The sequence below is a fragment of the Pelodiscus sinensis genome, chromosome 14 (genome assembly GCF_049634645.1).
Source record: "Pelodiscus sinensis isolate JC-2024 chromosome 14, ASM4963464v1, whole genome shotgun sequence".
Lineage (NCBI taxonomy): Eukaryota > Metazoa > Chordata > Testudines > Trionychidae > Pelodiscus > Pelodiscus sinensis.
Window position 1 is genome coordinate 19758840 of NC_134724.1, and position 135294 is coordinate 19894133.

General features: G+C 44.9%; 2 protein-coding genes across 5 annotated transcripts; one reads left to right on the plus strand and one right to left on the minus strand.

The window, feature by feature from the left end:
• Nucleotides 1–10679: 10679 nt before the first annotated feature.
• HDGFL3 (HDGF like 3) lies at nt 10680–82962 on the plus strand. 2 transcript variants are annotated; one of them, XM_075897140.1, is made up of 7 exons: nt 10680–11264; nt 65465–65541; nt 69907–70045; nt 71429–71587; nt 73580–73723; nt 80151–80204; nt 80690–81520. In XM_075897140.1, exons 1-7 carry the CDS (start codon nt 11181–11183, stop codon nt 80756–80758), a joined length of 726 nt encoding a protein of 241 aa, XP_075753255.1. In that variant the 5' UTR covers nt 10680–11180; the 3' UTR covers nt 80759–81520. The 2 variants fall into 2 exon arrangements, with proteins under 2 accessions (XP_075753255.1, XP_006139308.1); XM_006139246.4 differs by lacking the exons at nt 80151–80204; nt 80690–81520 and adding an exon at nt 81710–82962 and having other exon boundaries at nt 10684–11264.
• Nucleotides 82963–85689: 2727 nt separating this feature from the next.
• On the minus strand, nt 85690–120382 carry TM6SF1 (transmembrane 6 superfamily member 1). Of its 3 annotated transcripts, XM_075897137.1 has the most exons (10): nt 119890–120381; nt 117108–117211; nt 115050–115147; nt 111551–111654; nt 109833–109915; nt 104918–105039; nt 98155–98259; nt 95643–95735; nt 92123–92242; nt 85690–86040 (listed from the first exon to the last, which is right to left on the minus strand). In XM_075897137.1, the coding sequence occupies exons 1-10, from the start codon at nt 119979–119981 to the stop codon at nt 85840–85842; spliced, it is 1122 nt and encodes a 373-aa protein (XP_075753252.1). In that variant the 5' UTR covers nt 119982–120381; the 3' UTR covers nt 85690–85839. The 3 variants fall into 3 exon arrangements, with proteins under 3 accessions (XP_075753252.1, XP_075753253.1, XP_075753254.1); XM_075897138.1 differs by lacking the exon at nt 98155–98259 and having other exon boundaries at nt 119890–120382; XM_075897139.1 differs by lacking the exons at nt 109833–109915; nt 111551–111654; nt 117108–117211; nt 119890–120381.
• Nucleotides 120383–135294: the final 14912 nt, after the last annotated feature.

Sequence of the window (135294 nt, forward strand, 5' to 3'; positions counted from 1 at the left end):
AACAGAAAGTTAATAAGAAGGCAGCAGGGATGCTGAAGGAAATGGATGTCCAAGATAATCTAAGTAGCAGAAGTCACTTTATTTAGGGTATATTAGTAAAAGCTACCAGTTTGTGGTATGTACTTCTCAACAAATGTATAATGATAATGCCCTACTAACATGTATTATATTCAGAATAAATTATATTAAAAGAACATTAACTTCATAAAGTCAAGTACTTAGAAGTTATGAAAGGCCAGAATTAATGTTAGCTCTGTTACTTTAATTCAGTCCTCTTGTGCATACGCATTGTGATGCAGTATTTTATTATATGATCACATACTGCTTTTTCCAAAGACTCCTTGTCTCAGCCAGTGTGGAGACTGTTATTTGGGACCCATGCTTCATTTGTTGCAGATGTTGGAATGTGGGTAATGAATAAGGCATGGGACTGTAGGGAGAGAACGGAGCATGGCCTTCTGGGTAAGGCAATGAAATGCTGCCCTGTAGAACTGGATTCTATCTAGGGATGTAAAATCCTGATTAAAAAGTTAACTGGTTAAATGAAATGTTTAACCGGTTAACTGTGATCCTGCGGTGGGGGGCTGCTCTGGCCTAGTTAGCCCGCTGCACTTCAGGCTGCTCCGGCCAAGCTGAGCCCACCACACTGTGCATGGGGCTGCTCTGGCCAAGCCAGGTAAGGCCCACCAGACCCACCAGAGGCAGGTGGGCTGTTCCAGCCTAGCTGGGTCAGCAGCACCACACCATGGGCGGGTGGCTGCTCCAGGCTGGCTGGGCCCGCTGCACTGTGTGACAGGCAGGGACTGCTCCAGCACACCAGGCTCACCATGCTGTGTGATGCTCCAGCCAGGCCTGGCTGAGTCTGTCTCACCATGCCATGGATGAGGAGAGGCTGCTTTAGCCAGGCCAGGCCCAGCTGGTTAACCGGTTTCCCCAGTAAGCATACCAGTAAGGTGCATGCTTACCGGATAACTGGTTAACCCTTTATATATCCAGTTCTATCCCGGCCTCTGCCCTGGAGTTCTTACGTGGTGTTGCCCAAGTCACTTACGCCAAACTTTTAATCAGGAGTCACTAATCATGTATTCCTCATGCTCTGAGGGTGTGTCTAGACTGCATCTCTCTGCTGACAGAGAGATGCAGATTAAGGACATCGAAATTGCTAATGAAGCAGGGATTTAAATATCCCGTGCTTCATTAGCATAAAAATGGCTGCCGCTTTTTTTCTGCACGGAGCTTTGTTGGAGAAAAGCGGCAGGCTAGAGGCTGATCTTCTGAAAAATAAAACCTTTTTCAAAAGATCCCTTATCCCTCGTGAAATGAGGTTTACAAGATCCACTGCACAGACCATTTCCTCTTCAGGTTAATAGATAAGTGTAAGTAGATCAGTGAACTCCTATCCTCTGTGTGAAGTAGCCACTTAACAAGAATGAGCTAATAGGAGATTAGGGTTGGAAGAGACCTCAGGAGGCCATCTAGTCCAATTCCCTGCTCAAATCAGGATCAAGTCCAACTAAATCATCCCAGCCAGGGCTTTGTCAAGGTAGGCCTTAAAAACTCTAAGAATGGAGATTCCACCACCTCCCTACGCAATCCATTCCAATGCTTCACCCCTCTTTTAGAGACATAGTTTTTCCTAATATCCAACTTAGACGTCCACCCATTGCAGCTTGAGACCATTGCTCCTTGTCCTGTCATCTGCCATCACTGGGAATCACCTTATTCCATCCTCTTTGGAATGCCCCTCTTCATGTAGTTGAAAGCTGCTATTTAATCCCCTCTCCATCTTCTTTTCGGCCAGCTAAATAAGCCCAATTCCCTCAGCCTCTCATAAGTCATGTGCCCTAGCCGCCTAATCATTTTCATTACCCTCTGCTGGACTCATTCCAATTTCTCTACATTCTTTCTGTAGTGGGGCAGGAGGAAGAGGGGAACTGGACACAGTACTCCAGATGTGGCCTCACCAGTGCTGAATAGAGGGGAATAATCACTTCCCTCGATCTCCTGGCTATGTTCCTACTAATGCAGCCCAATATGCTGTTAGTCTTCTTGGCAACAAGGGCTCACTATTGTCTCATATCCAGCTTCTCATCCACTGTAATCCCCAGCTCCTTTTCTGCAGAACTGACACTTAGGCCAGTTGGTCCCCAGCCTGTAGCAGTGCATGTGGTTCTTCTGTCCTAAGTGCAGGACTCTTCACTTGTGCTTGTTGAACCTCATCAAAATTCTGTTTGATCCAATCCTCCAATTTGACCAGATCACTTTGGTCCCTTACCCTACCCTCCAGCATAAATACCTCTCCCACCGTCTTAGTGTCATCTGCAAACTTGCTGAGGATGCAACCCATCCCAATCATGAATGAAGATATGGAACAAAGCCAGTCCCAAGACCCACCCGGGGGCATTCATGCCAATACACATCATGCCATTGACCACTACCCTTTGAGTCTGACAACTTAGCCATCTTTCTATCCACCTTTTAGTCCAGGGCTACTCAACACATGGCCCATGGCCCGTTTGTTTGTGGCCCACAGGTGGGAGCCAAAACAAATATGTAGTCAAAATAATGGTCTTCTGTTGAGATGCATTTTAGTAGTTAAATTCCTGGACTGTCATTGCTCATTAAAAGTGCTGTCAAACAGGTGGAAATTGGGAAAATATTGCATTTTATTAATATCAGCAGAACTGACTTAAATGGGGCCTGCATGTTGTGTAGTCTTGCCTTAATCTTTGTATTCATGCCCGTCAGTGTGAAAGAAACTATTTGCATATATTTGCATGTGGAAGCAACCACACTTAGGCTGTGGCCCTTGGCATGCGCTGTGAGTATCATTGTGGCTCCCAGGGCTTCCAAAGTTGAGTAGCCCTGCTCTAGTCCATGCATCCAAGCCATACTTCTTTAATTTGCTGGCAAGATACTGTGGGAGACTGTATCAAAACCTTTGCTAAAGTCAAGGTGTATCATGTCCACCATTTTCCCCATCTCCACAGAGCCAGCTATCTCATCATAGAAGACAATTAGGTTGGTCAGGCACGACTTGCCCTTGGTGAATCCATGTTAATTGTTCCTAATCACTTTCCTCTCCTCAAAGTGTTTCAGTATGGATTCCTTGAGGATCTGCTCCATGATTTTTTCAGGGACTGAGTTGAGGATGACCAGCCTGTAGTTCCCCAGATTCTCCTCCTTCCCTTTCCTAAAGATGGGTACTGCCTTTGCCTTTTTCCCATCACCTGGGACCTTCCCCTATTGCCAGGAGTTTTCAGAGATAATGGCCAATGGCTCTGCAGTTACATCTGCCAAGTGTCTCAGCACCCTTGGATACATTGCAGTCAGCTTCGTGGATGTGTCCATGTCCAGCTTTTCTAAATAGTCCCTAACCCGCTCTTTCACTATTGAGGACTATTCACCTCCTCCCCATACTGTGCTGCCCAGTGCAGCAGTCTAGGAGCTGACCTTGTTTGTGAAGACAGAGGCAAAAAAAGTGTTGAATACCTCAGCTTTTCCCACATAATCTCTTACCTTTCCCATTCATTAAGGGCCCCACACATTCCCCGGACCTCATTCTCATTTCTAACATACCGATAGAAACCCTTCTTCTTACCCTTCACATCCCTTTGCTAGCTGCAACTCCAATTGCACTTTGGCCTTCCTGATTACTTTCCTGCATGCCCGAGCAATATTTTTATACTCCTCTCTAGTCATCTCTCCAAATTTCCACTTCTTGTGAGCTTTCTTTTTGTGGTGAAGCTCAATGAAGATTTCTCAGTTAAGCCAAGTTGATTGCCTACCATATTTGCTATTCTTTCTGCACATTGGGCTGGTTTGTTCCTGTACCCTCAATAAAGCTTGCTTAAAATACAGCCAGCTCTCCTGGACTCCTTTTCCCCCTCATTTTAGCCCCCCAGGGAATCCTGCCCATCAGGTCACTGAGGGAGATGCACACATTGTCAGTGTGTTTCAACAAAACAAAAAAAGTTTGAATATAGAAATCCTGGATTATATTCCAGGTTCTGAAAGGCAGTGCACAGTTGGTAGTTATAGCCCCTTCTGCCTCTGTCCACCCATCTTCTACCCCTCTCTCCTAGCCTGACCCACTCTGCCTGTCCTTCTCTGTTCTAATTCCCCCTGTTCCTATCCCACTCTGCTCTTCACCCCAAAATGGTACCACAGGCAGCAATGGCATGTGCTAGCTAGGCAGGGTACAACCGGCCTGACCCCCCCCCCCAAGTATATACCCAGCACAGCGAGCTTATGCCACCACTTGGCACTGTCATGTTCCCATAGCCATACTACTATTTTAGTACACTAGCCCCGATCAAGTAGTGGGAGTATGGGAATCATGCCCCTCGCTCCTAGTGTAGACAGAACCACACACAAAATCTGTAACATGCAAAGCCACCACTTTCATCAGCCTGTAGGATACTCAGTAGATTGCACTAGTAACATAAGAAGATGCTGAGTCCATAAGTTTGTGCCTGCAGTGATATGCACCCTTCTCTCTCCCAAGTTTACAGAAGAATATTTGAGGTCTCCTGGTGAACTTCCTCTCCCTCCAGTAATTAAGAGTATCCTAATGGGCCTGGTAAGTGCCTTTCTGTGCATGTCGAGATGGACATATAACATCATGAACTCTTTCTGCCTGACATGGAGTTGCTCTGTAATTGCACATAGTGCTTTCAGACTGGCCTTGCACAAGGGAATGGTGCAATTGTGGTCCAGACCAATTTCCTATTAAAATATTTATCAGACAATCAGTAACTTACTGTGGACATAGGCAAAAGACTAAACATTGCAATCTCTGTCATTACAGACATATTTTTCTCTGTAGGGAAAGGAGGTGGAGGAAGAAAGACAATAAAATCAGGGCTAGACAGTTCTAGCAGAGGCACTTACCAGTTATTTTAAAAGAAAAGTGTTACTATTTGTTGCATCTCAGCACCTTCCACAAAGGTAAATAATCTGGTCCCCACGCTAGAGTTTACAGCATCATTTCAGAAAGTATTCAGTGGGAAGGGGTGAGTGGTAGCCAGCCACTTAGAGATGGCTAAGGACAAACAAAATTTCAGGTGGTAGGACAATAATTTTTAAAACCTGTAACTCATTAACTTTTCACAGATGATCGTATTTACCAATATGCTTATGCTATATTGGAACTTGGGCATAGGGGCTAGGTAGTTCCATGTCACAATAGTAGCTACTTAATTTGTATGCAAAATATCCAAGGGGTATGTGATAAAACTTACCATGGAACATTTCATGCACAAAACAAATCTGTGTGCTTAAAATTAGTTATGACTTCAAATGCTGCTTCTTGGAGTCAAGCCTTTTATGGCTGTACACTTTTCTCTTAAGATGTACCCAAAACCTACTGAAGTCAGTGGGAATTTTCTTGATGGAAATTTTCAACCAGCAATAGGGCCAAATTCTCCACAGGTGCATACGAATGAATCTCCGTTGACTTCAAAGGGCTTGCGGTCAGGCCAGAGTATTAGCAAATGCCCTGCATATGTATGATCCTACCCTGCTCCTTGCATTCTAGAAAAGGATCCCTTTGCTCTTCTTCCCACTCTTGCTTGTGCACTGGCAGGAGCAAAAAAAATGCCCTTAGGCCAGGTCTACAAGCAGGACTCCTACGTAGGCCTCTCTGAGATGAAATCTACCTTAATAGAAATGCTACAGAAAGGCAGGAGGTGAGACCACTGCCTGCCATCCCTTGGGTGAATATCCCATAAGGCTCCATGGGCCAGACTGTCATAAAGATGTGCCATTCCCATCCCAATGCTTCAGAAGAGTGAATCTGGCTCTTTGTGTGACATGAAACAGCAGAATAGAAAAAAATCATCCATACCGTGTGTGAAAAGGCTTTGGTCTTTTGTGTCATGGTTCATGCACATATGGGAAATGACAGGCATGTCCCACACCTGTTTGTGGGCCGCGCCATGTCACAAGACAGCAGGAACACACAGCCCAAACTAGCAACATCACAGCCAAAGAGCAGATGTGTGGCCTGCACTTACTCATATGCATGCAAAATGGGATACAACGCTGCAGATCTTCTGCTTTATCTGGGATCGCAGTGAGTATGGGTCTATAAAGGGTCCAGGATAGGACATTGACCAGCAGTGATACAAAGCATTTTGAGGTGACTGTGTGTGGGGGAGGGTATTTTCTGGTGGCATCCAACAGTTTAATCCCAATTCAGTCCCAGACTAATTATGCAGACATAAGCAAAAGTACTACTTTCAAAAAAGAGCTTAATAAGTTCATGGAGGATAGGTCCATCAATGGCTATTAGCCAGAATGGACAGGAAAGGTGTCCCTAGTGCCAGGGGTGGGCAATAATTTTTGAAGGGGGGACCACTCCAAGAATTTGGTAAGTGGTCAAGGGCCACACTCTTCCATGATATTAATGGAGGAGGTGCAGGGCCTGGGATGGAGGTTGAGTGCAGAAGAGAGCTCAGAGTAGGAGACTGGGGTGCAGAAGGGGTGCAGGGTTTGGGAAGGGGTATAGGTATGGGTTCAGGAGAGGATTCTGACCTGGAGGAGGGGTTTAGGAGGGGTATAGGGTCTGGGAGGGGGTTGTGACCAGTGGCAGAGGTGCAGGAAGGGGTGCAGGGATTTGGGTTGTGACCTGGGGCAGGGGCTTGGGTGCAGGCTCTGGGAGGGGGGTATGTGTGCAGGAGTGGGGGGGCAAAGGGTTTGGGTTATGTGAGGCAGGAGTGCAGGAGGGGGAGCAAAGGGTTGGAGGGAGGCAGGGAGTGACTTGTGTGCTAGAGACAGGTTCTGGCTGGGAGGCGTTTACCTAGATGGCTCCTAGCCAGCGCCTGGCAGGTCTCTCAGGCAGGCTCCCTGCCTGCCTGCCCCCACATGCCACTCAAATCAGCCAGCTGCAGAGGCCACATGCTGCTCTGAGTGCTGTGAGCCCAGGAAGGAGGGTACTTTGCATGCTGCCTGCCCTGAAAACAGGCAGCTCTCATTAGCCAGTTTCCCGGCCTCTAGCAGCTCCTCCCCCTGCCATGGCCTGCAGCCTGGGAAGGGTGGGAAAGGCTCTGGGGGCCCCTGCCTCCAGCACCCTCCCTTCCCATAGCCTGAAGGCCTGCCGCCTGTCCAGGGCCTCTTGGTGGGGCCTCCTAGGTGGGCCCCGGGGTCTTTGGTGGAGGGGCCAGGGGCAGAGGGGCTACTTACCTGGTCTGGTGGCAGGCAAGGTGGCAGAGTCCCAACTGTGCTGGTCACTCTCTTGGGGTACATTTACACAACAGTGTTATTTCAGAATAACTTACGTTATTCCAAAATAACACAGTCTGTGTCTGCATTACAAGCAGTTATTTCGACATAATGTCAACATAATGTCGAGCTGGAGGACTTCTTACTCTGACTCCTGTAGCCTTCATTTTATAAAGAGTAAGGGAAGTCAGAGGAAGAGTGTTCTTTCTCGGACTTCCTGCTGTGTAGACAGCGCCAAAAGCCAAACTAAGCTATTTTGACTTAAGCTATGCAACTGACGTAGCTCAAGTTGCATAGCTTATTTCTGCTTTAGCCCTGCTGTATAGACATGCCCTCTGTAGTATGGCTGCCTTCTGTGGTTTCTGCAGTTCTCTCTCTCCCTGGCAGGCTTGCTGCCCCCAGTGGCCACTCTCAGTAACGCGTCCTTCTTCCCTGACTCTTCCTTTCCATGTAATAAAAAACAGTCCCATTCCCGGAACTTCCTGTTTTCCTGGAACAACCAAACCCTAACCTTGCTTTAAGTTATAGTAAGAGGAAATGGCATTCCAAATTTCCTCTTACCATTTAGGATGAGTGGTCCTTGCTCTTACCATTTAGGACGAGTTATTGAACAAACGAACTCACAGACAGACACACAGACATGCAGAAATCTCTAAAATATATTTATAGATTTCTATCAAATTCCTGTAGGGCTAGACTCCAACACAGTAATCTGGAAATTGTTCCCATAGCACTCTCACCGAGGTCCAGTGAGTCCTCTCTTTGGGATGTAGGGTTTGGGCCAGGCTGGGTGACAGTATTTAGTTTCCTATAATCCATTGAAAATCTGATGGTTTTCTGCATTTTTGATACCACTGCAATAGGTGATGCCAAGCAGCTTTTTGACTTAGTGATTTCAAGCATGTTCTCTACCTCCTCCTAGATTTGCTTCTATGTTTCCCCTTTTGCCCAGTATGCTCTGCTAGGACTGAGCAGGGCCCAGAAGTTGGAATGGAGTACACATTCTTGCCAGTTAAGTCTGGCCAATTGGAGTGTAGGTCTACAGAAATTTGATAGAAATAATTCGTACCAAGGAAACAGAGAATGGGATTGTTAAATGTAGAAGTGTGCATTTGGTGTTTAAACTTCATGAAAACTAATGAAATGTTACATTTATTGTTCTTACTTATCTGTATGCTGTTATAATGTAACAGCAAACATCTGTGTGGTGTATATCCCTATAATTAAATATCACATCAAAAAAGACAGAAACCTCATGGAATGCAAATGAAGAACTTCAACAGAAACACACTAATTTCAAAGCCAGTGGTCATTGTGGACAGGTCTATGCTACAGAGGAAGGTCGATTTAAGGTATGCAATTCCAGCTATGTACATAACATAGCTGGAGTTGACGTACATTAAGCTGACCTTCCCCTGTGTTATAGATCTGGCCACACTGACCACTTAAACTGAACTCTTGTGCCATTCCCACAACAGGAGCTCGCTGGGAGAAATGGTCCTGTCAACTTTCCTTAGTCCTTGTGACAGTGAGGAGTACTGCAGTTGACGGAGGTGCCCTGAGTGTTTGATTTAATAAAGATCTGCTAAATCGAACACTGGAAGATTGACTGCCATCACGTTGATCTTCCCATCAGTATAGAAGTGGCCTGTGTGTGATGATCAGAGGTCAAGACTCAAAATGCATTCCTCCCTCTTCATCATCAAAGGAAAAGCCCACGTGAGGAGTGATGCTGTCAGCTTGTTTTCTTTTAGAAGAAACTGTAAGTATGGATTCAAGGAAGGATCCAGCATCTCTGGATTGTTTAGATTCATCCAGATAAGTTACTAGATGCAAAGCAGAGATCCCCAGAGACAATCTGGGTGCCCTAAAAAGAGTTTTAGGAAACTAGCAGTTTATTACATCACTGCCACTATTTGAAATTACAAACTCTGACTCACCTGTGCATATATTTTACTTGCTTTAACCTCTCAATAATTCTTACCTCCTTTTTATAGTGAATAAACCTTTAGTTAGTTTATCACTAGCTTGGGTGCCTGCCCTGTTTTCTGACAGTCTGTCCTGAGGTAGGCACTGATACTTGTGAGCCACCCCAGACAATGTGACAGCAGGCTTAGTCAGCAAGCAACAGCAGAGCAGGGAGGAGAATACAAAATCCTGCCAACCAATGCATACTATAGCCACTAGTTGGCATTACTGCATCCCTACCACGTCTCACCCACAGCTTCAAGAAGGTTTACTGAGATGTATACCTACACAACTTCTGATGGCTAAAATATTTTCCACACAACCTGTGTGGCACTGCCCCTAGAGATGCCAACCTCCCATTGACCTCTTTAAGTGCCCTCCTGCTGATACCCTTTTACCAAATTATTCCCCCCCACACACTAGTAGTTGTAATTTAGCAAATGGGTGTGTGCAGAAGGATCAAAGGGTGCAGTGTTCAGATTGTAGTGAGGTTTGTGGTATATGATAGTTGTAATCATAAGAGATGTGCTCATAGATGGAATAGTAGAGGTGACTTCATTTTTCACTTTTCTTGCTTTTTTGGGTGTGTGTTGGTAATATTGTATAGAATCATGGAAATGTAGGATGAATGGAACCTCGAGGTCATCTAGTCCTTCTCCTTGCAGTGAGGCATCTATATATCAACCCTCACTTCTTTACAGTGAAGATTTTTACATATTAATTTTCATGGGTTTTTAAGATTGTAGGATACTGGCGACAGTTACAATTTACAAGGATCCATATCCCACTCTGGGTCCTTGTGGCACTAGGACACGTTGGTGTCCAGAACTCGGTAGTGAAGTAAGACTTCTTGGTTTGTTCTGTAATCAGGCAATAGAATTTGGGGGTCTCAGCACAAAAATCAGCAAGATATAGCAGGATTCCAGAGACAGGACTTGGTAGCATGATATGCTGGAAAGTTAGAATGGTCTACTCTAGAATTTCTGTTTGTGTGTGTGCCCTACTTAGGATTGGATGTGTTCCGTAGTTAGGTTACTAGATCTGTGGGTTTGGGTGCAAAACTTCATGCCCCAGAACTAGGCTTTTGTAGTGCTATTGAGCTGGGACACATTGGGCTCTGGGATTTTTTTGGTGTGTTACAATGGGTTAGGTTTCTTATTAATTTAAGTGGTTATATTTGGGGGCAAGGGTGCCTTACATCATGCCCTGGATCCAGATTTTTGTAGCCCTAAGGTGCTGAGGTTTTGGTGCAGTAGGAGTGGTTGCATGTGTTCCATCAGAGGTGGACTTTGGGGGTTCAGGCACAATGACACGCCAACAGCCTCTATGTCCTAGCTCCAGGTCTTTGTGGCACTAGGGCACACTGGAGCGGTAGGAAAAGATTGGACGTGTTTTGTATTTAAACAGTGGAATTGGGAGTGGGGGGTTGGGTGCAAGGATCTGGCAGGATCCATGTAGATCCGGCTTTTCCCTTTGCCCTCAGCCCCCCGTGGAAACGGTGCATAAAGCGAGCTGGGGAGGCAGGCAGGCGGCGAGGAGCCGCTCTGAGCTCTGCTGTTTTTCCTAGAAACCGATCCGTGGACCTAGAAAATAACAGGAAGGGGAAAGCAAAGGGGGGAAAATACGAAGATCCTGTTTGCGGTCGCTGCCCGAGGAAGAATTTGGAGGAGAAGGATCCATATTTCTGCTGCCGCCGAGGCTGCGGCGCCGAGGATGGAGCGCGGGGCCATGTAGCGGGCTCGCCTCTCGGCCACGCTCTCTCCGCCCGCAGCGGGATTTCGGCCTCGGCCCGGGGGCCGCGGGCAAGGCCGCCCCCTCCCCGCTGCACACGCCCCCCACCTCTCCCGCCGCCGAGGGAAGCGGCTGGTGCCCGGGGCCCGTCCCTGCTGCGGCGGCGGCTGCCTTCGCCTGGGCGGATCGCGCCCCGCCAGGGGCCGCTGGTTGCAGGGGGCGCGGGGCAGGCGGGAGGCGGCGGAGGGAAGCTGCCGATGGCGCGTCCGAGGCCCCGCGAGTACAAGGCTGGAGACCTGGTGTTCGCCAAGATGAAAGGCTACCCGCACTGGCCGGCCAGGGTGCGTGAGTACCGGGGTGGGGGTGGGGAACGTAGGGAGCCCGCTCAGCCAGCGCCCGGCGCGGCCCTTTCCCCGCGGCCGGGTCCTTTGCAAGCCCAGCCGCAGACCCCCTCCCTCTCCATGCCTCCTCCAGCGAGGAGCCTAGCTCGGGCTTGGGGCTGTTCCCGGCTCGGTTATTGTGCATCTTTGCTGGGATGTGCAGATTTCTCTCTCCCCCTCCCCCCTCCGCGAGAAGGAGGGGGTGAGAGTGGATTGTACCTGAATTATTAGTGTGGGGAAGAGGCCTGGGGAACTGGCAGCTCTGCATGAAAATGATGCTATTTATTATACGCCCTCCCCTCTCACTGCCTCTCTCCCCCCCACACACTACTGAGAGCACCCGCCTGCCTCCCCGCATGCACATTGCCAGGCAGGCGGTGGCAGAGAAGCTGCCTTTAGCCACAATATGAAGCCACGGAGAGGGAGAGAGACAAACAGGCACAGCCATCACAAGGCCGGATCTGTGTCTCACTCAGCCCAGGAAGTGCCTCCTGCCTGGGAAACACGCTTGGGAGGAGAGCAAGGCCTAGAATTCAGGCAGCAACTCTTTGCAAGGTGCCTGATACACAGAATAGACCATATTTGGGGCTGCAGTGGGCGGAGGGGGCATGGTCTGCTGTAAAGAGATTAGTGTTAACATGGACCCAATCCTGAGGGATGCGAGTTATTCCTTGAGGAGGAGGAGTTGGGGATCCCTGGCTTCCATTCTTCCATACACCTCTCTAAATGCAGGCACATTGGCTTTCGTTCAGGGGCTGATTATGTGGAGAAGTCTTAGGCTTGTGAATCAGTGACTGGTTTGATTTTGTGGTGGTTTGGGGGTTGTGAGCTTTTTATTTTATTATTATTCCTTGCCCATCTTTGATTATAAATGGCTTTGAAATCACTGAGTTGGAAAAGCATCATGGGTATTTGGCAACCTAATAGGCATTCTATGGTATCTTTAATGTCCATATTCAGTATAGGCCCACTAACAAAGCAAGGCTTTGTGTTCTGATACCATAGCATACTTACAGCCTTCCCTTTTTTTGGTCACTATAATGGACTTTGTTGAAGGAGTGTTTGTTCATTGTCCATTCCATCCTGCTAGGGAAAATCACACCTATTCAATGCTACATTCTGTTTTCAGTCACCAGTAAAAGAAAGTTGTTGTTTATAATCTGAGAGAGCTTGAAGATTATAAAGCGTGGAACACACTTTGCAGGGAAGCATAGGGAAGTGGGGTCAAGGCAATGAAAAAAGGGTGCATGTAAGTGGTGAAAAGTGGACATTGTGAATGTGACAGAGTGTTGAGCTGTAGACACAGTACAAGGATACTGTACAGTACAAGCCTTTGATACACCAGTATCAAAGGCTTAAATTAAGATTGATAGAGAAGAGCAATATCAGAGGATGCTAAATGTTAAGTAGAACAGACATAAGGATGTACGCTCAATTGCTTTGGCAGAGCAGGCTGAAATTTATTTGTGAATAGCCATAAGAGCATAAGAACATAGCCTATAAAAACGGCCATGCTGGATTAGACCAAAAGTCCATCTAACCCGATGGCCACTGTTGGAAGACAGGCTAATACAAAGTACTTCAGAGGAAATGAACAGAACAAGTAATTCAAGTGATCCATGTCTAAACTTTACATTGCATTTGTAATTAATGTGTCTGATCAGCATTTATGTTCTTATATCTCTTTATGATGGCCAACATCATATTAAAGGTGATGATTTACATCAGAGAACAATGGAGTTTATTGTAAATCAATTTCTTTCTGACATCAATAATGGTTTAATTTCATCTGAAAATGGATCAGCAGATGACTTTAACACCTCAAGATCATTCCAGCTTTGGGTTTGATCCTGCTCCGGTTGAAGTCATTGGCATAACTCTTTGATTTGCTAAAATCTCTTCTCTTCTCCTCATTTGCATGCAGCAACATTATCTTTGGTGTGCAGTGAAGACTAAGCTTGTGGCCTTGTCCTTCTGAGTAAAAAAGGGTGCAATATTAACTCATATTAGCTAATGTGGCGACTAATTGAAGTCATTGGAAAACTTTCAGTAAACTTTTCTTAATTTTTTTTATCATGCACAGAATGCAGATGGGCACATCTTTGATTATGTGTTTAGTTGGCTAGTCAAAGTTATGACCCTCAAGATATGGATTCACTAGGGAAAAAGTTGTGTTAGCTAACATGTGTTAGGTGAAGACTTCAGTGAAGACAAAGCCATCTATCTATAATTTTAACATGAGGTTTTGCAGTTTGAGGTAAAGGCTATGGGATTGCTTTGTCTTCAGTAGTATTTTACCTTGTGTTAGGTATCATGTATTAGTGAACACAAGTTAACAACATGCCTATTTCCTTGTGAAGACTAGGCCACAGGGTTTATAGTAGTCCTCACTGTGCTCCAAGGAGTCTGTTGTGGTATGCAAGTGAGGAGAGAAGTCGAGATTGTTGCAGATGACATGTCAGGTCAGCTCTCCTGATTAATTGAACCTTAGTTATCAAGAGGTTTTGCTTAGGTGGAAGATCTTTATATAATCAAAGTTTAGATGCTCAGCACAGTGGAAAGTGGCTGATGTGCTGGGAAACCAATAGGGAAACCAATGCCTAAAAACCAATGGCATGCTACAGCTGTAGAACCTCACAGACCTTGTGATATTGAGCATCGTCTCACCAATTAACAACTTACCAAAGACCAAATCCTGCAGTCTTCAGTCAAGACTCTACTTGATAGTCACTCAGGTGTCTCCATGCTCTGTTAAAAAGACTTGCGTTACAAAACACTTGTCTTTGTAACGCTCTTTTAGATAGTTGGGATATGAAAGATGCCATTGAAGTCATACTGATCTGAAAGACTTCTCCATTTTGATCATGCAGGCTGAGTAAGGATGGCAGGAATTGAGCCAAAGTCAGTAAGTTTGGTGTCCAGTAGTATTCCCTGTAAGGTGACCACCCAGGCAAGATTCAGGTGCTACTCAGCTGATCAGCAGAGTGCCCGCCGTCACCCACAGCTGGCATCGCATGTTTCTGCTGGTGATGCACATATGCATATGGCTTGGTGCAGAATGCCCTGCCCATAGGTGAAAAAATTAGAGGGAACACTGGTCTCCAAGGTGACTTTTATGTGACTGGATCAAATACTATCTCGTGTCAAAAGGAAGAGTAGCAGTTTGGTGTAATAAGATGCAGGTAGCACATTGAATACTTCATGCATCCAAAGTAGGGATGTTAAATGGTGTTTAATCAACTAGTAGATGGAAATTCCTGGTGGCTCTTAATACATTTAAAAGACTAAAGCGCAGCAGACAACGGAAGGGGGACCTGGGGTGAGCAAGGACAGCTGATTCCCGGCTCATACCTGGTCCCCCCTGTGGCATCCAGGATAGCTAGATTCCTGGCTTGCACACAACCCCCTGCTATGCCGCTGCCTCCCCTGCACCTCATGGAGATGGTGCTGGGAGGAAACCAGCTTTTAAGCCAGCTCCTCCAAGCACCAGCTCCTGATCCCCGCTCTCTACCTTGCTGACTCTCTTTGATAGAGGCTGCGGGAGGGGGGGGCAGCGACTATCTGATAAGCATATGCTTATTGGATAGTCGACTAGTCGCTTACATCCCTTTTCCAAAGATGTTTTTCAAAGTCACGAGAGAAATTCTAAGTGGCCATAGCCTCTGCTGGGGTAAATAAGCAAAGTTCCATTCATGTAAATGGAACTATGTTGATTTACTCTAGCTGAGGATCCAGCCCTGACAATACATAGATTGCATAGACAGAAGAGGCATTTAAGTGTGCATACAGGAAGCAAGCTTGGGTGGCTGAGGTACTAGATTGAGACAGGAAATATAGGTTTGGGTCCCAGCTTTGCTAGAGACTTCCTGTGCAACGATGGGTTACTGTCTCTCTTGGCCTCAGTTCACTGACTGTAAAACAGGAACAACAACACTTTCCTACCTACCAAGGGTGAGTGTCAGTACATTAATTAGCATTTGTGACTTGCTCAGCTGCTACCAGGATGGGGGCTGTATCATTATCTAGATTCATAGGAAAATGTTCATTTCATCTTCCAGACATATTCTTCTGGTTTGTTGGTAGCTTTAATATTGGCCATTGGTTAGCCACTTGAGGTTAAATGAAAGGAAAAAAAAATCAATAATTGTGTTCATTTCATCAGTGGTTCTGAAGACATAATATGCAATTAGATGACACAATGTGCAGGTGATTAACAAATAAGAAAAAGACTGTTAAGGCAAATGTAAAGAGAGGAACAAAATTCTGAATGATTTGAATAATCTACAAGTATGCCCAGGTAAGTGACTTATACAGTTCACTGAATAAAATGTAAGATAATGTGGCTTGGGATAAGAGAATGTGATTTGGGTAGACTAAGGCCAGGTCTACACTAGACCCAGCAGCTCAGTTTATGGTACACAATTTCAGCTATTTAGAATACGTAGCTGGAGTCAGCTTAATTTAAGCTGAGCTTTGTGGCATCCCCATAGTGGAAGGCCAATGGGAGCAAATGCTCCTGTCATCATCCCTTACTCTTCACTAGAGCAGGAGTACGGGATGCTGGTGGGGGCACCTTCTGAGTTTGATTTAGTGAGTCTTAACTAGACTCGCTAAATCGAACTCTGGATGATCGATCACAGCAGTGGCGATCTTCTGCAGCGTGAAGACACTGCAGATAGTTTGTGCAAGGACGGTTATGTTGGCTTGGAACAGTACGAAAGAGATCTACAGAAGTATTGCAGTGAACTTTAATTTGCCATGCACAAAAGGTTTAGATGCTTTTCACGTCTCATTCAGATGAGAGTATATCTCTTAGAGTGATTATGTTACATTAACGAATCACCAGTAATTAAAGTGTACAGTCTCTTGGGAATCTGAATTTCTTCACTTGTAGACCCACCTCTCTCTCCTTCTCCTTTATAATTCCATGCTGCTGCTTTTGATTGACATTCCCTTATATATAATATTTGTTAGAGAAGTTTGAAAGCACATGTGGTGCTGTCTGGTACACGTAGAAGAGTCATGTTTAAAGAAGGCAACATTTGCTGGTAATTACCACAAAATGGTTTTCTGAGCTATTTATACATTTTAGGGAATCAGTGTATGATCTGATACATCTTGCCAGTAACTTAGTAGATGATGGCATTGTAATGAGAATCACTGTCTGTAATATGTTCAGCTGAAGAAATTACTTTAATAAGATTAGGAATGTAAGCGACTAGTTGACTTTCCGATAAGCATATGCTCATTGGATAGTAGACTAGTGACTCAACTAGTCACTTCCCCCCTGCCTTGCTGCCTCTTTCAAAGAGAGAGGCAGCAAGTAGGGGGAGCAGGAGCTGGTGCTGGGGTGAACTGATTTAAAAGCTGGTTCCCCCCAGCACCATTTCTGCAGGGGGGCAGGGGATGCAGAGGCGTATCAGGGGACCAGGCACGGAGGGCCTTAATTTTAAATGTATTAATACATTTCTAAAGCACAAATGCAGCAGAGGGGACCAGTCGTGAACTGGGACAGCTGATTCCCGGCTCACGCCTGGTCCCCCCGCTGCGCTTCAGCCTTTTAAATGTATTAAGAGCATGGCTATGGCTCTGCAGTTTTCTCCCCTTATCAAACTAATCAGGTAGTCGATTGAAATTCCATTGACTAGTCAATTAGCTGATTAAATGTCATTTAACTTCCCTAAATAAGATACAAGTGTAGGCTCGTAATTTCCAGTTCAACATATTGTAACCCTATTGTTAACTATGGCCAAATCTAACAAGCCCTTTAAGCACATGAGAAATCCAAATGTGGAACTGAAGTTAAAGTTAAGCATATGCTTTGTTGGATTGTTGCCTAGAAGAGTAACACTGTTACTACAGTACTATCATATTAAAGAACCTAAAAAAATACTATCAAAGTGTGAAATAATTCCAGCAGTTTAATTTTTACTCTTCAATAAAACAGTGAAGATCTGTGTGGAAAAATACATTTAAGGCACAAGCATAGACATTTTAGAAATGAACTATGGCCCTGATGTTGAATTGGGATCCACTAATGTGAACCTCTATAGGACTATGCATGGTCACAGTGCTCATCAGTCCCTCAAACAACCATGGAAGTAAGATTGTACGTTTTAAAGCAGGAGTGAGGAACCTTTTTTGGCTTAGGGACCACTGACCCACAGGAAAATCAGTTGGGGGCCAGCAAGTGAGAAGCAAAAAACAAAACCGTCACTGACATGGCCCCCGACAGAAAAGGAGAAAGAAACACCTCATATTCCCCTCTCACACCAGAGCCTAGGGGGACCCAGGCTAGTAGATTTTGTGTGCTCCAGCCCTGTAGGGGGATAGTGTGTGTGTGTGATGGAGCATCCAAGTGGGCTCCCCAATGCTGGGGGAGCCCTAAGTCACAGTGGCTGGATCCAGGCAAAATGGGGGCCATATCTGACCCCTGGGCCTTAGGTTCCCCACTACTGTTTTAAAGTGTTTAAAATATCAAAGAGACCATTTGTTTTCTTATTGCACAGAAGACAAGAAGAGGTAGGATTTCCCTGGCAGAGCTTTATCCTTTTGGTCAAAAAGTGACAGATGAAATCAGTTTAGATCCAGAAAACTTCAAAGAGCACTATATGTAAGAGAGCACTACGATTGCTCTGAACTCCAGTATAAAGAGGGAGAAAAACCTGTTGAGAGTCTATGGGTTAAGTTTAAAGGAGCATTGATGTTGTGGTTGGTGTTTGCTACAGGCCACCGAATCAGGTGGATGAGGTAGATGAGGCTTTCTTCGGACAACTGAGCGAAGCTTCCAGATCGCAGGCCCTGGTTCTCGTGGGGGACTTTAATCACCCTGACATCTGCTGGGAAACCTATATGGCAGTACACAGGCAATCCAGGAAGTTTTTGGAGAATGTTGGGGATAACTTCTTGACACAGGTGCTGAAGGATCCAACCAGGGGCTGTGCGCAGCTTGACCTTCTGCTCACAAACAGGGAGGAACTAATAGGGGAAGTAGAGGTGGGTGACAACCTGGGAAGCAGTGATCATGAGATGGTAGATTTCAGGATCCTGACGAAAGGAAGAAAAGAGAGTAGTAAAATACACACCTTGGACTTCAAAAAAGCAGATTTTGACTCCCTCCGAGATCTGATGGGCAAAATCCCCTGGGATGTTAACATGAAGGGGAAAGGAGTCCAGGACAGCTGGCAGTATTTTTAAAGAAGCCTTATTGAAGGCACAGAAAGAAACCATCCCGACGCGTAGCAAGAGAGGCAAACATGGTAGGAGACCGGACTGGCTTACAGGGGAAATCCTTGGTGAACTTAAGCACAAAAAGGAAGCTTACAAAGAGTGGAAACTTGGACAAATGACCAGGGAGGAGTTTAAAGGTATAGCTCGAGAATGCTGGGGGGTTATCAGGAAGGCGAAAGTGCATATGGAATTGCGACTGGCTAAGGATGTGAAGGATAACAAGAAAGGTTTCTACAGGCATGTTAACAAGAAGAAGGTGATCAGAGAGAGTGTGCGGCCCCTAATGGATGAAGGAGGTAACCTAGTGACAAATGTGGGGAAAGCTGAAGTACTCAATGCTTTCTTTGCCTCTGTATTCACGGACAAGGTCGGCTCCTGGACTTCTGCGCCAAGTGACGCAAGATGGGATGAAGATGGACAGCCCGTGATGGGTAAAGAACAGGTTAGGAACTATTTAGAAAAGCTAAACGTACATAAATCCATGGGTCCGGACTTAGTGCATCCGAAGGTACTGAGGGAGTTGGCAAATGTCATTGTGGAGCCTTTGGCTATTATCTTTGAAAAGTCGTGGAGATCAGGAGAAATCCCGGATGGCTGGAAAAAGGCAAATGTAGTGCCCATCTTCAAAAAAGGGAAGAAGGATGATCCAGGGAACTATAGGCCGGTCAGTCTTACCTCGGTTCCTGGAAAAATCATGGAAGGGATTCTTAAGGAATCCATATTGAGGCACTTGGATGAGAGGAAAGTGATTAGGAATAGTCAGCATGGATTCACAAAGGGCAAGTCGTGCCTGACCAATCTGATTAGCTTCTAGGATGAGGTAACTGGCTCAGTGGACATGGGGAAGTCAGTGGATGTGATATACCTTGACTTTAGCAAGGCTTTTGATACGGTCTCCCACAATATTCTTGCCAGCAAGTTAAGGGATTGTGGATTGGATAAATGGACGGTAAGATGGATAGAAAGATGGCTAGAAGGCCGGGCCCAGCGGGTAGTGATCAATGGCTCGATGTCAGGATGGCGGTTGATTTCTAGCGGAGTGCCCCAAGTTTCAGTTCTAGGACCGGTATTGTTCAATATCTTTATTAATGATCTGGATGAGGGGATGGATTGCACCCTCAGCAAGTTTGAGGATGACACTAAGCTGGGGGGAGAGGTAGATACGCTTAAGGGCAGAGATAGGGTACAGAATGACTTAGACAAATTGGAGGATTGGGCCACTAGAAATCTGATGAGGTTCAACAAGGACAAGTGTAGAGTCCTGCACTTGGGACGGAAGAATCCCAAGCATAGTTACAAGCTGGGGACCAACCGGTTAAGTACTAGTTCTGCAGAAAAGGACCTGGGGGTTACAGTGGATGAGAAGCTAGATATGAGTCAACAGTGTGCCCTTGTAACCAAAAGGCTAATGGCATATTAGGTTGCATTAAGAGGAGCATTGCCAGCAGATCTAGAGATGTCATCATTCCCCTTTATTCGGCTTTGGTGAGGCCGCATCTGGAGTATTGTGTCCAGTTCTGGGCCCCCCACTACAAAAAGGATGTGGACGCATTGGAGAGGGTCCAGCGGAGGGCAACCAAAATGATTAGGGGGCTGGAGCATGAGACTTATGAGGAGAGGTTGAGGGACTTGGGTCTGTTTAGTCTGCAGAAGCGAAGAGTGAGGGGGGATTTGATAGCAGCCTTCAACTTCCTGAAGGGAGGTTCCAAAGAGGATGGAGAGAGGCTGTTCTCAGTAGTGACAGATGGCAGAACAAGGAGCAATGGTCTCAAGTTGTGGTGGAAGAGGTCCAGGTTGGATATTAGGAAAAACTATTTCACTAGGAGCGTGGTAAAGCACTGAAATGGGTTACCTAGGGAAGTAGTGGAGTCTCCATCCCTAGAGGTGTTTAAGTCTCGGCTTGACAAAGCCCTGGCTGGGTTGATTTAGTTGGAATTGGTCCTGCCTAGAGCAGGGGGCTGGACTTGATGACCTTCTGAGGTCTCTTCAAGCTCTATGATTCTAAGAGCACACAACAGATCTTTCTCTATATTTTCATGCCCAAGCCAGTTGCAGTCTCTTTGGCCCTTTGGAACCTGTCTAATCATTTCTCATTTGTTTAAAGACCACTTTGTGCTGCTTCTCCAGCTTTCCTCGTTGTTGCTCTGGTCTTCTATCACTTTTTGCCCTGCTGCTAAATCTGGATTTCTCATATCTCCTTCTCTTCCTTCATCACTTCCAGCCTATTCCTACTTTTCCTCCCTTTCTAACTGTTTGTCTCAGGGCATAAATATTGCTACCCAGTGTATTCCAAGTTGCCTCATTAGCTTAGTTATGAGTTATGACCATCCAGATACTTCCAATCCCCCAACACAAAGCGTATGATTGGCTTCATTCCAGCCTTACTGTTCCCAGTGCTGCAGCAAACCCAGTGACCCCTGTGCTGCAAGTTGTAACCTGTCTTACACCTTCCCATTTATTTCCCCTGAGGTTGTTCCTTGTCTCTGGAAGTAGTCTTCTTTGTTCCCTGTGCCCCCACCATCTTCTTGGGGTTGGATTCTGCTAGGTGTCCCTGTTCTTTTAATGGTCTCCTGCCCTCCATCCACAAAAAGTACACTTTGTGTTCCCTGTAAGATGTGCACTTATGTGGCTATTTAGGAGAGATTCAGATTCCACCCAGGGAATTAGCAGACCACCCACAACTGGGTTTTTTGTTTCTATAGGGCTGTGTCGACATTGGTATGATTTTGCGCAAAAGTGGTCGCTTCTGCGCAAAAACATGCTGCCTGTCTACACTGGCGGGGAGTTCTTGCGCAAGAACACTGATCTCATGTATGAAATCAGTGCTTCTTGTGCAAGAACTATGATACTCCCGCTGAGGAATAAGCCCTCTTGCGCAACTGTTCTTGCGCAAGAGGCCAGTGTAGACAGGCAACATGAATTTCTTGCGCAAGAAAGCCCGATGGCTAAAATGGCCATCGGAGCTTTCTTGCGCAAGAGAGCATCTACACTGGCACAGATGCTCTTGCGCAAAAGCACATCTCTTGCACAAAGGCACATGCCAGTGTAGACGCTCTTTTGCGCAAATACTTTAACGCAAGAATTCTTGCGTTAAAGAGTATTTGCGCAAGATCATGCCAATGTAGACGTAGCCTAGGTGGTGCACATACAATTTATTCTGCACATGGAAGAATAAGAGTAGAGAGGACATTGTTTGGGGTGGAGGTTTTCCCCACTTCTTCACTTGGTCATTGAACCAGTCATACCTCACTGACCCCTCCTCCAAATTACTTGGCTCTTGGTTTATATCTACCTACATGAATTTCCCTCTAAAGGCATAGTTTCAGGATCCTTGTCTTTCCATTGTATCTTGCCCCTGGGTTTGAGATTGTCTGGGTAGGTTCACTCTCCAAGGCTTCCTTGTTGGGCCCCTTGCCCAGGACTTGTTTCTTTTGGGAGTTGGCTCAGCCTCCATCCTCCTTCTCCTCTAGGTGTCCCTGATCTAGCACTCCCTGCTTCATTTCCCCTTCTTCCCACACGTCCTCCAGTGTGTTTCATCTTTCTAAGCTTGTTACCATCTGTCTGTAATCACATACTGAGCCTGCAAGGTCTACACTCATGAGCTTTTTTCACAGTTGGGGTCCTTCCTCCATCATTAACCATTTTTACATAAAGGGATTGGGGTCCAGTCTGTTAACACTACCCAGTAAGGCAAAAACTTTACTAGCCCTGCTCACTACCACCCACACTTTCCTTCTGCTTCTAAGGGGATACCGCCAAGGGCTCTTTTCCACACGTATACAATAAATAGTTATCGACCCTGCTAGTTGCCACTGCAGCCTTACCAAGATATTCCATAGGCAGGAACAAATTGCTGCGGAATTCATAATGCTCCATGTTGTTCTTTGGCCTACTTCAGTGGGAATCGATCTTATTTCTGGTCGCCTTTTTATGCCTGTCCACACACAGAACTCTGCAAACCCACCGCCCATGTAGGGGCAGTCTCTCTTTTACCCCTGCACTGGTAGCAGAGTTCAGTACGTGTGGCTAGTGCATCATTGCTTGCCTTTTTCAGTCCCTTCCCAGGCTTTGCTAGATGAGGTTCTTCAGTCTTCTCTCTCATACCCTGGATTATAGGATTCCTTGGAAAGTCTGCCTCCAAACTCCTCTGTTAATTTTACCGCCATCTGTAATGACTCTGGCTGGTGCCTCCAGACTTAGACCCGTGTTTCTCAGGGAGGTGTTGTGTAAATTGCTCCAGAATAATGGGGTCCACTGTGGAGATGTTAGTTATTGTGTATTTGAATAATTGTGTAACTGCCTGAAATTTTAGCAGTGTGTCAGCTATTTGATAGTCCCCGTGGGTGGCGCTGGCAACCAGTGTGCTTCCAGCCCCACTCCCGGTGAGCCCCCTGCCACCCTGCATTGCTGCTGCTGCTGCATCAGAGGCAACAGGATGGGGTGCCAGGTGGCAGCTGTTCTGAGAGGAGAACCAGTTTAAAAACCAGCTCCTCACGCAGACCAGCTGCCTACTGCCCCACTCTGCTGCCTCTGATCGAGACAGCAGCGCAGGGTGGCAGCAGCCTCTGTCCACAGGGGGGCTGAGCTCCCCACAGACAGAGGCAGCAGCTCTGGGGGAGTGGAGGGGAGGCTGCCAAAAAGCAGGCCTCTGTCCATGTGGAGCTCAGACCCCTCGCAGACAGAGGCTGCTTTGTGGCAGCCTCCCCTGCCCCCACGCTGCTGCCTCTGATAGAGGCAGAAGCTCGGGCGGAGGGGCAGGTGGCACTGCAGAGCTGGTGCAATGGGGAACTGGTTTTTAAGCCAGTCTCCCCAGCACCGATGCCTGCCTCCCTCCCCCCACCTCCGTAGGAGGCAGCAACGCAGGGGGCAGGTCTGTGGAAGACTATACGTGTGGGGAGCTGGCTTGAAAACCAACTCCCTGCGCATATTGGCTCCAACCTACCCCCCTCATCCTCCATGCTACTGCCTCTATCAGGGGCAGCAGTGTGTGTGGGGGGGGAGGTGGATCCAGGACTTTTGGGAATTTGGCTTTTAAGCTAGCTCCTCCCAGGCACTGGCTGCTGCTCCATCCCCCCTTGCTACCTCTGATACAGAAGCAGCAAGGGAGAGGGGAAATGCATGTAGTTGACAAATAGATTAAGACCAGGCTTATCAGTTAATTGTGTAGTCATCGACAGTCACGATGACGTCCCTAGTCCACTGGGGCCTGGATGTCCTGTCTATTTGGCCATATGCAATCATCAAGTGACCCAGTCTGATAACTTCTGTGCAAAAGCTCTGGGACATATCCCATCATTCCAGCTGACTGTGCTGAATTTTTGGTGATATGGAGGATAGGATTATAATTCAGAATGATCTGGACAAACTGGGGAAATGGTCTGAGGCAAATAAGATGAAGTTCAATAAGGACATATGCAAACTGCTCCACTTAGGAAGAAACAATCAGTTTCACACATACAGAAGGGGAAGTGACTGTCTGAGGAGGAGTACTGCAGAAAGGGATCTATAGGGCTTATAATGGACCACAACCTAAATAGGAGTCAACAGTGTGACGCTGCTGCAAAAAAAGCAAACATTCTGGGATGCATGAATAGGAGTGTTGGGAGCAAGACACAAGAAGTAACTCTTCTGCTCTACTCTGCACTTGTTAGGCCTCAGCTGGAATATTGTGTCCCGTTCTGGGCACAACATTTCAGAAAAGATGTGGACAAGTTGGAGAAGGTTAAGAGAAGAACAACAAAAATGATTAAAGGTCTGGAAAACATGACCTGTGAGGCAAGATTAAAATAATTGCGTTTCTTTAGTCTGAAAAAGAGAGGAGTGAAGGGGGACATGAAAACAGCTTTCAGGTACCTAAAAGGTTGGAGCGGGAAGATGAAGAAAAATCATTCTTAATGTCTGATGATAGGACAAGAAACAATGGGTTTAAATTGCAGCAAGGGAGGTTTAGGTTGGATATTAGGAAAAACTTCCTAACTGTCAGGGTGGTTAAGCACTGGAATAAATTGCCTAGAGAGGTTATGGAATCTCCATCGTTAGGGATTTTTAAGAGCAGGTTTGACAAACACTTGTCAGAGATGGTCTAGTTAGTGCTTGGCCCTACCATCAATGCAGGGGACTGGACTTGATGGCCTTTCGAGGTTCTTTCACGTTCTGTGATTTTTAATCTGACGGCAACCCTGTCCAAAATAACAGTCTTTAGCGTACATTGTCTTTGTCCTAGTAGGCTGCCTGAGGGCCTCACTGCCCAGATAAGGGGCTGGCTGAAATGCCCACCTGAATTAATAGCCACCAGCTCAAAGGTAGTAAAAAGGCATCAGGGTCATCCCCTGGTTCCTTCTTATATAGTACCAGGCCCATAATTCTAGTTCCAGTCCCTTCACTGAAATTTACCAGCCTCTACAGGAGCTATTGTTGTACCCGATCTTGCTGCTTGATGGATGCTAGCTCTGTTTGCTGGAGCTCTGCCTGCTAACTCAGAAGTGCTTGAACCTCTGCCTGTTGAGTGTTCTGCAGCTCCTTTTGTTGTACCACTGGCCAGCGCAGCATCTCGTCTTTGTTGCCAGGATCTCTTGCCCTTTGCACAGGTCACCCTCAAGTCTGGAATTACTCATCCCAGACAAGCCCACAAGTGTCACAGGGTGTGTCTTCCTCTACCTCGGGTATTAAGGGCAACCATATTTCCCAAAGGGAAAACTGGCCACCACACTGGTCCCAGCTGCTTGCCCAAGGCAGGTCTCCATGCACTGATCCAAGCTGCTCGCCCAACATATCCCAGACAGTCAGTGGTCACTCAAACTCTGCCAGCTCCCTCCCCACCACACTCAGGAACCTTTCCTCCCCTTTGTACTGGGCTGGTATCTCTGTTTACCCCCTCTATGATCAGCTGGCAAGAGCAAACAGGACAAACACCCACTTTTGGCAGAGAAATCATGATGGCTGGCACAGGGCTTAAAAAAAGGGACCATCCCTCCTAAAACAGGATGTACCCTACTGTACTCCACTTCCTGGCCAATTTACGTGGTCTCATGGTCACAAACATACACCAAGTGGCTATCTTTTTACCAAGGTGCATGTTTATTCCTTTCTTACAAAGTAAGATAGTGTAATGTGGGCATGCAGTGAGTAGAGGCATCCAGACTACCTTCACTCTGAGCTGACGCTTGCTTCCTGTTCCTCCTCATTATTTGTTGATCCTCCCAAATATCTCATTAGCCCAGTGATTACCCTCAGGTGCTCACAATCGCTGGACTGAAAATGTATAAATGGCTTACTCCTGGACGAATTCTGCATCAAAAATTTAAAGTTCTCCTCAGATTATTTTAAAATTCTTCAGATTGTCAAAATCACACTATGTAATCATGCCAGTTTCAATATTTTAGTAATTTATTTCAGAATCTGTCAGCAAGTATGTCTGTAACAATACACACACACACACACACACACTCTCTCTCTCTCTCTCTCTCTCTCTCTCTCTCTCTCTCTCTCCCCCCCCCCCCCCCCCAAGAGTAGAGTTCAAGAAATGCTATGACAATCCAGTTTCTGTTTTTCTGCCTCCCCGCCCTGCCTGAGCCCAGCCATGGGCTTTCCCAAGTCCAGATATTCACCTTCCCACTCCTCCAGAGCCCAGCTGTGTCCCCCAAGCCAAGACCCTCACATCCCTGCTTTCCCAGAAGCTAGCTTAGGCCTCCTCAACTTAGACCTATCCTCTACCCCCCCAACCAGAGCCCAAGGATACAGAGTGAGAGAAAGCCTGATGCTAGGTCCTGGGCTCACACAGAGTTTCTTGCTGCCAGGCTCTTACTACATTTAAAAAGCAGAGCCGCAGCAGTCCCAGAGCCAGCACGAGTCAGGACTGCTCAGTCCCAACTTGTGCCGCCTCACAGCTAACCTCCTTATTGACAAACCAAGTAGTCGATGGAAATTCCATTGATTACTCCATTAGCTTACTAACCACTGTTTAACATCCCTAATCCCTTTTGGGTCCTACCCCCTCTCCCCTGCCCTTGTCTTCTGTTTATGAGCTGGGTTCTGCCTGGTCCAGACGCCCCTAGTGATGGCCAGCAATTCTGCAGCCTATTTCTGTGGGGAGAAAATCAGTACACGCAGCATTAATTTCTGCAAAATCCTGCATTGCACAGTGGCTTGGAATTCAATTAAGTCTGCACTCTTCCCCATGTGCAGCAAACCCAGTGACAAGGGTGCTACTAATATTACCTTTTCACACTATTTTGGGGCTTGGCCACTCTCAGAATTGTGCATAGGCTTTCTGCATTAATTTCCCATATTGGATCAATCTGTTACTGCTTCAAAAGGGGTTCTGCATGCAAAGTAGGGATGTGAACGTATAACCAAGTAAACAGTTAACCAATAAGCCTAGGCTTATTAGTTATTGTTCACAGTTAGACAGGCTACCACTCCTGTCCTGGGGAGCTGGCTGCCACCTCATGCTGCTGCCTCTGGATCAGCTGTGGGCACATGTAACCATTGTATCTTCTGAGTTTTTCACATTTACACAGCTACCTGCATTTTAACATCCCTAATGCAAAGCTCCTATGACTTCAGCCAATGTTATGTATGTGAAATGTACTGAGATAAGCCCTTGGAGGAAATAATTATTTTGCATTGAGTTATCATATTTTGCTTAGATAATCTGAACTTAAACTTTATTTGCAGATATTGGGGCAGATGTAAGAGAGTGCTCATTCATTGACTGCATTGGCTTATTGCACTAATAGTTAAAATTGTTAGCTGAATACATTGGTTCTGTTTTCTTCATTTTCTAAAAGCAATCATGAGAAATGTAAATTTCCCTGGTATTTGGGGGTTCTCTAATTTTGCTGTTTAGTGCTCTGTTTTGAAGTACAGCGTCTTTTAAAATAGAATTCATCTGAGGGTCATAGTTACATTAAACCTTCTATTTCAATTGCTCATAACTCTTGGCAAACAAATTCTTTTATGGGCTGAAATATTCCATGCTTGGACTCAGCCCAGACATAACTAACTGTTCCAGGGAAATTACAGCAAAATTAATCTTTTTCTTAGTTTTTTGTTGGTTATTATTTTAAACTACCATCTTCAATTGTTCAGGTAAGAGTTTTGTATATAAATATCAGTAGCTGGACATATTTTGTGTAACCACAGAATGTTTTTTGTAAATCTAAGTGAATTTAACAAATAGGCAAGGATGAAGGGGATTGATTCAGTAATTTTGAAGCTATGAGAATTGAAAGTTTTTTGCGCATAAGCACCAGGTTTTTCTGTTGGGCTTCTTTTTTTTCCCCTCATAACTAATGCTACTGTACTAGTGTTCAGTCACTGCTTGTTTTGTGCAATTCAGCTCAAAACCATTCTTATAAGTGGACACAATCCTGTGGAAATCTTGTTTATGCTAGTAGTGAATCTTTCCCCTGATTAAATATTGTACAGTAATTCCTCATTTAACATGGTAGATACGTTTCAGAAAATGATCGTGTTAAGTGAAAACATATTATGCAGGGGTCAATTTTTCCCATTGATAATAATGGAAAAGGTTGGGGTTGTGTTTCAAGAGCACGTGCGCTCACAGCTTCAGCCTACACTTGTTAGTAGCTGGGACCAGGACATAAGGTTGGGGGAGAAAGGGGACTAGGTTATAGCAGGGAAGGGTGGTGTTTGGCTCTGGAAAAGGGAAGGGAAGGACAGGGGAGGAGGCTTGCAGCCAGCAGCTGGGTTTCCCCAGCTGGCCAGTCACCAGCAGCTGCGTGGGGCTTCCTATGCCTTCTTACAAAGCGGTGAAGGTTTGCTGCTCGCCACCCCGTTCCCCGGTGACCCTCGCTGGCCGGACACAAGGCATCTGGCCAGAGGGGGTCACTGAGGAACTGCACGGCGAGCGGCAAACCTCCGCTGCTTTGCAGGGAGGCAGGAGAAGCCTCGTGAAGCTGCAGGCCACCGGTGGGCCCTAGGGGAAATTGTGTTATTGCGGGACTAGGGTCATGTTTGAAAAATGTTCCCTAAAAAAAATCGTGCTATCGCAAAAACGTGTTAAGTGGGCACGTGTTAAGTGGGGGAAACCTGTATGTATTTAACTGTAATGCACCCCATAAAGTATAAAATTTGCTAGTTTGTATTATAATTGACACATACACTCTGTCCATTAATAGAGCATGATACTTGCAGTGTACACATTCCTTTTCTTACTCTATATGATTTAAAGTAGCTTTTAGAGGCTCCAATTGAGATTTGCCCTCTGTGGGACAATACAAACTAAAGTAAATGCAGATAGTAATGCTCAGGTTTGTGCTTTCAACATTGTTTGCATTTCCTGATTAAGGTTAGGAAACCAAGCACTCAATGTTGTTTTATGTCCACACTATAGAGAAGATCGAAGCTGCTGTCGATCTTCTAGGATTTCGAAGCTGCTGCTGTCGATCTTCTAGTGTTTGAATTAGCAGGTCTAGGGAAGGGGCACTCCGGTTGATGCCGGTAGTCCTGCTTCTGCAAGGAAGAAGGGAAGTCAAAGGGAGAGTTTTCTCCCTTTGACTTCCTGCTGTGTGGAAGAGTTAAGATAAAAGTCGAGTTAAGATAATTGCGTAGCTGAAGTCGCGTATCTTAATTCAGTTATAGCCCATAGTGTAAACATACGCTCAATGTAGAAAGAGGAGTGTTCTAGTAATATCTAATATTTAAAGGAGAATGTTTGTAAATTTGTGCACTAATAACTTGGACACTATAAGAGCTACTGCAACCAAACTTTGCATGGGATAACCTTTCATCCAGGAGAACGTTTTAAGGTACTTTGACCGTATCAGGTCTGAGCTCAAGCTGTAAAAATCAAAAAGTAACCTGCTGTGCTGCGCTGCAAGGGCTGCTCCACCCACCCTAGGTCCCATGCCTGCTGCCCCCAGCATCGTCCAAGACTCGCCCCCTCCCACCTGTGAGGTTACATAAGCCACCCTGTTTCTCTCCCCCCCCCCCCCCCCGCGCCAGCACACAGTGCCCCACCCCCCATGCACACAATGGCTTGGGCACCAGCCCTGCCCCCCATGGCACCTGCAACCCTGGGCACAAGCTGGGGTGCCCCTCATGTGTAACACCCCCTCCGGAGATGACACGGACCTATATTTTAATTCTATAGAAATCAGTGCAACTTTTTTACCATTCAAAAAAAAGATAATGGACTACCGTTTTTCTACCTTTTGTTCCTGCGGTTTCCTGAGCAACGCTGGGTATCTCCAGCTAGTATATTTATAATATCTTTTAATAATATGATTGGTGACTATACACACTATATGTCACTGTGCTTTGAGGAAAGATCAGAAGGACTTCCTGACAGCTGTATGGATTAATGGAGATAGAGAAGCACCTTCTTTGGAGATTTAAATCTTGATTTGAATTGTAAGCCCTTTGTGGGCAGAGACCTTTTCTACATGTAAGCTAGCATAGTGGCCTTTTAGTGCTACTGAAATGCACATAAGTAGTAGCAATAACTAGAAAATACAGTGTAGGCAATCTTTCTTCACTGGCAAAATGTTGATGAGGGGGCATATTTTTAAAGATATTCAGCTGCCTTAGGATTCAGATAGGCACCTAGCGAGTTTTCAAAAGTGCCTGGAAGCCTAGTTGCATCTCTAGGGACCAAAATGCCTTAACAATAGTCCCCTAGATGACTTAATGGATCATTTGTCTCTAAAGTCTGAGTCTATGAAAAAATAAAATTGTGAACTATATAAGAGACAGAAACCTAAAACCTAGATGGTGCACATTGCAATGAAAGCATGTGCACATTGCAATGAAAGCATGCCATTTAAATGTGCACTCTGACGGAGGCAGCATCAACAAAAAAGGCTCCAGTAGTTTGGATGATTCATAAGTAGAGCCACTAGAATAAACAGTACTTTAAAGAAGTCCAAGAAATACTTGGCAGAAGAGGTAATTTCATGAGGTAAACCTGCTAAAACTTAAAGGACGAAATGGATCTAGCTGCCCTCATTTCATAATTTCAGAAAAGGCTCTGCATTTGTGACTTTGGATTTTTTCAGTATTACATAATTTTTGTACCAGTTCTAAATCAGATACAGAAATCTGAAATAAAGTGCAGATTCATTTCCAGTTTTGCTTTGTTTTTTCTCTTAATGTTTGGCAGAGAAGCTGAAGGACACACAAACCTGTTGGGTTTTTCTCCTTGTGCTGAAAATAAACAAAAAAACTAATTAGAATAAATACGACAGTAACATAAAATAGCAGGCAAGCATGGCCATGTTCTAACTCCCATTTCTCCATTCCAAAGTCCCACATCTTCTAAGTGATCCTGGGTCAACCCAAATACTATCTTTTGCATCTCTGCTGCTCTCAAAAGATGTAAAATGTTCTTGGATTTCAGCAAGATTTAATACTCATCTCCCAGCTTGGTAAGACCTCCTAAAGTCTAGAAATGCCTTCAGAAGTCAGCATAAAAGTTTGGACACAACATGCTGCAGTGTTTTGTTCAATACAAAGCCCTAAGGTTAAAGGAGTGGAAGTCTGCAGAATATATCTCCTGGTTTATGAAAATGTAGTATATCCATAAATCCCTTTAAATAGCCTCTTCCACTGGAGTGGAGAGATGATTAGCATACAGCTGCAGCCCTAAAAATACAAATTGGAAGCAACAGGTTATTTTGCCTTGCAGCAGTATGGAAAAGCCTACAGAGAAGCTAGCTGCCAGCTTCATTTTAGCTGTTGGAACCAAGGCACCACATAACACCAGAGAGAAGAAATCAAGCCATGAATGTTATATACACCAAGGAATTTCTTTAAGACCATAAGTTAAAGGAACGTATGTATGACACCCAGCTGGAGCAAGGCTTTGTCTGCACTGCAGGGTTTTTGCACAAGAAGCTTTTTGCGGAAGAGATCTTCCACAAAAAACTTCTTGTGCAAAAGTGCGTCCACCCTTTATAAAAGTGATGTGCTTTTGCGTAAGAGCGTCCATACTTCATGGACGCTTTTGCGCAAGAAAACTGATTGCCATTAACAGAATGGCCATCATAGCATCTGTGCTTTTTCTGAGAGGCTCTTTTTGTGCAAGAAATCCCTGCAGAGCATCCACACATGCCTTTTTGCACAAGCGTTGTAGTGCAAAAGGGAGTTATTCCTCGTGGGGAGAGGAATAACTATCGGCAAAAGCCCTCTGTCCTGTCGATTTATTGTAACTTTTTGTGTGCGCAAAAATGCGCTTGAGTTGTGGACGTTCACCGGTTTTTGAACAAAAACAACATTTTTGCGCAAAAACCTTGTACTGTAGACATAGCCCAAGTGAGCAGGGAAGGAAGAAAGGGAAAATAGATGAACCATGACATGGAGAAAAGATAGCAGACTGCAGTGACCTGGTTGGGACTGGTAGGAAGCCAGGGATGATCATCATAAAAGGTTGTTTGAGCTTAGGAAACCAATACATTTATGTTCACTCTTAGGACCTGGTAATGCAATTGCACAAAAACATGCTGAGACAGTGGGTAAAAGAAATTCTAAGAAAGAGACACACTGTTAATGCAAGCTGTTTCTGGGAAGCAGACCCATATCAGAGTGTGTTACTACTTTTACCAAAAAGAGATACATAGTAGCGCCAGCCAGCAAACAAAGGCCTTTATCCTACAGACATTTGAGTTAATTTTAGTGGGACTGCTCACATCCTTAAATTTAAACATATGCATAAATGTTGGCAGAATCAGGGCCAAATCTCCTGCAGTTCCCAGCATGTACTGGGGAGTGCAGGAGATTGTGTCAAACATCTGAGAATGTATTGCCAGTCAGTGGGGGGCAGGTGAGGAACAAGTCTTTTAAAAGGCATAGCAAATTTTCAGCATGCACCAGTGCAGCTAGTTAAACACAAGAGCTTACAAGGGACACACAAGGAACAATCTCAGTAGGCGAAACTCTTGGTCAGTTCCGTTCATGAAACACCAGTGAGATAGCACAGGGAGCTTCTGGCCTGAGGGCTGATGTTCTGATACTCTCTCTTCTGCAGATCCCTAGCTCTCTGTAACCAAGAGATGTTACAATGTTCTTTTCTTTCAGAGAGGTCCTGACCTAGAGATTAGTGTTGGGGCAATAGCATATTTGCCCACAGGCTCACTTGCAAGGAGTTCCACATGGGTTCTTTTCTGTCCCCATGCATGCTCTACACAAGAGGCCAGCTGGCAAGGCAGCGAGACCATTTGCACTGCCAGGTCCATCTGTATTTGCATGGCTAGCAGCTCTTGAATCCTTTGAATCACACCAGGACCTCACATGCCCTCTTCTTTCAGCCTCTCACTGACAAAGGGCCTTAAACGAGAACAAATGTGCTTAGAGGCTTCATTCAGACTAGAGAAAAGATACTTGTGGGCTGAGGGGTGTCAGCCAGGGTTCCCTGTAAGCTGAGCACTTCTGCAGCTGCTCAGGAGAGATTCAGATTCTGCCCAGCTAATTAACAAAGCTCTCTGCTAATTTTTAATGGTGGTGCACATGCCCCAGTGTACATAAAAAATTATTCAGCACATTAATGGGAAAAAAAATCCAGCACATGGATGGAAAAAGATTAAAAGAAACATTAGTTTGAGGGGCCATTATTGTGGAGATTGCTGTCCTTGATTAACTGGTATACGCTGCAAGTGTTACATTGCTCTGAGACACACAGCAGCCATTACTCAGCCAGCTGGCCAGGTAAGCCAAACTGGCAAGTGTTCTGCCACTGATGCAGCACAAAGTATGTGGAGTCTTTTGGTGAGCCATGGGTACCTTTCTTTTACTGGCTTACACTGTAGTGCTCCAGCATGTGAGGTGGGTTTCGAGGTCTCTTACTACTAGCCAGGACACTAGAAAGCTCCCCAAGTATAAATAACAGAGAAATCCAGTCATAAATATGTATAAATCCTAACCTGAAAGGAGAGTTCGGGTGGGGTAGTGCTTTGATTCAGACATACCCAAATCTGGTTAAATGGGAACCAGCACAGGGGGAGCGCAAGGCTAGAGACCATGGTAGGCTAAGAAAAGCAGAAATGTGAGAGTGGGGGAGGGAGGAAGATCTGCAAATGAATCTTGAAAAGCTAGGACAGAGGTGAGCAAACATCCCCCCCTCCGTGAGCTGCATTTGAGTAGGCCAATTGTTGGTGGGCTATAAATACTTGTTGATCCACCCTCCTCCCAGTGGTGGATTAGCCATTGGACCAAAGGGGCATGCCCAGGGCCCACCCTACTCCACTAGGTTTCAATCATGACTGCTATAAAGCAGTAGGCCATACACACGGCCTAGGGTCTGATGCCCTTTCTTATGCTCTGAGTCATTTCCTACCTGTTTCCTGTACTTCTGTTGGTGCTACAGCTCAGACTTGGGATCCCATCTGGCTTCCTCCCTGGTTCATCTCTGGAGCCCCTACCCTGGCGTGAGGAGACCAACTCACCACTACAGCACCACCAGCCATCAGTCCTGGGAATTAGCTCTTTCTTGCCAGCCGGGTGCCTTCCTTCTGGTGGTGTCTCCCCTCTTTCTCCCAGTCACCACATCCTTTTTGGGACACTGCCCTCCAGCAAGACCCACATCAATCTCTGAGTCCCCCTTCCGGGAGTGGTTGTTTACTCAGCATGCCATGTCTCAGGCCCTGCAGCCAGAACTCCCCTAGCCCTGCCTTGCTTCCCCAGCATTGCTTTAGCACCAGGGAGCCGCCTGCTTCTCTGGCAGCCAGGTCCTTACTGCCTTACATCCAGAGCAGCAGCCCACCAGCCTCCTGGAGTCCTTCATTATATAGCTCCCAGCTGGGCCCTAATCAGCAAGGCCTGCCTCAGCTGGGGCTTTACTCCCAACCCTTGCTCAGGGCTGGGGTTTGCCCTTAAAGGGCCTGTGCAGGGCAAGCACCCTGTCACACCTGGCAATAAAGAGTCACCAGCACTGGCTCTCGTAATTGACTTGCTTCCAGCAGTTTGGCTAGGAGGCTCGGCCCTCACGACTTGGCGTGTCAGTGGCTTGTTGGCAGGAGACTGCTGCACCCCACTGCTGTCCTCAGCCAACCCAGACTGAGCTGAGCGGCTCCCTTTTAAATGCTTGTACCACTGGGAGCATGCCCAGCAGAGGCGAGCGAGTGTGGCTTCCTTCATCCAGAGCAGCTCCTTAACCCTTGTCTCACCAGTGCAGGGTTGATCATACTCCATGCTCTGTGACAGGTTGTGTGTCTGCATAAGGAACCCAGATTTTGCTGGCCTCTTTTGTAGCCATATAACATTGCCCGTTCATGTCTGTCCTGCACTCTACTATTTCTCTAGACCGGGAGTGAGCAATAATTTTTTATGGGGGGCCATCCCAAGAATTTGAAAAGTAGTCAAGGGCTGCACTGTTCCATGATATTAATGGAGGAAGTGTGCAGTCTGGGATGGAGGTTGGGTGCAGAAGGAAGCTCGGGGTAAGGGAGAGAGTTTGGGTGAAGGAGGCAGTTGTGACATGGGGCAATGGACTGTGTGCAAGGGGTTGGATTATGACCTAGAACAGGGAATTGGAGTACAGGAGAGGGTTCAGGGGTTTGGGTTGTATGCTAGGACAGGAGGTAACTGTGATTTGGGACAGGGGATTGAGGTGCCGGATCTGGGAAGGAGTATAGGGGGACAGAGGATTTGGGTATGTGGAGTAGTGAGGCCAGAGTGGGGGGCAGAGGCTTGGGGAAGGGAGGGGTGGGGGTGCCAGAGGCAGGTTTTGGCTAGGAGACTTATCAGTCAGTAGCCTGTACCTGAATCAGCCTCCCTGAGAGCCCTGCCCCCTCACAGGCTACAGCCATGTGCTCTGTGAATAACTACAAGCCCCTTGTGCTTCCAGGCTGCCGCCTATTGAAACTGGCAGCTCCCATTGGCCAGCTTCTGGGAAGAAGCTGGCCAATCGGATTGTGCTGAGTTCAGGAGCAGCTCCTAAAACTTCCCCCCTCCTCTTAAAAACTGAGGCTCAGTTTTTAAAATGAAACCACCCCGCAGGTGCGTTTCTGAGTGGCGTGTGGGTGGGGCAAGGCAAGCGGAGAGCCTTCCTGCCGCATCTGGTGGCTTGGTGGGCTGGATATGGTCCACGGGCTGTATTTTGCCCAGGCCTGTTCAGCATTGCTGCTTCCCAGATATCTCCCTCGCATGATGTCCGATTGCTTTCACTTTCCAAGCAACATTTCTGTTTGTTCATTTCAGCCCTCAGTTCTAATTGGTCAAGAGCTCTCTGTCTACTCTCACTCCTTTCTTAATGCCTTTGGCCTCAGTGCAGTTTACATAGGAGCATAAGAACGGCTTCAGTGGGTCAGACCAAAGGTCCATCTAGCCCAGGATCCTGTCTTCCAACAGTGTCCAGTGCCAGGTGCCCCAGAGAGAATGAACAGAACAGGCATTGTCAAGTGATCCATCCCCTGTTGCTCATTCCCAGATTCTGGCAAAATTGCAAAACATAACTGCGTTGTTCTAATATGCCATTACAGGGTTGGGGGAAGATATTAGGCAGTCAAAAAATACAAGAAATATCTTGATAGCTTCCTTTCCACATAGGACTGATACTGAGAAACCCCTCAAATATCTTGCATTGCCTAAGCAGCAGGACTAGTAAAAGTGCTCTCAAGGACAGACCAAAAATTAACAAAATAAAATAGTCCTTCTAGTTGTTTTATTTCTTGCTTGTTTTTATTAATTTTCCAGTTGTCTTCTGCGTGGGTCTCATTTTAAAATGTCTTTTTCTTACTTTTATCTGGGACAATATAAAAAATTATAAATTTTTAAAAAAATTATTTTGCTTGTGGGCTTCTTGTAGACTCTCAGCTGTACTTTGGAGGCTTGATGACTTCCATCCAGGGTTTATGCCAATGTTTTTTATAGATACATTTTCTTTAAAGCAATGTCCACATCTTACTAGATGATAGACAGTTTCTTTGTCAGAAGGCCTCAGCAGATGTGTAGTAATATTTATTATAATAAAGGTTTCTCAGTGCTTATGATGGTGTGAGAGCCAAATCAAATCTTTGTCCTCACTTGTGTTTGCAACCTTTCCCAGTGTACTATCTCATACTCCCTCTTCCAGAACCCAGTTAAACTATTACAAGATGCTGGTGCTAACAGCGAACCCATACAAACCAGACATCTCCTGCAAATAATATATGATGTTATTTTTCAGCATGATCATTTGCTTAAATCAGTCAGTTGTTAATCAGCTTTCAGTCCAGATGATGCTGTTTCTATCTGAGCCAATGTGAATCCCTTTTTCAGTAAGGATTTTATGAGATGCTGTTACCTGAAATCAAATCAGATTACATCCATTCATGGATTGCGCATACGTGGAAGCATTTGCAATATTAGGGGCTCATGTTTGTTTTGCTTGTCATAGTCCCATGCTTTGTGTTACTCATTTTTCCATTATCCCATCAAACATTTATTGATATTTTTGTGCTGCCTGCATGAACAGACTGCCCTGCCTGTGAAGAGCTCCATTGAAGTGGGTAGAGCTGCATGCAGGTGCTAGGCTCTGCCTATGTATTGCAAAGCTGGAGCCTAAAGTGCACCCATCTTCCCAAATCAGCATATTTGCTTATTCCAGTACCTCTCCAACTACTTGAGGTTTTTTAAAAGTAGTTGTCAGTGGTCCAGCAGATTCCACGGATGGTGAGTCCCTTTGTGTATTGTCTGGACCAACTGATTCATTCTAGGGGTGTTACAAATCATGTAATCTGGTAACCATGTAACCTCTAAGAATCTCAGCGGTTACATGGTTACACATGCTGAGGGCTCTGTAGTATAAAGCTTAGCTTTATAGTACTGTAGAGCCTGCAATGAAGCCTCCCCAGCTCCCATGGAGGTGTCTTTGCTGCCCTGCCGCAGTGAAGCCACCTTCCTGGGAGTCAGCAGAGTTTAATTGATACCATTAACCGATAAGCACCAGCTTATCAGTTAAACAGTTAATCGGTTAAACTCTAACATCCCTAATTCATACATGTTCACATTGTTCAAGTATTCCTTTTCCAGCTCTTTATCACTAGCTATTTTTTCAGGGTCTTCCATCTTTTATCAGTTCTGGAAGATGAGATGTGAATGGGAATTTTTGTCCTATTGATCGCAAATGCCTGTTTCTTTGCCCCATGCTTGAAGACACAGGTAGCAGAAAGTTATTAAGTCTTGTTGTTGAAAACTGAGAAATGGCAATTTATGTAACCCTGACACCAAGCTTCTTTTGGAGGTTGAACCGATTTGCCTGCAGTTGTTGGAATGAGTCTGTCCTGGGACTTTTGTTTTTGTGGGGGATTTGGGTCAGGTTTCTGTAGGAGCTTTTTTAAAACTGGCACATCTGTTGAAATGACAAAAAGTCCTGCATTAAGAGGTGAAAAATTAGAAAGGATGTATTTATCAGACAGGGCTCCTCATTAAAACACTGTTAACATTTTGTCCTGATATTTTTACAAGGCCTCTTAGACAATAGCATACCTCTTAAATGAATTCATTCACTTACTGTGATGGCCACATTATTATTCTGGAGGGGATCTGATCTTGCATATTCTTACTAACTAACAGGTTGATGCATACAGAGCATACAGTTTGAGCAAACCCAAATCTGGTTAAATGGATCCTGCACAGAAAAGCAGAAATGTGAGGGCAGAGGAGGGAGGAAGACTTGCAAATGGATCTTGAAGAGCTAGGACAGGGGTGGGTAAACTTTTTGTCCTGAGGACCACATCAGAGTAGGCAAATTGTATGGTGGGCCAGAGATGCTTGTTAGCCTGCTTTCTTCCCAGTGGTGGATTTAGCCACTGGACCAAAGGGGCATACCCAGAAGCTCCAGTTAATTGGGGAGCCCTAGAAAAATAGGCTCTCCCATGCCACCCCCAGCTCTGACCTCCTGCTCAGTGTTCCAGCAGGGGAAAAGGAAGTGGAGCAGGGTGAGCCTCTGTGACAGTGCTCCCCAGCTAGAGCAGTGAGCGGAGTGGGGCAAGCCTCCACCTCACTCCCCACTGAGAGCTTGAGGGCTGAATGAAAAGGTCTTATGGGCTGGATGTGGCCTGCAGGCTGTCGTTTTCCCACCCCTGAGCCAGGAGAATTTGTTACACCTACCTTTTCCAACACCCTTTTTTCAAGGCAAACTGGAATGGAGGATTCAAAGAGCCAACCTCACAGAGATGAGACTAAAGGTAGAGGAAGAAGATGAAGATGATGATGATGATGATGAGAGGTCAGGCTCTTTGGAGAGATGAACCCCATCACGTCACTGCTCTACTTACATCTCATCTTCCAGAACGGTGGTCTCCTTAGAACTGTTGGAAGAGTCGGTTACATTGGAAATTAGCTTCTACAGCAGCTGCAGCTAGATGATGAGTGCCGTTATTGTTAGTTACCTGTCACGCACCAGCAATAGGGTTGGCCTTGTATGTGACACAAATGTCAATATAATGTAGTCTATAGTATGGAAGAGCCACATAACAAGATGGTCGTCATCTTGTCCTGCACACTGAGAACTGAACTGGGGACCTTCAGAGTTACAAAGTTTAAGTTGCTATAGCATAAGGTAAGGTGTTGCTCTCTATATACACTGTAAAGGAGGAAGACCTGTAAAAAATGCATGCGCGCGTGCATACACACGCACACACTCTCACTCTCTCTGTTTCACTATTGTGGGTTACAATAGCAAAACAAGAAACATGGAGTTGAAACGGGAAAAGCAGACAATACAGGCCCATGTTTGAACTCAGTGGAGAGGATTGAGGTCTACTTCAGCTAGGTGTTTGGATCCCAGCATGAATTATGTACGTTTAGTGTTCCCTGGTGTTCTTATCAGCTCCAAACATAGATCTTAGTAACCATGTCTTCTTCTCTATCTAATCACGTTTGCCTAGTCATTTGTGCAAGATGAGTCACTGCAATGTGCTGTTTTTTCACAGCTGCTGTGGAAAACAAAATAGTAAATTGATGTAAAACATTTTTAATGAAGTACTATGGTAGCAGCATGGTGAAAACCAAAGTCTCTTGCATTCTATGTATGTCATTTCTGTTTTAAAGAAAAAACTGGTTACAATATTTAATATTAACATAATGGAAAAACAACAAATTAGATTTAGTTAAGGCTGCATTAAGTCAGGTTGCGTAAATGTAACATAACATGTTTTTAATATGGGAAAATATAAATATTTTAATGTTTTTGGAGAAGAGGGACCTACAGATTAAGCCCCAGTACAGCAAATAATTGATCTTGTGCTTAATTTTTACCACTAGAGTTTACCATGGGGTTGAGAAAGAAATGTTAGATCTAAGCTAAACATAATCACACTTCATTCTACAATTCCACTGTTATTCAGTTACAGTTTATAATATTTCCTCTTGGTTGAGTTCATATTGATGCAATTCACTTAACTTGCAAAAATAAACCAACCATCCAACCAAGAGTAACAGGGCTTTATGGGGGAGACTTTAATTTGGAAGGCAAAATCCAATCTGCAACCCCCTCCCCCGCCCCCCCCCCCAAGCTAGGACTCAAGACAATGGTATATGGCTCCTTCTTTCCTTGGAGCCTTCTGGCTGAATTAACTGCCACAGTCTATCCATACCATTCACGCTGGACACTTAAGACTATGAGACCCATGTCATCACGAATCCTATGCCCCCTCTCCTATCCTGCCTTCAATACAACTCTGTGTCGGACCAGTTCAAAGACTTTCTTCATTAAATCCAGGGACTGCAAAAGCCACCCCATTGCATGGCCACTCGACTTACTCCCCAAAGCTCCATCTTGTGCAAAGTGCCTTTGTCTCCAGTGTGAATTCCACCCTGGGCTACTAACACCTTTATTCTATGAAAGATATCACACACATTAGTAAATAGAGGCATAAAGAATGTGACCCAAGCTGATGAATTTAACAGTGAAACTTAACAGTAGCCCAGATCTTGCAAACAGCTACATTGTTACGGGCATTTGCATCAGTGATTTTAAGTCAGTGATCTCTGCACCAGCACTTGCAAAACACCATCCATCATGTGTCTATTAAGTATCTGTCCACTCCTGTTGGAATGGCAAATACCACCCAGGAATACACTGTACTGTTGAAATAGAATTGAGATCAAAACAATATTGCATTGCCAGGCACTAAAGAATCTTGTAATCTGTCATCGTCTTGATAGATCAGAGCTTGTTGAGCTTATTTGTGGTATCCTCAGTAGCAAAGTGCACAGGCCTCAGCCCACTATCAGGTCAGAGGGTAGTGATCAACCGCATTTGGAATCCGCTTGTGGGCCCCACGTGTAAAGGCTGCCTACACCCTGACCCTAGCCTGTTCAGAAGGGTCTCTGAGCACCATAGCAATGTAAAGCCTGGTACATGCATAGTTGGATCAGTTATAAGAGACTGGTTTCTGACATCAGCTGCGGAACATTCTTCTTGTTGCATTGATGTCAAAGAGAAATCTTGGCAGGACAAGTAGGCCCACCATAGGTGCCTCAATGACAGGTGTGCTTTTGGATGGTAGAAGAGATCTGTGTATAGTAGTAGGTGTGGGTTTGCCCTGAACTTCCCAGCCATTCTGCCGATAGTAGCCTCACGGCATGTGGGGGGAATGATGTCGCTTGATGTTGTGAGCCTTGGTACTGGTGTGGGTCAAATTATCCCAGTTTTGGAGCTCATGGTTGGGCGTCAGCCAACTTGACATGAGAAGAGTCAACCGGAATGCAGCACAATATTCTGCTGCAGAGCCACAGAGTTAGGTAAACTGAATAATTGGAGAGTCTGAACAATTGCTTCCCATGAAGTGCTCGCCAGTTTGCTTAGAAGGTCATTATGCAACCTCACTTCGGCCGCAGTTTTCCTCAGGTTGTGAAATATGTAATAGATCTATCTAGGGGTTGCTCTGTGGTAAACCAGGTGGGAAAGCCGATTGGTGCGGAGATGCACGTAAATCAGAGGGAGACCTCTCTTAGAGGAGAATCCATTGATAGAGATTCTTTAAGCTTTAGTCAGAAAGAGAGGAGAGGAGAGGGCAAACCATGGGCCAGAGCAGACAAACAACCGCATACAAAGGAATCCAATGCATCAGGGAAGGGCAGACAAATAAGCAGTGGCAAATTTTTAAAGTGCTTGTACGCAAATGCTAGGAGTCTGACTAATAAGATGGGTGAACTAGAGTACCTCGTATTAAATGAGGAGATTGACATAATAGGCATCACTGAAACCTGGTGGAATGAGGAAAATCTGTGGGACATAATCATACCGGGATATAAAATATATAGAAAGGATAGAGCAGGCCGGCTGGGTGGCGGAGTGGCACTGTATGTGAAAGATAATGTAGAATCAAATGAAATAAAAATATTAAGTGAATCAACATGTTCAATAGAATCACTATGGGTAGTAATTCCATGCTCCAATAATAAGAAATTAGCAGTAGGGATATATTACCGACCACCTGACCAGGACAGCGATACTGACATTGAAATGCTAAGGGAGATTAGAGAGGCTACCAAAATAAAGAACTCTGTAATAATGGGGGATTTTAATTACCCCCATATTGACTGGATACATGTCACCTCAGGAAGAGAAACAGAGATAAAATTTCTCAATGGCTTAAATGACTGCTTCTTGGAGCAGCTGGTGCAGGAACCCACAAGGGGAGAGGCAATTCTCGATTTAGTCCTGAGTGGAGCGCAGGATCAGGTCCAGGATATAACCGTTACAGGACTGCTTGGGAATAATGACCATAATATAATACCATTCAACATTCCTGTGGTGGAAAGAACACCTCAGCAGTCCAGCACCCTGGCATTTAATTTCAAAAAGGGGAATTACACAAAAATGAGGAGTTTCCTGAAAGCTGTATGGAAACTTTTTAAAGGCACCATAATAGAGGCCCAACTTAAATATATACCCCAAATTAAAAAACATAGCAAGAGACCTAAAAAAGAGTCACCGTGGCTTAACCACCGTGTAAAAGAAGCAGTGAGGGACAGAAAGATATCTTTTAAGACGTGGAAGTCCAATCCTAGTGAGATAAATAGAAAAGAACATACACACTGTCAAATCAAGTGTAAAAATGTAATAAGAAAAGCAAAAAAAGATTTTGAGGAACAGCTAGCCAAAAACTCAAAAAGAAATAACAAAATGTTTTTAAGTACATTAGAAGCAGGAAGCCTGCTAAAAAACCTGAGGGTCCCCTAGATGATCGAGCTATAAAAGGAGCAATCAAGGACGATAAAGCCATTGCAGAGAAACTAAATGATTTCTTTGCTTCAGTCTTCACGGCTGAGGACGTTGGGGAGATTCCTGAATCTGCACCGTCCTTTGTGGGTGATGAATCTGAGGAACTGTCCCGGATTGAAGTGTCATTAGAGGAGGTTTTGGAACAAATAGAAAAACTTAATGTTAACAAATCTTCGGGACCGGATAGCATTCATCCAAGGGTTCTAAAAGAACTAAAATGGGAAATTGCTGAGCTATTATCTGTGGTTTGTAACCTATCCTTTAAATCAGCTTCCGTACCTAATGACTGGAAGGTAACCAACATGACACCAATATTTAAAAAGGGCTCTAGAGGCGATCCTGGCAATTCCAGACTGGTAAGTCTAACTTCAGTACCGGGCAAATTAGTCGAAACAATAGTAAAGAATAAAATTGTGAAGCATGTAGAAGAACATAATTTATTGGACAAAAGTCAACATGGTTTCTGTAAAGGGAAATCCTGTCTTACTAATCTATTAGAGTTCTTTGAAGGGGTTAACAAACATGCGGACAAGGGGGATCCAGTAGATCTAGTATACTTGGATTTTCAGAAAGCCTTTGACAAGGTCCCTCACCAAAGGCTCTTGTGTAAATTACATGGCCATGGGATAAGAGGGAAGGTCCTTTCTTGGATTGAGAACTGGTTAAAAGACAGGAAACAAAGGGTAGGAATAAATGGTAAATTTTCAGATTGGAGAGGGGTAACTAGTGGTGTACCCCAAGGGTCAGTCCTGGGACCAATCCTTTTCAACTTATTCATAAATGATCTGGAGAAAGGGGTAAGCAGTGAGGTAGTAAAGTTTGCAGATGATACAAAACTGTTTAGGATAGTCAAGACAGAAGCAGACTGTGAGGGACTCCAAGAAGATCTCACCAAACTGAGTAATTGGGCAACAAAATGGCAAATGAAATTTAATGTGGATAAGTGTAAAGTAATGCACATCGGGAAAAATAACCCCAACTATACATACAGTATGATGGGGGCTAATTTGGCTACGACAAATCAGGAAAGAGATCTTGGAGTTATCGTGGACAGTTCTCTGATAACTTCCACACAGTGTGCAGCGGCAGTCAAAAAGGCAAATAGGATGCTAGGAATTATTAGGAAAGGGATAGAAAATAAGACCCAGAATATCTTACTGCCCCTGTATAAAACTATGGTATGCCCACATCTTGAATACTGTGTACAGATGTGGTCTCCTCACCTCAAAAAAGATATTTTGGCCTTGGAAAGGGTTCAGAAAAGGGCAACTAAAATGATTAGGGGTTTGGAACGGGTCCCATATGAGGAGAGGTTAAAGCGACTGGGACTTTTCAGTTTAGAAAAGAGGAGACTGAGGGGGGATATGATAGAGGTATATAAAATCATGAGTGGTGTGAAGAGGGCTAGATAGTTCGAACTAGCTAGCTAGTTCCACGAGGTGTACAGATAGTTCGGAATAGCTAGCTAGTTCGAACTATCTAGCCCGTGCCGCGTGTAGCCGCGCGGCACGGGGTTCTCACTAGCCGGCTTTTAAAAATGGCGGCGCCGGCTTTATGCTAATGAAGCCCGGGAAATTCAAATCCCGGGCTTCATTAGCAAGTTCGGTATGCATACATTACCCCGCTAGTTCGAACTAGCGGGGTAGTGTAGACATACCCTTTTTTATTAGTTCCCTAAATAGAAGAACTAGAGGACACCAAATGAAATTAATGGGTAGCAGGTTTAAAACTAATCAGCTAAAGTTCTTCACACAGCGTGTAGTCAACCTGTGGAACTCCTTGCCAGAGGAGGCTATGAAGGCTAGGACTATAATAGAGTTTAAAGAGAAGCTAGATAATTTCATGGAGGCTAGGTTCATAAAAGGCTATTAACCAGGGGATAAAATGGTGTTCTTGGCTTCTGTTTGTCAGAGGCTGGAGAGGGATGGCAGGAGACAAATCGCTTGATCGTTGTCTTCGGTCCACCCTCTCTCGGGCACCTGGTGCTGGCCACTGTCGGTAGACAGGATACTGGGCTAGATGGACCTTTGGTCTGACCCAGTACTGCCGTTCTTATGTTATGTTATGTTCTTATGTTTCAGATCTCAAACAATGTGGCTGTGTCTACATTGGCATCCCTTTCCGGAAAAGGGATGCTAATGAGACACTTCAGAATTGCAAATCCGCCAGGGATTTAAATACCCCCCGCGGCATTTGCATTTACATGGCTGCCGCTTTTTTCCGTCTCGGGGTTTTTGCTGGAGAAAAGCGCCAGTGTAGACGCGATTTTCTGGAAAATAAGCCCTTTTCTGGAAGATCCCTTACAAGTAGGAATAAGGGATCTTCCGGAAAAGGGCTTATTTTCCAGAAAATCGCGTCTACACTGGCGTTTTTCTCCGGCAAAAACCCCGAGCCGGAAAAAAGCGGCAGCCATGTAAATGCAAATGCCGCGGGGGATATTTAAATCCCCGGCGGAATTGCAATTCCGAAGTGTCTCATTAGCATCCCTTTTCCGGAAAGGGATGCCAATGTAGTCACAGCCTGTTTGTTGAGAAAGATATTCAATTCTTGAGCTGCTCTGGAGTTGTGAAGGTGGAACTCAAAACTGCCTTGGTCCTGCTTGGTTATAAATGACACTGACCCCCAAATTCAGCCACCTTATCAAATCAGCGTTTAGGGCATCTTCAGGTTCTGCAAGTGACAGTGCTGGGTTACCTGGGGCAACTGCTATCTGTGTACATGAATACGCAGGACCCCTTACGCAGAAGTTTGTTTATGTAGTCTGAAAGGTATCCGTGCTAGCACAGAACCTTGAGGTAAACCAGTGATTTTTGAACTAAGGGTCGCAACCCAGTACTGGGTCGTGGAATGTCAGGAGCTGGGTTGTCTTGCAGTAGGGTGACCAGCAGGGGGTGCTACTGAAGGCTTTCTCACTGTCCTGGCACTGTAGACCCTGCTGTGCCCCAAAAGCAGCCAGCAGCTGGTCCAGCTCCTATGTGGGGCTTGATGGAGCTCCTTGCACTGCCTCCACCCTGGGCTTTGGCTCTAGGAACTGGTGCCTGTGGGTGAAAGCAGTGAGCAGAGCCACTTGTGCATCACTGCCTATGATCCAGACCTGCTGCTGGCCTCTTATGGGGCACAGTGCAGTCCGCGGTGCCAGGACAGGCAGAAAGCCTGTCTCAGCACCTCTGCTGTGCTGCTAACTGGGAGTTGGCAGAGGAAAGCCCATGCCCAAAACCCGAGCACCAATCCCCTGCCCCAGCCCTGAGCTTCTCTGAACCCCCTTGTACACTCCAAACACCTCATCTCTTCCACCCCAGAACCTGCACCCAACCTGAAACCCATCACCACCTCAGCCCCTTCCTCTCACCCCTTTACCCTTCTGCTCTGTCCCCAGCCTGGAGCCCCATATTCTACTCCCAAGCCCTCATCCTACCCTATACCAGAGCCTGCACACCTAGGTGATGCCCTCTCCTCCTCCCACGCACCAGCCCCATCTGGCCCCACCCCACAACCCTCACTCTAATAAAAAATATGATTACATTGGGTTGCGGATAGTAACCATTTTTTTCAGCTGGGTCATGCGGAAAAAAGTTTGAAAACCACTGGGGCAGACTGTTGGTTTGCCTTTTCTACACACTAATTCTATCTCCTATGTGTGCTCAGAAATGTCTGTTGTGGAGGAGAAGGTCAGTGACTACCCAGGCTAGGATGCTCTTGACAGTTTGACTAAGAGCCTGTGAAGGAGCAGAGAAACTGTTGTCTGGCACAGCAAGGGTTAAAGTAAACCTGTGAGCTCAGCTAGTCTTATATCTGCAGCCAACACCAGGCCTGGAGAGGGGAGCAAGGCTCAGTTTGGGGGCTGACTGAGAGAAGCAGGAGGTCTCTGTTTGCCTGCCCGAAGGTAGGGATGTGAAGGACTAATTGACTATCTGATAAGCAAATGCTTGTCAGATAGTCGACTAGTCACTCCCCCCCCTTTTGCTGCCTCTATCAGAAAGAGGCAGCAAGTGGGGAGAAGAAGAGAGGGTACTTCAAAGCAGCAGCGCCACTTGAAGCCTGGGGCCAGACCTCTGCAATCCAGGGCCAGCTGGGGTGTCCCCAGGCTGTATGCGGCGTTTCAAAGCAGCAGCACCACATGGAGCCCAGGATCAGCAAGGGACTCAGCTCCACGAGGCACTTTTGTCTTTGAAGTGTAGCAAGGTGGAGGCGTCCTATCAACTAATCATAGAATCATAGAATAATAGGACTGGAAGGGACCTCAAGAGGTCATCGAGTCCAGCCCCCCGCCCTCAAGGCAGGACCAAGCTCTACCTACACCATCCCTACACCATGCAAAATAGTCGACTAAAAATATTCGATTAGTCAATTACCCGCTACTTAACATCCTTACCTGATGTAGGATATTTAAATCCCCGCTTCATTAGCAGTTTTGGTCGCCTACATTTGCATCCCTAGTTTGAACTAGGGACCAAGTGTAGACCTACCCCTATTTTCCTAACTAAATATCCCCAGTTCCTTTAGCCTTGGCTCATATAGCTGCATTCCGTCCCTTTGTCGCTCGCTTCTGGATCCTTTCCAGTTTCTCTGAACCTTTTCTAATACAGCAGTGATCAAAATTGGCCACAGTACTCCAATTGAGGCTTAACCAGCACCAAGTGGAATGGTACTATCACCTCCTGTGACCTACATGCTATGCCTCTGTAACTACAATCCAATATTGCATTTGTTTGTTTGATTGCTTTTTTTTTTTCACAACAGCTCCACATTATTGACTCATGCTGAGGTTGTGATCCATCACAACTCTCAGATCCTGCTCAGCAGTGCTGCCACCAAGCCAGTTATCTGCCATTCTGTAATTGTGCATTTGATTTTTCTACCCTAAGTGTAGCACCTTCTATTTGTCTTTGTTCAGTTTCCTGTCGATAGCCCAGTTTTCCAATTTATTAGGATACCTTTGAATTTTAGCTCTATACTCCAAGGGGTTTGCAGCCCCTTCTAGCTTTGTGTCATCTGCAGATTTGATCAGTACGCTCCCTATTTGTACTTCTAGGTCATTAATACAGATGTTAAGTAACACCCGATCCAGAATGACATCATTCTATTAAGAGTTACACTTGGTTGAAGTTCTTAATCAATAATGTATCCATCTAATGGTAGTTATACCAAGCCTGTCTTTCTCCAACTTATTTATGAGAATGTTGTGTGGGACTGTGTCAAAAGCCTTGATAAAGTCCAGGTATATTATGTCCAGGGCTGGACAAATGCACTCGCCCGCTTGCCCGTGGCAAGTAGATTTTATCAGCTGGCGAGTGCAGGGGCGGACTGGCCCGGTGGGCAGTTGTGACGGGCTGGCCAAAGCCCGCACTATGGCCGGTGTGGCCCAATCCGATCCGCTGGCCGGGTGGAGGAGTGGAGTGCCGCCGGGAAGGGGGAAGCGCAGTGATTCTCAGCGCCGGGCTGCCCGTGTGCAGCTCCGGCGCAAGGAGGCGGGGCCAGTGGCGGGATGGCGGCAGACGCCAGGATTCTGGCATGACATAGCCCCGCTGATTTTAAAGGGCGCAGCAGCTCGGCTCTGGCTGCGTGGCCCCCGGAGCTGGCTGTGGTGCAGCCAGGCCCCGCCCTGCCGGCTCCAGTCCTGCCATGGCCCCAACCCCCTCGCCGGTGAAAGACCACTCCCAGCCGACCACCCAGCTCACTGCACCTGCCCTGCACCACTTTGTCTCCGTGCTGCCCGTTCCCCAAGCCACCCCTGCACCCTGCTTCCCTGTACCCTGGACCTCCTGCTCTCCGTCTTCCCTGCGTCTCTCTGGCTCTGCGCTGCCCTTGCACTCTGCTCCCCTCCGATCCCTGCCCCCAGCTCTGTGCTGCCCGTTCCCTGCACTGCCCCTAGACCCCAATCCCTGTGCCCCTCCCGTTCCCCGCGTCCCATTCTCCGTGCCTACCCCGCACCCTGCATCCCTCTGGCTCTGTGCCTCCTGTACCCCACACCACCCCTGTACCTCCCCCCGCCCACTGTTCCCTGCACCCCTCTGGCTCTGTGCTGTCCCTGCACCCTGTTTCCCCTGTGGGTCGGGAGTGAGGGGTGCTTGTCCTTAGGGAGGGACTGGACAGGCCAGAGAAAAGGCTACTATGACCCAGCAGGGTGTGAAAGGGGGAGTTCACTTGAAGCGCCTTTGCCTTTATGGAAAAAAACAAATGAAAATGCTATTTATAGGGCTAAAATGCCGGGACAAAAATGAAAAAAAAAAAACCCCATTGCAAAATGCAAACGTGTAAAAGACAACAAAAAGGGGGGGGAGGGCAAAATGTTTTGCTTGGGGCAGCAAAAAACCTAGAGCTGGCCCTGGGGGAAGGGAAGGGGCTGGACTGGACTGGACTGTGGGGAGGGGAGGGGGAAAATATGGGGAAGGGTCTTGTGCTAAGGGAAGGGAAGGGGAGGAGGTCAGGAGAAGAAGAAGAAAGGGGAAGGCACCTAGGGACAGGGATGCAGGAGAGACAAATGCCAGGGGGCCAAGTGCAGACAATGAGGTAAAGAGCAGGAGGGGAGGTGTCAGTGGGAGGGTGATGCTGGGAGAGGAGAGAGTAAGGGCGCTGGTGGGGGGGAGAGGGAGGTTCTAGGAGAAGGCTAGAAAGAAGGGGTGGGCATGAGGAAGGCAGGAATGGAGCAAGTTGTGTGGGAGGGCACAGGAGCATGAGGGGAATGGGGGCAGAGGGTGGTGAGGGGGTGGGCATCAGGGAAAACAAGAGCAAAGGGGGCAGGGGCAGTGAGGGAAGGGGGAGGCACCAGGAGGGTGCAGGTGCCAGGGGATTCTGGGGGTGAAGCAGAAGGGCAGACACCTGCAGGAGAGGGACCATCACCAGAGGAGATAGTCAGGGCAGGTGTGTAGAGGGAGGTGTTAGGAGAGGGGATGAGGATCAGATCAGAGTAGGGCTACTGGAGGACTGGGCACAGGGGGGAGAAAAGGGCTGGTGGAGGGGGGCAGGTCTCAGGAAGGCTGAGGGCAGTGAGAAGGGCAGGAGTCAGGACAGCAAAGGAGGGTGAGGGGTTGGAGGGCAGCAGGCACCAGGGGAGCTGATGGAGCAAGGGGAGGAGACATGGCAGCAGAGGGAAAAGCTAGAGGTTTATAAGATATTTATTAATAACTTATTAGTAATTACTGTTCTTATTCTTATTAGGAATTTATGCTATTAAAAAAACACTTTTTGGGGGGGAGAGTGGCGAGTCCCTTTTTTGTCTGGCGAGTAGGGTTTTCCAGAATTTGTCGAGCCCTGATTATGTCCACCACATTACCCCATCCACCAAACCACTTACCTTGTCAAAGAAGGAAATCAAACAGGTTTGGCATGGTTGGTTCTTAGTCAATGCTTAATCACCCCTCATCTTCCAGGTATTTGCAAATTGAGTGTTTTATATGTTATTCTGGTAGCTTCCCCAGTGTTGAGGTCAAGCTAGCTCCTCTTTTTCCTCCTTCTCCAGTGTTCTGGGACCTCTCTTATCATCCATGAGTTCGCAAATATTATTGCCAATGGTTCTGAAATACCTTCATCTAATTCCTTCAGCACCTGTGACATCAGGCCCTGCTATCTTGAATTCATTCATATTGGTCAGGATGTTTCTGACTTGTTCTTCCCCTATCCTGATCTGCATCCCTTTCCCCTTATTGTCTATGGTAACTTTGATAGTTCTCGGTCGTGTTATTTTTTGTGAGAAGACGGAAGCAATGTCGTCATTGAGCAGCTCTGCCTTTCTATCATCTTATGTTACCTTCTCACCTTCTCCATTGAGCAGTTGGCCTGCACCATCCTTTATCTTTCTGTTTTGTCTGACATTTGAAGAACCCTCTTACATTTTTTGCCAGCTGTAACATTCTTTGCTGTGGCTTTTCTAATATTGTCCCTACACCTCGCACTATTTCCATGTATACTTCCTTGATGCCATGTTCCTCCTTCCATTTTCTGTATGTATCCCTTTTGGGTTTAAATAGCTGAATACCTCCTTGTGCAGCCACATTGGCCTCCTGTGGCTTTTATCGTTCCTCTGCCTCAGAACAGCTTGATGCTGAGCCTCTAGTTCTAGTATTACATCTTTTAGTATCTGCCAGGTCCCTTCTGCATTTGGTATCTGCAGTCTTCCTGGGTCCCGTTTTTCTTAAATAGGGCTGGTCCTGGGCCATATAATAAACTAGTCTTTGTGTACTCTGCAGAAAGCTGAACCAAAACTCTGTAGCAAGATTCCTGACATTTGCTGTGGCAGATTGGAAATGGTGTGACAGACCCATATTTAAAAATGGAGGGAATTTTTAAAAAATGAATTAAATCTGAAAATGACTAGTAAAAGTCAGTCTACGGACCACAGAAATCAGCTCAGGATTTGTTTACATTTGGCTCACGTTTTTGCGGTTACTTTTGGCAACATTTTCTTGTTTTTAAATGAAGGCTTGGATTCTGGAGCACATAGCACCGTGGAAGACATGAAGCTCTGGTTAAACAATTTGGGTGAGTGCATTTGGCCAAAGGTCTACACTCTCAGCACCCTAGATGTAGAATTGTAGATGAAAGGGTTATGATCTCGCTGACAAGCCCAAATAGTTGAATTCAGGCCTGATTTGACATTTCCCACTTTATTCCTACCCCCCATAAAGCAATAAAATTCCAGTTTCCCCACTGTAAGACCCAACAGTAACAAACCCAGTTTGGTGAATGAGCTTGCTGTGCCTTCGGGTCCACCCTTTCCAACATCTGTGGGGAGAGGATGTAGAATGTGGCAGGACGTTTTTCACTGGGCATAGCGGAGAACAGGACTCTCCCATAGACTCAAGAGAATGAAGCTGGAAGCAGAGAATGAGGGTATGTCTACACTACAGAGTTAGTTCAAACTAACGGAGGTTAGTTCGAACTAACTTTGATAGGCGCTACACTAGCGCTCCGCTAGTTCAAACTTAATTCGAACTAGCGGAGCGCTTAGTTCGAACTAGGAAAACCTCATTTTACGAGGATTAAGCCTAGTTCGAACTAGCTAGTTCGAATTAAGGGCTGTGTAGACCCTTAATTCGAACTAGTGGAAGGCTAGCCCTCCCCAGGTTTCCCTGGTGGCCACTCTGGCCAACACCAGGGAAACTCTATGCCCCCCTCCCGGCCCCGGACCCCTTAAAGGGGCAAGGGCTGGCTACGGTGCCCGTGCCAGGTGCAAGCCTGCCAGCACCCAGCCAGCAGACCCTGCACCTGGCACGGCACAGAGCCACCCACCCGATGCCCCTCAGCCCTCCCCCTCTTCCTGGGACCAGGCTGGCGGCTCCCGGGAGCTTGCCCGGGACCGCAAGAGGTGGGCACCTGCCTGGGCTAATGCGGACATCGTGGACCTCGTCCACGATCTCCGCACTAGGCACAGGAAAGTGGCCGGCTTGGGCAGGAGAGCTGCCAGCCTGGCCACCCAGGAGCAGGTGTGCATAAAAATCTAGGGGGTCCGCTGAGACCCCCGACCCTGAGCCCTGAGCTTACAATGGCCGTCCTGGGTCAGACCAAAGGTCCATTTAGCGCAGTAGCCTGTCTGCCGACAGTGGCCAACCCTAGGGACCCTGGAGGGGATGGACCGAAGACAATGACCAAGCCATTTGTCTCGTGCCATCCCTCTCCAGCCTTCCACAAACCTTGGGCAGGGACACCACTCCTACCCCCTGGCTAATACCACTCCATGGACCCAACCTCCATGACTTGATCTCACGTCCCTTTAAACTCTGTTCTAGTTCTAGCCTTCACAGCCTCCTGCAGCAAGGAGTTCCACAGGTTGACTCTTTGCTTTGTGAAGAACAACTTTCTGTTACTAGTTTGAAGCCTGCTACCCATTCCTTTCCTTTGGTGTCCTCTAGTCCTTCTTTATGGGAACTAATGAAGAACTTTTCTGTATGCACCCTCTCCATCCAACTCCTGCTTTTAGAGACCTCTATCCTGTCCCCCCTCCGTCTCCTCTTTTCTAAGCTGAGAAGTCCCAGTCTCTTTAGCCTCTCTTCATATGGGACCTGTTCCCAACCCCGATCATTGTAGTTGCCCTCCCCTCTCCCACCTTCTTTTCCCAGTCTCCCCCAGTTTTGTTCAATAAAGACAGATTCCATTTTTGACCACAATTGTCCTTTATTTTGTACATCAAGAAAAGGGGCTAGGGAAGGGTAAGTGGAAGGAGGTGAGGGAGGAATGGGGTACGAGCCCCCGATGGGGAGAACTGGGCTGGCTCTGCGGGCTTCTGGGGGTGGAAGCTCTCCTGCAGCCCCCCAATTGCCCCCTCTCCCCAGATGGCAGCCTGCGGCAAGTGCAGCCGGGCTGATGGCCGAGTGGTGTGATGTTCCCAGTGTGGGTACTCCGGGCACTCCAAGCCAGGACTGCTTTTCAAGCGGGGCACCCCTGAGAACTGTCTGTCCGGGGTGGGGGTCGGGTCCCTTTAAGCACAACCCTCGGCTAGCCTGAGACAGCATCTCCACGCTCTAAGTCCTCCTCTGATGCCCTGCCGGCACTGCTTCCGGCCATCCTTAAGCCTGGTTCAGGGTCCACTTAATGTGGACATGCTAGTTCGAATTAGCAAAACGCTAATTCGAACTAGTTTTTTAGTCTGGATCCGTTAGTTCGAATTAGCTTAATTCGAATTAACTAATTCGAACTCAGTTAGTTCGAACTAACTCTGTAGTGTAGACATACCCTGAGGTATTTGTGCTAATGCTGCCCTCCCCTAAAATTTCTCATTTGCTGTGTCAACTATTAAACTTTATTTAATTGGTTTTTATTTTTTATATGGACCAGTACCAAGCTTATTTATTCTTTACTCAGGATTTACAAATCTTTATATCTTAAAGGTAAGATCACAAACCAGGGTGGCCAAATTTTGTCCATTCAAAGACAATCCTGTTTTGGCAACATGTAGAGTTTGGTTTGCTTGGGTTGATATAATCTGCAGGCAGCATCTCTGCATCTAAGGAATTATTCAGTCAGAGAAATTCAGGCACAACAAATTCTACTCTGCTTACTTGTTTCAAACAACTGCAAAGTTGTCAATAAGATTTCTCAACTCCCTATGCATTCCGAGAAACAGACCTAGCAGTAGTACCATCTGGTGGCTGATAATAATATTGCAGAAACTTCACTGAGGCCAGGTCTACACTGGCAGGCAGTGTCTACATTGGCACCCTTTTCCGGAAAAGGGATGCTAATGAGACAAGTCGGAATTGCAAATGCCGCAGGGGATTTAAATATCCCCCGCGGCATTTGCATGAACATGGCTGCCGCTTTTTTCCGTCTCGGGGCTTTGCCGGAGAAAAGCGCCAGTCTAGATGGGCTCTTTCGGAAAATAAAGCCTTTTCCAGAAGATCCCTTATTCCTGATTTTAAGAGGAATAAGGGATCTTCCGGAAAAGGCTTTATTTTCTGAAAGATCCCATCTAGACTGGCGCTTTTCTCCGGCAAAGCCCCGAGCCGGAAAAAAGCAGCAGCCATGTTCATGCAAATACCGTGGGGGATATTTAAATCCCCTGCGGCATTTGCAATTCCGACTTGTCTCATTAGCATCCCTTTTCCGGAAAAGGGTGCCAATGTAGACACAGCCACAGTGAAAATCAATGCAAGATACGCAACTCCAGTTACGTGAATTGCATAGCTGAATCAGTGTACCTTTCATTGATTTTCTGGGGTGGCCCCACAGCAGGAGATTGACAGGAGAAACTCTCCCATCAATGAGTTCCAGGATCCACAGGGGTACCCTCAGCGTTCAATTTAGTGGGTCCTCTCCAGACCCGCTAAATCAAATGCCGAAAGTTTGACCTCCAGAGCTCCAGTCTTCCTGGAAATGAAGACAAGCCCTCAGCATGTCAGGGATACACTTTGTTAGCTGAAAATGGAGCAATTTGCAGATACCTTTATGTGACCATCTGGCTCAAAGTGCAGTTTTGTATTCTGGGAAGAGAAGGTCCCGATCCAGCAAAAAAAAAAAAAATTAAGCACATGCATAATTTTAAGCATATAGTCTCATTGGCTTCAAAGTTATGCATGCTCTTAAGTGGTTTGTTGGATCAGACTCATTAGCTCTAGGGTCCAGCTTCATTTTGAAGACATGGGCAGCCCCGCCATAAATCAGCTTTGGGTGGTGGTGGTTTTTTTTTTCAGAATGCTGCTAATTAGAGCTGTATTGAGCTGTAGGATGGCTGCTCCTCCTTAGCAAGGGCCTGCCAGGGTTGTTCAGGCTTCAGTTAACTCTTTATTGTCTTCTTTAAATCTTGTTCTGTTTCTGAGCATGCACAGAGGCAAGAGAAGGATTGACGCCTTTATACTGTCATTTCTTGCTGTCTGTTCAATGTCCTTCTGTCGCTTACAGCAGTGCTTAGAGATGCCTCTCTGACCTTTTTCATCTTTTTTTTCTGATTCTACTTTCAAATGCCTTGACTCATTTTTTTTCACTTTTAGAGCAGAGCAATTATTTTTATTAAGTTTGCTTCTGCTTCCACCCTTTTGTCAAGTTTTTTTTTAATTAGTCAAAAAATGTGCATGTGTCAGCATCGCCCACTTGTAGTTTTAGGGTATGATGTACAGCAGAGGAAGAATTATGCTGCACTTAAAATGACATGCAGTCCTGAAAATTAAGGGCCAAATTCTGCAATTCTTAGGCAACTTTGGTGGAAATTTGGCTTGATTTAAGTGCCACGGGATTAGGATAATAGACACTAGCGATGGAAAACGTTTGTTGGACCAAAGTTTCAAATAGTGGAGGTGTCTGTCTGCATGCAAAGTATTTGGCATGCAAATTATATTAATGCATAACTGGTATTTGCATGTAAACAGACTCTATCCTCCATTACACAACGTGCAAGGAAGGCTACATTTGGTAGAGCGGTAGTGGTGGCTGCATTTTGCCAAAACAATATGTTCATAGTTTATGAAGTACTTTGGGAAGAAAAGCATGATATTAGATATTTGTTGAATTATGTATTATTTTAAAGTACCAGAGAGGTAGCCTTGTTAGTCTGGTTGTGGTAAAACAAAAAAAGCAGTCATGTAGCACTTTAAAGACTAACAAGATGGTTTATTAGGTGATGAACTTTCGTGGGGCAGACCCACTTTTTCAGATTATATTCTGAAAGTCTTAGTCTTTCAGAATATGATCTGAAGAAGTAGGTCTGCCCCTCAAAAGCTCATCACCTAATAAACCATCTTGTTAGTCTTTAAAGTGCTACATGACTGCTTTTTTTGTATTATTGTAAATAATTGCTGTAAAAAGGATCTATTTATTCTGGTGCCTCCCAATAGCCTATACTACTGTATTTAAAAAAACATGTACTTTCCATCTTTAGCTAAAATGTGTAAGTTGATGGGAGGTAAAAAAGGCCAGCATGGGGGAAAACAAGTAATCTGTTCCAGTGATCAATTCTGAAGGAGGTTGCTTTTAGCCATTCTTTTTTATAATTAGCTAATTGCAAAATACCAACACGCTTGGTCTTTGTTGGTAATAATAAGCAACTTTAACCAGTTGATTGCTGTGCTCTGACTCCAGACATTTCAGTGGCAGATGTGGATCTCTGCAATGCTTTTGCTAGTCAAAGGCACTTACTGCATATCATAACAATCAATTTACATTCCCTGTTCCTGTGATTTCTACATCCACATACATATTTATGGACAATCAACTTAATTTTTCCTGTTGGCTCCATGTTTTCTCCATAGCAAAATATGTTTGCACTGTAGAATACTTTGTCAGCCATAATTATGCTGTCATATGTCCCAGTTTTTCTGGGACAGTCCCTATTTTAAATCTCGTGTCCCCATGAAGCAGTGAAATGTCCTGGAAAGCCCTGAGGCTCAAAACACAGTTAGAAATGGCTGCGCGCTGCTGTTCTCCTTCTCCCCAGTTGGGGGAACAGGAGCACAGGGACACTTCCTGAAGTCTTTTCCGGATGCTCCGGAATCCAGCCAATAGGAGTAGCTGGAGGTGCTGCCGGGAGCATTGTGTTGGGAGCACATGAAAGCAAGTAATAGGCCCTCCTTCCCCTCATTGCTGCTGGCAGGCTGCCCTAGGCACCCTGCCTCGCCCTCCCACCCAAAACAGGCTGGGAGGCTTGTCTAGCTGCTTCCAGCTCCCTAAGCAGCACTGGCTCCTGCCGTGGGGCTCCAGTCCCAGACCCACATTCCAGGTTGCTGCTGCATGGGCTTTGCCCCCTCGTTTCTGGATGCTGCCAGGGGACTTCGGCCCCAGAATGCTGCAGGGCTCCAGCCCCAGGGCCCATGTTCCCAGGGGCTGCTGCAGGGCTTTGGCCCTCTGAGGACACAGGCTGCCCAGGTACTCCAGCCCCAGCCCCTTGTTGCTGCAGGCTGCTGCAGGGCTCCAGCCCAGCCCCATACTCCCAGGGACTGTCATGTGGCTCCTGTCACAGCCCCATACTCCAGGGGATGCTGCAATGAGCTCTTGCCCCACATTTCTGGAGGCTGCCAGGGGACTCTGGTCCTGCGCTGCTCCAATCCCAGCCCCACCTTTCCACGGGCTGCTGTCAGGCTCTGGCCCTGTGTTCCTGGGAATTGGAAGGAGATTCTGCCCCACGCTGCTGGGGGCTGCCAGGGAACTCCATCCCTGGCTGTGCACCACTATGGGCTCCAGGGGCTCCAGCCCTGGTTCTGCGCTGCCTACAGCTGACCCTGTTTTCCCCAGCCCCAGCTGTCCCTCCTACCCTTAGGGTCCCAGGTTCTCTAGTCCTGTCAGACCATGGATGTTGCTGGACCAGAGAATGCCGGTTTTTAGAGGTACAGCCTGTACCATCTCCCTCTGCTACTATGACTGGCTAAAGAAAAACATCATCATAACTATAACAAAGCGGGAGGGGAGAAAGCAGAAAGTGAGGGGACGATGGAGAGCAGCAGCACAGGCAGCAGCATGAAGAGGAGACCTGGGCTGGGGGACAGCATGTGAGGTCCATGGTGGGCTTTTTGTCCCAGCGGGGCCTGCAGAGGGATCTGCTGCTCACCCAGGACTTTCAGAGGAGATGCCTGCGGGGCTGCAGAAATCTCTACAAGAAGGCCCTGGGCCACTTTGGCTGTGTCAATGCCATTGAATTCTCCAACAATGGAGGCCAGTAGCTGGTCTAAGGTAAAAGAAACACCCCCCCCCCCAAGTTTTTGCCAGCCTCACTCCCCCAGCATCTTGCCTCCCTCCCCTATACTCACCTAGGGAAGGGGCGATTGTGGTGGCATTTCCAGCCTCCCACCTCCTACAAGGGATTGGTGCTCCCTAAGGAGAGATCTGAAATGGCTGACAGGTTTGCATCCCATTTTTATTTTATTGGGGGCATTGGGAGAGGCACAAATCCCCAGTAAAGTTGGCAGGAAAATATGTGGCATGGGCAGGGGGGGTGGCTCGGGGGTGTGTGTAAATGTGCTTTATTGCTCAGTGAAGGCATTGGGAGCCAACTGGGCTGAAATTGTCAGAGCCCAATGATGTGCCCACAAGCAGCCGGGGCCGGGGTGAGTGGGCGTGGTGCTGTGGAGCTGGTCACTTGAGTTGGGAATGGAGTGGGTCTGGTGAGCTGCTGGAGGGGTGGCACACGCTGTGGGAGCTGGGGGGGGGGGCTTGCCCTGGATGAGGCCTTGCAGTGCAGGACCCTGCTGGGGTAGATGAATCTGAGAGGCTCAGGACGCTCCTGGGGCCCTTTTTAGGGGGAGGGGGCTGTTGGCTACAGTTTCCTGCCCCCTGTTAGTGCCCATGCCCAGCTGCCAGGAGGCTGGGGAGCGGGCTGCCGCAGGTGCCTTCTCCCCTGCAGTGCTTCAGCCTCTCCCCTTTGGTGCAGAAGGGCAGGAAGAAAACTCCAGGCTGGGACTTTGCTGGGAGCTGCATACATAGCTCTCCTGTGCTCCTTATAGCAACAGGCCTGGAAATTGATGGCCTATTCTGCCTCTCTCATCCCTACCCTGCTCTCATCCGTGGCCTCTTTCTTTCTCCATCTTCTTTCCTCCCTACCCTCCATCTTTTCCCCTTCAGCTCATCCTCCCTTTCCAGCTGGGTGATTTAGGCAGACCTTGGGAAAGTGTTTCCATGTAGCTAAGTGTGTGCATGCATGATATATGTGTAAGGGACTTTGCCTTTATATAGAAAGGTGCATGTATTCCCACCTGTGTTCATGCCTGTCCGGTTAAAATTTGTGGCCTAACTCTTTGACTTGTATTCCTTTTGCTTGGCTTGCACACACAAAAAGTAGTAACAGTGTGTGTATGCATTTCATAACAAGCTTTTAAAAATCAATGTTGTTGACTAGTAATTCCAATAGAGCCAATGTATCATACATTTGTCCTCGCCTCTGTCTAGCTGTATCATAAACTCTTTGTTGCAGACTCTTTCTTTTTATGTGTATGTCCAGCACCTATCAGTGTGGAACCCTGATCTTAGTTGGGGTCTCTAGGCCCTAAACAATAATGACAATATTAAATAATGAGGAATGTCAGGCTATGTCTAGACTGCAGGCTTCTTTCAGAAGAAGCCATTCTGGAAGAGATCTCCTGGAAAACTTCTTTAGAAAGAGTGCGTCCACACAGCAAAAGCACGTCAAAAAAGCGATCTGCTTTTTCGAAAGATAGCGTCCATTGATTGGATGCTATCTCACATTTCAGTTGTAATTACTATGGACGGAGTGGCCACCAGGGCACATGTGCTTTTTCCTGGAGGCCTCTTCTTTCAAAAAAAACCCCTCTTCCCCATCTTTCGGAAAAATTTATCTTCCTCGTAAAAAGAGGTTTACCACTGTCGGAACAACCCCTGTGTTCTTTTGACTTTCTGTCGAAAGAATGCAATTGCAGTGTGGACGTTAAATGTAGTTTTTCCAGGAAAATGGCCATTTTCCAGAAAAACTCTGCAGTGTAGACATACCCTCAGTGTTAGTGTATGCTCAGATGTGTACACATGAATACATGTGTGTATCTGCATGTAGGTGGGGAATTTGTTTTGACAGATTTATTTATGTAGGTATTTGGATAGGTGTGCATTTCTGTGGTTTTGTTCTATGGATTTGTATTTGGGTTTCAGGAATGGGCCTTTAGTGCACCCGTTGCAGCTGTGACAATGTGGTCAAACATGAAATTATGATAACTTTAGTGAATAAGAAACATGTAGCTGGTTACAAAAAATGGGAAGAAGGCAGGGAAAAATCATGAAAACCTTTGTGAAATTTCTTTTTTTTAAAATTGCCCCTTCTGACTCTTGTTTCTAGCTCTAGTGTCCTGTAACAAATCAAACCTTAACTTAGCATAACACCTCTATCAGAATAATAATATGCCTGTTTGGGCCTTGCAATGAAAACGAGCATGTGAGACAGGTTGAAGGAAAGTAAGCGATAGAAGGAAGGGAGATGGAGTAAACAGGGGCTGAGCTTTGAGAAGGGGTGGGATAGGGCAGGGCCTCAGAGAAGGGACAGGGAAGTGGGTGGGGGCAAGAGTGTTCAGTTCTCTGGAATTAGAAAGTTGGCAGTTCTACTGGGGCCATCACATGCAAGGGAACAGAGCTGGGGTAGGGGAGAGAGAGCAACTGCCCGGTGATTTAAAATGGCCTGGGGCTCCTGGCCACCACTGCTGCTGCCATTATATCACTGCCAGAGCCCCAAGAATAGTGATAGAAATGTAGCCGTGTTAGTCTGGGGTAGTTGAAGCAAAATGCAGGACAATGTAGCACTTTAAAGACTAACAAGATGGTTTATTAGATGATGAGCTTTCGTGGGCCAGACCCACTTCCTCAGATCAAAAAAAAAAAAAAAAAAAAAAGCCCCAAGCTGCATGCTCCTGGCAATCCTGAAGGCCTGGATGGGGGAGGCTAGCCCCCAGCCCTGCCTCTTCTGCCTGAGGCCTGCCCTTTCCCAGGCCTGGCAAAGTCTGTCCTCAGCCCTACAATGGAATAATTGCTTCCTTCCTAGTGGGTAGAGCACACTGCATCTCTCCCATGTGTGAGAAGCAGCACTAAGCGGGTTTGGGCTTCTCTGACGCAGAGTCTCACCTGTGCCTCTCCTAAGATTATGCATGTTGGCACTACCCCCAAACAGGGCTGTGGATTAAAAGCCACCGTATATTCCATAGAGTCAGTATCACATTCTCCAAACAGTCTCCTTAGTTGCAGTGAAGCTACTTGGGGGTTAAGTGCTGCAGAATCCAGCCTTTAGGAGACAGTTGGGAGTACTACATGAGGAGTATGTTGTGCAGTGGCACTAAGAGCCACAAGGCTGGGCCCTTCTTGAGGTTGGTTATAAACTAAAAGGATTTGTGTATGAAAAATTACATTATTCTTTGCATGTTTTTGCAGTTTCTGATCAACTGCACCTTGTGTTCCTTCTCCACAGCCCACCAACTTCAGGTTTTCAGATCCCACCCGTCGCCTCTCCTCTATGTAGAAATTTGTGTTTCACACCCTCCTCACCAGGGATTTTAAGGTTGCCCTGCTTCCTAATTGGCATTGTGATCTCACCAGCGAGCCAGGCTCCCCCCAACATCAACCTGAGGCTCTGGTAGATGTTAGTCCTTCAAACCCCACAGTGATGTTTTCCTTTTTGTTTACAAGTTCATCCATCTTTGCTTCAGAACAAAGGCTGGGCAGACCAGTCATTACTTCACATAGCTTGGGTCTCTGCTCTTCTTCTTTGTTAATCATCAGACAGTGACCCTTTCCTGAGGGTGTAGCATCAAATGGTTAGTTTTTGGAAGTAACCTTTCCCTATGAATTTCCCAGGAAATCCATTTAAAACTTACTGTCCCAAAACTCCATATTGGTTTGGCACATTCTCAGTACTGTGAAAACAGAAGTTACATACAATCCGAGCCCACAATAATACATATATAGAATATAATAAGGCATTTCAAGGATATGGCAGGAAATTGAGCTGTTATTCATGTTTGTTGGCCTTAGCAACATGCTTTACTAAAATCCCTGTGCCAACTAATGATGTGGGGAGTGTGTGTTCGCCTCGCAGACCTGCACTTCAAAGACTGCATTTAATTACCACAAATCTAGTAAAGGGGCTCTAAAGCTGGGGCATTCGGCTAGCAAACAAAAGCTGTGAACCACTGCTGTGCTGAGCTTGTTTGGTAAGAACACAATTGTTATTCATTAAGCGGAAGAAAGCAACGGAAGTAAAGGAGAGGAAAACGGGACATCTGAAACCACCTGCTTTATTTTAGCAGTAATTGAAATACATGTTTATGATGTGGTCGATGCACAGATCAGATTCACACACACGGCAGCTTAGCTCCAGCTGGAGCAAGAGCTTTAGAAAAAACCTAACACCTCCCATTTGATTGCTGGTTATAGCAGGCCCTTTAAAATCTGTTTGTTTCCTTCCAGAAACAAAATGAAACGGCAGTGAGGCTGTGTAGTAGACAGATGCTTCAGTCATTAGCTATGTTTCTCTGACTACAGCATGCTGTCTTAGTGTGAGTGCATTTATCTCTTTTGTTCCTGGTTTGAGCCATTCAGGACTTTCCCCCTCACTTTGATCTTGCTGACTGTGAGGGAAATATCAGATCCAAATCTTAGTGGATTTAACCAAAACATCATGCAGGGTGGTGGTAATTTGGAGTTGGAGGCTAGTAGCATGGCTGCCGTCCTTTTAGGTATCCCTTTGTGTAAAATGGTGGTAGTTTTCAGAGCACTGAGATTACTCAGGCTGTGTCTGCACAGCAGCATTATTTCAGAATAACATGGCCCGCATCTGCACAGCAAGGAGTCTTACTCCAACTCCTGTAACCCTCCTTTTATGGGGAGTAAGGGAAGTTGGAGGAAAAGTGCTCTAACTCGGACTTCCTGCTGTGTAGACAGCTCCAAAAGCCAGAATAAGCTCTTTTGACTTAAACTACGCAATTGACATAGCTCAAGTTGTGTAGCTTATTTTGGCTTTAGCCCTGCTGTGTAGATGTACCCTTAGTCAAATAATAGGCATCTACAACTTCAGTAGTCAATTGAAAGGGGCCTGACATGTTCCTGTTTAGTATGTAAGGTAAGGCACGTTTATTCCTAATAGTCTCACATGTGCAGTCTGCACAGAGTCTTATAAAACAGAGAAAAATAACAGCAAACCTTCTGTGTTACTAAGGGTCGAGTTCTGTTTCCCCTAAACTCATGGGAGGTTTTGCCTTTGAGTTCAATAGTAACAGGATGGGGTCCTGATGGCACTAAGGACATGCCTATACTGTGATAAAAGACCCATGGAATGACCACAGCTGACGTGGGTCACAGGGTTCCTGCTGTCTGACTAGAAAATTTCAGTGTAGATGTTCAGGTTTGGTCCAGAGCCTGGGCTTTGAGACCTTCCCCCTTGCATGGCTCCAACCCAAGCTTAAACATCTACCCTGCAATTTTGGAGCCCTGAAACCTCATACCTGCAAATCCATCCAGGCTCTGAAACTTGGTGCCATGTGTGTTTTATTGCAGTGTAGACATAGTTTTAAAGGCTGATTCTACCCCCATGCAGTATCGTTGCAGGAGGAGTAATGGTAGTTCGAATTAGGAGCTTTAATTCGAACTACCTAGCCCATGCCGTGTGTAGCCACAGGCAGGGAGTCCAAACTACTGGGCATTTAAAAATGGTGGTGCCTGGGAACATGCAAATAAAGCCTGGAATATTTTAATCCCAGGCTTCATTTGCAAGTTCGAAGGACTACATTAGCCACCCTAGTTCGAACTAGGGTGGCAGTGTAGACATACCCTGAGAGACGTAACTCTGTAGAGTTTAGATCGCAGCCCTGTCAGAGAAGGTACGAAGCGTCTGGTAACAACACTTCGCAACACAATGGGAGGTTAGAGTGTGATGCAGTGGGAACTCTAAAAGTCCATCCTGGGGCTGTGCAGTGCAGATTTATGTTAAAAACTTTCAGAAAGGTTGTGGTGTTCAGTGAAAAGCTCGTTGATGACTTCCTAGGATGACACAAAGGCAGTGGGGTGGACAGTCAATGGATGGAGGGACTGAGGAATAGAGAACAGGTGACAGTAAGACAAAGAACTTCACACCTCCCTGTGCCATACCTCTTCGGTGCTGCTCACAGCAAGCAACAGAGGCTGCCAGGTCCCTTACTCCTTCACAGTCCAGAATATCATCTCATATAACACCCCAGCCCAGAGTCCCAGGGTCACGTGAATTTCCTTCCTTTGGACTCTGTGTAAGAAATGTTCCTTCTGATCAGCAGTCCACACTAAGCATCTCTTCATTCCCCTGTATTACTGACGATTTGCAGTTGTTGGTTTTATTCTGAGAGACTAAACACTCCACAGGTACTGTATTCTGTACACCGCATCCATCTCCAATGCAGTCCCTGGCTGAACTTCAGATTCCATATGGAGGTGTGGCTTGTAGAGACTGCCACTGCAATCCTTTTAGCAGTGTTGTCTGGCCCATTCTGAACCTAATTTCTCTCCCATTCATACTGAAGATGAGGATGACTGCAGTATGACCCAGGCCTGCAAATTGGGTTCATCCCCCAGATTCCTGCTAAATTGTCATTGTAGACCTTGTTAGTGTGAAGTTTTAGATGCTTCCAGCTTTAAGTAGCATAATATTGGTTGCTATCTGAAAGCCATGGAAACCCTTGCTACTAATGTGCATTTGTAAGTGAGTGGCAGGGTCTGAATGTTTCCTTTTCCATTATTTTCCTGCAGCTATTCTGGTACCTGTATTTAAAATAGGAATTAACTGGGAAATAATCTGACTGGCAGGCCCTCATTTCACACAATGAATTTCAGTGAAACTAGGGCTCAGGTAACATCCTGAACAATCTTCCCTCCATCTGTTTCTGAATGCACAGAATAGCTTGTGAAGTTGTTCCTGTCTGTGTCCTTACAGAGTTCAGCTAAGGACGTGCTGCTAGTCTGAACCCTCAGTTACTCTTTACTCTTCATTTATAGAATTTTAAATAAGATCCTTAACACTTACATTAGCACAGATAAAATTGTGCAGAAGTTTTCATGACATGCCAGCTCATCAGTTGATATAATGTGACACCACTGGGCTAAAGTCAGTGAACCGAGGCTGATTTAGACCAGCTGAGGATTTGGCCTTAAGATCTGTACTGAAGGTTCTTGCCTTCTATCTACATGGTGACCTGTGACATGATCTTGGTGGTCTTTGTCCCGTTCTTGGGAGATAAGTGCACACATCACAAAAACCCACCCCACAAGGGACACTCCTCTGTAGCCTTGACAGTAGCCTCAGCAGAGACAAAGGGACCAAATTGTCATGGAGATCATAGAATCACAAAATCATAGACTATTAGAACTGGAAGGGACCTCGAGAGGACATCAAGTCCAGTCCCCTACCTTCACAGCAGGACTAAGCACCATCTGGAGATGAAGTTATTGTTCTCAGTGCAGGTGAACAGGAGAAGTTAGTCTGTCTCTCATCTGTAAAATGGGGATAATGGTGCTTCTCTAACTAGCAGGTATCATGGGGATAGAAACATGAAAGATTGTGAGGCTCTCAGATACTGTGTTTATGAAGGGCATATAAATACCACATATAGATATGTAGGCAGTGCGTGGTGGTAGAAGGTTGCCCTATGGCTGCTTCCTGTGTACCTGTTCTGTGACTAAATAGAGGAATTAACTCTTCAAATTGGCTGTTGCGGTGCTTCGCAAACACCAACACCTGCCATAACATATAAACTAATTAAAATAAGCTCCAGGCACAGAATGGGACCTCTGAGAAGTTGTGAAACCTCCTATCACACCGTTGTGGTTTTTCTGGCTTCTGAGATTGGATGGAATGTGATAGAACGATCCTGTGTCCCTTTCTATCCCACAGATTGATGAACTCCCCGAGGGAGCTGTGAAGCCTCCAGCAAATAAGTACCCTATCTTCTTTTTTGGGACTCATGAAACGTAAGTGAATGAACCTGGTAGTTTCTTTTGAATTGTGTGGCTGAATCTCCTTTTACTCAAATTATTCTTATTCCTGTGTCTCTCAGAGTAGGTCTCGACAGAAACCAGTGTGACATTAGAGCTAGATACTATGAGCCTGAATCTGACTCTGGGAGTGTAAAGAAGCCTTAACATGAGTGTAATTGTGAATACCACTGTTTAGTACCAAAATGGTGCACTGGGGCTAGTGTGTCAATGGTATATAGGCCCCATGTTTCTTCCATGTACATATTTTGAAATGACAATGTAAATGGATCACCAGGAGCAAGATCTATGAGAAAAGTGCATTGTACTTGAAATAACCATAATGAATGTATTATATTCAAGCACCTTTTGGGGCCCAGTCTGATCCCATTGACTTCACAGGGGTCAGAATTTGTTCCTTCAGTAATCAAGAGGGGTTTAGAAAGTGTCTGTTTTTCAATTGAAACTTGAGTGCATCTAATTTGTACATTGGGGGAGTAACTGACTCAAAGCCAGTGAAAAAGCAAAGATTTTCTGGTGATCATGGACCAGATTTAAAAAAAATATTTAAGTGCCTTATGACATTTTCAAAAGCCTGTCAGAACCTAAAACCCATTCAAAGTAATGGGAACGTAGGAACCAAGATGCATTTGAAAATCCTATGAGCTACCAAAATACTTTTTTTTAATCTGGTCCTGTAAACTCGTATTTATACATAAACATAGAATAGGACAGAGTGAGAAGATTGGGGGTAGGCAAATGGAAGAAGAGCCAAGATGAATCAGGAGTTTCACATTATTTCCACTTAGCATTTAAAATAAATATTCTTCTGTGTTGTGCAGTGGAGGAGGATGGAGCAGCAGGAATGGTAGAAGGACCAGTATGGGTAGAACCATGGCGGAGGAGGGGGAGAAACAAGTGGGAGTAAAGAGTCTCAAAATAATTAATTACCACATTTTAGAATTAGAATAATTTTAATTAGACATTGCTTACAGTTAATTCTGCAGTGGCTTAATTTGGGGTTAATGAACTTGTTTGCCTCAAGAGTTATTATTAGCCTGTGATCTGGTTTTTACCTCAGGAACAAAAACAAACTGTGCAGTTATCTCCATATTTTATAAAGAATAATTAGTAATAAACAGCAATGTGCATCTCTTTAGCTCTTTATGGCAGAGCAATGAAAACTATCCTCTTCCACCAAGGACAATGCAAAGATCTCAAACCCAAGTTGGGATTATTTTTGTTTTTTTACTGTGTCTGTAAAAACTGACCTAAAATTTCCATATGTTGTGGGTGATATAAATTCAGGTGTCTCATGGTGTGATCCTCTTTAATTGTTCTCTCTGTAGCTTTATTTGGAGCCCTTGGCCATGTCTCTGTAACAACAAAATTAGGGAATACTTCCTTAGGGTATGTCTACACTACCACCCTAGTTCGAACTAGGGTGGTTAATGTAGGCAACCGGAGTTGCAAATGAAGCCCGGGATTTGAATTTCCCAGGCTTCATTTGCATCTTGCCGGGCGCCGCCATTTTTAAATGTCCGCTAGTTCGGACTCCGTGCCCGCGGCTACACGCGGCACGGACTAGGTAGTTCGGATTAGGCTTCCTATTCCGAACTACCGTTACTCCTCGTGGAACGAGTTGTACCTTTAGTTCAGAATAGGAAGCCTAATCCGAACTACCTAGTCCGTGCTGCGTGTAGCCGCGGGCACGGAGTCCGAACTAGCGGACATTTAAAAATGGCGGCGCCCGGCAAGATGCAAATGAAGCCCGGGAAATTCAAATCCCGGGCTTCATTTGCAACTTCGGTTGCCTACATTAACTACCCTAGTTCGAACTAGGGTGGTAGTGTAGACATACCCTTAGAGATAGAGGAAAGGGGTTCTTTACTTTCCTGTCACCTTTATCATCGGTCTGTTGGGAGATCACTATTTAGCTTTTAAGTAAATGTACATTCTCCACCAGACGTGAAATAAATTTCTTACAGGTACTGCTGTATTGCTACCCCTCACCTTGTGAGGGGGGGTCAGCCCAGGAGAGGGTGGGGGTGGGTTTCTATAGTACAGTAACTGTAAGGAATATAAGTGTAGGATGAAATGCAGGAGGCTCAGGGAAGGGGTGTTGGGGATTGCAGGAATCAGGGCAGGGTTTGGGAGGTGGGAGGTCTCAGGGTGGGGGTACAGGAGTCAAGGCAGGGGTGAGGGGTAATGGGGCTCAGCACAAGTGTGGAGGGCTGCAGGAGTCAGGTCAGGAAGTTGTGGGGCTGGGTGGAGGGCTCAGGGCAGGGGGTGGGGATGTGTAGGGGGAGCTCGGGATGGGTATGTGATGACCAGGCTTGCCTGGCCACCAGATCTGCAGAGCTGGCTAGGGCAGCAGAGACTGCATTGTCCATCCACCCAATCACTGGGGGTGGAGCCTTGATGTGCCGTGGCCACGTTGCCCATGGTCCCCAGCCAGCCAGTCTTTCATCAGTGCGCTGCAATGGGGCACACCAGCTTATTTGCACCTTTATTCTCCACATTATTATTAAGTTTGGATTTCTCAGCAGCCACATCGGATTCAGGTGCCATTGTGTTAACTGTTTCTCAGATACGCAGTAAGAGCAACTCCTTGCCCCAAAGAGCTTACAATTTAAGGCCTCAGTACTGCAGTTGTCTCCCTGCTCTCTGTCCCCTGAGGCACAACTCATGAATAAAGTTACTCTCCCATATAAGTGACAACAGGATCAAGGGCCTAATTTAACTGAAGCGGCACAAGTGGGAAGAAGAATGGTCCAATGGTCAAGGTGCTAGCATGGTGTGATGAAGATCCTTATTTAATTCCTTGCTCTGTCACAGATCCCTCGGTCACCTTAGGCAAGTCTTTTAGTGTCTCTCTGCCTCAGTTTCGCATCTGTGAAATGGGGATATTAACACTGCCTTATCTCACAAGTTATTGTGTGGGTAAAGATTGTGGAGCTTTGAGACTCTGCCATGACGAGGGCCATAAAAGTGCCCAAGTTAGTTACCAAAGGAAGGAAAAGAATTACAGTAAAAGATAAAGTGGTTATGTAGCTATGAGCTTATTTTGGTGGGGGCAGGAGGCTGTCTAATGGGAGTGAAGTGGATTTTTTTCCCTCCGTCATTCTTAATACAAATTATGACTGGCTATGGAATTGTAAAAATACGAGTCTCCAAGAAATGGTGAAGAAGAAATGATTTTTTTTAGGTTTTATGTATAACATTATGGCATAGTTTCCAAAGTTTGTGCATGCCAGGAAGCACATAGAATGTGAGTAGGATTTTTTAATCGTGATAGCTATGCTTTTTGGAAGTAAATTTTTGCTAATTTTATTTCTTCCCCTCTGCATTTTGGGGACTGGTTGACCTGAACAGAGCTGCTTTATAAAGGGGGATAGTGCTAAGTCTCTTAGCTATGATGCCTACAAAATCACTTGGCAACAGTTAGGCACCTGGGTTGCTGATAGCACTGCTAGATGCTGAGCAATAGCATCCCCTTGTTTCCTAGTATCCTCAGTCAGGATTCCCTCTAAGCTGCATGGTAGCATGTCCCTGCACCTGCTTAAGGAGCCTTGCTGAGCTAGGGGCTCAGGGCTCTGCACATGGAGCTGCCTGACTCGGGGAGGGGCTCTTCTCCTACTGGCTGGGAGAGACTTGCTGCTCTGTCCTTAGCAGGGAGCTGCTGCTGTCTCTGAGGGAGAAGTGCTCCTTCCCCAGCCAAGAAGCTCCATGGGTGGAGCCCTGAGCCCCTGGCTGGGCAAGACTCCTTAAGCAGCTGCAGGGCCATGCTGCCCGTGCAGCTTAGAGGGAACCCTGATGGGGGATACCAGGAACCTTATCCCCCATCTGTCTGTCTCAGCCTGTTGTCTCTTGTCTTATACTTAATTATAAGTGTTTGTGGTCAGGAACCATCTTTTTTGTTCGTGTTTGTACTGCACCTAGCACAATGGGCTCCTGAGGCAATAATAATAAATCCCATACCCATTATTGCCACATAACAAAGGGGTAGATTTTTGCTCTTGGGTTCTAGCAATTCTCCATACACTTCAATTTTTATACAGTATTATTTTTAGACCTTTCCCAATTTGCAGAATTCTCAGAAGTGATTAATATAATACATGAGACTAAGTAATAATTGTCTTCAGAGCTTCACAGCATGATTTTGTAACCTCAGAAGTTGGGGTCCTAACTGAGGCTGTAAAATCTATGAACTCAGATTCACAGCGCTACCACAAAATCAGCTAGTGTGTAATGTTGTAATGCGATGAACAAAAGAACAGGCACCATATTGTCAATATATGCTTAATTTGCAGGGGAAAAATCCTAAAAATATTTTTGAATGTCACTTTTGTCAAAATGCAGTGCATTCCTGGGGCCCAAAGACCTCTTCCCTTACAAAGAATATAAAGATAAGTTTGGGAAGTCGAACAAACGAAAAGGATTTAATGAAGGACTGTGGGAAATAGAAAATAACCCAGGAGTCAAGTTTACTGGATACCAGGTAAATGAAAACTTCTCTTTTGTTCCTCCTTATTTTTACATATATTCCTTTTGAGGGTATCTTATCTGTGTAATTACTGTATCGCTGATGCTAGGAGGCCCTGGTTTGGGCGGGATTGACGGGTTTCTGAATTGGTAATGAGAATGTAATTGCATAACATAAAGATCAGCACAGTCCTGTCCTCTGTGACAAATGGGATCTTAATTGTACAGCACAGCCCCTCGGTCTGTGCAGTTCTCTTGAAAATTCAGCAGGTTTAGACAAATTAAAAAATGGAGGCTACTTCTTGAATTCAATGTAAACATGAATATTTGGTGCCCAGTTCCTTTGCTGTTTATTTTTATAGCAGTGTGCTGCCCTCTGACTTGACACTGTCAATGGGCTAAAGATTTTTGCATTGGCAATGCAGAACAACAATAGAAATTGGAGGGGAGGAGGCAGAGCAGGAGGCTTTGACAGGGACAGTAACTTCAATTTAAGAGTTGTCCCTATCGGGTCAGGAACAGAATCAGTCAGGCAGAGAGGAACAGTCAAGGAGGTATAGAAGTCCAGAATATCTTATATGGTCCTTCAAGAGCATAAGCCACCTCCAAAAGATGGAGGACAGCTGTTATCCATTGAGTACTTCAAAGTACCGTGTATGAAGATCATCTGTATGTAGGGGTTAGGGAGCTTGTTGACTGCAGGAGGAGAAGAGCCTGAGGCAACGTTGCCACATGCCATGCCAGAGATCAGTCTTGTGGACCCGCTAAATCAAACGCTGAGGGCGGACCCAGTCAGCATGGTACTCCTGACAGTCGTGAGGAGTAAGGGAAGCCAACAGAAGCATTTGTTCCCATCGGCCTCCCTCTGTGTGAAGATGGTTCCAACCTTGGCTTAAAGTAAGCTGACTTCAGCAACATATTTTACACAGCTGGAATTGTATACCTTAACCTGACCTTCCAGGACCTAAATTCTTCATCTCCTAGTCAAATCTGAAACTTCCCTCCTGGTAGATGTTGGTTTTGGGGGCCACACTTTTTACTGATTAGGTCACTCTTCCATTCAGTCAAGATCTCTGAGTTTGCACTGCATGACACAAACCTGGAAAATGACAGATTCTATTGAACAGAGTCATTAGTTCTTCACTGTGCAGATTGCTGTCACCAGCACTTCTTGTTTCTCTGTAAACCTTTCTGAGTACGGCATCTCAGAATGTGCATCTGAGAACTATTTTCAAGTGGCTACTGATGAAATTGCCTCTGCCAGCCTTCTATTTTGATGGTTAGTAGATGAGGCTAATTTGTTCATGAATAAAATGATTAACTGTGCAGTATGAGACATGGCAAAAATTAATTATTTGGGGGAAATTTTGGTTGATATTTATTCTTTATTATTTCAAAGGCAATTCAGCAACAGAGCTCATCAGAAACTGAGGGAGAAGGAGGAAATACGGCTGACGCGAGCAGCGAGGAGGAAGGTGATCGGGTAGAAGAGGATGGAAAAGGCAAAAGAAAGAATGAAAAAGCCGGCTCAAAACGAAAAAAATCCTACACTTCAAAGGTTATCCAGGAGCTTTTCCATTGTCACTGATGCGCATTGTAATGGCAGCTTAGCTCTGTTTTGTGCAGCATCTAGATTCCTATTCCAAAATAGTGGGGTTTATTGAACTAGGGAGGCAAGCTTGTCTAGAGGTTAGGACTTTAACTTGAAATATGGGAGACCTGGTTCAATTTCCTGCTCTGCCACAGACTTCCTGTATGACTTTGGGCAAGACACTTGGTCTCTCTGCATCTCACTTCCCTCTCTGTAAAATGGGGTTAAAGGCATTTCCCTACCTCACAGGAGTGTTGGGAGGATAAGTGCATTAAAGCTTGCCAGGGACTCAGGCACTGTGATAATGGGAGCTGCGTAGGTACTTGAGATCCTGTTATTCATTTCCTATTTCTGCCTGTCTATCAGTGCAGTGGCACTGGTGTTTTATTCAGCAGTCCAAATCTTCAGCTGGTTTAAATCAGCACAGCTTGAGGGGTGGAGAGGGTAACAGAGCAATACTAATTTATACCCGCTATGGATCTGCCCCAACATATTATCACGGATCATCATTTTATGAGGTCAGAGACACTGGTGGTGGTGAAGGGAAGGTGGATAGTTGGCAGCTGTGTAATGGGTATTTCAAGCATTGGCAGCTGAGTTGGGCCCCAGACAGCTTGGGGTGGTGAGACAAGCACATTTACATAAAGATAAAAGATGAATGAAACATTTGACAAGGTCAGCATTTGAATTGTCATCTGGTTTTCAGACTTCACACTGCATGGGTTGAATGAAGCAGCTTGCCTCTCTCTGAGTTCTTGTTTTAAGCTGCCTGCAAACTCTCTTTGATTTACCCTCAGTTCACATTTCAAGGACTAGAAAGATAGGGCCATATCAGGCCGGGGGTTTTAAGAAGAGCTCCCAAGGAGTTGAAAATTGGTAGCACAATATGGCCCATATTCTTCTTTTAATGAAATCTTGGCTTCTGGAGCATGACTCTGCAACAAGGGGTGACATCTGTGACTGTAAAATTGTGGAATACATGGGCACTGATCACAGTTGCATGTGTGATGAAACTGCCAGAAGAGTCATGCTTTGATTAATGTGCTCCCAAGAACTGCTCAAGATGGCTTTGCTTTTCTTTTTTTTAATTTTTAACCTGGTTTAATCATAAGCCTTAGCTGAAGCCCTCTGAAATCAAGGGAAAGAATCCCCTGTAGGAATTAGTGCTTGATTTACTTTGTCTTACTAATCTGGCCTCTTACAATATCATTGAAAAATATGCCATTAATTAATTTTTTTGGAGAGCTAGTTTTAGATTTGCTGAGCTTTGCATTAGAGATGAGCTGGGGCCTGAACAAAGGCCCTAGATCTCAACGCTCCGGAACTTGTCGGTTTACAAAAAAATACTTTAAAAGATTTTTTTTTTCCCTCTGTGTGTTTCACATTAGAAATTTAGGTCTTATCGACCACTTTTTTCTGAAAGACTCTGGATGAATGGAGAATAGTAGGATGGTGGCTTAAAGCCACAATCTATCCCTTTGTTCTGGAGAATTGCATAACATAAAGGAAGAGAAAAGATGTCTTGGTTCCATGTGGCTTTAATGTTAATATATCAAAACTGAAAGCACTAAGAAAGAATGGAAAACAGCTCTGCCAGTTTTGCTCTTGATTTGCATCTCTGTGTGCAATCAAAACTGTTGTCAGTCTGGTACCAACATTTCATTCACTAACCAAACCTACAGATGACCTTTCTGTTACCTTATCTACCTCTGATTAGATATCCACATACATCCGTTGTTACTTACTTTCTCCTCTTGTTTCGTCAGTTGCTGTAACTCTGAATATTGAAACCAAAATATGCTTTCCATCCCCATTGACTGTATCTAGGAAGAGCGTCAAATGGGCCTATGAGCTAGAACAAGAAGAATGGAATCGCACGCGCATTAGGATACACAAGCTACATCTTTCTCGCTCTGAAGTTTGGTTTTTGTTTGTTAACTGTGTTGTTGATCTGTTTAGAAATCCTCCAAGCAGTCACGGAAATCTCCCGGAGATGAAGATGATAAGGACTGCAAAGAGGAAGAAAATAAGAGCGGCTCTGATGCTGGAGACGCAGGCAATGACACAAGAAACACTTCAGATTTGCAGAAAACCAGTGAAGGGGTAATCTTCCGTTCCATTCCCTTTGTGTGCCGTTTGTTATCACAGAACCTCAGACTCATCGGTGAAGGGCATCTTGTGCAGAGGTCTATACACTACCTAAGTCCTGCTCAACTCCTGCTTTGAGGGTGCAAGTGGTGTTGGCCTTACACAGGGATGAATTTCACCCTTTATGAGTGAGCGAGCTGTAGTAAACACTGTGGGCATGGTTTTTCCTCTCACCGACACCATCATAAAACAGGAGTAGTGCCACTGAAGTCAGTGAAGTTGCACTGATGCAAAACTGACATGAGACCAGAATCAGGGCCTGTGCACTGTGGCTTGCTGCATGCAGTGGGCCTGCTCATTCTCCCGCATGATTCACACCTACAATATTCTTCCAGATTCTTTGGAGCTGCTTCTGATTGACACAGACGGCAAGTCAGAGGAGAATCAGGCTGTGCGTGTGCAGCTTTCTGGGCTGATCCTACTCTGAGTTTCACTGTGCTGAAGAGGGCATGTAATGGCATCCTGCCCTAGAGCAGCATTTCTCAAAGTGTGGTTTGTGGTCCAGTACAGGTCCTTTGAAAAAAAAATACTGGTTCTTAGCAAAATTATCGCGCATGATCTTATTAATTTGTGTGATGGGGCAGCAGCACCCTGCACTACCGAGTGCAGTGGCATGGCCCTCTTGGTAGAGAGCCCACCGCCGCAGTGTCTCTGCCGGGCATGCTCCTGTGCAGCGGGGCTAGATCCGGTGGGCACTAGGATCCAAGGAGAAGGCCGATAAAGCGGCAGGGATTTGGGCCAGGGGGGGGGGTGGAACAACCCGCTGGACAAGTGGGGCCAGTGACACAATTTATTTGCAAATTCATCATTTGCTTAATGAATATTCAAATATGCAAATAAATGTTACCGGTCCTCCAAAAGCTTGTGAATGGGTTTACTGGTCCCCAGTATCAAAAAGATTGGGAACCTCTACCGTAGAGCATGAAACCTACATCCCTCAGAACTCTGATCCACATACGCTTGTGCCCATGGTACTCCCTGCCATTGTTACTGTGAGCCGAGCAATAGACAGGGAGAGTGTTGGGCAGGAGAACTGTGTCGTGGTGTGTTTGTGTCCAAATGGGTGAACTGCAGCCACCTTTTAAAAAACAACTACTCCTACCCTGCATTGTCGTACTCTGTTCACTCTGCACAGATAACTGGTCTAGTTGTGGGGAGCGATTTGCCCCATGTTCTCAAATGTATCTTCCGATCTCCCCCATCACAGTACTTTATGGTTGTGTGAGGGTTGTCATTGTTTTACTGCTCTAAATACTGAGTCCTATACTGAAATGTACACTGGGGCTGGCTGGCCCTCGCTCTTGCATGCAGAACCCTAAGTCAGCACTGATTCAGGCACGGTGTTGGTGCAAAGTGCCTGCCAGATGCTTGGGTCAGACTCCCAGACACACATTCGTGAGAGTAGCATCGCAGCAGATTACTTCCCATGTTCAGAGTTTGTCGGAAAGTGCTGTCTTCTTAGAGTTTTGCTTGCTCTTAATAATAGACCAGATTAATTTTCAAAGCTCAGGATAGTCTCCAGGTCAGGATTGAAATGATGATTGTTTGGTTTTGGTGAGCGACTATGGCATAAAATGCCATGGTAATATTCTCATGTAAGGATGAAATTCATACACCTCTCCCTCCTGCCCAATGTGTGAGAGTTCTAACTGCACGGAGGTTGGAGTGGGATGAAACTCACCTTCCCACACCACACGCAGGGAGAGGGGCTGTTCGTCAGCATTTCCAGGCCCTGTGCTGGAACAGGGGTGTACAATCCCTGCACACCTCTTCCAAGGGGATTCATAAGCACTGACTCCAGGCAATCGTTCACTTGCTGTCACTACTCCAGGACACCACAGACGCTGCCACTCCACAGTTTCTGAGTGGCTGATGTAGAGATTTGAGGGCATGGCATCCCTATTATGCTTGCTTAGTGGCTACCCACCTTGCATGTAGCATAACCACTGGTTCTGCTGTGCTAAGGGACTTCTGCGCCCCTGCACACGGAGGGTATATTTCCTCAGGATTTCTCATTAGAGTTTTCCAGTTGTCCTTTTAAAGTCCTGTTCCAAGGAAGTGGTGGAGTCTTCATCTCTTGATGTCCTCTCATCAAGACTGGATACCTTTCTGGAAGATTCACTTTAGTCAAACAAGTTATGAGGCTCAAGGCAGGGGTAATTGATACGTCACAAACCAAAGAATTTCACCCAGAGGTGAGACGAGCTGATCTAATGGTCCCATTTGGCCTTGAGATCCATGAAAGAGCATTTGAACAGAGTGGGCCTGCTCCTCTTCTCACGTACCCCCATCATACTCAGAAAAGATAGACCTGGCTTAGGTGGGAGTGAGAGGAATCAAGCTCAGTGGGTTCATCTGGTCATAAGAAGGTGCCAGGAACATAATACAAACACATACTTTGGGCTGCTTGTTCCATCTCAGGGATGCTCTTGTTTCAGCAGGATCCCGTGCAAGACTAGGAATAGGAAATCGGTGGTTTTGATCCTGACTTTTGCACCTCTAATTATAAATAACAAGCAGCCTCTTTAACGCGGCTATCTAGCATAAGGATGCAAGCGACTGGTCGACTAAGCATAAACTAATCAGATAGTTGACTAGTGATGCGACTGGTCGCTTCCTCCCACACCACTGCCTCTAACAGAGTGAGGCAGCCAGGGAGAGGGAGCAGGAGCCGGTGCTGTAGGGAGTGGTCTGAAAAGCCGGTTTCACCCAGCACCATCTCCACAGAGGGCAGGGGAGGTAGAGGCACAGCAGGAAATAGCGCAAGCAGGGACTGAAGCAGACTCCGCTTGTGCTGTTTCTTTTACGATTCTGCTTTTGAAATGTACAAGAGGCCCCGGGGGGAGCCAGTGGGGTCTCTTGTACATTTCAAAAGCAGAAGCCCCACAGGGAGGAGCCCCACTGGGGAGTCCCCAGCTGGCCCTACGCTTCCTGTGGGGCTTCCACTTTTGAACTGTAGCAGGAGCCCTGCTAGGCTCTTGCTACAGTTCAAAGGCAGAGGCGCCCTTATAGAGTAATCGAATAGTCAATGGCAGTCCTGACTATTCAGTTAGTTAATTAATCTAAATTTAACATCCCTAGTCTGGAATATGCTTGGTCAGCCCTGCCTTTTTGGCATGGAGCTGAACAATGCATGGATCCCTGCTTAGCCTCATGGCCTCTCAAGCTGTAGAAAGCCATGGAAACCTCCTAGAGTGGTGGGTGGCTTAAAAACATTCAGTTCAGCCTAACTGCAGTGCTATCTGGGGGAGCAGAGCTCTCACAGGTGAGAACCCTTGTTTCTGGTGCTCCCAGCATGCATCCTTCTGTGGCCATTCATGAGTGTCGCAAAATGCTTTTCATCTTAATAATATCACAGTAGTCACTGCATTTGTACAGGCAGTCCCCGAGTTACGCGGATCCGACTTTTGTCGGATCCGCAGTTACGAACGGGACTTTTCTCGCCCCGGAGGACGGGAGCGGCAGGACGCCCAGATGAGCCGCGGTCCCGCCGCCTGCATTCTCTGGAGCAAGAAAAGCTGCGGGCATCCTCCGCGGCTTTGCTCCGCGTCTCCCTGGTCTGCTGGGGGGGGGGGGGGCGCAGCTAGTGCCCCCTCCCCCCCAGCAGACCAGGCTTTTCTGCCCACGACACCTGGGGTAGAGCAGCTGGGGTGCTGCTGGGTTGGTCCCGCAGCGCCACTCCTCGGCGCTACTGGACCAACCCGGCAGCACCCCAGCTGCTCTGCCCCAGGCGTCCTGATTCAGCCGCTGCTGGTCAGTTTCAGCAGCGGCTGAATCAGGACGCCTGGGGCAGAGCAGCTGGGGTGCTGCTGGGTTGCTCCAGAGATGCTCTGCCCCCGGCTTCCTGGAATCAGCCGCTGATCAGTTTCAGCAGCAGCTGACTTGGGGACACCTGGGGTTCTTAAGTTGAATCTGTATGTAAGTCAGAACTGGCATCCAGATTCAGCCACTGTTGAAACTGAACAGTTTCAGCAGCGGCTGAATCTGGACGCCAGTTCCGACTTACATACAGATTCAACTTAAGAACAAACCTACAGTCCCTATCTTGTACGTAACCCGGGGACTGCCTGTATAGGGTCTAGATGCTTTTATAGGGTACAGCTACACTGCAACGCTATTATGGGATACCAGAGTATCCCGACATAGCGATCCCACGTCTTCACAGCAATGCCGTTATTTCGAGCTCACTATTCCGACGCCCCTGTTAACCTCACTCTACGAGGAGTAAGTGATGTTTCAGAATAGCGCTTTATTCTGAAATGTGGCTCTGACTAAATAAGCTATTTCGAAATAGTATCGAAATAAGATACGCAATTTAAGCTACCCAAATTGTGTATCTTATTTCAAGTTATGGTGCAGTGTAAATGCACCCCTCCTGTGCTAAAGGAACCACTTTCATCTTCAGAGGGGACAAGGTTTATCTTTTAATCATCATTGCTTTGACTGAGAAATAGGAAATCAATATATGTCTTTGGGTCATAGCACCCCTTAAAAACTATCCCTGCCTGACTGATCCTTGTTTAGCTAGAGAAACACCACCATGATGTTAGAACATAATAGGTATTGTTTTTGCATACTGTCATTTGTGCGAGGATGAATTAATTATCATTCAGGGGGTAGACAGTTCTGTGAACTCTTGAAAATAATGCATAATGGAGTTTAAAGTAAAGCAACCGTGGTTTTCCCCAACACAGCCCAGGGATTCTCATGGTTCCAAGGATCTGATTGTGATCTCCTTACTCACCGTGGTGATCTGAGACTTTGATTTAAGGCAGTGGAATGACTCCTGGAAATGACTCTTGGCTCATGCCGGTGTGAGCAAAGTGGCTACCATCCAATACCGCTACTACTGAGAGAACATATTCAAAACAGCTTGTGTTTGAGACTTTGGTGTTTTTGTGGAAGAGCGACATCTCTAGTGACTCCTGTGAAAAAAAGCAAATCCTTAGACTGCAGCAATAGCTGCCAGGAGAGCTCTTGAGCTCTCTCCACTACAATAATAACCTTGTATCCACATGTTTAGGAAGGCTTGGTTCCTGCAATCCCTGTGACCTCAGAATTGATCCCTGATTGTCACAACATGAGAATGCAGAAGATAAACAAATACCACTATTCCCATCTTACAGGTAGAGAAAATAGGCTCAGAGAGATTAGGTGAATTATCTAATACCACACAGTGTCAGCACTAGGATTTGAACTTGGTAGTAGTCCTATGTCCAGGCCGCTGCCTCCTCTCTGGCTGGGCTCTCTAGTTTTCTGCCATAATTCCATTTGCACTTTTCCTGACTCCCCACATATTTTTTACCTACAGGTGGCCAGAGTCTTTTGTGCCCAGTTTCCAACAGGGCTGCAAGGAGCTGCTTTCAGGTCCCTGGTTTTCAGGCCAGTTTTGTTATCTTGCTAGTACAGTGCAAAACCACTCTGGCACGGAAGCAGAGTGACTCAACGCAATACAAGTCAAGGCACTCAGAGTTGTAGCTGTCTTTCTGTGGATGCCATATAGTGGAAGGGATGAAACCTGTGCTGATCTGGGGCAGAGCCAGGGGGCTAGCCATCCCCCCAGCATCGCCACCCCCATCTATCAATTCCATGCAGATGGGATTTCCTGCTCACTTCAATGCTGCGGGCTGTTCCATGCAGCATCCTGCCCATCCCAATCCCCATGTCCCATAGGACAGTAGCAAATATGTTACACTGCTAGGATCAGCTGTCACCTCTGCCCCATCCCTGCAGTGGAGCAGTTCTAGAAGGTGAACTCTGGGGCAGCAGCCAGTGGGGGAACTTGGCACCGTGGCTTCAGCAGGAAGAGTGGGTAGATCAAGGAGCCTGAGCAGAGGCACGGGGTCACTGTGGATTTCGTGGGAGCAGTGTAGAGCATCAGGGGAGCTGCTGATTTGGAGGCCAACCCCCCTTCTACATCAGCCAGTAAGCGAGATGTGATGGAGTGGGGATATCAAACTGAATTTCTGTCACTAGTGCAGCAGCAGCCATGTAGGTAGTGAGCTGACCCTTTTGTTTTTATCCTATTTCATATGCTTAGCTCTGGCCCAGCATGTAGGTTGTCATTCTGGGCAGGGGGGCTGCAGCATTAATGTGTGACTGAGCCACACATTAATGCTGGGTGGCCACCACTGCCCCCTCAGTTCAACCCCTTGAGCACGTTATTCATGGTGAGCGCTAAGCCTGCACGTTATGGTGGGGCAGCTTTGTATGTGGAACGTAACATTTATATTGTACGGAATGACTAGTGCAGCCCCTGCCTCTCTTGTGAATGCGGGAGAAGGACCGTGTCTGTTGGGATTTGTAGCAAAAGGCAACCAGGGTTTGGTTAACTAATCGTTCTGTAATTGTTTTAACGGGTGTCTGCACCTCCCTCGGGAAGGAAGGAAGCACAGCGGTGATGAGAGCACCTCCAGGCAACATCCCCAAAACCCCTGTAAGTATAACCTTAGCGACGCATACACAGGAGAGAGGAGAGGGATAGTGGGGGAGCAGTGGAGAGCAGAGCATCGCCACCCTGGAAGCCTGAGGGGGTAGGGCCATGAAGGACATTGCACATGTGGTATGGAGTGTATTTTGTAACAACCCCTAGCACGTATAAGGGACAAAAACCAGCAATAAAATCACAGACCTCTATTAATTAGAAACTTATCTGTAGTAGTGCTTAGGAGCCCTGGTCACAGACTTAGCCCCCACTGTGATAGGTGTTATATAAACAAAAAGATGGTCACTGTCCCCGAGAGCCATAAGCCAGACTGGGGGCCCATTGTCAGCTGGCCCACTTGAGTCAGAGAGCTGTTCCCCCACAGCTGTGGTGAGACAAGTAACACTTTCCCACAGGGTTGTGCAGGGCAAAAGCTCAGGAGGGGAGTTGCAAGTGCTGCAGTGTTAAAATGTTTTCTTTTTCCTATTCTCTTCCAGATCCTGTGTAAAATGAAAACTACAGTGTCCCCTGTGGATTTACCCTTGCTACCTTTTTTTTTCTGTTGATTTTTTTTTCTGCATGAACAGAAACAAATACATTGCTGATTGCTTCACCTGGACTGTGTGGTGTGTTTCTTTCCATAGTAATTTGTGGGTGGGTGGATACGTCAGGTAACACTTTAGAAATCCCTTGTAAAGAAAGGATTCAGAGCAGCCTCCAAAGGGAAGCCTCACCTGAGGGTGCAGTATTCATACAGCATCTTCCAAGAGAGAGACAAATGTGAATGGATCCCTGTGAGGTGGGTAGGTATTCTAACTCCATTTTACTTGGAGAAACTGAGGCATGAAGACAAGAGACCTGCCATGGCTACACACGGGGGCTCTGATTCTGCTGCTGTTCATGTTAATGGGCACACAAGCTGGCCTTACCTCAGTAGTAACATGGGAGTTTCTTCCTCCTCTGTTTTTCACCCTAAAGAGAGCCCCAAGCCAGACTGTTCCATCTTCAGCAATAACAATACACACCCTCCGTGTTTGTATTTCTTTCTGTGTGGGCAAGTGTCCATTGGCTTGAGCAGAACACATAGCCATGTCTAGTGACTTCTTGCCAAGGCCCAGGAGCTCCTGTGGACAGAGCAGTGATTAACCTTTTGTGTGATGCATGATCAAAGGTTTGATGAAACAGAAAATGACAGAACATAGTTGTGTTTGGTGTATCCTACACCTTTCATAATGAAATTGTGGGGAAGAAACAAAATCTAACATTAGTAGAACAAAGCTTTTGATTTGAATAAAGCCCTAAATGCTCAAGCCTGGTTCTTTAATGTTTTGTGGTAGTGTGTTTTTATGATGCAATACAAACTGTTTCCTTTAAAAAAAATTTTGTCATTGCAATGTACTGTGCAGTTAGTGGAACTGTAACTTTGAAATGTAAAGATAAGGCATTTGTTTGAATCATGTACTCTATAGCTTAATGCATTCAGTCTTAAATTAAATACAATTTTTTCTCTTTTTCAGACTTAACCAACATAATGACTTCTACATGTTAAGGGAAAACACAAGAAGGTTACGTGTTTGGTTGTCTAATATTCTTGGATTTGATATGAGTCAGCACATCTGTTCATTGGTATCATCAACAACATCCCAGTTTGTATGCACATTATTCACATTCCTATCTGTTGTGTTTGCAGAAATTACATTTTATCCTTTTTCTAAGGAATATCTTTTGATTTTCATGTTATTTGGTTGCATGGAGTTGCCTTTTTCCCGTGACTGAGGTTTATGGAGACATTGCAGAGTTGTACATTTGGTAAAAACCTTTTCTAAAGAGAAAAGGCAGAAACTCCAAATTAAATTGCCCAAAATCTGTGTTTTTTTGTAAAACAAGCAAACCTTAGGAATTGAGAGTGCCCTACATGCAAGCCCACAAGAATTTATTCCACCTATAAACATAACTTTAAATTACACTATATCCACCTTTCTTGTTTTTTGATTCACCTACGAAATGAAAGAAAAATTCTTCAGCTGAGATCATTGCAAAGGTCAATACTGTAATAGAATATCTTTCCTTCTTAGAATTACCTAGATAGTTATACTCATTAATATTTCTCAAAATCACGATGTAATGTACACTATCTGGCTTAGTACCTATATGTGGAGTTAGTGAAAGTATTTTTGTGTTTCTTTACATTAATTCAAAGATTTTTTCCAATGTCAACACAATTTGAGCTCATTCATTTGGATGCTTTCCATTTTTAAGCTCATTGTGATACAGAAACCCTATTAAACCAAACCAAAACATCAAATTTTCAGTATTGAAAGGCTTAAAAAAATGATCCTGTCATTCTTCTGTTTTGGGATTTTTTTTTTAATTTTGGAAATAGACCTAGACTAGGAAGTAAGCATTCCAAAACCATTATTCTGTGTACATTATTGTTGCTATTGTGATAATAGAGAATTTTATTTATTTTTATGCCAGCTTTTATTGTGAAAACATATTTAGTCTGGTTTTATCAATCCTTGTTATGCTTGTCCTTGGAACATCTTTTGCGTATTCAAGGTTTGTAGTTGACAAGTTTACTGTAAAAAACAAAACAAAAAACAAACAAAAACAAAAATGTATTGTTTTTACAGAATAAATTTATTGGAATGTGTATTGGGAGTAAGGTTTGAGGTTGTAAGCAAGTAAGTTAGCGTCATATTTGGCTTCATACGTGTAATAATGTGAGGTATTAATGTAACTCAAGTATTAAAGCAAAACATTCTGTTAACACTGAGTTGACAATAATAGATACAAGTCTAGGTGAGATCTTTTTTTTTCCCCTGTACATTGCTTTTTTTTCCTCTGGAAAACAGGAGCTTATTAAATTCACCTTGACCATATTCAAAGTTTCTTTGAAAGCACTAGAAGAAAGCACACTGGGAATATGATACCTGTTTGTGAGACAGTATATCCTACTATGGCTGAACAGCTCTTGTTTTGTTTTCTTGGGGAGAATGTGCTGGATGGAACTGGCTGACCTGAATTCAGATGTATAGGGAGGACTTCACACCCAGGAGGTAAATGTTATGAACTCCTTTCTCCCAGTCAGACATGTGCTACAAGGTGGGTGGGGTAATATCTTTTATGGAACCGATGTCTGTTGGTAAAAGAGACCAACTTTGAAGCTCCACAGAGCTCCCCATCCCATAAATGATGTTGCCTCACCCATCTTTGTCATACCCAGGGACCAACACACCACCTACAACAACACTGCAACCAACACATACTATGGTAGTTGTGCATCCTGCCCCTTTGGCAAGAGCTGTAAAGCGTAAAAGTGTAGATGCCCTTTTCTGACTACTTCTGTGAACTGCCCCTCTGGGTTTGACATTCTTCAGTTAGGCTACGTCTAGACTGGCCACATAAGACGGAATAGGCATGCAAAGCAGGCAAGTCAGAATAGGGAAATCCGCGGGGGATTTAAATATCTCCCGCCGGATTTAAATAAACATGGCCGCCGCTTTTTTTCCAGCTTGGGGAAAAGCCGGAAAAGAGCGTCTAGACTGGCGCGATCCTCCGGAATAAAGCCCTTTTCCGGAGGATCTCTTATTCCTACTTGCAAGGGATATATAAATCCCCCGCGGATTTCCCTATTCTGACTTGCCTGCTTTGCATGCCTATTCCGTCTTATGTGGCCAGTCTAGACGTAGCCTTAAAGTATGAACCGCTCTCTGTTCTGAAAGTCCCCCTCCCCATTTAGGTTGAAACGTACACATACAGGAGCCGGCACTGACTATAAAAAAGAAAAAAGAACCCTGCAAATTTAGAACTTCTGAAACACCCAAGCATGAAATGTTTCCAGTTAAGTTTACCCTCTATTTTCACCCATAAAAGAGACAGAAGTGTTCTATTTTTAGTATAAAGATATTCAGATGTAATAGAAATACTTCTAACTGCAAATAGAAACATAAGCTCCACCAACCAAGGCCTTATTAAATTTTATATTAGCTGCTGCTTTTTTATAGCAAAATATCAGAAGCAAAAGCAGCAATGCAGAGAAGTACAGTGGAAAAACTCCTCTCTGAAAACACATGGAAGTATTTAAGGCAGAAGTGGGCAATAAAAAAATGGCAGCCTGCAGGGTTAGTCCCTGGTGAGCCGCTGCCATTATGTTTACCTGCACCTCCTCAGGTATCAGAGGATCGCAGGTAAAATGGAGATGGGGGCCCACCAGGGACTAACCTTGTGGACTAGATCCAGCCTCCTGGCTGGAATTTGCCCACCCCTGATTTAAGGCCTGTATTCTCCAAAGAGCTGCACACTCAAACCCCCGCTCCAGCAATGCAGTTTAACATATGCTTACAGTTAAGCATATGAACAGTCCTGTCAATTTCAGAGATTAAGCATGTGCTTACATGCTTTGCTGGATGAGACCTGGAGTGCTCAGCATGGAGCAGATTGAATACTTAAGCAGCATTTCCACAATCACATGATTTGCCTTTCACATATAGAGAGTCGTCTTTAAAAGATGTCTTGGGATTTTTAACAGGGCTTACCTGCAAGAAATAGTTTTTGATCATTAAAACATGTGTACATAACCATGTTATGTACACTAATTGTTTACATATACAAATATTAACTCAAACAATACACAATCATTTTATGAGAGTTGGTAATGCTGAAATAATTCAGCCTGTTACACCTGAGGGAATTCTATGCTAAAGAATGAAAAATTCTGCAAAATGTGGCATTTTTTCTTTGTCCAGATAACACTATATAATCATGCCAGTTTCAATTATTTTGATAATTTATTTCGACATACCTGTCAGCAAGTACATGTGTAACAGGAGTAGAGAGTTAAAGAAACTCCTAAGGCAACTTGGTTCCTCTTTCTCTGCTCCCTCCCCACAGAGCCCAATGGGTCCAGACTCTCACAACCCCTAGCATACACCAAGCCCAGCCATCCTCCCTAATGCAGACACACACACTCCTTCCCCCCTCCAGAGCCCAGCCGTGGGCTGCCTCTCCCCTGGTTCAGACACTCAATCTTTTACCCATACACCCTAGACATTCAAAAGGAGAAACAGCCTGATGCTGGGACCCATCTCCTGGTCTTGTATGGCATTTCCTGCATGCTGCTGCCTTCTTCCTTCGGGCATGTAGCTGCTGGGAAGCCTCCAGTTCCCTCCTCCTCCCTCCACTCTTGTCTTCTATTTATAGGCTGGGCTTTGTTGGGTCCAGCAGCCCCCCTAAGGATGGTGAACAGTCCTGCAGCCCATTTCTTTGGGGGAAAAAGGAAATTCTGCACACCTCCCATTAATTTCTACAAAATTCTGCATTGTGCAGTGGTGCTGAGTTTTTCCAAGAGTAGTCTGTGCAAGCAGAACATTGAAGTAATTATTACTTAACTTCATGTGGTTGTAATAAAAAAACCCCACAAAGCTTACTCTTCTCAAGAATAGCTTTAGAAATTATCTCCAGGACAGAGTAAAAGCAAACTGTTGAGAAGCATTAATTGAAGGCAGTTGCCTTTATTTTCTCTCTTTACATTAAGGATACACACACTTTTGATAAGCCAAATGTCATTTGGATTCTGTAAGAGACTCCAGTTACATCAGAAAACAAGTATATACATAGCAAAAAGGAAGAAGTGGAAGCAGTCTTTCTATTGAGCTTTTTCTTCTTCTTCTTCTTCTTTTGCTTTCATAAAAAACTCTGGTTTGTTGACACACCTATAAGCCAGCAGCTGGGGAAGGAGTCCATATACTATATTTAGTACTAGAAAACAGAATTTTGCTTCTTCGGGGACTCTGTAGATATAAGGCGTTCGAGCATGAAGAGAAGCACCAATATGGGAAAACTGAGCCTGTGGCAGATATATACATATAAAAGACTGGGTAAGCATGATATATATTTTGGAATGACATTACTATGATCACATACATATATTATCAATAACATTTTTGAGCAACACACTTTATGCTTGAATCCCAATCCTCCATCATTCTTTAGGACTTCAGTATAAAAATACTCTCTGATCTGAAGTCTTTGCCTTGATATAATACAAATAAATTTCCATGTGCAGCAGGACCAACAGCCATCATAGGTTCCAGGGCAAGGTGTGGGGGGAGCCTCAGGCAGAAAGGGCGGGGCCAGAAGCAGTCAGCCCTCAGCACCACCCAGACGATGGCATGTCCCACCCTCAGCCCTCACAGCTGTGCAGAGCAGCACTCCAGCACCAATTCAAAGGGGTCCAAGGCTCCAGCCACTGCCACAGTAGCAACAGCGGTGACCGGGAGCTCCAAACCCTTTGAATCTCTGGCCCTACGTGATAGCAGCCCCTGTATTTGTGAACAAGTTCAGTATTTTCTGCCAGACCCCATTCATGTAGCAGGGGCCATGTAAAGTCCCAGTGAAGTCCTCATGAGCACAGAGGTCTGCACTAATAGATCCCAATGCAGTTTCGAGTGTACAGATTTTGCTTCATGCCCACAGAAGGGCACAAGATGAATACGGCCTATGTGCTTTGTTCTAATATACCATCTTCTGCAAAGAGGTCACCTAGAGCCGGGGTGGGGAACCTAAGGCCTGGGGGCCAGAGGTGGCCCCTGGCTTTCTTGGACCTAGTTCCCGAGACTCAAGGCTCACCCTGAGCATTAGGGAATCTACGCTGGTGCTCCAGCCGCCCTTCAAGCTCCTCCCATTCAGGGCTAGAGAACACAGAATCTACTAGTCTGAGCCCCCCAGGTTTAGCTGTGCGTGGGGGAATGTGGGGAGTACCTTTCTCCTTCTCATTCAAGTGCCATGTCAGTGAGGGTGTAGGTGGGTTTTTTGTTTGTTTCTTACTTGTGTGTGGCCCCCAATTGTTTTGTGGGTCAGTGGCCACCAACCCCAAAAAAGTTGCCCACCCCGACCTAGAGAATGTACATTAAAATAGGAAAGGACCTAGTAGTTTCAGTATCTATAACCAGAGCGCTGCTCTAGAAAGCCAGGAAACATAGAAATGAAAGAATTCAAATGGAAACCCACATGACCAGAGTGATACTTGGCATTTCCCTAAGTATCTGTTACTCAACAAGCCAAAGCTCAGTGGCACACCAGAAATTGCATTTTTTAAGGGACTAGTAACTCAGATGGTCTCCTCCATACTCCTAGCTCCTATCCCCTCTCAGCTCACTACTGCTGGGAACCTGACTCAACCTTCCATTGTTCCTGGGACCTCCACCCCCAGTCCCCGTTTCACACTGGGACAGGCAGCTCAGACAGACAGCAAACTCCAAAGACAAGGACCTCCTGGAATGGAACCTAAAGCATCTTGTGCTGAAAACACCAGCAGCAGAGGTAAGGAGTAGAATGCTCATAGCTGTCTAATGTGGGCCTGCCTGTCTAGGCACGTATGGCCACCCTAAAATATCTAGGGGTGTAGAGAAGAACATTGGCGATGGAGAGGATATCCTACAAATTGCCATGTTAGGGTGGCCCAAGGGGCCCACTAATCCAGTATCCTATCTGTGACAGTACTCTGTGCTTCACAGTGTATGGTGCCTGTAATGAACAGCTATGCACTCACCTCTATAGGAGAATATCACTCTTTATGTCAGGCCGTGAGTGCTGGGCACATAAAAGATTATAACCCTTCTACAGTTTGATCCGAGCTAATGAAACTGGCTATTTTTATTAGTCACAAAAATAGAATTTGGATCCTATCTTTGGCCTCATTTCTATTTCCATGGACTGAGTTTCACTGACTTAATTATGCATCATGTGAAATGAATTATTTCTATCAGTCTCAGGTTTGTGATCTTTTAATTTAATTATGGAGCCTCTGTTTCTTGTATTAGCAAAGAGGATCCACAGGCACTTCTGACAGACCCGCTTTCCTTATTTGTTACCCTATATGCCTCCTCTGTGTTACTTCTTCCTCAACTTCCTCAGCGCCATTATATTCTCTCCTCTAGAAGCTGGCTCATGCTGCTAATCATTTGCATTGCTCTGCTCTGGGCCTTTTCTATTTCTGCTATCAGTTCAAACAATGGAATTCTCTGCCTGTCAGTCACTCAGAGCCTGCTCTAGCTGCCATTACAGCCAATGGATAGAATCCCACTGATTTCAGCTGGGAGCCAGATCAGTGCTCAGATGGCAAGGGATGTGCTAGTCCAGACTATTTTACGAGTTTTGCAGAAGCCCCGTTTGCAGGAAGGGAGACTTCACTCCATTGGGGTCCAGAGTTCACTCATGCTGTCTTAACTAGAAATGGGGTCAGGGCAGGGGTAAAATACTTTTTAGGTAACTGCTTTACTACCAAACTGGCCAGAAAGTTAGAGTTGCTTGGGGCAGATTTCCATTTATGGACAAGGATTTTCATATCATGCTAACAAAACTATGGCACACAAGGTGAAAGTTCTGCAGAGGCTAGTGAGAAAGGAACTAGGAGTGACTGGATGGGGGAAAATCCTTTGGTGGAGATTTGGAAAATGAGAAGCAGCAGAGAGAGGCTGAGTGCCCCTGTGCCAAGTCTCATTTTTATGGGGTACACTCAAGTTCACAAAGGGTTTCCCTTGATGAACATGTAATATGCCTGTAGAGCAGTGGTAGGCAATTTCGGAGTTCTATGTATGGCCCATGAGACATTTTGTTTACCGTTGCCCACGTGCAGGGTTGCCAGATTCTGCTGGTTTCTGTCTGAGGAGTTTTTTTCCCTACTGATATTTCTCAAATGACATGCACGTAAAGCCAGGACATGAGACAACAGTGGCTGTGAACGCTGTGTGCTCATCCAATGGAAGCACTGCTGTGGCTCAGTTGGATCACCCTGCAAATTCTAGGTACACAAGCTCAGTTAGCAAAACTACCTTAGTGCAAGAGACCGTGCTGGTTACAACAATCTTGTGGCCCACTGTGATAAAGGAGGCCACTCGTGCATCCCACTCACTAGCCTGGGTTGCCCATCACGGCTGTGGAGAGCTATAATCAATCATATACCACTAGCAAGCCATTCCCAGGTGCCCTCCGATATTGAACCTTTAGAATGGGGAATGCAGGGCTTTAACAGGATAACTCATTAGAGCTGAAGCCCATGCTGGGACCATCAGGTAGACCAGACAAAGTGAAAAATCAGCATGGGGAGGGAGGGAATAATATATAGACTAGAGGGCACCTACATAGAAAAAGCCCCAAATATTGGGAGCATCCCTATAAAACATCTGATCCCCCTGTGGACCACTGAAATGCTGCTAATCAATTGCCAAGAAGCCCCTATCTCAATCTTTACTAATCTGCTAGTCACTGAAGCTCAGGGTAACTCAGCAGCTTCTAAGCTGCTAAATGCCAGGGATGGTACTGTCCTGCCTGATCACTCCCTTCTAGTTTGCAGGCATTGTTCACAAAGGTTTTTCAACCCCATTTTGGTTGCAGACCTATTACGACTGCTGGTTGAGGGTGTCTCAGTGTTTATATTGTCCTGCAACTCCAAGCATAGGCAAGTGGTGCCCGTGCGGGTACAGGGAGGGCCACCCAAAAGGGCAAGGAGGAGCACCCCCAATTTAGCAACTAAAATTATGGCAAGGATATGGGGAGTGGTGCCCCTTCCAGGTGCTACCATGAGTCAGCTGTGCTTCCAGGAGATTTGCATCAGGCTCTTTGAGCTCTCTGAGGCCAAGGAAAGTTATTAAGGAAAATCTGGGGATATATGGCAACCAAGCAAGCCCTTTTGAGCACACTGTGTTCTCATTTAGGTAGGAATCTCTCTAGACTAGCCACTCAGGCAGTGGGGGTTGAGTGAGCCAGTTTTTTCTATGTTTCACTGAACTAGTCAAGCTGAGGGAGGATGTGGTCTGCCCTCTAGATTTCTCAGCTGGGCCTGGTTAGCAACTGTTGAGAAACTTCCTGCAGATGTGGGGAGGGAGAATTCTTTGAGCTATGTCTATATGGGATGAGAAAGGGAATTCTTTTGCTTCACCATTGAAACGGAACCCTTTGTCACTTCATATGTAAGTCCTGTCTTCAGTTTCTCTGGATAGATAACTGCTGGGTTTAGTAGGGTCTGTAGAGGATAACTAAAGTCTTTGTAAAATCCAGAGTCCTACAGTGCTGCACTCGTAAACTTTAAAATGGCAGGGTTCTGAGCAATAGGTCTCCTCTCCCCATGCTACTAGCTAGGTCCTTTCCAATTTTTTTTCCTTTTTTTTTTCTTTTTTTAATAAAAACAACACTATCCAGAAATTGACATTTGCAAAAACATATACATTGTAAAAGGCAGAAATAAAAAAGTCTCCTACTTAAGTAGCTCTCACTAGAGACATTCACTGGATACAATACTTTGGCTTGCCATCTTCCAATTTCTAGTTTCCTGGCTGGAGGGTGAGGGGGCATGGCTTTTTGTCCATAACAGAACACAAACCATAGGTTTTAATCAGTAACTACAGCTGTTTTAAACTGAACAAATACAATTGTAGAAATAGTGTCACTTGTATTAAAAAGCCCTCCCCCCCCCCCATCTGAAAATTATACCCTGGTCTGCCCCCTTCCTCTAACTTCCTTTAAAATGCAACCTCTCTCCCTCATTTTCTTTCTGAGTACTTAACAGACATGGGCACTAGACTAAATCAGTGTAATTGCTGTTAGTTGGACAATGATTTGAGTTCACTCTGTAGTACACTAAACCATTTAAAGGAAATGCCTTTTACATATTGGCAACTTGCTGTATGTATAGCAATCACAGATCTGTATCTATAGCCTAGATGCACCAGTACATTCAAGAATCTCAATTAGTCCAACAGCATGACATTTATCTCTGTATCCTCGTGTTCTCATAGTATCCTCAAGTTATAGTTACAGCTTCAGACCCAATTTGTCTGCATCCTCTAAATGTTTAGGGATCCTTCATTTCACCACATATAGCACAAATCAATTAGCTGTGTTATACTGGACTTTCTATAAGCATCCTGTTTCAAAGGGTAAGATGCATTGCCAATATATATGAAAATTTAGCTCTCAACTAGTTGTTTGCAGTACATTAACTGGGACATCCAGCAGATGTGCACATTTTGCCAATGGACTGACAATCCTATAACTAGATTAAGATCTGCCTTGCTGTGCAGGATTTCTATAATCATATATCATCAGGGAATAAGCCATTCCTAGGTACCTAGATTTCCTTTTGCTCTGTATGTGCATTGTAGACCAGGTCAATTTACCTGTGAGGATTTTTCTTTTTACAATTTTTTTTGTCTTACAGTTTGTGTCTTACATCACCAGTGCCCATTAATTATTGTACATCATTATATAGGTCACCATTTAATCATAGCTGTTTATTTAATAAAATCAGGATGGCAGGAGTTGTGTAAGTGTGGGCTTTGGGAGGAATATGAAATTTTAGAGATGAACAGAAATATGTTAGAAATGACACTAGGAGCTCTTCTGTGCCATAGAAGTAGCTGTCATACTAAGAAAATAACCAGCTTTCTTCACCATGTGACTAATAGCTGCTCACACTAGAGCTCTTTTTAAGCCATTCACTTGATCAAAACATTAAGTGGCTCCATGAGAGTATTTAACTGTGTCTTTAAAAAGTGGATAGGTGCTGTGAATTAACACCCTCACCTCATCCTATCCCAAATATTTCTTTCTTTGGGAAAATGTAGTTTAAATAATACAAACAAGCCATATAACAATATGCAGCTAAAGAAAAAAACTCTCTTACAAGACAATGATGTAATACCTGAGAGACATGTATTGAGCCTGATTCTCCATGCACTGATGTTGGTTTTATGATGGCGTAATTGTTGAAGTCAAATTAATTACTTTGGCATAAAACCAACCTAAGGAGATGGATTGAGAGTGAAGTGAATTGGGGCTTCTTATATATGTGATATTTCTCTAGTTACAGCATTATCAGCTGAAAATTCACCAGACCAATGAATATCTTTACAAAGAAATATCCATAATACCTGAGCTAGTCCTCCAGCATGTATAAGGGTTAAGTCGGGCATCCAAGAACAACCAGGCACCAGTAGGCCATACAGTGCAATCATATAATAAGGCACAGAGTAGAACATGTATGTCAGCATCTGCATTTTAAACAAAAACATTAGCTGTTTTGTGTTTTCCAAGAGGTCTATTTAGGAATCAGCCAATTGCTGACAGAGAGACTGAAATATTCCAAAATTATGTTCTCTAGGGGTGCGTCTAGACTGCAGCTTTTTTTTTCTGGAAAAACAGCCATTTTTCAGCAAAAACTTCACTTACGTCCACACTGCTATTGCGTTCTTTTGAAAGAAAATTGAAAGAACACAGGGATTTTCTGACATTGGTAAACCTCATTCTACAAGGAAGAACGCCTTTTCTGAAAGAGTTCTTTTGGAAAAAGGCGTGTGTGGACGTGGAGGAGGAAGTTTTTTCGAAAGAAGAGAAAAGAGGAAAAAGCACATGTGCTCTGGTGGCCACTTCATCCATAGTAATCACAGCTTAAATGTGAGATAGCATCCATTCAGTGTGGATGCTATCTTTCGAAAAGCAGATTGCTTTTTCAATGCGCTTTGGCAGTGTGGACACTCTTTCAGAAGAAGTTTTTTCAGAAGATCTCTTCTGGAAAAGCTTCTTCCAAAAGAAGCCTGCAGTCTAGACGTACCTTAGGAGATGTTTGCCAATGATGAAAGATATCCCTGTAGATCAGGGTGGGTAATTAAAAAAAAAAATGGCAGCTTGCAGGGTTAGTCCCTGGCGGGCCACCGCTGCTATGTTCCCCTGCGCCTCTACAGGTATTGGAGGAGCACAGCTCTGGCTGGCTGTGAATCGCTATTCGCAACCAATGCATGCGGCAGGAAGTGTTGCGGACCAGGACGCCGCTTCCCCCACTTGCATTGGCCACAAATGGCGATTTGCAGCCAACGAGAGCTGCGATCTTCCGATACCAGCGAAGGTGCAGGTAAACATGGAGGTGGGGACCCACCAGCGACTAACCCTGCAGAAGTGCCTGCTAGAATTTCCCCACCCTGCACTAGATAAATAGAACATTCTGAACAGATTCTGTGTTAGTACAACCAATACTCCAGAATCCCACCACCTCAGAGTGAAGTTCTTTCATTCAATTTGTTACCAGAATGAATTTCTCATAGGAAAGTCAAATCCCTTATTTGAGGTTTACTCATATGGCTGCCTCACTGTTCAGGACACTATGGACTTCAGTGATTGTCATTTTAAAAATAGAAATCTTGTGGGTATTAAGAACTTTCAGGTCATCCCCCACCCTCAAGTGAAGCTCGAGTAAACAGGCTTTGCAAGGGCTGCTGTGAGGTTTTCCAGGAAAGAGGAATGGTAAATGTAGGACTAGATTTCCTATTTATTAGGTTGACCAGGTGCTCAGTTTTAAACTGGAACATGAGATTGAAAAGGGAACCTGCCAGCTCTGGACAGCAGCACGGCCTGAGCCATTGACTGATCAGCTGGTGATGTCACGTAGCAGGGCTGCAGGTTCTCGCTAGCTTTGGTGCTGCGTAGCTTCTGGAAATCAGCTGGCATATACCCCCTCTCGCTTCATGCTAAGGTGCTCCCCATGCTACCCCCGCCCAAGCACCACCCTCATAGCTCCCATTGGCCAGTAACTGCAGCCAATGAGAGCCATGGAGATAGCGCATGTGGACAGGGCAGTGCACCTGCAAAGCCACCAGGCCGTGCCTCTGTGTAGGAGCAAGTGGGGGGAGTTGCTTGAGTTGAGTTCAGCCTGGAACCTGCACTCTGACCCTCTCCCAGACTCGAATCCCAGCACTGATTCCTTGCCTACCCTCCAAACTTCTCTATCCCAGCCTGGAGCACCCTCCTCCATCTCAAACCCCTCAGCACTCTTCTGCATCCCAAACCCAGCCCCATTCTGAAGCCCTCACCGTGGATCCCAGCCCCTTTCCCCAGCCCTGGTCCCTCCCCTGTCCTCCAAAACCCCTCAATCCAAGCCTGGAGTATCCTCCTGAACCCTAAACCCTTTAGCCTCAACCCAGAATATGCACCTAGAGTCAGAGCCCTCATACTCCCCTGCACCCCAACAACCTGCCCCAGCCCAGCACTACCTCCCAAACTCCAAACTTGTCACCCGCACATCAAAGCCTGCACCTCCAGCCAGAGCCCTCACTCCTCCCACACCCCAACCCTCTGCCCCAGCCAGAGCTCCCCCTCACCCTCTGAATGCTTCATTTCTGGCCAGACCCCAGAAACCACACCTCCAGCACAGAGCCCAAACCCCAACCCTCTGCTTCAGCCCAGAGCCCCCTCCCATATTCTGAGCCCCTTGTCTCCACCCCTCTGGTGGGAGCCCCATCCTGCATCCCAAACACCTCGTCCTTGCCCCAACCCAGAGCCTGCATCCCTAGCTGGGAGCCGTCACCCTCTCCCATACCACAGCCCACTGAGACAGGGAAAATTAATGAGGGTGAGTGGGCAAATCAAGCAACAGAGGGTGGGGGAATGGAGTGAGAGAGCAGGGCCTCAGAGAAGGCCCAATGTGGGCGTATGGCCTAAAAGAAGGGTCTGGGCATGGGTAGGACTTCAGAGGAGGGGTGGAACAGAGGCAGGGCAGGGGTGTTTGGATTGAGTAAAAAGTTGGCAACTCTACTATCTACACCACCCTTGCACCAGTTGAGGATGCTAGTCACTAGGGGTATGTCTACACTACCACCCTAGTTCGAACTAGGGTGGTTAATGTAGGCAACCGAAGTTGCAAATGAAGCCTGGGATTTGAATTTCCCAGGCTTCGTTTGCATCTTGCTGGGTGCCGCCATTTTTAAATCCCGGCTAGTTTGGACTCCGTGCTGCGCAGCTACACGCGGCACAGACTAGGTAGTTCGGATTAGGCTTCCTATTCCGAACTACCGTTACTCCTCGTTCAACGAGGAGTAACGGTAGTTCGGAATAGGAAGCCTAATCCGAACTACCTAGTCTGTGCCGCATGTAGCCACGGGCACGGAGTCCAAACTAGCTGGGATTTAAAAATGGCAGCGCCCAGCAAGATGCAAACGAAGCCCGGGAAATTCAAATCCCAGGCTTCATTTGCAACTTCGGTTGCCTACATTAACCACCCTAGTTCAAACTAGGGTGGTAGTGTAGACATACCCTAGAGGAATCCTCATTTGGTGCCTCAAAGGCAAGTTTAAGTCCACTTTGCATTTCCAGAGGAGCACAAAGAGGCTACAGAGGGGCAAAGGATTGGCCTGGGAATATATGAAAAGGAGACTGGCTGGTCAAATGATAGACTATGTAACTCATCCTTGCGGGGGCCCTTTCTGACTCCAGTCCAGTTCAGTGATGAACAAATGGTATCTTGTCATGAGGCTGAGGTGAAACGCTCAATGGTCTCAGTCTCACTCCCAGTGGACAGATGCCACATCACAATTAGCCCTCTGCACTGGTAAGCCCCATAAACCCTATGGCTTCACAGTTGTGCCTGTTCACCCATCCCATACTGAATTGCTAGTTCTTTACCTGAAGTTTAGGATAAGCAGCAGGATCCTTGATATAGGGCTCGTGAAGCTGAATATATAATCGGCAGAGTTCAGCAGGGCAATCCAAAGCAATCTACAGAGATGTTAAAAATTGCACATTATCAAAATGTCACACTAAAAACAAATCAACCTGATTCTTGCCCTTCTGGGCTTTCCAACTGTGCTCGCTGTTGCCACGCAGAAGACTTGCTTACAGGCCAGAAGGGACTGGGTCCTTTGCTAAGGAGGTTCACTTGGTCACCACCATATAAATGAGCTGCCATCACTGTTGAAATGTAATTCTCCCTTTGCCTGCCTCCTATCCCCTTAAACAATTCATAGAGCAAGATTATATTATCTATATAAGACAGACTATCTTATATAGCATTTTCATCAGTAGATCTCAAAGGCACTAAAGGTAAGCATCATTATTCCCAGTTTACAGATGAGAAAACTGACACACAGAGCGGGGGAAATGACTTACCTAAAGTCAACCAGTATATTAATGGCAAAAGCCAGACTAGAACTTAGGGCTTTTGAGGGTGAATTCAGGATGCTAACTACTGTGCCAACAGCAGTCTTTCTGCTGGAAAGTAATTAAGCTAGCATACCAGGTATGTGTGGTCCACTTTGTGATAAGTGTGTAACAGTCTTTTATTTGCACTGACAACTAAGCTAAACCAGCTACTATAAAAATGTAATCAGAAAAAAAGAGATTGTTCTTTACCATTAGATAAAATCCAACAAACTTGCCAATAAACTCTTCCAACTATTGTGCTAAAACACTGAATTCCTGATAAACAGCAATGACTACAAAGTATGCGGTATTTTTCTAAAACGATTCATCAGTTTTGACAGTAGTTTAATAAGAGCTTTCCCATGAGGCATTGGTGGTGTCTAAATTACTGACAAGGCCCAGGTGGATATATTGTAGCAGCCTGCTGCACTGGCATGTGTAAGTCTGGCTTTGTGAAAAATACAAAGATTCCCATTTATACATGCCAACAACATGTTTTGGAGAAGGATACACATGGTATATGAGAGACGGGTGTATGTCTATACGAAGAAACCACAGTTTACTTGCCAATCCATAGAGCAGCAGTTACTAGAGCCTTATAAAAAGCTGTTCACTCCTTTGATGGCTAAGAAAATGAAGTAATTGAATCAGTTTCTATGATGAGAGAGGAACTGGGTAGTGAAATTGGATAAAAGCAGCTCAGAAAAAAATGAGGAAGTGGCATTGCTCCCTATAGCTGGGTGCTTGCGCAAGAGACTACCCTGTGAAAAATGTGTTTGCTCTTTTCCATGTTGCTTTGTCTGTGTTTTATTTGGTTAGCCAGCACCAACAGTACTAGGGAGTATCCCCAGCTACCACAAATGAAGATTGCAATAACAAGACAGAAGTGAAAAGACATGAAAAGACTTGGGAAGCCAAATTTTCTCAGAAATATGATCAGAGAGTAAAATAGAGCAGTAATGCCAGCCAGCAGAACTAGAAAAGAGTGACATGCACTAAGTAGAATAAATTGCTGCTAAGGTTACATCTGATCATGTGATATATGAATTATGGTCTAGACAGGGTCAATTCCACCAATTGTGCAGACCTGGGAGTTGTCTAAGGCAGTGATTGTTTACTTGAGTGGTGTGCAATTTCCATTTTGCCCCGGGCAGTAAATACTTCAGAGCTGACACTAGGACTAGGTTTACCACTTCTCCAAGAAACGATTATTTTAAATTGTGTGATTCCCTCTGAAATTTCAAATCTATCAAAAATGTGCTATAAATCAATAAAGTTAATTCAAAACATCTAAATTTGATAAACATATGACACTCATAATGCAAGCTGCATGTTTTTCTATGAGTTTAGTTACGTGTCTATGTCTTAGAAAGACATGAATGCAGATCTAATTTAGTTTATGTGCAACCATACTATTTATTGCTCATTAAAATTTTAACTATACCACCAAAAAACAATGAATGATGTACTTCTATTACTCTGTTGCTTTTTGGTGGTCATATAGCTAGTCTCTTTCAAAAAACAATTTCACAAAGTGCAAACAGGGAGGTAAAACAACAGTAATTACAGAAATGCCACATTTCACTATTGTAGCCTTGTTGGTCCCAGGTGACTGCAGACACAAGGTAAGTGAGGTAATATCTTTAATTGGATAAATTTCTGTTGGTGAGAAAGGGAAGCTTACAGAAGAGCTCTTGGTGAGCTCAAAAGCTTCTCTATCTAACCAGCAGAAGTTGGTGCAATATATTACCTCACGCAACTGGTCTCTCTAATGCCAGAGACACTTTATTTCTCATTTATATTATTAGGACCCATTCCTGCTCCTAGTGAGAAGTTTTCCAGTTACTTACTTGGGAGCTGACTGGGCCCTTGGTTTGCATATAGTACATACTGTTTATCACACACACAAAATCTTCCTTTTGAAAATAAACAGATGTAACAGCTTTGGCAATAAAACTTATTGAGACCCCACATTGTTATTGCCCATTACACTTACCATGCCCCTAAATATGCAAAACCCAGTTGCTAAGATGAGGTATATAGCCAACATTAGATCTAATGGTCTTCTCAGGAGTCCTTTCTTCTGGACTTTCTGAACCATCTATAATACAATATTGGATTAAGAACAGATCACAAATTCTTCATTAAATGTATTTTAATTTCAAATCTGTCTCTAAAGAAAGTTAAAGTGGTGAAACACCCTGACAAAGACAAAGGGACATCTGCTCTTAGCTATTCCAGTGTAAATGCAGAGTCACACCATTGATTTGAGTGTATAAGGGGGAGAAGCAGCATTTCTATGTGGAAGAAGTAACATAGAGCAATGATATAAGAGAAAGAAGAATCAAGCCTTTACCATTCAAAATTAAGCTAACCCACACTTTAGAAAGATTCTCTAATGATCTGCCTAAGAGAGGATCAGTGTTGATCTTCATGTTACCTTTCATCAGTTGGTGACACCTTCCATAGTAATTTATGCAAAGATAATAAAATACCCATTGTCATATCCATTCTAGTTGCTCCACTATTTTATGTATGCCCTTTTTAATTCTAAAAACTGCAGTGCATACCCACTTGTGTGGGTCCATAAGAAAATGTATCATGTAATCATAAATATACATCAGATATTTATTTATTTAGTAAAGGAAAGGAAGGATGACATAGTGGCTAAGGCAGTAGCCTAAAACACCAGTAGTCCAGGTTCACTTCCCTATTTTGACACGCACCTCCTGTGCGATGTTGGGCAAGTTGCTTAGAGCTTGTCTCCACTACGCCGGGGATCAACGCTGCAGCGATTGATCCACTGACTGTCAATTTATCGTGTTTCCTTAGATACGATAAATCGATCTCTGAGCGTTCTTCCATTGATGCTGGTACTCCACCAGGATGATATGAGTAGCCAGCCTCAACAGGAGAGCAGCCCCCACTGACCTTACCTCACACAAGCAGGTGTGGCCCTAAACGAGCTGCCGGCAACTGGTGCCCTAGGCGAAACGCACAATTGGCGCGTGATCGGCGCTCCCGCCTCCAAACCCCTCAACGGCCGTTTATCTTGGCGCCCTAGGCAACCGCCTAGTTTGCCTGTATTGACGGGCCGCCACTGCACACAAGACACCACAGTAAGTCTGTCGACAGAGCTGAAGTCACGTAGATTAGATTGACAGTGGGGATAGTGTAGACGAGGTTTTAGTTGTCATAAATCTCTGTTCCCTCACTATAAAACTGAGATAATCCCTCTCTCCAAGGAATGTTGTGAGGTAATTATGCAAGGCATGCTGTATAAGTAGCTCAGTTAAAAAATGGTCTGCGGCAATCAAGAGAACTCACTCACTGCAGACTTCTTACTCAAAGCTTCATTCCAGGATGCATGTTTTTTTCAGCATTACGCACTCTTGCCCAGCATGCACATACCAGACACAATCTCCTGCCAGTTGAGAGAACAAGCCATCTTCCTCATATATAAGCACTTCATTTATATGACACATTCCTTTCCACTTCTCTTTTTAACAATAATCCATTTATTGAGAGGCACACAACAAAAAGACCTCCTACAAAATGGAGTTCCTTATTGTTATATTACTGCATTACTGTATCAAAATATGTTGTACAATAACCTGATTATAAACATTAATGTTCACATGACAAAGCAGGAAAAAATATTGTTTGGGCAAAACTTGTAAGCAAGGACTACAGAATTTGGCTCATAGTTTAACAAAAAAAAAACCCAACCCAATTCTTATATGTAGTAGGGATGTAAAAGAGTAGTCGATTAGTCGCTTCCCCTCCCCTTGCTGCCTCTATATCAGAGGGAGCAAGCAAGGGCACGGGAAAAGTGAGAGACGGTGCTGAGGGAAGCCGGCTTAGAAGCTGGTTCCCCCTAGCACCATCTCCATGGTACAGATGGGGAGGGGCAGGGAAGGCAGAGGCGCAGGGGTCAGGGACCTGGCATAAGCTGAGACTGCTGAGTCCTGGCTCGCACAGTGTCCCGGACCTACCCCGCTGTGGCTCTGTCTTTTAAATGTAGTAAGAGCTGCCTGCCTTTTGAATATAGTAAGAGCTCGTGCCAGGTCCCTGACCACTGTGCCTCTGCCCTTTAAATGTGGTAGTTGCCATGCAGCTCGTACTACATTTAAAAGGCAGAGCCACAGCAGGGTAGGTCCGGGATCCAGCGTGAGCAAGTACTCAGCTCGTGCCAGGTCCCTAACTCTGCACCTTTGGCTTTTAAATTTAGTAGGAGCCAGGCTGCCTGTGCACCCGGCTCCTACTACATTTAAACTGCAGAGCCACAGTGGGGACCCTTATCAACTAACTGTGTACTCAATACAAATTGTATTGAGTACATGATTCGTCAATGACCCGCTTCTTAACATCCTTAATATGTAGAGCTGTTATTTCATAAAATCGTTAAAACAGGGTACATTTTCAGAAACAGATCTCTGAGGCAGCTCTGCTATATCTTTTTGCTTCCTCATGCTAGCTCAATAGGTAGGCTACAGAAAACTCATGCCTTTTCTTTTCTTTATGAATATACTTACATAAAGGCAATGAAAATGTAAATCACTAAAATAGAAAGAAAGGCCAACAATTTGAAAGGCAACATGTTATGCAAAGACTTAGTGCTGGACTGAAATATCTTGTCTACTGAGCTATTGTGCCCATCTCTCTCTTTTGTAATACAGCAAAGTCATACCAGCATACCCTGATGTAAATTAAATGCAACAACCGCTTCTGTCAGGTCAAAGTTGATCCATTATTGGCTTCCTTTATGCTGAAAACAACAAACCAACTCCTCACAAGTCGTGCTGCCACTGCTGTTTTGTATGGCGGAAGGAAATCTGCAGGCATAATTAGAATGTTCTCCTGTTTTCCTAGCCTTATTGAAGGTACCTCCCAGGTTCAGGCTCTAACAGTTCAGAACAGTCAAGTAGAGTCAACAGGCTGAATGTAACAAAACAAGTCCCACCAGCATTCATGTGCAAAGCTATGTGCAAAGTATGCTTTGCCCTCTACCTCATAAACATTTCCTGAGTTTAAATTACTTGAGACTATTCCGTGTTACTAGTACATTTACAGACCTATCCACCAAGCCCTGTAAATACCACATTGCAACTCCGTTTGATTCTAAACGGTGGCAAAACTCCCCCATGCCTCTACTTCTGCTTTGAAAACTGAAGCTTGTCTGTAATCCAAGTATATGTATTTTACATTAAGTCTATAATAATTAATGACTTATTCAGCACCAGATAAATTAATTCCAATAATGTTTTAATGTAAATACTTTGTATATATGTGTACATTTTTAAGAACTGTCATGCCATTTGTTTCCTAAATCCCTTATTATTGTTTCTTACCAATGCTAGTTCAAAAGTTACAATTGGATTTTCAAGCTGATTGTAAATATTTAAAAGATCTTCTGAAAAGGCAGCAAATCTTTGTAGGATTTAGTATGGTTAATTATTAATTAAACAGATCAATATTAATACACAACTATCCTCTGAAAACTAGAATTCATTTAGGATTGCCTAAAATATTAGAATTGGTTTTATTTCATTTTCACAGAACTTTAAAGTTACTAAATGTAAGTATGTGTGCTAGGTGCTCCGCTATTCTTGTCTTCTACGGATCTTAAATTGGCTGTGAAGATGTAGTTCTATTTTCCCGTAGGAAAGACAATTTCATTTAAAAAAATTGAACGCTTAGAGGAAAAGATCCTATATTTAGAATTATACTGAGGACTTTCCTATGACCTTCAAAGAATAGAAACTAAAAGGCTTCAATTTTTACACAAAAAAGAGTTAGTTGTTCAGTAAAAACTGAAGTTAAAAAGTGTTCAGAACACTTGCTTTCTATGCATTTGCCTTTTTTAAACACATTTTTGTAGAAATTAAACTTGATTGAAACATGCATCAATGTGACACATTAAATCTGGTTAACAAAGTAGTAGTAATTACCAAACTCATAAATATAAGAAGCTTGGCCATGCTTCTGTGGACAAACTGCCATATTTTAGCTATAGGCAGCAGTTCTGTAATGTTCCTGGGACTAAGAAGAAAAATCAAAACTTTTATACACTGCTACACAAGACAAACACCATATTCACCTCATGAATAAATGTTGTTGCATAAGAAGTCACCATTAGCATGACCAAATAGCTTTACTATTGGCCCGGATAGCTTTACTCTATCCCATTTTCATACCTTTCATTAGATTTCTGAGGGTTCTGTTTACACAGTACTCAAATCCTCTCTACAGATGCAATTTGGAAGATGCACTGAGCTTTCACCTAGTTAGCTTCCATGGAAATGAACCCTAAATTAGTAAGGCAGAAGCTATTCAGAAAGGCCTCTTGAGACTCAGATTTAGGAGTTGTACCCACCTCACTACCCTCAAAATCCTTTACTGTAATTGAACCATTATTGATTTGTCTTTCACAAGCTTTTTGAAAATCTTCCAGTATCTCTTCTACACCTATTGTGTTCTGCAATATCACCTGTATATACAGGCTAGAGCTAGACTGCAGGCTTTTTGTGCAAGAAGCTTTTTGCTGAAGAGATCTTCCACAAAAACTTCTTGTGCAAAAGCAATCCACATTACAAAAGCACATCGCAAAAGCGATGGAAGCTCTTGCACAAGAAAGCTCTGATTGCCATTAACAGACTGGCCATCAAAGCACCTGTGCTTTTTCCGATAGACTCTTTTTGCGCACGAAACCGCTGTTGAGCATCCACACACACCTTTTTACACAAGAACTCTTGCACAAAAATGATCAAAGGGGTAGCCGTGTTAGTCTGGATCTGAAAAAGCGACAAGAAGTCCTGTACCATCTTATAGGCTAACAGATGTATTGGAGCATAAGCTTTCGTGGGCAAAGACTCGCTTTGTCAGATGCACTGACAAAGCGGATCTTTGCCCACAAAAGCTTATGCTCCAATACATCTGTTAGTCGATAAGGTGGTACAGGACTCCTTGCACAAAAAGGAGTTATGGCTTGTAGAAAGAGGTATACCTACATCGCATAAAGCCCTTTATTCTGCCGTTCTACTGTAAATTTTCTTGCGCAAAAAAGCACTTGAGGTGTGGATGCTCCATGGCTTTTTGCACTAAAATAGCTGTTTTTGCACAAAACCTCTGTACTGTAGACATGGTTAGGGAGCCTATAAAAATCCAAGAGCAAGAAATGCAAACATTTTAAAAAGCAAGCAGGTGTTCAGTTATAGGAAATCACACAGTAATCTACATAACACGACATCTTGCCATTATATAGCATCTTTATCTAAGTGTCTTAAAGAGCTTTACTAATCTAGGGAAGTATTACTATCTCTGTTTTACAGAGAGGGGGAAACTGAGACATAGGGAGTATAAAGGTCATATACCCTGAGGCCAAGTCTGTGCTACCAAGTTACTTTGGTATAACTATGTATAAATGTATAACTATGTATAAATCCACATCCCTGAGTAACACAGTTATACTGACTTAAACACCAGTGTAGACAGCATTATGTCAGCAGGAGGTGGATTAAATATATCAACAGGAAAGACTCTCTCATCAGCGTGGTAGCATCTTCACAGAAGCACTACAGTGCACCATTACAGTGTTTTAAGAATCTATCTGCCCTGAGTAAATGATAGTCAGGAACAGAATACACACATCCTTACCCCTAGTCCTTCACTCTAATGACCTTGCTTCCCTCTACACACCACAATGGAACTAACTAAAATATTATATGAAGAATGCAGCAGAAATATTTTCACCATGCATGCATGATACTTCATCAATCTCCATTACAAACATCTACTATAGATTTTTAAGTGTTTGTTTGTGGATTTGTTTGTGCAAAATAAAGTCACACTTTGTGATTACCTACAGATACCAAATTTTGCATAAACAATCCTGCCACTTCAATTAGCTGAATGCACTACATTTTACACCGGAATATGCTGGGTGAAAGGTTTAAATCAGTGTTTCTCAAATGGCAAACTGCAACCAATAGGAACCACGAGGCTCTGTGTCTGCAGAGTCAGTAAATAAACAAACTGGAGTGGCCCAGTAGCAGCATTCTCAGAGTGGGTCCATGTACCCACTTTGAGAAACACGGATTTAAATAATTATTTTTGTTTTTCATCAGAAAAAAGTCATGGCTGTTATAATTACAGTTCATAAAAAAATACTTGCTAACAAAATTAAAATCGAGTTGCCTATTCAACTGTCATTTTAGTGCAAAAAATGTTTTTACTGTTACAAATCACAAAATAATTCAAATTAGTTACAGAAAGAGTAATGGAAGCTTTACGAGTTTCTGATTCAAATTTACTATGTATGGTAATTGTTCAATAAAATGAATGATGTTTGCAGTTGAAATCCTACAAATTTAAAACTGTTCTTTTACTTGCCTTTTGCAAGCACAGTAATAAAAAATTCTATTACATATATTTAATTTCTTGAACTTTCCTATAAGTGTAATCTACACAAAATGACTGCCTGGTCAATGACAGGCCTCACCTGCTAATAAAAAATAATTACCGTGTACTCCATAAAAACTCTGCAGGAGTAATGAGCAAGTTTTTAGTCTTTTTTTAATGTCATTAATACAGTAAAAACAACTCGCAGTCTTGTGGCACTTCAGAGACTAACAGACATTATATCAAGAGCTTTTGTGGGTAAAACCCACTTCATCAGATGAGTTGGAGTGGAAATTACAGAATCCATAGTGTATATATATAACATCAAAAGCAGTTTACATTTAACACAATAACAGTACCTTGACAGGGGTATTGTAAGTCGCTGAAGGCTGATTATAAATTCTGAACCCAGCCCATATAGGAAGACAAATATATGGTACATTTAAGAACGAAGCAGGACACATTCTTGCTCCATATTTACCTATTAAAAGAAATAATCAGAAAACACGAAGAATTTATATACTAAATTTATATACTATATGGAGAAAAATACAGCATATCCCATGGAGCATCCACACCAAATAGCTACAATAATGCTGGCTGTTGAAAGGGTTTTAAATGCTTATGACCCAGCATACAAATCTGGTGGAAAAGCCTGAGCTGGCAAATGGAAAAGCCACATAAAAGCAGGTAGCAACGAGATACAATAGAGTGTGTTGTTTCAAAGATGAGATTTTTCTGTTTGTGACAGTCAACTGCCTCAGCCACTGACCTCATTTCTACATACCCACAGGGCTGGAAGCTCAGAAAGCTGTTAATATAGTCTGCTCTAGAGAAAGGCATCTTTCACAAAGGAAAAACTGACACTTTTAAGTCTGATATTGTGTTCTTCTTATTAAATCTTAATTTCTAAGGCAGGGCAGTGGAAAAAGGGACCCTTGGAAAAAGGGGTCACTAATCATTGGAGGCTGTGCCTTTTGGATCAGCTGAGAATCTGGTCCGTATATCAAAATCAGTGGCAGAGAGGATGCCCTAGAGAGGTAAAGTGCATCTGTGGAACAGTAAATATGCAAAATGTCTGTGTGAGTGTATCAATGTTCTTTCTAATCATTTCCATCCATGTGCAGAACAATTTTTATGTGCACCAATACATGTGAAAATGTATACTAAGGCTACATCTACAATGCCCTCTCTTGTGCAAAAAAAAATGCAAATGAGGCAAAGTGTGGAATATTGCCATGCCTCATTTGCATAATTAATGATGCTCCATTTTTGCTCAACAGGCTTTTGCGCAAAAAGAAAACATCTACACGACTCCTTTTTGCACAAAACACCCTTGCACAAGAGCCTTTCTTCCTGAAAAAAGTGGAAGAATGGCTCTTGCGCAAAAGCCGTTTGTGAAAAAAGCAGCAGCTCATAAATTATGCAAATGAGGCATGACAATATTCCATGCTTTGCCTCATTTGCATATTTGTTGCACAGAACAGCGCAGTGTAGAAGTAGCCTAGTCATGGGAGTTCTGCTAATCAGCTAGGTGTCATTTGCATGTTTCCTGATACAAAGAACAGAGAGAGAGAGAGGGTATGTCTACACTACAAAGTTAATTTGAACTAATGGACGTTAGTTCGAATTAACTTTGATAGGCGCTACACTAGCGCTCCGCTAGTTCGAACTTAATTCGAACTAGCGGAGCGCTTAGTTCAAAATAGTTAAACCTCATTGTACGAGGACTAAGCCTAATTCAAATTTACTAGTTCGAATTAAGGGGTGTGTAGCCCCTTAATTCAAACTAGTGGGAGGCTAGCCCTCCCCAGCTTTCCCTGGTGGCCACTCTGGCCAACACCAGGGAAACTATTGCCCCCGTCCCGGCCCTGGACCTCTTAAAGGGGCACGGGCTGGCTACGGTGCCCGTGCCAGGTGCAAGCCTGCCAGCACCCAGCCAGCAGACCCTGCACCTGGCAAGGATCGAGCCACCCACCCGATGCCCCTCAGCCCTCCCCCTCTTCCTGGGACCAGGCTGGCAGCTCCCAGGAGCTTGCCCAGGACGGCAAGAGGCGGGCACCCGCCTGGTCCAGTGCAGACATCATGGACCTCGTCCACGACCTCCGCACTAAGCACAGGAAAGTGGCCGTCTAGGGCAGGAGAGCTGCCAGCCTGGCCACCCAGGAGCAGGTGTGCATGAAAATCAAGGTGGTCCACTGAGACCCCCCGACCCTGAGCTTAGAATGGCCGTACTGGGTCAGACCAAAGGTCCATCTAGCCCAGTAGCCTGTCTGCCGACAGTGGCCAACCCTAGGGACCCTGGAGGGGATGGACCAAAGACAGTGACTAAGCCATTTGTCTCGTGCCATCCCTCTCCAGCCTTCCACAAACTTCGGGCAGGGCCACCACTCCTACCCCCTGGCTAATACCACTCCATGGACCCAACCTCCATGAATTGATCTCACTTCTCTTTAAACTCTGTTCTAGTTGTAGCCTTCACAGCCTCCTGCAGCAAGGAGTTCCACAGGTTGACTATTTGCTTTGTGAAGAACAACTTTCTGTTATTAGTTTGAAGCCTGCTACCCATTCCTTTCCTTTGGTGTCCTCTAGTCCTTCTATTATGGGAACTAATGAAGAACTTTTCTGTATGCACCCTCTCCACTCCACTCATGCTTTTATAGACCTCTATCATATCCCCCCTCCATCTCCTCTTTTCTAAGCTGAAAAGTCCCAGTCTCTTTAGCCTCTCTTCATTTGGGACATGTTCCAAACCCCTGATCATTTTAGTTGCCCTCCCCTCTCCCACCCTCTCTCTTTCCCTCTCCCACCTCCTTTTCCCAGTCTCCCCCAGTTTTGTTCAATAAAGACAGATTCCATTTTTGAACACAATTGTCCTTTATTTTGTACATCAGGAAGGGGGGCTAGGGAGGGGTAAGTGGAAGGAGGTGAGGGAGGAATGGGGTACGAGCCCCCGATGGGGAGGACTGGGCTGGCTCTGCGGGCTTCTGGGGGTGGAACCTCTCCTGCAGCCCCCCAATTGCTCCCTCTCCCCAGATGGCAGCCTGTGGCAAGTGCAGCCGGTCTGATGGCCAAGTGCTGTGATGTGCCCAGTGTGAGTACTCTGGGCAATCCAAGCCAGGACTGCTTTGCAAGCGGGGCCCCCCTGAGAACTGTCTGTCCGGGGTGGGGGTCGGGTCCCTTTAAGCACAGCCCTCGGCTAGCCTGAGACAGCATCTCCATGCTCTAAGTCCTCATCGATGCCCTGCAAGCACTGCTTCCGGCCATCCTTAACCCCGGTTCAGGGTCCACTCTGTGGCGACGTCTACACTGGCCCCTTCTTCGGAAGGGGCATGCTAATTTTGAACTTGGGAATAGGGAAATCCGCGGGGGATTTAAATATCCCCCGCGGGACTTAAATAAACATGGCCGCCGCTTTTTTTCCGGCTTGGGGAAAAACCGGAAAAAAGCGTCTAGACTGGCGCGATCCTCCGGAATAAAGCCCTTTTTCGGAGGATCTCTTATTCCTACTTTTCCCCAAGCCGGAAAAAAAGCAGCGGCCATGTTTATTTAAGTCCCGCGGGGGATATTTAAATCCCCCGCGGATTTCCCTATTCCCAAGTTCAAAATTAGCATGCCCCTTCCGAAGAAGGGGCCAGTGTAGACGTAGCCTGTGTGGATATGCTAGTTCGAATTAGCAAAACGCTAATTCGAACTAGTTTTTTAGTCTGGATGCGTTAGTTCGAATAGCTTAGTTCGAATTAACTAATTCGAACTAAGTTAGTTTGAATTAGCGCTGTAGTATAGACATACCCAGAGAGAGCGTGAGTGAGAGAAAGAGAGAGCTAGAGAGCGAGCAACTGATGATCAGGCTGACCCACAAATGCTCCATCCCAGTTATAAATACCTGGGCCGAGATTTGCAAAGCCAACTAGTGATTGTAAACATTCATATTTGGTTATGGTAGTAGTGTGTCTAGCTGCTCTCTCCCCCCACTCATCTTTGGAAAATCATGATTTTAGGCTTTTTGCAAGAAGGAAATCATTTATTTAGGGGGAAAGTGTAAAGCATTTCAAGTCAATAATTTTATGACATAAACATGATTTAATAACAACATCTCAAGCCCCAACAGCTGTAAATTCATCTATCCAAAACTCCAGGAAAGCAAAGTTTCATTTGGGAAGAGAATACATTCCAGAGTAAATCTATAAAAGTGCCTTTAAGAGCCTTTTGCCTGCTCGCTGACATCTGTACTCTAAAACATGTGTTCTTTATGCTAATCTATAGGACCATGTCTACAATAATGGTAGAAATGTAGCCATGTTAGTCTGGTGCAGCTGAAACAAAAAACAGGACTGTGTAGCACTTTAAAGACTAACAAGATGGTTTAATAGGTGATGAACTTTCGTGGGCCAGACCCACTTTGGTATATATGGTTGTGACAATTTTCTTCCACTATTTGATCTGAGGAAGTAGGTCTGGCCCACGAAAGCTCATCACATATTAAACCATCTTGTTCGTCTTTAAAGTGCTACACAGTGTTTTTTATGTCTACAATAGGAAATTATTTTGAAATTACTAAATTTCATTTAGTAACTCTTGATTTAACAAATTTGAACTAGCATGTTCTCACTACAGGGAAGCATCAAAATCAGTCCAAAGCAGACTCCATTAATGTAGACACGCTACCTTGGACTTAGAACTCCAGGAAGCACTGGGGAGTAATTCGTCTGGGGAGTTCACATTAGCAGCACTGGAGTGTCCACACTACCATTATTTTGAAATAACTATTTCATAATTAGCATTACTCCTGATGAAAAGCAGGAGTACAGAGTTCAAATGCTGTGGTAGTTTAGATGCTCTGCTAATAAATTATTCATGCTTGAGGAGGCATATTTCGAAATAAAGTCCAAGTGTAGACCAGGGCTAGATGAACAATTTTAAAATACTGATATAGTTATTTTATTGTATCCCAAACTAATACTTATTCAGTCAATGGGAATCTTCTATTGATTTGTGTGCTTTGGATAAGGGCCTTATTGCCAATGGCAAGATAAGATGATAAACTTCTTTGGTAGCATGGAACAGTAAATCCGCATACAATACTTCCTTTGTATCTGGTTAACTGATCCGTTCCTGAGGTGTCTCCAAGATTATATAAAAATAAAGAGCAATATATATTTTGGTTATGAGATTATGTAGCCTTATATTTTATTAACCCAATATGGGAAGTAGAAAACAAAACAATTTTCATGATTCACATGGGAAAGTTGGGTATATGAATTATCTCCTTACCCACAAGAGTTCCAGGTATGAAGACAATAATGCTCATGACAATGGATCCTAACCAGTATAGGCCAATGTTTCTGTAACTTTCTCTGAAACAGAAATAATGGATTTAATGCACCATCCCTAGAATGCTATTATCAAAACCTGTCCTCAAAGATTATGCTGATTTCTGCTAGTTGCATTGTAGAAGGTGAGATCCTCAAAGATATTTGGCACCTAGTCCCGTCTGAAGATCTGAGCCTAACGTGTTTGCGAATGGTGGACACAGGGGAGCAGTGGAAACAAACCTACTGGTGAAAGGGCACTCTCCATTTTTGTGTATAAACAAGATAATTACCTGTTTTGGGGAAGATTTACTCACACTTACTCACACTTCTAAAAGGGCTGAGTGGGAACATGTTGCACAGGCTTTGAAAATCAATTGCTTGAATGCAGTGGTCTCCAACCTTTTTAAGCACGAGATCACTTTTTTAATTTTAAGTGCAATCCAAGATCTACCTCAAATAGAAATACCCTTGTCCTGCCTCCCTCTTGTCCCTTCTCCAAGGCCCCGTCCCTGCCTCCCTCCTGTCCCTTCTCCAAGGCCCCGCCCCTGCTCACTCCATCCTCCCTCTCTTGCCCATCCTCCCTCACTTCCATCAGGCTGGGGCAGAGGGTTGGGGTGCAGGTTGTGGTCTTGGATTAAGGGATCTAGAGTGTGAGAGGGGCTCTGAGCTGCTCTGGGGGGCAGGCAGTTGGGATTTAGGAGGGGGTTCTAGGTGTAGGCTCTTGGAGGGTGTTTGGATGCAGAGGAACTTGGGGGTGCAAGAGGGAGTTCATGACTAGCGTAGGAGTTAGGGATGTGGGCTATAGGGATGTGGGATGTGGGTTAGGGATGCTGGATACTGCTGGTGGCTCCTGGGTGGTGGTGCAGTGGGGCTAAGGCAGGTTCCCCCCTGCCCTGGCTGTGGACCACTCCCTAAAGCAGCCAGCGAGCTCCATCCCAAGTCCTATTGTGCCCCCTCTATGCTTTGTGGAGAAAGGATACAGAGTGGGAGAGGGGGTACCTTGACATCACCACCCCTTTCCTCCCCTGCCTTGCACAGAAAGCAGGAGGCTCCCCAGGGGGAGGGGCAGCTCCAAGGCAAAGGGCAGGAGATGAGCAGCTGTGGGGGGAGGGGCAGCTGAAGTGCTGGGCTTCATAACCTCTTAGCCAAACCAGTCAGGAACACCTGTCAGAGGCTCCAGGAGCTACCAGTAGATCCTGATCTACTGGTTGGTGACCACTGCTTTAATGTTAGCGTTGCCAAAAGGTTCATGTTTCAAAATAGTATATTTTGAAATATTTTCCCTGCAATGTGCACTTAAATAATTATGTTCTTTAACTTTGTCAAACAAAACTACCACCACCACCACCATCACCACCACCAAAATACTAATTAACCAAACTAAATAACTACATCCATTTTGAATTATAATGCAAAGGCAAGAGAATGCAGGTTGATTTATCTGCTCCCTCTTGTGCATCTGAAACTAGAGGCCACATCCAGTTGTAATCTAACTACAGAATGTAATGGAATTTCAGTAGGGCTTAATTTGGTCCAAGGAATTTACACAGCACAAAATAATATTTTAAAAACTCCAAAATCTAAACATGGCATAGCTACAGGAAATGAATTTCCTTTGTGGCTTCCACAGGATGTGCAAAGCTAAAGAAATGGTACACACACATCAAACTGACTTACTCCCATGCAATAGCTGCCACCATTAAGAGATACATCAGATAATGCACAGAGCCATCCCAATAGCAGATCACATGGCCATACGCAGTGTTCAGGTGAGGCTCGCCCTAAAGAAAATGGATTTTAAATCAGTGCAACAGCAAAGGAGATTCAGTGAACCTTAGAAGTGTATTAGGCATAGCAGGTAAACAGGCTGGAGTAAAGTGACCAGTTTCATTCAGTAGTAGGTATCCATTTTTTTCTGGTTGTCAGCTCTCATATTTCAAGACATCCATATCATTATCTGGGGTTAGGATGAAATAACTTCCATACAGACTCACCCTTTAGAACAGAGGTCGGCAACCTATGGCTCACTTAGGAGCCAAATATGGCTCATGGCTCAAGCTCAGTCCCGCAGCTTTCCCGCCTGCAATGGGAAGCCTGCACTGGTGATCCAACCTCATGCCCCATGCAAGAGTGGAGCCGGCTTCCTGCAGGGGTAGGAGGATGGAGAAAGCTCTGAGCCTTGCTGTGCGATCAGGGAAAAAGCCGGAGCAATAAATGACTCCAAGCGTGTGCTCCCCATCCTCCTCCTCCTCCCCTAGCTGGAGGAACAATACAGTGCACAGGCGCACTGCCTGCAGGCTTTTCCCACTGCTCCAGTGGCCAGAATTTGGCCACTGGAGCAGCTGGGAGCCATGGATTGAACAGGGAGTCTGAGAGCAGTGTGAGGGGCAAAAGTAGACCCGGCCACCATCTTACCCATGAAGGACCTGCTGCTGCCGCAGTCTTGTCCACGCTACTCCACCCCTGCCTCACACTGCCTGTGTGTGCCATGCTCTCACACTTGCTAGAGAGTCCCATGGGGCCGCTGAAATCCGTCGTCAGCCTGAGCACCTTCTTCCTGGTGCTTGTGGGCTGAATCCTGGCCAGCTTGCCCGGAACTGCTGGCTGGACTCCCTGCACTCCTGGCGAGGCACGGCCTCCATTCCACACTCAGCCCTTGGGCTGCTAACTTATTCCATGACTGGTGTGGGAGTGACTATTACAATGAATAAACCCTATTACAGACACTGGGGGGAAAAAGTGTCACCCCTCTGCGCTGAGACCTTGCACCCCCACCCTGCTCCTGCCCTTTGCCCTTGGCCAGACACTCACCCTCACTTTGCTCCTGCACCCTTCCTGCCCCTCCCCCTTGGCCAGACACGCACCCACACCCTGCTACTACCCCTTACCTCTCACCCAGACCCTGCATCCCTATCCCACTCTCTAGCTTCTCTGTCCCACACACTGGACTCCTCATTTTTGGCCCCACTCCAGAGCCTAGGGGGCCCACAAAATCCACTAACCCTATGATTCTAATTCTAACCCCAGAACTCCAGAAAAAATAATCTGGCCTGAGGCCTTGAACATCAGTCCTCCCTGCCTCCCCCTCCTCGATGGGGCTGGAGCACCAGGGGAGTGAGGTGTCTCAGTTGGGTGTCACATCAATGAGGGTTGGGATTTTGTGGAGGGGTTGTTTTTTCACTTTTCTTTTGTGTGGTGCCCAATTGATTTTTCTGAGGGTCTGTGGCCCCCAACCCAAAAAAGGTTCCCCGCCCCTGCCATAAATAAAGACAATGTTGAAAACTTTTTGTGTTGGGCATAATATTTTACTTTATTTCAAAATGAAGCGTGGCCAACAAGTCCCCAGTTGGAGCCCAGCCACCATCTGGCTGCAGAGCCATAACGTTCCTGCACCCTCCCCCCATGTCCCCAGTCCTGAGTCCATCATATCCCTGAACCCCCTGCCCTAAGCCTCTCATACCCCCACATCCTCAAACTCCTGCATCCGCATATCCCCAGACTCCTGCACCCCCACATCCTCAGTCCCCTGCCATAAGATTGACAGAAGACAGCCTGAATGCGTGCACAAAGCTGGATGTGACCAGTTATGATGTAAACTTCAAAGAAAAGTGCGAAAAGATGCAGCAGCAGAAGTCCCATTAAATAAAGTCTGTGAGTACAATGTTTCATTTATGCTCTTATTAATCATTATGTCAGTTATCAATATTAAGATGTATATTTTCAGTCATGCAAATGGACATTCTTATATGGCTCTTCATTGACCACTTGTTCTGAATTTTGCTGTAGTTTGGCTCTTTGGTTTGAAAAGGTTGCCGACCCCTACTTTACAATATAGTATTGCAAAATTAGGTGCATTCTGGTGGGATGGGGGTTATGCCTTGCTCTTCAGTATTTGGGAACAGGCTACTGAAACAACAATCATTGGTATGCAACATTATGGAAAATTCCTGTTTTAAAAAAAAGTTCAAAAATCTTCAGTTTTGACATATACATCAGTGATGAAATCTGAAGACTGGTTGGTTTAATTCAGCACAGATATTTACCAATCTAGAGACTCAACAATAGTGCTGAGCAAGGTAAGCTCAAAGGGCCCAACTATTTCTCTGAAGTCTAAAAAGTCTTTTAAATTACACCAGTGAATGTTGAGTCAGGCCCTTAATGTGCTATTTTGAGTGGACACTGAGGGTATGTCTACACTGCACACATTTCAAAATAAGCTATTCCAGTATATTTATTCCAGAATAGCTTATTTCAAAATAGCACATCTACACTGTGGGGAACTTCAAAATTAGTCCAAGGCAGGCTTCCCTAATGTAGACATGCTATCTCGATTTAGCACCTCAGGAGGCACTGGGGAGGAATAACTTAGAATGGCCCTGGTAAGAGTCTATTTCGAAATAGTGGAGCATCTACACGTGCTTTATTTCAAAATAGCTATTTCGGAATAGGCGTTATTCCTTGTATAATGAGGTTTACAGATTTCGGAATAAGCCGTCCGATATTTTGAAATTATTTCAAAATAATGGAATTGGTGTGTAGCTGTTTGCATTGTTATTTTGAAATAGCGCTAGTTATCTCGACATAATGGTACAATGTAGATGCACCCTGAGATTCCGCAGGGAACGAATTCTGCCATTTTGTTTTTACTAAAAGGATTAAGTGAAGCTTATAGGTTTTGTAATATTTCACTGTAACTCTCCATTAGTGATTGCTGAATTTCTATTGAGCTCTATAGAAATGTATCCATTAACTAGTTCAGTAGAAATATGTGTATTAACTACAGTAATGTCATATAAGTCAACTATGAGCATTATTATTGGAACTAAATGAAATAATAATGCTGGGGCATGAAGTTAATGAAAGTTCCATAAGTCACTTTTTAATAAGAGTAGAATCAAACCCAAGAAGATTCTTTCAGACACATAAATACTCATATTTAATTAGAAGAAAAGCCAAATAGCAGCAGTAAATATATTTAAACGCCTCTATGAAAACATAAATTACAGTATCTTCCTCTTTAATGTCCAAAGCATATGAAATAAATTATAAGACTGAAATTCCTATTCTGTTAACTTTCTATGACTTTTTTCTGTCATGGGCATTTTGGTAATAAAGATGTATCCAATCATCAATAATAAAGATTTTATTTAAATTCATAAGTAAAATTATTGTTTACCTCTTTCAAGTAGTAGGTCATGAATCCATCAATAATTCCATCCTGTTCAAGTCCAACTATAAGGTTCACTACACTGGTAAAAGCGAATACAGCATAAACTGTAGTAATATGAAAAGAAATAACTGTAAATAAAAAGGTTTGCAAATCTCAATCTGCCAATATTAAACTGTTATGAGATTAGCATCTAACTAGGGGGAGATTTATCTGTTGTGAGGAAAATGTCTAGACAGATATCTAATAGACAATATAACATGCTACCTACCAATACACAGTTTAAATATTTTAAGATACCAATATTTTGCCACAAAGTGTGCCCCTCAAGATAGCTACACTTAATTACATGTACTTCTATATGCCCAGCTCCCAGTGACCTTGGTGACTGGCATCCCAGGAAGAGGACTAGGTAAGCCCATAGAAACAATCATATAATGTAGACAGTCTCAATTGCAAACATCTAATCTTCCTTCAGGAACAGTGAACTATACTCAAAAGAAAGAAGGGGGGAGGACTGGCGGAAAGAGAAAGGAAAACGTGACTTGCCCTTTCAGGAGTGGAACAGAGTGAACCTGCTTTGCCATCATAAGCCATGACCACATAGGAGACCTATTTTGCAAGATGCTGAATGACCCCATGAGGAAAACCTTTTATGAACTGAGAGTCAGCACCACTCAGAACATATGTAGCACCGTGGAGAATAAAGGTGTATGGTAATAAGATGAGTAGCAGAGAATAAAAATATATAGTATGTATGTGCTATAGGCTCCATCCTGCAATGGCTGCAGCATGAGGCAGCTAAATGAGTCAGTAATTTTTGCTGTAGATTGCCATATGGTATTCCAGAATCTAAGCTTTCACTTAAAAAACAATTACATCTCCCCGGTCTTATGGTTGTGACAATAGCCTTCAAATATACATAGAGGGTGCGTCTAGACTGGCAAGATTTTGTGCAAAAGCACCTGCTTTTGTGCAAAAACTTACCAGCTGTCTACACTGGCCACTTGAATTTGCGCAAGAGCACTGACTTTGTAATGTACAAAATCAGTGCTTCTTACGCAAATACTTTCACGCTCCCACTCGGGAAAAAGCCCTCTTGTGCAAGAATACTTGCTCAAGAGGGCCAGTGTAGGCAGGGAAGAACTGTTTTGCGCAAAAAAGCCCCGATGGCTAAAAGGCGATCAGGACTTTCTTGTGCAAAATCGCGTCTAGACTGGCCACGGATGCTTTTGCACAAAAGCACTTTTTGCACAAAAGTATCCGTGCCAATCTAGACGAGATTTTGCAGAAATACTTTTAACGGAAAAACTTTTCCGTTAAAAGTATTTCCACAAAATCATGCCAGTCTAGATGCAGCCAGAGCGTATTGATGCTTACCTAGATTTTTGCAGAGCCTAAAATGGTAGCATTGAGAGGTGAGAATGACCCCTGTTCATCACATTTTGGTGTTAACACTGAAGCCTAATGATGGCTACTAGATATTATTAGTGGAACATTTATTGTATAAGTATGAAGAGAGATGATCAGATTACAACAATCTGTACCATCTAGAAGGCAGCCAATTCTGTGGAGCCCGATGGGTAATCCAACCCCCTCTCCCTCTACAGGGTCACAAATATCAAAGAAGCACACAGAGTCCAGCAGGAAAATGGGCCCCAATGAGCAGGCATCAGGCCTGACATGTTCAATAAGGTCCACTGTGTCATCATGAGGAACCAAACTGGATGGGCCCAGCAGAGCAGATTTTTAACTTTTCCACAGGCCTCTGTGAATCTCATTTTGACTTTCAAACAGTGGAGTTGGTTGGTTGGCAAGGTTGAAAAGCAGTACTACAATACTTTTTCCCCCTCCATATTTCAACCCCTGCTGCACTCCTTCAACTTGAGACCTACTTATCATCCTACAGCATTGGCCCCAAAATTATTAAGAGGTTCCTATCAAGTTAAATGCATATTACCCTTTTTACAGACACAAATGGTAACAGTCATAAAGTATATCCATGTAAGATGTAACTTTCAAAAAATGAATAAACTCTTAATTAGCTTTGCTTATACTAATACGTACCATAAAACAGTGGGTCTTTTGGTGGTTTTCTTTTGACAAGAGTACGAGCTACTAGAGCAACAAAAATCAAAATCAGGGATCCGACTGCTACAATTGCCCAGGAACTGAAATTATTTAAAAAAAAAAAATAGGGAATTAAAAAACATGTGCCTACGTGCTCCCTTGTACTCTGCAGTTTTTCTTAATAGCTAACTTCAAGAGATCGCTTTTGAAAAGCGAAAGCACGCACCCTTAAATTAACTGCAATTGTTAATGTTTTTTTTTGCTTTTTAAAATCCTTGCGGAGTTTACATTATACATTTTTACTGTTTTGCAGAACTTCCGTGCCCGCTTGTTACATGTGATCATCTATAAAAATAAAATACTAAAATAGTTTGATAAACAAGTAGTCCAGAAAGCTAGATTGCCTGCCTAAATTCAGCAATTAGCAAAAACAAGAACAAATAGGCTGTGAAAGTCAGATATGCATACATTTTTTAGGTCAGAAAGGACCATTATGAACATCTAGTGAACTGCTACAGTAAAATACCTATGTGTGAAAGGACATGTTTACAAAGTAAAATTACAAAAAAAAAAAAAACCAAATTAGTCACCCTGGTGAACTAGGGATAGCTTTGTGCAGTAACCTGATAGCTCTGGGTTTAATTTCTGGACTCCCTCCTAGGCCCTTGATTGCCAATGTAAGGAAATGCTAGAGAAGTATTCTCAGACTCTTAGGCTACATCTACACTACAAGTTTTTTCTGGAAGAAAATATGCTAATGAGGGACACATTAGCATGAGTTGCAATCTCAATAGCATATTTTCTGCCATTTCTTTTTGCGCAAAGGGTCCCAGACAGGCATAAGGATCTTGCGCAAAACGAGGGTTTTGTACAAAAAAAAGTCCACACTGCTTCTTTTTGCGCAAAAACCCCTTGCGCAAAAGGAAATGGCAGAAAATATGCTAATGAGATCACGACTTCTTCTGCTGGAAAAAACACGTAGTGTAAATGAAGGCTTAGAGAGGAGTGCTCTGTATGACTCATGGTGAAAGCTTTGCAAATAGAATTGATGGGTTCTGCACAGGAAGACCTCCTTTTCCATAAGGATGAAGAACACTATGCAAAGCCTGGAGGATGCATTTCAGAGGGTATGTAAACAGTTGGCAGGAAATTGATGGAAATCCTCAAGTATACAGAGAAAAAAGACAAGGAGTCCTGTGGCACCTTATAGACTAACAGATTTATTGGAGCATAAGCTTTCATGGGAAAAAGAAAAAAGAAAAACATTAGCTTCCCCAAGCAAAAAATATTTCAATAGTGTCATAGGTCGCCTTGTGCCTTATGAGAATTGGCTTATGAATATGCATAACACAAAGATGTATTATGAAAAACAAGTAATGTAACCTATCATTTAAGAGCCTGTGATCCCCTGAATGTGTATATTCTATTTTTGTGCATGTATCTTTCTTATATGTGAAGTTAGAAATGTTAAGTGGGAACCCATTTTATTAGTCCAGATATTCTACAAGTCAATGACCTGTGAATGGTTTTGTTTTTCCTGTAAGCCCAAACTGTGGGTGGTCCTACCAAGACATGTTGTCAGGCCACTTGATGTTGGAACCCATTTTGGATCTGGTACTTTTTAATTCAAGGTGAGCAAAATTTGAACTGAACACAAGAATTCCTGCCTTGGGCAAGAGGGTAAAAATGGGAGGAACCAAACAACAGGAGGTAACCAGACACAAGGAGACCCCCACTTACCACCTAAAATCTAAGTCTGAACTGGTGCAAGGGTCAGGCCCAACCTAAGAGGCTTGTGAAAAAGTTGATTACAACTGTTAGGGGAAGAATTAGCTGGCCTGTTTTGTTTATTTTGACTTAGTAACTTACTTCCATCTGTCTGCTTTTCACTGGCAATCACTTAAATCTTACTTGTACTTAATAAAAACACTTTTCTTTATTATCATGCCCAGTGTAACTAATTGTTATCTGAGGGGGAGCAACCACTGTGCATATTTCTCTTTCATTGATAAAGAGGGCAAACATATAAGTGGTCTCTGTGTAAAACGTCCATACAGAGGATTCACTGGGCATTTTGGTCCATTTGGGAGGTTGCGTTCCTGAGCGCCGCCAATGGCCTTGTAACTAAGCTCTCCCAGATCTCAGCTGGTTCAGTGTTTAAGTTGTCCTGCAGGGGGCAGTTACCCCAACTCTGTGCCTTGGCTGGGAGACCAGAGCTTTTGGCAGGCAGGGCGGTGAGGAGCCCAGAGGGCAAGAAGGCAGTGGTCAGTGGCTTGGGGGACAACCCTAGGGCACCCCTGTGATTCAAAGATCTCGCCTCAAGCCCTTTCCGATGCAGGATCTCTCTGTCCTTTCATGCCTCTTGTTTGATCTCAGCGCTTTACCTCAGCTCCTTTGCCCCAACGGAGCTCAGGTTCTTGCTCCCCCGCTCCAGGCCCCACTCCCCGCCCAAATCACTTGCTCTGGTCTCAGTTTAACTCTCCCGCCCTCCAGGCTCTCAGCTTCCACCCCGCCCGCCTGCACTCCGCTCTCCCCGGGGCCCTTGCGGCCCGGCCTTGCCCGCCCGCTCCCTTGCCCGGCTATTGTTGAACCTCCCGCAGGTCCCCATTTGTCCAGCTGCTAAAAATACGCTGCACAGCGAGTAGCCGGGGAACGTGCCCCGGGCGCTCGGCTCCCCGAGCCCAGCCCGGCCATCAGCCTCCTCCAGCGGCCCCGCGCCCAGCCCAGCCCGGGATCAGCCCTTGGCCCCGCGCCCAGCCCAGCCCGGGGATCCCCTCACCTGGTGTTAGCGGCTAAGGAGTTGAAGAGGTAAGTGCCGGGGATGGCGGTGAGGGACAGGACGAAGACGCCGGTGGCAGCCGAGGCGCTCATCCCAGCAGCAGCGCGGCTCCCTGCCCCTGCTCACCGGGCGCTTGGCATCGCCCGAGACAGTCTCCCCACCCTGGCCCCAGCGCCAGGCTGCCCCTTAGACCTGCCCTCCGCGGCTCAGCCCGGCGAGCCCGCTCATCGCTCGCTGGCTGGGGGCGGGCGAGCCCCCGGGCCGGGCAGGCGGCGCGCCGCAAAGGTTACCGCCGCGGCGGCAGAAACCGGAGCCCCCCGTTGTTCTTCCAGCAGCAGTGACGGGACTGACAACTGCGGCTGCCTCGCTTCATTCCACAGCCGCCCGCCCGGGACGCTCCCTGCGGCCGAAGCCAGCAGCGGCATGAAGCTATTGTGACCTGGTTGGCCGGAGCGAGCCAAGAGGCAGTCATCACCCGGCAGCACAGCCACAGGCGGGAGGGAGCCGGGTGGGGGAGGAATCAGGGCGAGGACGCCTATAAAAATCACTTTTCTATTGTCCCAGGCTAGTTATGTGGCCGCCCTGGCAACCCGGGTTGGACTTTTTGCAATGTTGTGATTGCAGCACATGTCTGACTGCTCTAGAAACAAAAGTGAAAACCACTTGCCTGTTTTCTACCAGCAAGCTGAGTGATCCCGGCTTAGACTTGCTAGGGCCAAAACTCAAGCCTCTCCGCTAGAGATGTAAAATCCCATTTGAAAAGTTGACTGGTTAAACAGTAAGTTTAACGGGGTTAACTCAGGGCCGAAGTCCCACTGGCCAGGGCCAAAGCCAAAGAACATCAGCGTGGTGGGGCTCTGGTTACAGGTCATCTGCATAGGGCTGAAGCCCCCAGACTTTATATTTGATCATAGGGTGGTGGGACGTAGGCTTCAGCTTTGGCCTGGTGCAGTGGGACTTGTGTGGGCTCATGGTTCAATCTCCCCTCCTGGAATTATGTAGTACCGTATTTTAGCGAATATACCCCACACCCGAATATATCCTGCGGTTTTTCCGAGTAAAAAAAATCTTGTATACCCCACACACGAGTATAACCCGCAGGGTATACAAGACTTTTCTTTCAAACTGTGCCGGGGTATATTAGCTAATTTACAGAGTGGGGAGGGGGGCAATTAGCCAGCCTAAACGCCCTGGTTCCTGTGGGCACTCACCGCCCCAGTTGCTGCGCAGCCTTCAACCTCCGGGTGGGACACAGGGCTGGACCAAGCCATTCCAGTGCCCCGGGCAGACAGTTTAATTGCGCCCCGGGTTGGGAGAAGGCACATGCGCAGACCCGGCCCCGCCCAGCACGCAGGGGAGGGCATGCGGAGCCGGCGGCAGCAGGACGCACATGCTTGGTCCTGCCCAGCCTGGCTACTGCCGCTGGCATTCAGCCCGGGGGAGGCCGAGCCTGGCCGTGCAGGGCCCCACAGTGCCGAGGGGACGAGCGCTGATGGCTGGCGCTGTGAGGGTTAACACAGCCCCCGCCCCGGGCGGCCGCTGCAGGGTGGCCGCTGGGAGCTGCTACAGCCTGCGATCCGGGAGCCGGGCGCACGGTGCCTAATGGCAGCTATAAGGGGCGCTGTGCGCCCCTTACAACTACCATCAGGCGCCCCCATAGGTTGATGCCCTGGGCAGCTGCCCAGCTAGCCCATGCCTTAATCTGGCCCTGTGCGAGAGAGCACTTATCCACTGGTTCCTGGGCTGCGCAAGAACCGGGGAATGAGCGCTCCCCCACCCCTTCCTGCAGCTGCGCAGGAACTCACCAGGTGAGTAAAAAAAATATTGTATACCCCCCACCTGAGTATACCCCAAGGGGGGGCAGGGTGCAGGATTTGTAAAAACGCATATAACCCACAGGTTATATGCGCTAAAATATAGTAATTTTGCTTTGGCAGAAGGGGGCCATAGCACAATGAAGTTTGAGAACCCCTGATTTAGAAAAAGGGGTAAACAGTAAAGTGTCAAAGTTTGCAGAAGATACAAAATTAGTAAAGATAGTTATGTCCAAATCTGACTGTGCAAAGTTAAAACAGGATCTCACAAAACTTGGTGACTGGACAACAAAGTGGTACTTGAAATTCAGTGTTGAAAAAGGCAAATTAGTGCACACTGGAAAACATAATCTCAACTATATGTACAATATTAAGGGGTCTAAATTAGTGTTACCACTCAAGAAAGATTTCTTGTAGTCATTGTGGATAGTTCTCTGAAAACATTTGCTTTAATGTACAGTGGTAGTCAAAAAGTTAGCAGAATGCTAAGAACCATTAAGAAAATGATAGAAAATAAGACAGTAAATATCATAATACAGGTTGGACCTCTCTAGTCTGGCATCCTGGTCCAGCAAAATCTGTGGTGCAGCATGATTTTAGTTAGCTGGATGTCCATTTATCATGGGTGTGACTAAATTTCCCACGGTGCCATGAAGTTTGTTTACAGCCACTATTCCTGGCAATGTTCTGTGCTGGTATTTAGCTCTAATTTAGCCCTAAATGTCTTCTAAGAGCCCAGTAAGCTGTGGAAGTGTTGGTAAAGCTGCTAGACAATACTGGATATCCTTGGTTCAGCAAATTCTCTGGTTCAGCACCTGTCAGATACCAAGGAGGCTCGACTGGAGGTTCAACCTGTACCATTATATAAATCCATTGTATGCCCACGCCTTGAATACCATGTGCAGTTTTGGAAACCATGTGTCAAAAAAGACTTAATAGAAAGGGAGGAGGTAGAGGTGAAACAAAAAATGATTAGGGATATACAACAGCTTTCATCTGAGGAGAGTTTAAAAAGACTAGGGCTACGTCTACACTGCAGGCTTTTTGCGCAGAACAGCTATTCTTGCGTAAAAACTTGCGGAGTGTCTACACTTCATGTGCATTCTTGTGTAAGTAAATGTACAGTAAAGCATCGGAACAGAGGACTTCTTGCACAAGAGTTGTTCCTCTCGCCATGAGGAATAAGCCCTCTTGTGCAAGAAGGCAGTGTGGACAGGCAACAGGGGTTTCTTGCGCAAGGCTAAAATGACCATCAGAGCTTTCTTGCGCAAGAGAGCATGCACACTGCCATGGATGCTCTTGCACAAAAGCACATCTCTTGCACAAAAGTACATGGTAGTGTGGACACACTCTTGCGCAAGTATTTTTGTGCAGAAACGCGCAAAACAGTTCTTGCGCAAGAAGCCTACTGTGTAGACGTAGCCTAGGAGTTTTAGTTTGGAATAAATGGTGCAGAAAGTGATAAGGAAGTGTTATTTATTCCTTCCCAAAATACAAGAACCACAGCTTATCCAATGAAATTAATAGGCAGCAGGTTTAAAACAAACATAAGAAAGTACGTCACACAATGCCCAGTCAACCTGTAGAACTCATTGCCAGGGCATGTTGTGAAGGCCAAAAAAGAATGACATGTTCATGGAAGATAGGTCCATTGCTGGCTGGTAGCCAGTGAGTCACAGATGCAACTGCATGTTCTGAGTGTCTTTAAGCCTATGTTTGCCAGAAGTTGGGACTGGACAATAAGGGGATGGATCACTAGATAATTGCCCATCCTCTGAAGCATATGGCATTGGCCACTGCCAGAAGACAGAATGGGGTAGATGGACCATTGATCTGTACCATTACACTCATTCTTATGTTCTTTTTCTTATGCTCTTAAGCTAATGACCATTTTGATTCAAAGAACAGATTTCTGCGAGTAAGAAGAATTTTTTTGGCTTTTACTATCATGTACAAATAAATCACTGTATAGCATTTTTATTTTAAATTGTGTGAATTTTAATAGATGGGTATGGCTAGAGGCAGATTTACTGCAAACAAGTTTTCCCATCACTGCTCTGCCAAGGAATCTTATTACTATCAGTGAAATGCAACATTCTGTGCTGTTCCAGCCCTCTTCCAACCCTTGAGCAGAGTCCCAACCGTGGCAAAGTGTGGTGAGCAAATATTCACTAAAGAGTAGAGAGCAGTTTCACTGCCTGAGAGATCCACTGACTTTTGTTTTGCCAGAAAAACCCAGGTTGTGTGTATCTGTCTGGTAGCAAAAAATCCACCCAGAGTGTGGTTGCAAGTAACCCAGACTGGCCACAACTCCACTCAGATGGGGCTGCACAATACAGTTACAGCAGGGCTACCCAGGGAAACAGGATCACAGAACCCAGGAGAAGCTTTGAATCAGTACACCTCCCAAGGCAACCTCTTCCAGCAGGTCTCCTGTGGCAGTACCTCTGTTTGTCTTCCCTAGAAAATCTCCCTTACCTATTATGAAGAGCTGTATTGGTGAAACAGCTGTCCTGAAATTACACCAACCCATAACTAAATTTTTGTGCAGTGAAATTTAGCAGACTCCAATGAATCTTTCTTCTTCTCCCCCACCATAATAGTGCTTAGATTTTCTGTGTAATGGCCCATTCCATTATCTGGCATGTGTTCAACAGTATGGCTGCGTCTAGATTGGCATGATTTTCCAGAAATGCTTTTAACGGAAAAGTTTTCCGTTAAAAGCATTTTCGGAACAGAGCGTCTAGATTGGCATGGACGCTCTTCCGCAAAAGCACTTTTTGCGAAAAAGCATCCGTGCCAATCTAGACGCACTTTTCCGCAAAAAAGCCCAGATCGCCATTTTCGCGATCGGGGCTTTTTTGCGGAAAACAAATCTGAGCTGTCTGCACTGGCCCTTTTGCACACAAGCTTTGCACAAAAGGGACTTTTGCCTGAACGGGAGCAGAATAGTATTTCCGCAAGAAGCACTGATTTCTTACAGTAGGAAGTCAGTGTGCTTTTGCAGAAATTCAAGCAGCCAGTGTAGACAGCTGGCAAGTTTTTCCGGAAAAGCGGCTGATTTTCCAGAAAAACTGGCCAGCCTAGACACAGCCTATGTGTGTGGCTGTGAGGGACAGCTGCTTGTGAGCCCAGGCAAGTCTTGTCCTCATTGCTGGCAAAGTCTCCATCTCTGTTTTTCTTTGCATGTTTCCTAGCCAACCTACTGGCTCACAATTCTGTTCTCTACAATGCACTTTTCAGGCATCTTTCAGACTTTTCTCTGTATTCCCTATCACTCCACAAGATGGTGACCATCACTATTAATTATTATTTGCCAATACTCAAAAATTTGCTCAGTATTATACACAAGTCTTCAGATGTTTGCAGTTTGTATAATCAGACAACAGAATTCAACCACACCCTGTGTGAGATGAGGGAGGTTCTATTTTAAAGGAGGAATTTTACATTTTATATATGGGAAGGTGGCAGCCTTTTACTGATATGGATTAGTACTAGCAGCCTTAACAGAAGACATGAGTTTTGACTTTGGATTTCAAAAAAGAGTAGGTCAGTGCCTGGCACAGTGGGATTGGGAATCTCTTGGTGTAGATGAATACATAGAGATAAGAATGAAAGTGATAAAAGGAGTGAAGAAGTGAGAATTCTACCCTTCTCCTGTTACTGAGAATTCCAACTGATTTCTCAACCACAATCAAACCTTCAGCTTCAAAAATTCCATCCTGTCTACAGCTACAGGGTCCTATTGCCATAGAACTTACCAGCTTTCCAATACTGCATTCTTTCTTCTGGTAAAAGGAGCTCCACTTGCCATTTCCAATGGTCAAAGAACTTTCTGCCTCCAGTATTTCATTATAGGTACATCTACACAGCAGGACTAAAGACGAATTAAGCTCCACAACTTCAGCTACGTCAATTGTGTAGCGTAAGTTGAAATAGCTTAACTTGGCTTTTGGCGCTGTCTACACAGCAGGAAGTCCAAGGAGGAACACTTTCCCTTTGACTTCCCTTACTCCACATGAAATGAGAGTTACCGTGAGTTGAAGTAAGAAGTCCTCCAGCTCGACATTATTTCAAAATAAAGGTTTGTAGTGTAGATGCACTTTTTGTTATACTGCTGTGTACACATTTTCCTCTCAAAGGAGTCCCAGATGTCATGACTAACAGGCATAGATCTTTCAAAGATTTCAACATCCCATTCTTTCCTTTAGAGAGGTTCTAAAGGGTCATTCTCACCAACTACAGACCCTTCTGACTCCAGCATACCATCCTTTCCCAAAATGTTCTGTTCATTTAATTGCAACAGAGAGAATACCATTCTCTCTATTCCCTTTTATGTATGCACCCACAACTCAGTGACATTGCATATCTATAAGAGTGGCTGTGAGTCCATCTGTGTAAGAACTGCTTTGAAATTGTACGTGCTAGAACCGCCAAATTTGGTATGCCACTTCCTCTTCTCTTAACTTAAAATAAGGTTCTGGGTTTGGTTGTGCCAGGACAACCAGAAGCCCCAGGAAAGGGACAGTTTTCCATAACATGCCAAGGGAAGGGATGCATTATGAGAGTGGCCACTGGGGGCTGTGAGCCCACAGAGGAGAGCTATATTGCAGAGTGTCCACTAGGGGCAGATGTACCACTAAGGGAGTGGCCAGCAGGGCTTGGCTCTGCCATCTTGCCTACTAACACACTGGCCCCCAGTCCCAAACCTTTCCCCCCTCTCCCAGCCCTTGGCTGAGGCACTGGAGGGAGGAGAAGAGAACAAGCCCCGGGCAGGCTGGGGGGTGGCCTGGGAAGGAAAGAGCTGGCCCTGGCAGGATATGGGGGTGTGGTCTGGGGTGGGGGGAAAACAGGCCCCGGATGGGTGGGGTGAGGGAAAGAACATTCCCCTGGCTCCCAGCATCCTGCACATCCTCTACCCATATTCCCAAGGCCCTGCCCTGAAGGCAATGCCAGCTACGTCTGCTAGTACTCTATATACTATTGCCTCGTCTTCCATCACTTGTCCCTTTATGACAACAATGTTGCCCCTATGCCACACAGTAGCGGATGCAGGCACACCTCTCAGTGGAGGAGAAATTAATAACAAGAATAGTCTAAGTGTAACTAGCTTCATTTACACTATCTGCTCTATTACTGGAGCAAATATATTGGCAATATGTTCCTTTACACCAGAGACCAGCTATCATGGGCTATGTCTACACAGCGGAACTATTTTGGGATACTTCTGGTTTCCCAAAATCGCTATTACACATCTTTAAACATGCCATTATTTCAAAATAAAGGGCACGCTATTCCGGCATCCCTGTAACCCTCATTCCAAATAGTGCATTATTTCAAAATAACCTTGAAATAAGCTACACAATTTGTGTAGCACAAATTGCGTAGCTTAGTTTGAGGTAAGGGTGCTGTGTAGACACACCCATGGAGTAACTTTGCCTCAAAACCACAGACTAAGGCAGAAAGCAAACTGTCTTGTCACTCTTTTGCCTAGACCCTCGTGTATCCCCATATTAACACAACCACCTACATTTCTTCCAGAATTTAAAAACTTGCTCGCGCATGAAGAAAACAAACTTTGAAGACTATGTGTAACAATGCCATCTGGTGACACATACAATTATAATGTTTATTATATAAAGAAGGGTAGGTTTACAATACATTTAACAGTCTAATAATAAAGCTATTGTATATGTACAATGAATGTGAGTTGTTGTTGCCATGAGAATTGTAATCTTTCCATTTATTGTCACTTAGGCATTGAAATTTGTCATTTTAATGTTGCAAAACATATTTGATTACGAAATAGCAACTTTGTAATTCTGTAGTGAGAATGCAACCACTTGTGGGTATTACACAATAACTGTTTGACTTTGCACATCAATGCTATATAGTAGCGTTGGGAGGGGGGAAGAATTATCTCAGTATTAGGCTCTGTGATGCTCATGAAAGTAAACAGGTATATATGTAAATTATAACAATAAGCAAAGTGATTCATAAGCTTCCCCACATAACTCATTGCAGAGCTATAACAATCCTCAATCCAGCCTATGGGATTGCTGAAGCGCTTGTGAGCAGAGACTATACATTTCACAAATAATGTTGTAAATCCTGTCTAATATGGAGCATCAGTTTTTGAAACAGTGATGTGACATTGCATTGAGAGTCAGGAAACCTTTGTTCTATTCCCAGCTCTGTCAATGTCCTGCTGTGGAACTTTGGGTGTTACCTGCACAAAATTCTCTGTCAAGCTCACACTCTGGGGGCACACACCTGCACAAAATTCTCTGTCAATCTCACACTCTGGGGGCACACACCTTTACTCAATTTTTGCAGGGAGGGAATGAAAGCCTCCTGAAGAAGCCCCGAGGGAGTGCTTGGGCACAAGTGGGAATTTGCCCTGCAGGGACTCCCTTGGCAAGGACCAGAGAGGGGGAACCCAAGAGCAAGGAACAGCTCCCCAAGGAGGGCCCCAAGAAAGAGGAACAAGTCTCTCCACCCTTTGGGGTGTTTTAAGGACTGGCAAGCTGCCCTAAGCACTCAGCTGAAGGAGGGGTTGAGGCATCAGGATAGGGGACCCTGAGAGGGCCGGGACAGGCCTGAACCTGGCAGTTCATAGGAGGGGAGGTATGTGACAGGCTGCTGGTTAACCAGAGCTCTGCCACTACAGTCAGTTGAGCAAGCCGAGGCCTGAAGGGCTAACGGAAGCAGCTATGGGCCTCATTAGCCAGAGGGGAAGTAAAGGGAGGAGCCAGAGTATGGCTGAGTGTGCTCCCAAGCCAGAAGGAGAGTCTGGCTGAGTTAGCTGCTAGTCATCCAAAAGCTCTCTAAATAGAAGTAGGGTTGCAGGTGAGTATTTGAGCTTTCTGTTTGGGAAACAAAATGAGGAAAATATAAATGTCCAATATTTTCTAAATAAGATGTAATGTAGATTGTGCTGTAATGTCAAGTGTGTCCAGTATTTTTGTTGAAACCATCTGGCAACCCTAAATAGAAGGTGGTAGGAAACTGACAATAAAAGGCATGGGTGAGTGCAGCAGAAGCGGTCTCCAGCTGATTTGTGGACCAGAAGATGTCCCAGGGCAAGGGGCCTGAGTGAGGACCTTGCCACATTATGTATGCGCTATTGAGCCACTCATGACGCACACACAACATGCAAAGAGGAGGCAATGATAAAAGTCCATTTCATTGTTAAATTGAGTATCAATGATCCATGAATTTGAAGGAAATATCACAACATATTTATGGTAAGTAAATATTACACAACTTGTAAACATGAATATTCTCACAGAAAATAGGGTTGCCAGGTGTCCAGTTTTGAACTGGACGGTCTAGTATTTGAGCTTTCTGTTCAGGAAACAAACTGAGGAAAATATAAATGTCCAGTATTTTCTAAATAAGATGTAATGTAGCTTGCGATGCAATGTCAACTGTGTCCTGTATTTTTGTCGAAGCCATCTGGCAACCCTAACTGAAAAACAGAGTTGCAAGAACTATACTCATCCAAACTGGGAACAGATAACATGCCAAGTATCAACACTATGCTTGGTGTTTTTCAATATACAAAGATAAAATCAATCTCTGTACCTATGAGCTTTAAAGCTTAGGCCCTGATTAAACATTTGGATTTTTTCACAAGTAGAGTCTTAGAATTAATTTAGGCTAATTAATTTTAGGCTCTGTGCAACTGCAGGGAGCTACCTGCACAGACTCTGTTGGAGGAACAGTGCCTAAGGGTATGTCTACACTGCAACACTGCAACACTACTATGAAATAACTAGCACTATTCCAAAGTAACTGCCTGCTGTGTAGATGCGGACTAAGTTATTTCAAAATAGTGTCAAAATACTGTCAAGCTGGAGGACTTCTTACTCCGACTCCTGTAACTCTCAGGCTGTGTCTACACTGGCGTGATCTCGCGCAAAAGCGGCCGCTCTTGTGCAAAAACTTGCTGCCTGTCTACACTGGCCGCATGTTCTTGCACAAGTAAACTGATGTTCTAATGTATAAAATCAGGGCTTCTTGCACCAGAACTCTGACACTCCCGCACAGGAATAAGCCCTCTTCTGCAAGAGCTCTTGCAGAAGAGGCCAGTGTAGACAGGCAACATGAATTTCTTGCACAAGAAAGCCCTATGGTTAAAATGGCCATCAGAGCTTTCTTGCACAAGAGAGCATCTACACTGGCATGGATGCTCTTGCACAAAAGCACATGCCAATGTAGACGCTCTCTTCTGGAAGAGTTTTTGCAGAAGAACTCTTCCACAAAGGAGTTTTTGCATGAGAATGCGCCAGTGTAGATGTAGCCTCATTGTATGAGCAATAAGGGAGGTCAGAGGAAGAGTGCTCTATTTCTAAATGTACTCTGTAGACGCTCCCAATTTTGAGATAAGATATGCAATTGATATAGCTCAATTTGCATAGCTTATTTCAAGTTAAGCCCTGCAGTATAGACAAACTGTAAGAGAAAAGATTCAGAAGACACACAGAGCATTCTAAAGGAGATTTCATCACTTTTTAGTTGTTGTTGCAAATTCACAACTTGTGGGAATTGTGTATTATAGGAGTAGTGTGGCTAATAACAGGAGTGACTTTGCAAGTTACAGCCTATCCATCAGATACATGGATGTTTATAAACATCTAATGGAGAATGAAAAGGAAAGGACTCCATAGGGTTCTAGACACTAATCTTTCACAAAGATACTGACTCCTTTGTAAACTGCTTTCAGATCTACTGATGAAAGGCAACATATAAAATCTAGGTTTATTATTATTCCTAATCATGGTCCATGGAACACAATAAGCTATAAATACATTATTTGCTATGAAGCATTCTCTATTTTTGTAATGGGGGAAATATGCAGACTGTTTACCAGAACAATCTGTAATCATTTTAAAAATACATCTGTGTTCCAAAACTCATATCAGACCAGCTAAGGCTGACTGAGTGTTCACACACACGAAACTGAACCCTTCTAGGGAAAGTGAGATGCTGACAGGATTCATAAGAAAGGAGAATGAAGTAATTCCAGCAACAAATGGCTGAAAACAATCTCCTCTTTCAGTAGCAACCTTCTGAGATCGCTGTTACAGAGCTGGCCCTGACTTGCTAGTAAAGTGGAACAAGGCTTCTGGGCAGACATCCTCATGCTTCTGGTAGACCCCTAAGAATCAGAAGCATCTCAGGAATCTCTGAAGCATGAGAGCTGAATCCTCTGCTTCTATATCCTGTGCCAATAGACCTCCTTCTCCACCCCAACCTAGATATGATTCAAAGGTAAATCCATTGTGGGACTTGCCTATTCCCAAGGATTTCGTTAACAAGAAACAAAATACAGAACTATGTAGCACTTTAAAGACTAACAAGATGGTTTATTAGATGATGAGCTTTCGTGGGCCAGACCTACTTCCTCAGATCAAATAGTGGAAGAAAAATTGATCTCTTAACAAGAAAGTCACTATGGTCAGCCTATGCTGGCTCAATTTACCATGCAAACTTCAGAAGCTTGCTTCACAAAAGCTCTGCCACCCTTTGACCTTCTGTGGGGCTTGCTAGTGATCAGCAAAACCTTCTCAGACATAAGATATAATCCATTTGAACATTGTCTGTAGTCTTTTTATCCATATATTCACATATATAAATGAGACCAAATGGAAATTGCTTTTGGTCAATTAACACTGTATGTCTCAAACACTTTCCTCTTTATTAATTTTTGTTGAACTTCCTAGATACACTGAGTGTGCTAAGAAAGAAAAGGATTTTTGTACCCATTTTGGGAAACATTGTGTGTTATTTCTAAGTTGTGCAGGGTAAGTACAATCCCATGACATCACATTTAAAAATGGCTGTGATCCACATACTGATACTGCCAAAGAAAACTAGCCAACATTTTTGAACCAGGGAGCTGGCACAAAGATTACAAGGTAACACAAATGTCTGATCCTCAGTGTTCACATATGGAAAGCCAAGTTTGACAAAGACAGCTGTGATAATAGTTTTTTTAGCCCTGTGGTTCCCAAACTTTCTGAGTTGGTGTCTCCAGTTTGTGGCTGATCAACCTGGGCATCCATGTCCCTGGGATTGCTGCTGCATAAATGTTTTATTTTCCTTTCAGTGTCTCTTTTCTTTTGTTTCTGTGTATTTTTGTGATTTTTTTTTAACATTATTTTCATTCTCATTCCTTTTCCTCTATCTCTTATCTATTTTCTTTCCTTCTGTGCTTCTCAATTATTTTCCCTTCTGTTTTTCCAGCATAACTTTCTCCCCTCTTTCACAGTAATCCACCTTGTCTCTTTTTCTCTATATTCCAGCCCCAGTCCTCTTTTTTTTTCTTTTCTCTCCCCCCCCCCCCCTTCCACTCTCCTTACCTTAGTTCACGGACCTTTCTCCTCTCTTCCTGGTGCATAATGCAATTTGCATACATTTTACCAAGGATAATTATTTTAATAATCAGGAGTCCCAGAGGCTAGTAGGGCCCAGTTATTGGACTGTGTATCCTCTGGTGAATTTTAGGTTTTCTTTCTATAAAGGGAGAGGGAGGAAATAAGTACCCAAAACCTCCTCCCCTAATGACGCCCAGATACCTGTTGACTTGAAATAGCATCTCTAGAAAATAAAGGTTGGTCTCCTGGATAACCTCGTGGTTCTCTAATTTGCAGCTTCCCTCTTTTTCTCCATGGCTTGTCACATCTTTTCATGGCAACTAACTTCTTTTTTTCCTTTAAATCTGGCACTTGACTCCCATAAATGAATTGTCCAATAAGGGCACAGTATTGGTTCCATAAGCTCGACTAGAATGGTTCCAGTGGGGTGAGGTGGAGTGGAGGAGGAGGAATCCTCACCTTCTTGATCTTTGGTGGCATAATGCTGTTAGCTGCATTTACAGCCCTACTGCTACTCTCTGGAGGCCTGTGTGTATTCCAGCTGCACCAAAGATCAGAAGCACAAGGATGGTGATTTTTCTAGCTGTATTTTCTCAAGTGAGTAGAGTGAATGCATTTTCAACACAGATCTCCTGTTCAGTGCTACTTCTGGCCAGCAGCTGCTATGCTATTTTTCCTTAGGTACATCTACACTGCATGCTTATTTTGAAATAAACTATTTCAAAATAGCTTATTTCAATATACCACTTGTACGCTGCAGGGAAGCCTCAAAATTAGTCCGACGCAGGCTTCCCTAATGTGGATGTGCTATCTCTATTTAGATCCCCAAGAGGCACTGGGGAGGTATAATGTAGAATGGTCCTGGTGAGGGTCTATTTCGAAATAGCAGCAGTGGAGCAGCTACACATGCCTTATTTCAAAATAGCTATTTCGGAATAGGCATTATTCCTCATAGAATGTGGTTTACAGATTTCGGAACAAGCCATCCATTATTTCAAAATGATCTCAAAATAATGGACTAGTTGTGTAGACAATCGCATTATTTCGAAATAATGCTAGTTATCACGAAATAACAGTGCAGTATAGATGCACCCCTTGTGTCCTGCTTTTGCCTATCACAATGAAATTGCCTCCGCCTTTTTCAGTGTCTTCTGTTCAGAGGATCAGTCCATTCTTGTTCTTAGTTTTGTCCTAATTATAAACCTGCACATGGGGTGGTGACATATTATTTTCCTATGATAGGCACATGCTTCCACAAAGCCTGAGAAGCCATGAGAGATGATTAATGTCATCAAGTAATTTAAGATTGCTGTTGTAGTTACAGCAAAACTCCAGCAGATGGCAAAAGGATCCAGATTACTGTGCTAATGAACTTGCATTCATACAACTTCTTGCAAATTTATTCTATATTCTTATGGATATTTATCTTTCTAGTTGGGTATGTTGCAAAGGACATCTTATATAATTGAATTTATGCAGGAAATAGTAAGAAGGCAGATTATAATTACCTCCACCTTCCTGTCCATCACAGTTCCATTGAGACATCTCATGTGGAGTTCAGCTGCACTTCAGTACAATGAACATGGGATGTGTCAGAAATGGTTTCCTCTCAGAAACTGACACTGACAGTGTACCATTTTTTCCATTCCCTTTTTCATAGAATTAAGGATAATAAAGAGATGGTCTTTGTCAGAATTTGCTGCACCGTACCTTTCCACATACCTGATCCAGGGGGTCACCAACTGTTGGATGGAGCTTCTCTGTCAACTTGAAATTTCAGAAGAGGATAATAGATGTCATTTCAATATTTAAAAAATGTAAGTAAATAAATTTTAATTAAACTTATTGTTAAACTTGAAGTTTTATGTTTTTGGTCACAAGTGCACTAAAATATCATTTGGTAAACCTGCAGACTTTCAAGAAACTAAAAAAAAATTAAACTAAAATTATTAAACTGTAAATTTGAGTTCAGGCCCATGCGTATTGCAATGTACATTTCTGTAGCTATCACAACTGTACACTTTGTGCAGTTGTACTTTTTTCCCTTATGTGATATTTCAGTTCTTTTCCCCAGGAAGAGAGAACACACATGACCAATTGCAGGAGTCAGATGCTACCTTAAAATGAGACCTAACTACTTTTCTAATTTATTATGGTATCCTCTGAAGAAGTGGGTGTGCCCATGAAAGCTCATGAAACTATCTACATGTTTTGTTAGTCTTTAAAGTGCTACCAGACTATTTGCTGGTGTGGTAAAGTTTTTCCTATTACAGACTAACTCAGCTACCCCTCTGAAACTTTTAATTTCTTAGTTATTCAAAAATACTATAACTTAAGTCATACACAAACATTGGCTGAAGTTAATTTCTGTGAATTTCACTTTCTAGCTGGCTATAACCTATAATCACATTATGGTGCTACTAGATGTATGAGAGATTTATTCATGTGGCTGTATTACCACAAGCAGGGCCGGATTAAGACTTTTAGAGGCCCTAAACCAGTGATCACCAACCAGTAGACTGGGATCTACCGGTAGATCTTGGAGCCTGTGACATGTGATCCTGACCGGTTTGGCCAAGAGGCTATCAAATGTCAGCACTTCAACTGCCCCTCCACAAAAAGCTGCACACCTCTTGCCCTTTGCCTTGGGGCTACCTCCCCACATCCTTAGCAGCCTCCTGCTTGCTGGGCAAGGCAGGGAAGGGAGAGGAGGGGTGCTGATGTCAAGGTGCCCCCTTTCTCACTCTGTATCCTATCTCCAGAGTGGCGGGCACAACAGGACTTGGGATGGAGTTTGCTGGCTGCTTTAGGGAGTGGTGCGGGACCAGGGCAGGGGTGAGCCTGCCTTAGCCCCACTGCACTGCCACCTGAGGTAAGCAGTGACCAGTCAGACCCCACATCCCAAAACCCTATCCCAGTCATGAACCCCTCCTACACCCCAAGCTTCTGCCCTAGCCCCGAGCACCCCTGCATCCAAACACCCACCCAGAGCCTGCACCTAGAACCCTCTCGGGTATTCCAACTACCTGCCCCAAGCTCAGCTCAGAGCCCCTCTCACACTCCAAATCCCTTAATCCAAGACCAAAGCCTGCACCCTAACCCACTGCCCCAGCCTGGTGAAAGGGAGGGAGGATGGAGTGAGCAGGGGTGGGGTCTCGGAGAAGGGGCACAAAGGAGGTGGGGCCAGGGTGTTTGGGTTTGAGGTAGAT

Coding starts and splice junctions, on each gene's coding strand:
- HDGFL3 (XM_075897140.1), top strand. CDS start 11,181: ATGGCGCGTCCGAGGCCCCGCGAGTACAAGGCTGGAGACCTGGTGTTC. Junction 65,542..69,906: donor TTTTTTGGGACTCATGAAAC/GTAAGTGAATGA, acceptor GTCAAAATGCAG/TGCATTCCTGGGGCCCAAAG. Junction 70,046..71,428: donor TCAAGTTTACTGGATACCAG/GTAAATGAAAAC, acceptor ATTATTTCAAAG/GCAATTCAGCAACAGAGCTC.
- TM6SF1 (XM_075897137.1), bottom strand. CDS start 119,981: ATGAGCGCCTCGGCTGCCACCGGCGTCTTCGTCCTGTCCCTCACCGCC. Junction 95,736..98,154: donor TTTGCATATTTAGGGGCATG/GTAAGTGTAATG, acceptor ACATCTCTGTAG/ATTGCTTTGGATTGCCCTGC. Junction 92,243..95,642: donor CTGCTTATCCTAAACTTCAG/GTAAAGAACTAG, acceptor TTTAAAATGCAG/ATGCTGACATACATGTTCTA.